The sequence below is a fragment of the Chrysemys picta genome, chromosome 13, assembly GCF_011386835.1.
Source record: "Chrysemys picta bellii isolate R12L10 chromosome 13, ASM1138683v2, whole genome shotgun sequence".
NCBI classification, from domain to species: domain Eukaryota; kingdom Metazoa; phylum Chordata; order Testudines; family Emydidae; genus Chrysemys; species Chrysemys picta.
In genome coordinates this window covers 39,209,313-39,322,475 of record NC_088803.1, presented here as the reverse complement: position 1 = coordinate 39,322,475, position 113,163 = coordinate 39,209,313, and the positions used below count along the sequence as shown (strand labels likewise).

The 113,163-nt window shown below is 47.1% G+C and overlaps 1 protein-coding gene and 2 long non-coding RNA genes across 4 annotated transcripts; 1 reads left to right on the top strand and 2 right to left on the bottom strand.

Annotated features, from left to right (window-relative positions):
- Positions 1-53,729: 53,729 nt before the first annotated feature.
- LOC135975344 (uncharacterized) lies at positions 53,730-108,596 on the top strand. Of its 2 annotated transcripts, none has more exons than XR_010592276.1 (2): positions 53,730-55,672; positions 107,984-108,596. XR_010592276.1 is itself a non-coding variant. In XM_065565969.1 (2 exons), the coding sequence occupies exons 1-2, from the start codon at positions 106,649-106,651 to the stop codon at positions 108,577-108,579; spliced, it is 999 nt and encodes a 332-aa protein (XP_065422041.1). In that variant the 5' UTR covers positions 105,222-106,648; the 3' UTR covers positions 108,580-108,596. The 2 variants fall into 2 exon arrangements, 1 of the variants encoding a protein (XP_065422041.1); XM_065565969.1 differs by lacking the exon at positions 53,730-55,672 and adding an exon at positions 105,222-107,051.
- LOC122174493 (uncharacterized) lies at positions 69,247-74,394 on the bottom strand. The gene is made up of 2 exons (XR_010592277.1): positions 72,419-74,394; positions 69,247-70,352 (listed from the first exon to the last, which is right to left on the bottom strand). It is a non-coding gene; the product is annotated as an uncharacterized LOC122174493 (long non-coding RNA).
- LOC101931075 (uncharacterized) lies at positions 75,474-96,836 on the bottom strand. The gene is made up of 3 exons (XR_006176394.2): positions 96,401-96,836; positions 75,618-76,112; positions 75,474-75,530 (listed from the first exon to the last, which is right to left on the bottom strand). It is a non-coding gene; the product is annotated as an uncharacterized LOC101931075 (long non-coding RNA).
- Positions 108,597-113,163: the final 4,567 nt, after the last annotated feature.

Sequence of the window (113,163 nt, the reverse complement as noted above, 5' to 3'; positions counted from 1 at the left end):
GTACAAAAATACACCTTTATGGCGTCTTATGTCTTATTTAACTCCCAGATTGAAATGGAAGCTGTTCCTCTAATTCTCCAAAAAATAATAAACTGCAGCAGGCTCTGTAAACAGAAGTCTATCTCCAAACCCATTTGAAATGTAGACAGACTCAAGTGAATTAGCTCACCAAGTACTTAATTGCTGTCCTGTCTGTCAGCATGTGTAGTGCTGAGGGTTAACAGGCTAAGGCTGTGGCACAGGAGATGGATGAGGTCTTGTGATGGGATGGCAACTAGAGGTCACTGCTCTAGCAGCCGAGTCCCTGAGTGACCCTTGGTGAGATAAGTGTTCTCTGCTCAGTACACATCACTGTCTCTTTCTAGTGCTCACAACCCATCACCTCCTCCCCCCAAATCCAGCATGGTCTGGGTCTCGAGCTGGGAGAAAAGTGTCTTCTGCTGTGATTTGCAAAAACGGGCTGGTGCCCCCAGTGCCTAGTCACATGCCATTGTGCGCAGCTCAGCAGTCAGGGGAATTGCCTTTAGCTGAGATATGTTTAGTGGCTAAACTAATTTGAAATCTCATGGCACAATCCTGTACAAAATGCAGATCGGTCTTGTACGTTCACATTGAGGGCCAAGCTGTTGGCGCAGGGCTGGTCGCCACGATGTACCGAGTGCTAATTCTGCCTCTCACGCTAATAGCATGAGCCTAACAGCGGCTAAGCTCCGTCAGTCCCTCCTGGAGTTAACGGGAGCTAAGGGCACTCAGCACTTCGCAGGATCCGGCTCTCTGCTCCCCCTGACTTCAGTCACAGCAGAGGAGTAGGACCAGTGAGCTGAGTTCAGAATGAGGTGACCAATAGCTGCCCAGAGCAGCAGGCACTTAGCGCGTCTCCACTCTGACTGGAGGGGGTTTATCTTTTAAAGCCCCATAGGAAGGCACGTGGCAGAAGCGATTCCAAATGGTTAGTACCTAAGAGCTGCTGTGGCAGAGACCGCCCAGCTCAGATCCAACTATCGCTCCATGCATAATATCAGACTTTGGTAGGAGCCAGTACCCAATGAGCAACCTCCAAAATGAACTGCTCATGGTAACATGGCGGGGGGCGGAGCCGTTTTGATCAGCCAGTGCCCGGGCTGCTAACATTTGAGCTGCTTCTTCCTCTGCCTATTGCAGCATGGCGGGCCCTTTCAACTCCCAGCAAGATCAATCCGAGGTGAGGGCGTTCAGCACTGTATAAGACTGGGATCTCTCGCTCTCTCTGGTATCTGTACTGCAAAGGGCTATCACATGATCCAGCCATGAGTTGCCTCTAGCATGGAGGGCACTTGGCCATAGCAATTCGCTGTGTTCTTGTGGCGCTGGTGCCATGCCATGCTGTGGGGCGTGTCCCACACGCTGCCCGGCTTGTGAGAAGTGAGAAACCACCAGCGTGTCCTTTCCCACAAGGTGCTGTTTAGACAAACATCGGCCAGCATTCAGCTCTTAGTCTTGCCTGCAGCGCCTGCTAAAAGGGACCCTCCCCGTCCAGGTCAAGAAGCGGCGCTTGTGCCCATGAACTGCCTTTAAATCGTGTTTGCAAGTAACAAAAAAAGAAAAAAAAATCCCCCAATAAATAAAAATAATACTGCAGGCTTTGCATATAACAGAAAAATCCCTTAAATCTCAGGTAATCCCAGGCAAATTAATACCCCCGGAAGAAATGGAGAGCTGGCTTTTGACTGCTGGTCACTTCAGTGTGCTACCAGCTGGTGTATAACCGTGTGGGGTTAGATTACAAAACCAGTCGTACATAAAGCGCTGCCCAATGCTTTCTCATTGCTTCAGTGTTTTCGTGTTGGAGACAATGGGCCAGTTCCTGCTCCCATTGAAGTCAAATGGGCAGATTCGGGATAGGTTTCCTGTGTTGGAAACTTGGTTGATAGCGTATGTCTGGGGAAATGGCGTGTAGGCAGAGCCCATGTGCAAGAATTCCCTTGGTGGGCCCAATAGCAGCTTGTCACAAACAAGGCAAATGGGTTACAGAAAGGGATTTGGAGAATCCACCACTGAAGACTTCAGGCAAGTCAGCCTCCAGCTTCAAGCAAGACCTTAACTGAAGTGTTTGGCTGCCTTTGCCCTACCCCCTTTCCCTTTAATTAAATGGCAGAGTTACTTATGCATGTGCAAAGGAAGTGGGGGAGGGAATCAAGCCCTTAGATTAGTGTTCTCCCCCCCCCCCCACCGCCCCAGGAGCACACAAGTAGATTGTCCATTTAATAGAAGCCTATAAATCAGTGCAAAACATTTATAAAATAATTGAAGGTAATGGGAACCATTTGTTTAAATAACATCACGCTCATGCCCCAGAGGTGCAATAAAAGTTAGATTAATTGATAGGATTTTATATCTCACTGTGAAAAAACCTCAGTCCCATTCTAGACACCCACGGTTTGGGAAAGCTGCAAATTCATCAGGCACCCAGTTACTATCCAAATAGTCCCTTCCATGCAAAGAGGCACATTTATGTGACCCTGAAGGGTTTGGGGATGAGAACTATTTACTTAAACTGTGAAGTGAACTACCCAGTGTGAGATCCTGACCCAGACAGGATTTTTCTTGCCTTTGTATCTGCTGTTCCAGTATTATTATTTTATTTCCATTGTGATAAAAGGAAGAAAAAATTACAGAAGGCTCATGTCTAAGCCTGGGGTAAAGATCTCCCCTCCCCCCCTCTCCCCCATCCATTCGCCCCTGTGAGAATATGACTTTAAAGTCATAAAGAAAATAATATCAGGAAGGCGAATGCTGAACATGGCTGTTGAGCAAATTTAGTCAGCTTCATGGAGGCTCAGGGTCAGATTCCAAACTCCATCACAGTGTGACTCCAGTGGAATTACTCTGCATTTACACCCGTGTAACTGAGAGCAGAATCTGTCCATTATGCCCAACTGCTTCTCAGTGGAAAGACTTCCTAGCAGGAGTTTCATATTCTATGGACCTGATACAAACCTCTGGATACAAATACCTTCAAACTTGGGAAGTGAGCGGGGAGGTTGAAACACCATAAGTTGCAGCTATTCAACAATTACCTCTGTGATGGGTTGACCTGACACCCCTGAACTTTGTGAAGTTTGAAATCCAGATCAGAATTTTGTGACTCACCTATAATAAGCCTCCTCCACGCCAGGGCAACACAAATAGAACTTGCAGCAGATGAATTCACTTCAGACCTCGACTGTTGCTTCCCTACACCCAATCCTTGGCTGAGCAGTGCTTGGTGCAAAAGCCCGGGGGGTGGATGTGGGGGGCAAAGATGATTGTATGATTGTGCTCTCCAATCCCAAAGGCTGCCAGATGCCAGCATGGCACAAGTTAGAACAGCCTCAGAGGCTGCTTCACAGCCAGAGCAGTGCAACGAGGCCATATTGGAGGGCCAGGGTCTAAGAGGTGCAGCTTCAGTTTAATGTAAAAGAAGCATAAAGATAAGACTAAGTGAAGTGGAACATGATTCTTGTTGAACAGTCTGGTGGCAGATCCTGCACTGGTATATTCTCTTGAGCATCCAGTGGGGCATAGCTTGGAAGCTGGAGAGATTCAGCTGCCACCCATGTCAGTTGGTCAGACTAAAGCTAATTACTCACCCAGCTTAGATATTAAGGAGATTAAAACAACCCTCTTTGTAGGTTGCCTTGTCCACCCTGCTCATGCTCCAATATTTATTGTTTAAGGACAAACTCACTTGCACTCTAGTACTGAGTGTCATCAGCCGACACTAGGGACAGGCAAACCCAGGGCACTCTGAGGTTTGCTCCTTTCAAACTATTTTGGGGAATCACAAAACTAGTCTGAGCTTCCAAACTTTTTATTTTTTTTTTTTTTTTTTTTTGCATATTGTTAAACTTTTAATTTACTAAGGACATTTTAATAAAAAACAAACCAAACATTTTCTAGCTAAACAGCAGCCTGTGCCGTGTAATGAGCAGAGAGCTCTACGAGAGACCACACTTCTCTTTCTCCTTCTGTGCTTCCCTTATCCCCCTTTCTCTCTGTCCCCATTTGCTTTGCACTTTGCCCACTCTTGGCTCCAATTTTACCCTATTTCTTTTTTCTTTTTTTATTTATTTTCTTAAATTCTTTCTGCTCCTTTTACTGAATCTTTCCCAAGTGGGACGTGACCCAGGTAATGCTGGAATCCAACATTTGAAACCACAATGTTTGAGGAGTGAATCTGGACTTAGGAGTTTGCCACCCAAAGTCACAGCTACTAGCTAACGCTTTGTGTACTGGCCCAAACCTGCAAATGCTTCTCCATCAGGCTTAGTTCTTGGACTCATGTCTTGATGCTAATGGTATTGCTCATAGTAACAAGCACCAGGGCCAGTTTTTCAAAAGAGCTCTGCACATGGCTGTGGAATTGGAACAGGGACAGACTTAAACATGTGCTAAGCGCTTCACTAAACTGGGGCTAAGAAGGGCAATTATTAATTTTATTGGGCCATGATTTTTATTCATACATCTTAATAATATCTTACAGTTAGATAAAGACTTTTCAAACTTAATACATCTGGTACGCAGGAATCCTGAAATGCTGCCATCTTTGGGGAGAGGCACAACAATTGTGCAATAATGCAAAACATCCCTGGGACTTTCCCCCTGCAGTATAGAAGGGCTGAGAACAGTACCGTACATGTTGGGTGATCTAATGTATTTGTTGTACCTATTGCAACTTAAAAGCCAGACACAGATATTTTTTTGAGACGGTGCAGATCTGGAGTATCAGAAAGAACCTGCTCATACCTTTCCCTGGTAGACAGCACAATTCAAACCAGAATATGTAGGGAGCGTTCGGGGAAGTCAGAGCTTTCCTTTCCTCTCCTCTCTGGAAAGCCCTTCACATGAGCTTTTGATAAAGCAACTCTGTCAAACAAGGACTGAATAAATCATGATGTGTTACCAAGACACGTTACAGCCTTTAAAACAACCACCATGGCATTCTACCCCACGGACTGATGAGCCTGGGGATGCCAGATCCCTGAAGCTCAGCAGCCATGCTGGAGCCAGCACACATCTGGAGTGCAGTAAACGTACCCAGAAGCAAGAAAGCAGCTCTGTAAGGGTCAGGAGTACAGAGAGCGGCTGCTGACACCAGGCGCCACCCCAGAACCCACATGCATTTCCTTATGTAAACACATGTGGCCAAAAGTCTTCCATGGTCACCTTTCTCCAAAGCCAGCCCTATAAAACCGCCAGCAAAGTGAGGAACAATGTCACTATTATTGTTTCAGAGGAATTCCTCTAAAGCAGAAAAGCATAGCCAGGCTGCCTACAAGAGTGTCTTTAAAAACAGGCCTGACAATTGCCTCCAGAGCTGAGGAAAATCAGCCATTATTTGATCAGTTGCGGTTGTCCTGCACTTATTTTAACCTGTTGTGTTCTGAGCACGGCAGGTTTGCTGTAGGCTGAGGTTTGAGCCGAGAACGACCATGGCATGGGTCCCTATGCTGCTCCCTCCCCCTCGCCAGCTCCCTGTCCCACTCTCTCTGTATTAGAGGCACGATCTGATAGTTAAAGCATAGACCTGGGTTCCAACGCTGGCAGAGATTTGCTGGACCAGGGGTAACTCATGTGATCTTACTGAGGGAATTTCAGAAAGTCAGAATAAATGGACTCTGCAGGGGGAGGGCAAGTCCACTCATGAAATTATCTTTCGCTGCTAATTCAACCCTAATCAGCGGTTCCTAGTCAATGGATCACCCTGTTCCTAGTGTTTCCATTCACCCAGAACAGGCATGAAGTTCACCTCTTGCATGGGGCATGCAGCGGCCACTCTACCAGTGCTCCCTATCTGTGACACACAAGCCCTGCTAGTCATATAGGGCTGAAGTGGTGGAGAGGACCTTGTGCTAGCCTTCTACAAGGGGGGAGTTAGTCTATCTGTGTCTTGTCAAAAACGAGGCTAATGACGCTGGCCTAGTCCACAAGGACATGAAGCTCACGCTGTAAGTCCGAGGATGCACAGAGAACTTAAATGATTTGCCCAAGGTCACATAAAAAGTCTGTGGCAGAGGTGGGAACTGGCCTCTGATCAACTAGGTCCCGGGCGAGTGTCTTAACCATAAGAGCAGCCTTCCTATGTTATCCAGATGGCAGTTTCCTATTTAATTTTTTCTTGTTTTTTTAATATATATATATATATATATAAGGTGACCAGACAGCAAGTGTGAAAAATCGGGATGGGAGTGGGGGGTAATAGGAGCCTATATAAGAAAAAGACCCAAAATTTGGGACTGTCCTTATAAAATCGGGACATCTGTTTGCATGTGTCCACCCAGTTTTGCAGAGCTGTATTTTACACTGCACTGGAATAACTGCTTTTCAGCATAAGTTAATGGCATGCTTAGCTCTGTGCCGTCTCAGGAGCCCGATGCTGTGTGGCCAAAAGTAAACTATACACATGGTCAGAAAAATCCTTGTCAAATCTGACAGCATCCTCTTGGCGGCTTCAATATCATCTCCCGGCTTTAGATGCTATTGGAAGGTTGCAAATATTGAAATTATTCTCAGAGCTATTTCAGTGTCAGCGTAAGTAAGGAGAGAAAAGCACAAAGATCTGAAATGAGCCACAGAACTAGGAGAGAGCCACATGCAGATGAAAACTGCTCCAAAACTTGACAGTTTGTTTACTGCCTGGGAAAAAGAATTTCCCCCAATCCCTTTTAGGCCACTGTTGAAACCCTGCTGATATAATCAGAGAGGCCTCAGATCCCAGATCAGCAAGGGGAGATTTGAGTGTGATACTTGGAAAAGGAAAACACAGGGTGGAGAGTGAGATGGTGAATTCTCATGCAGTCAAATCAAACCAAGCATTTTGAGGCTGATCAAGCTTCCTTTGGAGTCAATGTAAAGCCTCACATTGACAAAGTTGGATCATGCCTTTAGGACTGGGTCTGCTTTCCTAGATGTGAATTTGGAGTGACTCCACTGACATCAAGGGAAGGCCAGCGCCAGAGTGAGTGGCAGGAGAATCAGGCTCCTGGTGTTAACTCATGAAGAATTTAGGGCCAAATTCTGTCCTCCTTTATGCTGGAGTAAATCAGAAGTAATTCCATCAACTTCAAAGGAGTTACTCCGAATTCACACCAGTGTAACCGAGCACAGAATTGGTCTCAGTTCTTACTCAGGCAAAATTCTCATTAGCTTCAGTGGGAGCCTGGCCTGCGTAAGAGCTGCACCATCTGGCCCCTTGAAGTTCCTGCTCCTTTCTGTAGCTGCTTTACGGACAGGACAATGCAGGGCTGAGAATACAAGAGCAGGTACAGAATCTGCAATGACGGATCCTTACCTATCTCCCCAGGGGAGTAGGTTCCCTCTCTCTCTCCCTCTCCTTTCCTGGATCTAATCCTTTCCTTATTGCTGCCTCTCCAGGATATTACTGCACCTCACACACAGCCAGGCTGAGGGGAAGGGGGTTCATTGGTTGCCCACCTGCATATGTTTAACACTCCATTCAGATCCCAAGCAGAACAGGATATTCCAGCCACAGTGACACTGGGAAAGCGACGCTAACAGGAAACATACGGGAGAGGGAGAAACGATATTTTAATGAAATAAGAGGCTTTGCTAATTGCATCCCTTGAGCAGTCGATAGAAGAACCGAGGACCTGCAAGAGTGCAGAGCTCTGTTCTGTCACCCTGAGGGTGTGAGGGCTCGTAGGGTACGTCTACACTGGGACAAAAAGCCAGTGGCTCCGAATCGCAGGGACTGGGTCAGCTGACTTGGGCTCACAGGGCTCAGGCTGTGAGGTTAAAAATTGCCGTGTAGCTGGTTGGGCTCACGCTGGAGCCCAGGCTCTGAGACCCTTCCCCCAAGCCTGAATATCGATACTGCAATTTTATAGCCTGCAGCCCAAGCCCACAAGCGCCAGTCAGCTGACCCGGGCCAGCCCTGGCCAAACCGTGGTCTTTCCTTGCAGTGTTACTACAATGGGGCCTGATCCTCTAACCCTATTCACACAAGCGGTGCCATTCAGCGCAATGTGAGGCAGTACAATTCAGCGGCTAGAGCACTGGTCTGGGAATCAAGAGACCTGAGTTCTGCCCCAGCTTTAATCTGTTCTACACTGTGGCCTTTGCCTCAGTTTTCTCATGCATGAAATGCGGATGAAAAATAATAACGATCATGTCTTTTCTGACTGTTCGTCTGTCCTACAGCTGAGCTCATCTCAGTGCAGAGGAGTGGAGAGGCCATTATGGAGCAGGCTATAACTCCCTGATTCTTGGCTGGCCTGGCCCTGGCATGAGTTAGAGCAGTGTTAGGGTTGCTCTAATTTATGCTAATGGAAGATCAGCATAGCATAGTGGAGTGGGGTGGAGCTCTGCCATGCTCCTGTCTCTGGCATACCTCCATCTCCCTGTGCTGAGGAACAATTCCAGTTGGCACAGGAATTGGCTTTGGCAGTTTTATGCCAGCAGGGTGTTTCCCTCCACCAAGGGACCAGAGTGTAATGGATAATCTGGCACAATGTTTCCCTGTTTGCAAAGGGGAGTCCAGAGTATGATCATTGTTCTCAGTGTGTACGAAACACAGGAGCAGGCAAGGGCTTTACAATCTAAAATAATCATGTAATGCAATCTAAGCTAAATCGCCTGGTCATGAAAACCAATGGGAACAGGTGCCAAGTGCTGCTGGACTAGGCTCAGATATACACCAAGTGATCAGAAGCTGAGATTCCGTCAAACAAATACAATAAACCTGAGTATTCCTTAGGCAACAGTGTTTCTCTAACTAGCAGAAAGGGGTTCAGAGGTTTCATCAGCAGATTGGGGGGGGAAGAATGTTTCAATGAGGGGTTTGTGTGGGAGTCAGTCCTGCTTGGTACACCTTTACCTCCCTAAGCTCCCACAAAGCACAACAATAATTATTGCCAGAAAGAAGGGGCTTTTTGCTCAAGGGGATTCCACGGAGCAGGACTGGCCAACTGGCTGCAGAGACAGAAGTGGGAAAACGTGCATTTGAATGCTGACGATTGCACAATGCTAGAGCCCTCCGTGCTTAACACCTGAGTGGGATGACCTTGTTTTCCGATAAGAGTCTCCCTTCCAGAGGAAAAGATGGGCATTTAAATTTCATTGATAAGCCTATCAAATAGTTAAGTGTATTATAGGCCTCTGTAGCTGAGATATAGGAAAAGATTCTCTAGTGAGTCAGGGACTCTGAAATCCTTTCTTCTAGGCATCTTATCTTATCTAGCAGAGAATACAACATGTGGCTATGAAACACAGCCAGTTTGCTAAGCCCAAGTAATGGCTTGAGCAACAACACTGCAAAACTAGAGGTACCATTCAAAGCCCTTGAAATGATAGAAATGAGAGAGGCTAAAGAAGACTGAGCTGCTGTGTGATCCACTCCCAAATGCACTGTGGTTCCCTCGTTACGCTATGTCCTCCAATGTTATGCACAGGTCACTTTTGAAGGGGTCTTCCCCCATTTTCCTCCGAAGGCTAATTTTCCTCCGAATGGACCTGGGGATTTGCTTCTAGCAGAATTTGTTTTTCATACATGGCCAGCTATTAAACGTTAGGGCAAGAGGAAGGGATAAAACTAGCAGAATGAGAAGACAATTCAATGCTTCTTCTGATGGCAAGAGCTGGTCTAGCTGCTGAAGTTGCACTGGTTGAATTTAGTTGGTGTAGAAACAAAAGTAAGCTAAATGGATCGAATCTATTTTAAAATCAATTTGAGAGTACATACGTGAGGGTATTTATCTAAATCCATTTAAAAACACACCTTAGTTAAACTTGTGTGTGCAAGACCTCTAGAGACGAGCAAAGCTCAGAGTTCTGCGAGCAGTGTGTGACTGAGGAGGTTGTATGAAGTGTAGTGGTAGCTATGTGAGTCCCAGGATATTAGAGACAAGGTGGGTGAGGTAAGGCTGAGCAGTACCATACGAAGGTAGGGGACTTCCAGTCAGGGAGCAGAGAATAGGGAGGTTACAAGACAGGACGCCAGATGGGTGTACCCTGAGGGGTTGTGGGAAGGGACTGGAGGACCAGCATTACTTGATTGTTATCTGGTGGCATTGGCCAGAGTTCTCTCTAGGGACACCTTGAGCTACAAACCAGCCACCATACCTCCAAGTGAGGTTGCTGCCTTGCTCTGAGAGGCTTTTGTATCTGAACAGGGGGCGAGTTAACAGGAACACTCAAGACAAAATCTCTAGTGAAGACAAGCCCACAGTTTCCCTAGCCCTTCCAGTGGGACTCCCCTGCTGTGGATGGACCTAATCTGAAGCTCACTGTGATCACTAGGAGTCTTTCCATTGACTTCAGTGGGCATTGGACCATGCCTTATGTTTACAGGCTGTGTAGAAGAACTCCTAGGCCCCACCCCCAAGCAATGAAGATAAGCCATTGCATTCCATTCTGAAGGATTTTAGACTCTTCTTATCAGAAACAAGCTGGGTAGGATGGGAACTAAAAATCTACTGTAAATCAAATATAAAGTCTAGCCAAATGTTTAAAACAGCTGAAGTTTCTGTCAGGAAAGACAATATCAGTGATTATGAGGTAAATATCTGAAAACAACAACAGGTATGAAACAAGCAATACTAAGATGGAAGGCTTGCATGTTCCCCTTGTCTCCTAATTTCTCCCCAGCTTGAGTAAATTCACTATTTCCTATCTAGCATGGAAATTCGCCTCATGATAATCAACAATAATAAATCAAAACCTCCTTGGAGCCTTCTTAAAACCAAGCATATTTCAGCAGGCATCTGAAAATGTCTATGCGTGGAGAAAAGCATTCAGGAATGTGTTGCGTATGGTCCTTATAAATAAGTATTTAAAAAGAATTCCTTGGGATCGACGGAACGGGAAGAATCTAATCTGTGAAAATTCCTTGGTTTCTGCTTACTGTTTGAGTAAATACAAGGCCATTCACTCACTCGATGGGTTTCTCAGACTGGCCTATTCTGGGAGAAATGAGGAGGAAACTGGTGATTTAATACATTTAGACAGCATGAAATCAAAACAGTCCCAGGAATTGATCAGCAATTTTCAGAGTATTATGATAATTCTCTTATTTCATGGTGGGAGAGCAGGACAAACCAGAATTCTCACCATAGGAAGTGGCCCCAAGTGACAGTCTCACATAGAGAAGCACTAGTGTGGTCCACTAGTTAAAGTCAGTGACTTTGAGTCACAGTTCCTGTGTCCTCCCCTCTCAGTCATTGATTCACTGGGTGGCCTGGGGCAAGTCACTGCACCCCTCTGTGCCTCAGTTTCCCCATCAGGAAACAGGGATAATAATGCTCACTTCAAGCACAGGGAGGGAGGAGGGCTGTGAGGGTTAATTCATTAGTGTCTGGAAAGTGCTTTGAAGCCAGGAGGTAAAAAATGCAAAGTATTATTATTTTATGCCCTTCATTTCTTTTTTATTTCTGGGAAGTAACAGTTCCGGAGAGCAGCCATCCCTGGGAGGGACATTTGGAAGAGCACTGCATGTTTCACATTCACACGTGTCTTTTCCATTGCAGGATTTATTCTATTTATTTATTTATTTATGATGACAATTGATTGCAGTAGCACCTAGGAGCCTCAGTCAGGGACCAGGACCCCTAGACACCAGACCAGCACAGAACAAAAAGACAGACCCTGCCCCCCAAAAATTTACAATCTAAGTAAATCTATGAAATCTGCTTAGTCTTACTTATGTATCTAGTCTGGCTATCTTACTTATGTTAATCTTACTTATGAAATCTACAGTCTACTAAGTCTAGTGCTATCTACGAAATCCTCAGGCTGCCCTTTCTCTGTTTTATGCTTTCCATTGAACTTCATGCAAGACCAAGGGCCACATTTCTCAAGTCAGAGCCCCCTACCACCACACTACACCTGGAGTGCTGGGCTCAGCTTGGAACACTCTGTAACAGAGGACATAGCGAAGGCATGAAAAAGGTACTGAGAAGGGCAGCAAGGATGGTGACGGCTCCGTGTTCTCACTGGGGGATGATAAGAGGTTTAATGTGAATGGAATGAGTCTTGGGGGCCAGGGCGTATGGGTTCACCCGCATGGTGGTGCAGCTGATGCAGAATTCGGCAGCTGGCTTGTTAAGCAGAGTCTCTTTCTCTCAACCGGCCCTGGTCGCCTGTTGGTATTTGGATTGATTTTAAGATGTTGGTTTAGATGAGACCTATAAAGCACTAACTGGTCTGGGACCTACCTAAGAGACATCCCTCACCCATGACATTCTGCCTGAGCTGTGGTCAGTGAAGTGTAAAGAAGGGTGGCTGGCTGAGTGCTCTCTGTTAGGCCCTCATCTCTGGAAACTTGCTTCTTTTCCAGGTCCTTAACAGCCCAGGTGCATTGGCCTACCGGGCACACTGCAAGGCACGTCTTTCCTCTCTTTTTGCACAGATGGGTGTTGAGCAGTGTTAGGGAGTGGCAGGACTCCAGGGATTGTGTAGGGAGCTCCATTCATGTTTGTTGTATTTACATTGTGTCCGGTTTATTGTATTTGATCTAGGGGAACTGATGGGTCTGTTTATTTATTAGTGTTCTTCAAAGATCATCAAGGTTGCCTGGAGTGTTGGAGGGTGATGGGGCTCTGCTTCATTACAGGTAGTGACAATCCAAACAACATAACATTGAAAAATAGATAAATAAAGATGAGCGTGCCAGTCTCAGACCTTAAAAGACACACAACATGTTGCAAAGCAGGTAAGTGCACACACGGACAGGTGAGTGTGCCTGTGAACTAAACATGAGGCATGTGCAAATGTGGGTTCACACAGGCACAAGGATTCCATTATGTACATCTTTGCAGTGAACCCTTTGCCCCTGGTCTAATAACATATGTGAAACCCCTGAACATGTCACCCCAATGGATCTTTACCATCCTCATTGCTTCTTCAGTTCCTCTCCCACTCCTTCATCATCCATCCTGCAATATGGAGATCAGACATCTCCCTGGCAACAGCTTTGGTTGAATTGGGCTTGGGATGTGCTGAGGGTAACCAACAACCCTATTCATAACTGAGCTGACAGATCTATCAATATTTCTGTCCTTTGGCCAGCAAAGAGAATAATTAGCATTTCTTAGGGTGGCACCTGGGGTTGGGGATGCTAGGACATTTTCATTCAAAAAGTGCATTTCTGTTGTTCACAAGGAAGTATCACTGCTATGGGACTGTCTCTTACTGTATTTCTGCACTGCGCCTAGCACAATGAGGCCCCAACTTTTTTGAGGCCTCTGAGCACCATCACAATATAAATGTTAAAAAAAAGTGGGGGATGGAAGGGGCAGGAAGCATCAAGCCTGTTGCAGTTCTCCCAAGATACGTATGGATCTCGGGACATCCAGGGGTTTAGTATGAACCTCTTTGCCCATTCTTCTAGGGATAGGGAGAACCCAGGGCCGGTGCAAGGAAGTTTCGTGCCCTAGGCAAAACTTCCATCTTGCGCCCTCCCCCCCCCCCAGCCCTGCAGCAGCTCCCCGCCCCCCCCTACCCTGAGGCACCCCCCGCGGCAGCTCCCCACCCCCCCGGCTCGGGAAGCTGTGCGGCAGCTCCCCACCCCAGCACACCTCTGCTCCGCCTCCTCCCCAAGCACGCTGCCCCCGCTGTAATTCTCCTTCCCTCCCAGGCTTGCGGCGCCAAACAGCTGATTGGCTCCGCAAGCCTGGGAGGCGGGAGAAGTGGAGCGGCAGCTGCGCTGGGAGAGGGACTCTGAGCCATACGTGTCAGTGCGCCACCGGCAGCCCAGACCAGGAACGCTGTAAAAAAAAAATTGGGGGCACCGCTTTTTGGCACCCCCAAATCTTGGTGCCTTAGGCAACCGCCTAGTTTGCCTTAATGGTAGCACCGGCCCTGAGAGAACCTCCATCAATGGAAGGATGAAGTGAAAGCTCCATGAGTGGGAGCACATGGACTGGCCTGTATCTTGTGCAGGTATTTCTCACATGTGGGCTGATATGGCTCTTAATTATGGTTGAACCTAAAAAGGTTCAGCACTTCTGTTTGGTTCAGATAAGTGCCCCAAAGTTTGGCTACTTATCTCAGCTCTCTGAACTTTCCAAGGCTCCCAAACTAGGCTGAAAATGTCACAAGACTAAGCTTTCTCATTATACCATACAACATATAATGATTCATACCATACACAGTCAACCTGTGGAACTCATTGCCATGGGATGTTGTGAAGGCCAAAAGTATAACGAGGTTCAAAAAAGAAGTCAATAAGTTCATGAAGGATCGATCCATCACTGGCTGTTAGCCAAGATAGTCAGGGACTGAACCCCATGCTCTGGATGTCCCTAAGCCTCTGAGTGCTAGAAGTTCAGACTGGACGACAGGGGATGGATCACTCAAAATTCCCCTGTTCTGTTCATTCCCTCTGAAGCATTTGGCACTGGCCACTTTTGGAAGATAGACTACTGGGCTAGATGGATCTATGGTCTGATCCAGTATGGCAATTCTTATGTCATCTCATCGAGAACCAGGAAACCCCAAACCCCAAGACAATGAAAAAAAATGGGGTAGAAAAAATATAGCCCAAGTTTTTAGACACCTAGACACAGACAATATTTGGGGGTGAATGGCACTGTCAGCAATGATATATTTATAATTATTCTTTCCCCTCCCCCCTCAAGTTTTAGTTGAGGTTCAGTTTGGGTGAAGGTTGTAGGATGGTTCTAATATTTCATGTGAGCTGGGTCCCCCCTCCCAACCAACAATTTCCTGATTTTTCCCGGGGATAGAAATTGGTCCTAGTTTGTATTGTAATTTTTTTTTAATAGTATTGTAACTGGCTTCTCTCGGCCTGTTATACATGTGTTTGCGTCACCTCCTGCTTTTTGAAGCAGAGAAAAATCTTGCTCGTTTTAACAAAGGCCAGAGTTAGCTTTAAAAAAAAACCACCGAAAAACGATCAGCGTTTGTTGTGTAAAAAAGTTCCTCTGAATTAGTTATATCTGGCTCGTGATCCCTTTTTGATTGAATTGTTAATAGCAGCCAGGTGCAACCAATAAGGGATGCTAGCCCTGAGTCTCTGGAAGCAGCATGGGAACAGAGCTTGGTAGAATATTCCAAGAGGGTGGCTTAATGTGTGGGCTTCCTATGTCCGTCCTTCATTATTTTTCTTTTGTCTAATAAAAGAAACAGCCTCTGTTTCTCCCACTCTCAGTGCGAGGCCTAGAGGAATGGGAAGTGTAGCTACACACACACACACACACACTATATATATGTGCATATATAGATAATAATTATACTACATAAAAGAACTCTTTGCAGAGAGTGTTGAGGTTTACTGGTTACAGCTGGGCTGTTACGGGACCTGGCTGACGGTTCCAGGGGGGGACTCTAAATTCGTTCATTCATGGCCTCATTTGTAATTAATAAAGTAAGAGTTCTTAATACAGTCTGGAGTGGAGCTGTGGTGACTGGCTTTTCCTGCAGTGGCCTTCAAAGAGCATCTTCCGTATTTATCAGTGAGCCCCCTACTCTTGGGGACAGGGTCCTTGAAAGAAGGGATCAGAGCGAGGGGGTGATCTGAGGTAACATTTCCAGGTGTGAAGCGTGGTGATGGCAGCAGTCACCCAAGCTGGGGGTGTCAGAAACCCAGGTCCATAGCAGTGTTTATATTTTCCAATGTTCAGTTCAACAGTATATTGACTTTGCAAAGAATAATGATAAATATGTCATTGCCACCGTTCCATTCACCCCCAAAGAATCCCCAAATAGTGTCTGTGTCCAGGTATTGCACTTCTGGAGTGAAACATCCCAGCTCTTTAAAGCCTCCATTTCAAAAAGCACTAAAGTACACGCTTAAGTTCCATTGAAGTCAGTGGGCTTTAATATGCTTAAAATGAAGCACATATTTCCCACTTTCCTGAATGAGGGCTTTCCAGTGCACAGCAATGCTATGCAACAGTTCAGGACAGGATCTCAGTTTTACTAAACCACTCCTCACGAGGCTGGGGGAATGGATTCTGTATTGACTGCAAGTGCAAATGCTGAGACTGAGCATGTGCGGTTTCATTCATACCCCTCCCAGTGGCATCCCCTGTGGGGAGCCCTCAGTGTCTGTCTCAACGTCAGATCTATGAGCCCAAATTTCAAGGGTTAAATACAGGTACTAAATCCCGTCTGCTGTTAGGTAGCAAGGCAGGTGACTGAATCTCCACCTCTCCAGTGGGAAGCTGGTGGGTGGACCCTGCTGGCCAAGATTTCCCAAAGTGACTGGTGATTTTGAGGGGGTCCGTTTTTCAAAGTCCAAGGAGAGATGCCCTGAAGAGGTCTGATTTTCAGAGAGGGGGCACTCAGCAGTTTCTGAAGATCAGGTCTCTTTTAAGGCATCTCAAGATGAGCACCTAAAAATTGAACCACCTAATATCACTAGTCACTTTTGAAAACCTTGTCCAGGCATCACAGCATGAATTACCGCATCCATTCACACACACCCATATTAGATGTGAGGTTCCCGATAGCTCATGAGGTAACAAGGAGACACTGGGTCATTTTCTGGAGAGTTTAGTTGACATGCTGTCCCCACTGACGTGAATGGGAATTTTGCCATAGACTTCAGTGGGGCCAGAATGTCACATTTTGTGTTTTGCCGTATCAACGTACGCAACTACCATGCACTGCAACAGGTACTGGAGCCACCTGTCATTGAAACACATTTATTTCTAGTGAGGGAGGTTCTTTTTATTCAGCATCTTCGTAAAAACTGGAGCCCACTTTCCTGTCCTTTCCGCACAAGTGATGCAATTTCCACCTGACACGGCTGTGGAGAAAGATCTACCGTGTGTCATTTCTGATAGCTCCTTGTGGTGTTGGCTGTGGGTTGCGTGGGTAGCTTGATTTATGTAGCTTCGGAACCTTTCCAAAGAAATGCTCTGATTTTCTATGAACAATTCCTTTATGCCTCAACTAGCATTTGCCAGAGACTAGTGTTTTCTGGGTGTTAAGACCCAGAGAGTTATGAGTGCCAGTAGCAGAAGAAATCATTATGGGCTCCCGTTGTGGAATGTGGGGCAACAGCTGCTCACACTTCAGAAGTGTTGACAAAAAATATACAGATATTATAGCTCACACTGCCTACAGGTGTGGCAAGATCAGGGATCAGCATTTATTCGCACTAGGCCAAGTCCTAGTTTTATTGAAGTCAAGGGGAGTTTTGCCGTTGAGTTCTGTGGTACCAGGATGTGGCCCTAAGGTGAGAACAAGGGTTTAAGCTGCAGCAGGGAGCCCATCAATAAAATATTAGCTAACGTTCTCTGGCTCCATTAGAAAGTCGTGGCAGTGGAACAAGCTGCCCAAGTAGGTGGTGGAACTACCATTGCTGCAGAGAGCCAAGAGCTGACTTCTCTATGTCTGGGAAAAGTTAGAGATCATTAAAATGACCAATGTAAAGGGGGAGGGATGTGGGGAGCCAGGAGAGCCCCTCCCTCTGCAAACCAAACTCTGATTTTATTTGTTAATACTCTCAACTGTCCAGGGGTTAGAGGTTGGGCATAGGAACCTTTGGGGCTATTCCTTACTCTGCCACTGAATCACTGGGTGACCTTGGCCAAGTCACTTAACCTCTTTGTGTCTCTCTTGCTTACATACTCACATGCTTGTGTAAAGTGCTTTAAGTTCTGAGGAGAAGATAATCTATGAGTGCAAAGTATTTATTTATTATTCTGAGTGTGCTAGGTACTGCACAGAAAGAAGTAGAGACCTGTTCTCTGCCATGATGAGCTAGCAACCTAAATCCCTCGATCCTGCAAATGCTTACACACACGTCGTTGTACGTATGTGAGTAGGACCGTTGATTTAAATGGGGTTGCTCACATGAGTAAAGTTAAGCATGTAAGTGTTCCCAGGATTGGGACCTATTCAGACATGGCACAAGTGAAGATCTAAACAACCAATAACGCTAGTGAAAGGCTGGGGGGAAAGGAGAGAGAGGAATCCACCACAGCTAACACACCAGCTTCGAGAGTTTCCAGATTTGCTCTCCTGCATAACTCCCAGAGTAAAGCTTTCCAGACCCTAAAGTGCGGAAATTCACAATTTCCATTTTAGGAGATCGTCAAAAATGCAAAGTATAAGGTTCTAAATTCCCTAGATTTCTAAATGAAGCAGACAAGATAGATTTCCTGGGTTTGGTTGTGTGGTGGAGCTTTCTGTTTGTTTGGGTTTTTGTGTGTGTGTGTAGATGTAGCTGTGGCAGAAGTGAATCTATTTACCTATTTTGTAACTATTTCTCTCTCTCTCACACACACACACATACATACATTCCCCACCCCCATGGGTATGTTCCTTATACAAATTGACCCAAATGGCCATTTGCCTCTACATGCGGTGGATTTGTGCATGCAATCATGGTGATTATGTATGCAAACTAGATGTGCAGTTGCTCCCCTGCCTCATGAAAATTGCATATACAGAAACATACGATCAGTAATGAATGTTTCGTTCCCATTTTTGCTGCTTTTGCACTGGCGGGGGTTTCCATGTGATAACAGGCAAGGAAATTCTTCCGTCACACAAACCACTGGGTAAACTGACTGTCTCCTGGGAGCAGCTGGCAGACCCTTGAAGGATGTGCTTGTGGGATTGTGTGCAATTTGACAGAGCAGAGCCCCCTTGCAGGCTCCTTATATGGGGCTCTTTGCCTGCAAGTGCTTTTTATTGGTCACAGGAGGAAGCCTCTTTTCCATTAATCAACACAAAATAAATTGGACTTAAATACTAAATTGCAACATTGTGAGCAATTTATACAAATTACAGGGAAGGGACAGAGATCTATTTACCCCAGGATTGTGTAATTAACAGTGGGGGACTTACATTCTTCTGAGTCAGTGTGTTTTAGGCGTAAGGGGACTATTTTCTATGGAAGAAATCTGTAGTCTGTAGAAAGAGGTTAGTGTTGGGGCTGAGAAGGGGCAAATATCCTGATTCATTGAGCTTTAACCTTCTTCTGGAAAAGGAAGATCTATGAGGGAAAATCACCAAAACAGATTTTCAAAAGTGCCTAAGGGTACTGGGTGCCTAACTCCTATTGAACGTCAATGGGAACTGGGGCCCAGATCTTCAAAGGTATTTAGTTACATAGGAGCTAGGCACTTAAATGTCTGTGAGGACATGGGTCTGGGTGTCTAACTCCCCAAGGTACTTTTGAAAATATCACCCTCGGAGGGCTGGCTGAGGCCCCTTAGGAATCTTTCAACTATAGTTGCTTACTGTTCAGCCAGCAAATACTATGGCCCAGATATTTAGAGCAGAGGCTCAAAAAGTGTGTGCATGTCTTACATGCTCATTTTGCACCTGAAATGACCACAGTTGTGGCAACAGAAAGCACAGCTGGCTAATTAGACACATTCACTTGTGAACTGATGTGCACTGTTGGGATAAATGTTAGGTGAAGGCTTTTTATGCATGATTGCAGGGCTCGTGTTTATTTCTTTTAATTCAGGCCTTGGACCTGTGCAGTCTCACCCCAGGAGATTGCATGAGTAAACTACTCTCACTGCTGTTAAGTGTTTAAAACGAGCAGCTGCATACATGAGCAAGTACTTGGCTTGGTATGCAACAGTGCCTAACGTACGCTTTCTAATTTACACCCACAGGCATTTTATAACCTGTGGCCAAAACTCCACCTTCTGTGTATGAGGATTTGGCCCATAGAGTTCTTTCATTGTAAGGCGAATGTGAAATAGCCCCGTCTGTGAAGTGCAGTTCAGTCTGAGTGTCGTAGAAAACAGTGGTTTTCCAGGTATCCATTAAGACAACCCCCAACTCCTGTCTTTCTGCTTGGAGCTGCAGAATGTGATGGGCCAGTCTGCGGCTGATGTAAATCGATGTAGCTCCATTGGCCATAATGGAGCCATGCTATTTCACATTAGCTGGGGAGCTGGCCTGATGTGTTTATAGCAGCGCCATGAGATCAGTGCTGTGGATCAAGGACAGTACAGCATAACCTCGACTGTCCAAACACCCAAACAGGATCGTGTTACCCAGTCTATCTGAGTTACCGGGGAAATCTCACGACTTTACAAACCTGCTGCCATTGGAACATATTCCGTGTGCCCCCTGGCATTTGAATCCTTGAGGCTTTACAGTACAGGGCCCCAAGATACTTGCCAGAGCACAGGGATTCAGAGTGCAGGATTGCGCCAGACGTCAGATATTAGCCTGACATCCCAGTTTAACAGGCCCTTCCTATGCTGCCTGCTGCAGGATTACTGCTGTGACTAGTAGTAAGGAGCTAGTCTGTGGAGCCCACAGTACCAAATGTCAGCTTCCACCCAGCTGGCAGGAGATTGATTTGCCTTTCAGTGGCACATGAGCCATAAGCTCAAAGTCTAGAACTAGGGTGGAAAATAAAGCAGAATAATCCAAAATTTGGAGGAGGGGGAAGGACAAAATCTAAAAATTTCTGTACATTCTGTAAAATCTTAAATTACAGAGAGCTGGGAATTACTAATAGCCTGTTGACATGGGGATGGTGGTTCAAATCTAGCCCAGTCCTGGAGGAGCTCATAGACTTTAAAGCCAGAAGGGACCCTCATGATCATCTAATCTAACCCCCTACACATTGCAGGCCACAGAGTCTCACCCACCGACTCCTGAAATAGACCCCTACCCTCTGGCTGATGGGTTTCAGAGCAGCTCCTGGTGGACAAGTGTCCACATCACAAAGCCACCAAAACTAATGGCACTAATGGGGCACCCTTGCTGGCTGTCTCAGTGGAGAAGCGAAGGAGTGGATGTGCCACGGAGACTGAGTTCCACTCTCAGCCCTGGAAATGTACACTGCAGACTTCATACTCCCGGGCGATCAATTTGGCACTACCTTCCTATAGAGTTAATGAAAAAGATGAAGGAGGAATGTCACCGTAGGACTCAGAAGAGTAAAGATTGAGATCCAGGCATGGAATAAAGCCTGTTGGTCTGAATCTCTGCAGTTGATCTGCTGAGTCAGGTCCCTAGCCAGGAAACAACAGAAAATCCTCAAGATAAAGCAGCTGAGGGAGAAAGGGCTTCTTTCTCTTCAAGTCTAACCCCTTATGCCTGGGGTCTAATTGGGCTCTTTGAGCTGCTGCAGCTTACTAATGCCAATAAGAGAGAGAGAACTGAGGAGGAGTCTCTCTGACCTACACTTTGCACATGCTTTGCACGGGGAAATGGCTGCACCCTCAATTTTGGGATGGAATCCGTTATGTTTGGTTGATTGCTCCTGCAAAAGCGGGACCATTGTATCAGTGTGGGTAGATGAAAAGCCTCCCCTTTTTTACTGCCCTTGTCTACGGAACAAGCAGCGGCGGTCTTTGGAAGGCAGGAAGTCCAATTTCTAGTCTGGACTTTGTAACTTTGTGGTTTAGCCTTGGGGAAGACATATTTATAGTGCCAGATTTTCAAAATATTTAGGCATGCAAATGTACGTCCAAAAGCCACGCTTGGCTGCAGAACCAATCTGTCTGTGAAATTGCTGTGACTGCAGGTGCAAAATGGTCAGTTGTATACCAGTATGGCTAACTACACAATTTGGGAGCCTAATTCCCCCCATTTATATGTTTAACTTTCGTGTCTGTGTATGCAGATTAGATACACAGCTGAACATGCGTTTTGTACACAATTTTTTCATTCCTTTAACACTTTTGACAAATCTGGCCCTAGGCAGCTGTGTGCCTTGGTTTCCCCCAACTTGTGCATAATTCCTCTCCCGTGTTGTGAGTGTTTGTATGGTGCTTGGCTTAGGGGCTGTGCTGGGTAAAGTCAAAGAGCCAAGCAAAGAAAAAAACCCAAACACAAAGGAATTTGTGATTCCAGGAGTGTGGTTGGCCTCTAAGGGTATGTCCAGACTACCCGCCGTATCGGCGGGTAGCGATCTATTTATCTGGAATCGATATATCGCGTCTCATTAAGATGCGATATATCGATCCCTGAACGCACTCCTCGTCAATTCTGGAACTCCACCGGAGCGAGCAGCAGTGGCGGAGTCGACGGGGGAACCGTGACCGTCGATCCCGCGCCGTGAGGACGGGAGGTAAGTTGGAATAAGATATGTCGACTTCAGCTACGGTATTCCTGTAGCTGAAGTTGCGTATCTTACATCGACACCCCCTAGTGTAGACCAGGCCTAAGTCACACCCAGTTCTGGCAAGGACCTGGCATACCGAGACACATGTTGCATTTGCACTCGATGCAAAGGTGTGGGCCTTGGAGCAGGCCTCCTCACCACTGCCCCCACAGATCTGCCCCAGCAAATGTTAATTGTTTTCTGCAAAGAAAAAAAAATCATTTGGGGAATAGATGGAAAAAGGAGATAGCGTCAGGCAGTCATGGCCTGTTCTCCACCTGTTGTTATTTTGGTCTGGCCCAATCAACCTGCTAGCCAGGCTGGAGCCAGAGACCATCTGGAAAAACTGCAGTGTTTATAAAACTGACATGGAGCGGCACCCCAGGGCCCTGACCTCCCACACAAATCTGGAAATGATTAAAATGGCCCTGGCTGTCTTCGCTGCTGAGAGCTCCATGCTGAGAGCAGCCCACCGAGCACATTTGGAGTTCTCATTAGCAAAGCTGGAAATGTAACCAATTCTCTCCTAGCCCCCCTTCTCCTCCCCCAGTTGTCTGTTTTCCTTAGTCCCGAAGCAGAATGCAACGCTTAAAAAACAACACACAAAAGCAAGAAACCCAAGGCTAAAACCTTCCCATCGGAAATGTAATAAAGTAGTTCTGTGAAAGCACTTTCCGAACGGGGACAGCAGCAGTTAGATTAATGGGAAATATAAGAGGGATTGTCTTGAAAGTGGGAGCAGCTTTCTATACGCATAAAATTTTGACTGGTGCCAAATTACTGTTCCAGGAAGTGAGGCTGTGTGTGTGTGTATGTGTGTGTGTGTGAGAGAGAATGATGATGTACTGTATGTGGTGTATGCGTGAGGAATATAGGAACCTGAATTGCACTGTATATGTGTACTACACATGTGCGGAGTCTAAATGGTGCCCGATCTGTGATGTATGCATGTATACCTGTGTACGTGTGTGATTATGATGCTATGAGTAAGACTGAGAGTGTGTGTGTGTGTATAACTGAGTGTGTGTACATGACTGAATTTGTGAATGTGTGTGTGTGTACATGGGAGTAGGTAGCGATGGGTGTTTTGCAGCTGCGGTATTTCCTAAACAAACATAAAAATACTTCATATTTCAGTTGGCCTCTGTGTCCAGATAAATGCCAGACTCTGTCTGGGTCGCAGGCACACTGCTAACTGATTAAACGGCCAGATTGCACACACCTCCATGTGCAAAACGTGCTCAGTCGTGTGCCTAATTTGGGTGCACGGAAACTGCAACTGCACGAGCAAATGCCTCTAGTCTGTGAAAACTCTGTCCCAAGGTCTGTGTGGAGGGTTCCTTCATTTAACAACCTCCCCTGCTTACAGCTATGGTCACTGTTTATTGTGGGGAACCTGAATTCCAGGCCTATCCAGCTAGTTTCACTATACCGTCATCCTCTGTAGGCTTGAAGACCCAGCAGCCTACCTGCTGCACCTGACAGGCCTTGCCCAACCCAGCTTCAATGGTCTACAGCTTAATCAGATCCCCTATTTCTGTAGCTAACCAGAATTAAAAGGAAAAAATCAGAAAGTGCCCTGTAGGGCTGGTCCCCCGAAAAGCTGGCTGCAGGTTCCAGTGAGCTCTTTCTGCATGTGTGCATTGAAATAAATCTATTGTGGGAATCCAAGTCACTGCTATGGCTTTGGAACAGCATTTAGCCCCTGATCCCAAGGAAATGGAAAGACTTTGTTGGATTTTGATCAGGCCCTTCATTTGCAGGACTCCTTCCTGAGCGGCTGCACTTCACCTCTGCTCAGAGCTTTCAAATCTTCCATGCCCTGAAAGGTCTCCTATCCAAGTTGCCCCGTGCTTTGGATGCAGCAGGGTAAGTGATACTACACCCAAAATTCAAGCCAGATTCAAGCAACCTTGTTTAGATTGCTGGGCAGCATTTTAATTAGAGATGTGTGGAGAATGAATTATCCATGACTCGAAGCTGCCCATGGACAATTCAGATCAACTAGATTTTAGTTTACAAGCCGTGGGCTCAATGTCAGCCAAAGTAAAAGAAAAACTCCTGACTGCCTACCCATGGAGAGTACAAGCCGGTCTCCGCACAGGGTGAAAATGGAATGCTAACGCTGGAACATGTGGCCTTTGGTTCGATTCAGGGCCTGATCCTGTGAAGTGCTGGGTGGCTAATTCAAGGAGACTAGAGGGAGCTCAGCACCTTGCAGGACAGAGCCCATAGTCTGTAAACCAGAGGCTGAGATTGCCAGGCGTTGATCTAATAGACCACCCTAGAGTGGAGTGAGAATTGGCAGTAATTCTGACAGAAAGTTTTGTGTGAGATCCTTGCTGCGTCATTGCTGTCTGCTGCGTCTGAGCCCAAGAGGCATGGAGAGGTGAGGGCAAGGCTGCAAACACAGCCACATCCGGGGGTTGGCAGGGAGGGCCCCAGCTCACAAAGAGCAGTCAAGTGATTGTCAAGCAGTTCTTGGCCCAGGTTCTCTTGCTGAATTGGCTCCCGATCCCAGGAAGGATGCACAAATGCAGATGAAGCACCTGCAAAGGCCTCTGGGACTCTTGCAGGGAAGCGTTCTTTACCTGGAAGCCAAAAGAGCAGCGTGGGATTTCAAAAGTGCTGAAACTGTGCAGTCAAAAAAACCCACCAGGGAAAGAATAGAAAATCAATTGCCATGTTGGCCCTGCTCTTTCCTGTGGACCCTGGGAAGAACACAGCCTTATAAAGCCGTGGGATCCACTCCAGGGTATTCCTTGTTCTAATGAGAGAGGAATGATCACCCGGTGGTTAGTGCACTAGCCTGGGACTGGAGAAACGTGGGTTCAACTCCCTGCTTTTCCACAGACGTCCTGTGTGACCTGGGGCAAGTCACTTAGCCTCTCTGGGCCTCAGTTCCCCAGCTGTGAAATGGGATAACAGCACAGCCCTACTTCACAGGGGTATTGTGAGCATAAGCACATTAAAGGTTATGAGGTGGTGAGACATCATGGTAATGGAGGCCATATAAAAGAGCCTTGGATTAATAGCATGGCATCACGTGTGTATTGGGACCTACAATAAGAGCAATATAGGAACACAGGAAATGCCCTACTGATCAAAAACCAGGGTCCACCCAGTCCCATATCTTGTCTTTGACAATGGCCACTGCCAGATGCTTCAGAGGAAGGGGCAAGAAACCCCATAGAGGACAATGAAGAAATAACTAGCCCCTAGGGGAACTTTCTACTTAACCCCAGACACTTAATGGTTGGCTTGAGCCAACAGAGCCTGAAGATCCTTAATATAACTGTTTAATCCTACTAATGAAACTGGCTGCTCTCCTGTTTAATCGTTTTCTGAATCCTCCAAAGCTCTTGGCCTCAGTGACATCTAGTGGCAGTGAGTGTTTTGGAATCGATCGGCGTGTAAGTCTCCGACTACACTCTCCTGGGCGTGCTGGAATCTGTAGTGTCATCTGACCACTTGGATACGTCTCATAACTGACCCTGTGAAACCTGGGCTTCATCCTGTGTGATGGTGAGTGCACCTTATCGATCGGCTTTCCCCTCCACTAGCATTCATCCTGTTACTTTGACGATGTTCTGCTGCACCACAAGGATTGCACAAAGCTCGCTGCCCATTTCACAAGCACTGGCCAACATTGATTTAGTTTCGTAACTTCTGAAGAAGCTGCTTGTAACCCGACTTCACAGATCTCTGTGGCTATTTGCTGTGATCTGGAGAAAAAAAAATCCTCCCTTCCCAGCTGTTTGGTGACGTCAAGTGTGGTTTGTTTTGCAACAAGCAGCCTTTGGTCATGAGTTGCAACATGAGCAGGCATATCTAAGCCATTTGGAAGTTCCTCGCATCGCATGTGAGCTGTGGGTGTCTGTATTTTCTCAGTGCAGAGACAACATAAGCGTCTGGATCAGAGGGAAGCACGTTGGTAAAGTAAAGGCCTTTCCATTATTTCAGCCACGTCCATTCCTATTGTTTTGCTTGAAATAAGTCATGGGTCCTCTTCTCCTACGCTCACTGCAGTGTCTGTTACAGCTTGTGTAGCTCATGTACTCATCACACCAATTATAGAACCAGGCTTGGCCCCTTCCTCTCTCCTCTTTGTGCTGCTCTGGTGGCCCAAAGAAGGTGGACAGTTGCCCAAAGAGGACGGAGAGGGTTCCCAGACTTAGGGGACTCCTTGGGGGATGTAAAGCCAGCACAGCTGGCTCTATGCCATTTACTGATCTCCTCCCACAAGATGTAGGGAGGATGAGGGACATGAGGGGTGGAGCTGGGGCCCTCTGCTGATCCTTGGCCAGCAGAATGCTCTAAAGTCCTTAAGCCAAAGATCAGGAGAGTGGGAAGGTGGCTTAGAGCCACGTCCTCCACACAGCTCAGCTCCTGCACTAAGTACTGCACAGCTAGATTCTGGAATCAGGCCCATAATGCTGGAATGACTCATCCTTTATTGCTGGGTCTCCTCTGAGCTCTTTTCCCTCCTGACTCCTCAGAATGATCATTATTTTTAAAGTTCTTTATAAATACAAAGTACATTTATGTGCAAATCATGCACGCATTTGTGCACAATGCCAGTGACTGTGCAGGCAATCTTACATTCAGCTGATCAGTTACTGGCACGTGTCTAACCAGCTGGTTTGTATGGGGAACTACCCACTTTGCTTGGGCAACTGTAGTTACTGCATGAGCAAATGAGACATGCTGTTGCACGCATGTTTTTGTGTATAGAATTGCCATTTAGGATCTGCTTTTCACAGGGAGTTATGAGTCATTTTCTATGGCCAGTCACTGAATTTTCTGACTGTTCTTGTCCAGTTCTCCTTCTCCCTTCTCCTGGTTAAAGGAGCCCACAGATGATGTACCCATGATGAGTACCCAGCCCAGAGAAGATGGGCAGGTAGCTCATGGCCATGTATGAAATATGCCTTTGGAAGTGCATACAATGAGGATGCGAGGGGAATAACCTTAACACACATTTCTGATAGATTTCCACTTCTCCCCGGTCCAGGCAGTGTGTGGTTTCAACTCTTCCTGTGGTTACAAAGGAAAGACAAGCGGTGCATATGCGTATATACAATATGCTAAGGAACATGCATGTACCCCAGGCACTGACACAGGCTGGGTGTCCAGTGCCCAGCTAAAGTTTCCATATGGTTATATCTCAGCCCATCTCTTCCTGCCAGTAGCTGTTACATTCACCCTCATGCTATGGCTCTGTTAGAACGATTGGGCTTTACTCCCGCACTGTGTCAATGAGCCTGCCTAGATTACTATTGGTAAGTAGGAAAACATGTGACTCATACAAGCACCGGGGACCTAATCCGTGAAAGAGCTCTGGCCTTGGGCCTCAGCAGTGCCAATTTGGAACGTGTTTATCTTCTTGACCCCTCTGTTTTACCTGCTCAGTCCCACTAAGCTCTGGCCCTGGCTATTGTTTTCCAAGCCAATGAAATGAGCAACAGGATAAACTCTGAATAAACTCCAAGGCTCCCGTCCCCGTGGACTACATCATCCTGCAGCTAGACTGCTGCCAGGCCAAAGGGGTACAGGAGGGAGGGTGGAGGCATGTGCAGGATGGCGCAGTGTGGAGCCTGGAAGGTGAAGGCAAGGAGCTGTAACTTGCTGTATCCCATTACTGCACAATACTGCTCTGTTGTCTTTATCTAGCTAAGCTCCTTATCTGGCCCCCATTATCTGAACGACTCACAATCTTTAATGCATTTATTATTAGTAACATTTATTCTTTGTTACGCAGTACAGCCTAGGAGCCCCAGTCATGGGCCAGGACCCCAATGTGCTTGGCACTGGACAAACACAGAACAAAAGTATTCATCCTCCCAATGCCCTTTGCAAGTGCCATTATCCCCATTTTACAGGTGGGGAATGGAGGCACAGAGAGACTAGAGGCCAGATTTTCAATGCACCAAATGATCCAGGTGGGCAACTAGTGGGATTTTCAAAAGCTCTGAGCTGCATCTTTAGGCGCCTAAAACCTGGCCCTAAGTGACTTGCCCAAGCGGTCACAGAGGAAATCTATGGCAGAGCAGGGACTTGAACCTAGGCCTCCCAAGACCTAGGCTAGTGCCCTAACCACTGGATAATTAGCCCTGCCTCTCTCTTTATAAGGGGAGCTTCCTCTGTTCATAATGCTCTTGTGTCCCTGGTGCTGGGCCTTTGGCCCAAATTGGCTCCTTGGCAGGCGGAGAGCTCAGCAGACTTGCATGGCCTGTGTGAGAGGGGCTGATCTCTTGACAGTTATGTGTGTTTGTCCCTCTCTTTATAAAGCAGCTCCCTCCTTGCACCAGCTGTTGTTCTTTCCTGTTCTTGGAAGCCAGGTTGCATGTTAGGGTCAGACTCAATTATAACATGTGGTAGGTAGTTTGGAGCCTTTAAACCTAGACAGGTTCCCCCACTGTAAAAAGCTGCTACTGCTTTCCTGTTCTGTATCTATTCATAGCTAGAACAATCTAGCCTCTGAAGGTAGCATAGCTCATTAGTCTACTCAATAGAGCCATTCAGATTAGCTTATCATTATCAGCCAGTTGGATGAGTTTGAAATAAACCCCATTGACGGGCTCTGGTTATGCACCATTATAAACCAGCCGCACCAAAACACCCAAGCTGAGGTGTCTGCTGAAGGGACGATTGCTGGGGAAGCTGTGTGTCGCTTCTGTATTTGCTTAACCTAACGTGTGAATTCTTGTGATGAGCACAGTTTGGCTTCAGTCCCTTACAAGTAAAACCTCCCTCGTTCCCCGGGGGGAATATTGATACATGAACAGAGGTAACATATGTAGGCCGGAGAGGGAGAGAGCAAAATAAACAGCTATGGAATGGAGGGAAAGCCCACCTCAAGGCCAAGCATATTAAAAACAATGCCTCAGTGTATCGTTGGGAGGTGTCTAGACATTGATCCTGCATAGCGGGCACAAGGCGCTGCTGCAGCAGATCCTGCGAAGAGCATGACTCTCCCATGTGCCATCTTACAGAGCCTGTTTTCTGCTGCTGTCGTGTTCACAGTGAAAACATTTTAATTTCGCCACTCCAGGGTTTTTGTAATGCAGGCGTGAAGGGCCACATCATCATCATAATACACACTGCCTTAATGGTGTCCTTCCAAGGATCTGTTGGCTTTTAATGCCTTGGAATGAATTAAGCCGCAAAGAGGCCTTCTGAGATGGTATGGACTTGGCAGCCCTGCTTTATAGATGGGGACGGTGAAGAAGAGAAAGATCTGGTGACTTGTCCATAGGCCCCTGGAATTTAGGGCAGAGGTGGGCAAAGAGCTCAGGTCCCCTGTTGCCACAGCTGGGGCCTTAAGCACAAGCCTACCTTTCTTCCTAGCTGCAGCCTCCAAAATTGCACACATGGCTGATCTGGTCCATAAAAGCTGGTATGGACTAGCTTTGTCCTTGTACATTAAGAAACTGGGGATGTGTTCCAAGATTTTAGCAGGGTGGGATAATCCAGTGGTGTAATGACAGGGGTGTGTGCGTTGCCTTATTGCTGCCTGCCCCCTGTTCCTGTTTGTTTTTTGGTGCCTGTTCCCACAACTCCGTGCTCCAGTTTGCATGTGCGTGCACGTGTGTGTGAGCATAGCATTAGGTGTGTGCAGTTATTCAGAGCCTGCTACTACATACCTGCCATTTGGACTGTAATTATGTTTTGTTCTGGCTGTTGCTGGTTATTACATGTTTTGATTGACCACCCCGCTGTGATTATTGCCGTGATTTCCTTGTGTTTTGGGATGGCTGTTCTGGGTGCATCAGAGTGTAACAAGTGGTAGAAACACTTGCACCCCCTACTGTTCTCACCAGGGGAACTGCACCAGCACTAGACCAACGGAACAGGGGTGAGAAGTGCTGCAATTTCCCAGTGTAGACGGGGTCCCTGACACTTTCGCTTCCTGGGACAGGCAGGGCTAGGAGGATCCAGGAAGGTGGTTTGGGGGGAATTTTGCACCCACACCATAATACTTTCTCCCCACCCCGATATAGCCTTGCGGGTCCTTGGCTTTGTGGGGTGAAGTGTTTGCATGGAGCATGCAAGTTTGCATTGTTGGAGAGGGTACTGGGGTGAAAAGGGGGCTGCCTAGAATGCTTGAAGGCCGTAGTCCATATCAGCTCCCTGCCTGAACTGCCTGCTCAGTAGGAAATGAGAGCTCGTTTTGCACCCTCCTGAGGTACAGCCACATGCTCAAGGCCCTGCAGAAGGATGACAAATGGGATGTCACAGAACATTGACTAACTCAGTGGGCCCCAGCCTGTGGCCCTGTTTGCTCTCCTCAAGCCCAAGCAGTGGCTATCAAGCAGAGCAGTGTGTATTTCCTGGTGGTATGTACCTGCTCACTGGCACTGTGTCCCCTGGCGGGTGCTGCTTGAACAGACAACTGCCTGCCCGCAGTGGAGCAGTCATGCACCTCTGGCTTTCAAGCTTGTCTCTTGTGGGCAAAGTATCTGCACACTTAGATCTTGCACAGCCCTAGGAAATGGCCGTGCTTCTTGAGCACACGGGCTGTGGAAGATGGTGTCACCCTGAAAAGGGATAAGAGAAGCTGATATGTAAAAGGCACTCTGCTACTACAGTGATGATGAGCTTGGCATTAATGTGCAGACAGATAGATTAGATAGAAAAGTGCAAGCTCAGAGCTAATTCTCAGCAGCAGGCGAAGATCTTCTAGCTGACTTCAAATAAAGTAACAGCCCACCTAGCCCTGCTGAGATAAACTAGCACAGCCCTTGTTTAGTGACTGGCTTTCTCCTGCCCTATTCATGCAGGGCTAGATTGTGCCTCTAAGGCACAGCCCTGGGCAAGACATGCTGCATAAAGTGGTCTTCCCCAAGAGGACCCTCTGAGTCACAGTCCCCTCCCTATTTCCCCATGCTTGGCAGGGAGTGGTGTGTATGTGTGTGTGCGTAACATGCTGCTGGCCTACCCTGGCAGCAAGCACTGCACCGTGGTGCAAATGCAGCAGTGTTGGCCAGTATGTTGCGGGTAGGGTGGAGCCAAGATTTGGCCATTCCCTCTCCACCCCCTGCCTGCTGGCTTGGTAATGCACAGCACCTGCTTCCTCCTGTGCACCCAGCACCAAGGTCCCAGGCCCATGGTCCAAATCGCCCACAGTGGGAGATGGGCCAGGTTCTTGCTTCACTTCCCTGCACGGGATGTGGGCCACGTTACCATCCCCCAGCCGTTAACTTGCACCCTACCTGGAAACCACTGCTACATGTCTCTCAGAGACAATCTGTGCCTGTAAGAGCCCAGCCTGCCTGCACGCTTTTACAGAAACAGACAGACAGGCAGCTTAAAAATGCAGCCGCGGTCACTCCGGCTGTACCCTGAGAAGAGTAACTGTTGACTCAGAGGAACACACTGCTCCAAAGCAGCTTAGAAACGGCCCAGAGAATCGGAGCATTTCAGAATATTTCTTCTGGGGCCATCAGGTTTCCTAAAAAATCCATTGGCCTTTCCCGCCATTCGCTGTTCCCTTTCCAGGGATCATGATAACAGGGGCTGTTCTGGCAGCGTCTCCAGCACTCATGCTTTTCAGCAGTCTCTCTCTGCTTGACCTCGTGGGCTGAAGAAGGTAACTACTGGCCAGGTTTGGCCTGGTGCTGGCCCACGGGACATCCCTGCTTCCACGCAGCTGTGATCGTCCTCTGAACATAAAGGAGTTTTGGTCCTGGGCTCTGCAGATTTTCAGCACTATTTCAGAGACTCTCCTCAGCTGGTGATAAGTGGCTGTGAATCTTATTCTGCCACCAGGGTTCTAGAGTTATAGGCTCTTAAACTGATAGAGAATAGACCTTGCCTTTGCTCCGTAATGTGACTGCCTCTGCTTACATATATATATGTGAAAATTGATTCATATTAACCAAGAGCCAGTGCAAACATATTTTGAAGGTTCATGAAGATCAGCGAACCCTTTTCGCCCATTATGGGACCTGTATGTGGTCATGTAGCTAAGGTACAGGGCTCAGAGCCCAAGGATCTGAGTTGTTTCTGGCTCAACCACAGACTTCCTGTATGACCTCAGGTGAGTCATTTAAACTCCCCGTGCCTCAGTTTCCCCAGCCGTGGTAAAGATATGAGACTATTCATCTTTAATAGGGCTGTTGGGAGGCATTAGCCGTTTGTGAAGCACTTTGAAATCTTCATATGAATGGTGCAATATAAATGGCAAGTAGTAGTATTTTTCATTTTCATACCACACCACCTGTGTACAGCTGGGACTGAAAGGAATAAATATCACAAGAAGGGCTACTGAGAGATCCCTCCCAAGTTCTGCAGCCCCAAGAGGTTGGGATAGGACGGGATAAACATCTGGGGGCAGAGGCTTAGCTAGTGTAAATCACTCAGTGAAGTGACACTGATGTACACTAGCTGAGAATCTGACTCGCTCTGGATGCTTAGCCAGGCTGTGCTGGACCCTTTGAAGTTTGCTCATCACCAGTGTGTAGATAAGATGTATAGGAACTTTTTCACCCATCTGGCAGTATTTAATAACTGCTACACTCCATAGCAGACACTATTTGTAAGATGTGTATAAGGACTGATACTTTCAGGGACACAGCTGCTTTTCTCTTCATACCAATGGCATTAAACTTTGGTTCTATTCTGGAAAAAATATTGAAAATGGTTGCATGTTTATTGTCTCTCATTGAATCCAGATGAAATGTGCTGAGTTTACATGTGCTGAGTTTACCATTGTTGGGCCTTCTTCCCATCAATAGCAGAATTCTGGGACCTTGGGGGGAGGGATAGCTCAGTGGTTTGAGCATTGGCCTGCTAAACCCAGGGTTGTGAGTTCAATCCTTGAGGGGGCCACTTGGGGATCTGGGGCAAAATCAGTACTTGGTCCTGCTAGTGAAGGCAGGGGGCTGGACTCGATGACCTTTCAAGGTCCCTTCCAGTTCTAGGAGATAGGATATCTCCATTATTTATTTATTTATTTATTTACAGATCATCTTTCCAGGGGATGAGAAATCTGTCACAAGAGTCTGAGTATATTCTAAGTGTAATCTGGTTTATTTACACATATACGCCCATTCCTAGAATAGGGGCTGTTGCAAATAGCATGCACACAGCCCCCTCTTCCAGAAATCTCAGCCCTATACTACTGCACAGTTATGCCTCAAGAATTACCTCAAAATATAGAGAATAAAGCAGAGAGCTGTGGTGTATTGAGGACTGTGTTGGAACTGCAAGCAGTCACTTTGAGAGAGCTGTGTGGCAATTTCTGTTCCTTCTTTCAGGCTAGGGGCTCTGTAAGAAAGTGCAATCAAAGACAGAGTCAGTCTGGAAAGACCCAGCCTAGAACAAGGTGTGGTGAGTTGTGTCTATCTGCTTTGGGGAGCAGCCTGCTTTGTCTCTCTCTGTGTGTTTTGGTTACTGTGAGTTATTTTGGATTCTAAGAATAAAAGTAATGTTATTTTGCAGACTTCCAGCAACAGTATTTGATATATTTATCTAACATCGCTGTGTGTATGCCGTGAACATAACAAGTGCAAACTCTCTCCTATCTGCCACAGCTTCTCTCAAAGGACTAGTACATATCAAAACTAACAACAATACAGCATTCTTCAAAGACTAAAATCTTGCTCAAACATGAAGACTGTAAGTGTTTACATTAAGACTATATGTCTCAGAGCCATCTGGTGACTTCGGCCTTAACAATAATTTGATGATTCCAGTCCCCCAACTAAATCTGGCACCTGAGCGTCAAACTGGGTTTTTTTCCTTCTCACACATCATGGCCAGTAATAAACATTCTGTAAGGCTCAGTCACATCTGTCCAACCTCACTACCTTTGAATTCTATTGTCAGTGACACCTGGGCAGTCCTATAGCCCTCACTGGGTTTGCACGGTTGCCAATGAAATACAACAGACAATTCTGTTGATGATGCATGAACCAGCATAGAATCCAGCTCCCTCTCTCAGAGCTATGCCAGCTTTGCAGGGCTGACAGGAGTAAAAAAGTGGCAAAGGATTATTTTTGTGTCTCAAGTCACCAGCTGTCACTGCTGCAGTGTCTCACTAAGCAGATCTGCCACTCTCCAGAGCAGAACCACAGTGGCCCAGCTGTGATTAGATCAGGTACATTCACTTCTGCTTCCTCCTTTCCAACATGGGTGGCTAGCTTAACAGGTACAATAAAAATCAGGACTCTGGTCCTGAAAGCTAGTAATGATGCTAATGAAATTCTTAAGGCTAATACCTTTATGATGTGCCTTTTGTTTGAAACATACCCCGTGGCTAGGCGCTTCAATACTGCAATTCCCAAGAACCGATAAGCAGGGCAATGTCCTGCCCTTGTCCCTGCTCCACTTTGCCTGAGACATGCTGAAGTGCAGCACTGCTAAAGCCCTCGAGGGAGGAGGCCTCCCTCTCAGGCTGTTACAGCGTCTGGCACTTGTCTAAATAAGGCAGCAGAAGTGCAGGATTTACACTGCTCGTATATGAGCTCAGTATCCAAACCCATCCACTGAGTGGAACAGCCTGACTGCCAGGCTTATTGGTCTCTGAACAAATACGTGTCAATTTTTAATAGATAGGGCTAAATCCTGAAGCCCTTGTGTGTCCTCTGCTGTGGACCCTGGTATGCAGTCCACCCCTTCCCCATTCCCCAGAGGTAATGATGTAGGGCCTGCATGGCTACCCAACGCCTGCCTTTGTCCATGGAAAGTCTGCGATGCTGCGTCACCAGGGCTCCCTTGAATGATATTGGAGTGGCATTATGTTGGAAAAGGTCCTCTCCCTAACCCCTGATGCATGGGGAGTCCTGATGGACAGCCAGGAGACTGAGTAGCCAAAAGGTAAGGGGGTGTCACAAGAGTAAATGAGAAAATTTGACCCAACAATTTAAAAAGACAATTTATAAAAAGTATGGCAACTTGCTGAAATAAATCCAGAGACAGGAATCGCAGCTGCAGTGGCTTATGCAGCAGATTATGAATGCCCACCGTAGATTATAAATCAGCAGATTTGAAATATTCACAACACATTTGAAACACTTGCAGCAGATTAGAAATACCCACAATAGCATTTAAATACTTGCAAATATGGTAAATCTCAGCAAGAGAATTCATGCCCTGCCATTTGTACTAAGTGTTTGGGGTGGTGCTGAAATCTCTGGAGTGGATTTTCTTTCGTTTAGTTTTAATTTTCTACTAAATGGACACCTCGATTTTGAGATTTTCATCTAAGTGATTTAGGAGCACTAGACCTACTGATGTTCAGCGGGACTTGGCCTCCTAACTCTCTTTTTGACAATCCCACCCTTGGAGGGCTGGGTATGTGAGGTGGATGCACTATTTGCAGTACCATAGTTTATCCCATCTGTCCAGCAGTCAGAGACCCAGATACACTTGTCCCACTAAGGGAGAGGTTTCTTTTGTGGCAGCAAAATAAGTCTCTGTGGCTGTTTTGTTACCCTTATTGGAACTTCCCCCTACCCCTTGGGACAAGAACTTCTGTAGGGATGGACTGGACTCCATCCCTTTGCCTTCCCTTTCCATTTTAGCTGTGGTTGCGTTTTCTGTGCCTGGCATGGAAGATAATTGGGAAACCCTGGTCTCTCTTGAGAGCGGCTTATGTCACTTTCTGCTGTCAGTATAGCTGGTGGAGGAGGCTTTCCCCTCTTCTTTCCTGTTTCCTTTATCTTGTGGCCATTCAGGGGATTTGATGTCCTCAGGGAGGACAAATGGGCAGAAAGGCCTTTGTAAAAAAGAGAGCCACAAAAGGCAAAGCTAGCCCCTCCCCCGGGATTATACATGCAGCAGGCTGCCATCACTGTACATCTCAAAGCCCATCGGGTAAAGTCTGGTGACATATAGACATGGGGAGGTAATTGCAGAATGGCCAGATAAATTAGCTGGCTTTGATTAGCTCATGGTTAATCTTGGGCTATCTGTCTATCACTTTGAGCAGCAAACAGAACACTTCAAAACCTCTCCACCCTGCAATTAAATGAATGGGATGGTTGGTAAACCATTATCTTAATGCAACTCAGGGAGCTTAGTTCAAATATGGAGTCCTTTCAGATTGCATTCAACATTCCTAATTTTATTATCTAGTATCATTATTAGTATGTACTCGTTAATGATTATTTACATCTCATATAGCACTTTAAATCTCAAAACATTGTGCACACATTATGTAATTAATCTTCAGAACACCCTTGCTAGTTAAGGAAGTATTATATAGCTTGGCAGTTTCATGGAGTGCAGAGGAGTTGGTTCATCGGCTCCAGGCAGCAATAAAATACACAGTCCTGTCTCAACAAGCGACATAGAAGGATTCAGGTGTGTTGAATGCACTGTGTATTCAAGGGGAACTGTATCCAAAACAGTTAACCCAAGTGATTCTTGGGCATTTGTAATAACACCTACCAATGCTACAGTGCTTTATATTCAAACCACTGCACAATGTTAACTAATTAATCACCACACCCCTGTGGTGTAGGTAAGTAAGTTATTGAGCCCATGTTACAGAGTTAAGTAACTTGCCCAAGGCAACACACTAAATTCGTGACAGTCAGCAGCCCTGGGATCGGAGTTCAGCTCTGTCCACGAGAGCCCCCTGAATCAGCTTTTCAGACAGTTTAGGAGTGCAACGGTGTGCTAGAGCTGCTTGCATTTTGATGGAATAGTTTTCCATTGAAAAATGCAGGTTTGTCAAAATCAAACTGTTTTGCAGGAATATGCCAATTTTTGACAACATTTTTGATGGGGAAAAGTCTAAACAAAACCGTCTGACTTTCTTGTTTCCTTTTGATAATATCAACAGGTTTTTTTGATAAGGTACAAAGATTTCATTTTGACTTTCTTATTTCAATTCATTTTGTTTTGACTGTTATTAACACTAAACTAATAGTGGAAGTAACTCTTCCACTCTAGTCAGCACTGATAAGGTCTAAACTGGAGTCCTGGGTGGAGTTTTGGGAACCACACTTGGGGAAAAATGTGGACAAATTGGAGAAAGTCCAGAGGAGAGCAACAAAAATGATAAAAGGTCTAGAAAACATGACCTAAGAGGGAAGACTGACAAAACTGTGTTTGTTTAGTCTGGAGAAGAGTAGACTGAGGGGGGACATGATAACAGTTTTCAAGTACGTAAAAGGTTGTTACAAAGAGGAGGGTGATAAATTGTTCTCCTTATCCACTGAGGACAGGACAAGAAGCAATGGGCTTAAATTGCAGCAAAGGAAATTTAGGCTAGACATTAGGAAAAACTTCCTAACTGTAAGGGTAGTTAAGCACTGGAACAAATTACCTAGAGTGATTGTGGAATCTCTGTCACTGGAGGTTTTTAAAGAACAGGTTAGACAAACACCTGTCAGGAGTGGTCTATAGTCCTGCCTCAGGGGGAGTGGACTAGATGACCTATCGAGGTCCCTTCCAGTCCTACATGTCTGTGATTGATTTTGTATTATATTATATTTATAGATATTTAATATTTTAACATAATATAAAGTCAAAACAAAATGAGTTGAAACATGAAGCCAAAACAAAACATTTTCCCCTTATCGAAATGAATCAGTTCAGCACAATTGAAAAGAAAGGTTTCAATGATCCTCAATCGCCATTTTGTGGGATATTTCAGAATTCTGGATTTTCATTCCGATTTGGAATTATTATTATTTTTTTAAAATGTCCATGTTTCCCACTGAATGGGAGTTCCAATTTCTGAACAGCTGTGCAAATCAGGTAGCGTGCAAATCAGGTAGCTGTGCAGCCATATGTGCCTAACCAACTCCATTTGCATGTGCACTTGCCAAATCCACCTGGACTATTGCTATAATAGTGCACACAAATTAGACAACTAATTGTGCACGTATCTTGGGTAAATTCACCTCCATGCAGTGGGTCAGTCCATGACCTATTCACCACGGAAACCCTCTTTTAAAAGTGGCTTAAGTGGCGCATAGACTTTGTGCTACCCCTTCTGCCCACACATCACACATAACTCATTTGCTTCTCTGGACCAGTGAGTTTCAGAGTAAAATTCCTAATCGAACTCCCTTCAAAGTCCATATGAGTCTTTCCATTGACTTCAGTTGGATTTGAATCGTGCCCTCTAGGCAGAATTTTGCCCCTGCGCATAGACCAGCATGAAATCTATGCCTCACTTAATTCCCACATAAATCAGGGCTTTAGTGCCTCTGCACCCAGAGGTGCATTTCACCCTGGATGCATTAATAATGACAACACTGAAGTGTGGTTGACCCACATTTTCCCTTATAGATTTTTCATTATAGGAATCTCAACAGACCCTTTCCTTCGGTGTAGCAGACGTGCAGCTGACTCTCTCCAGTGTAAAGTATTGATCTGTGGATATTTTCGGTCCACCAAGTCTGCAGAGATGACTCAGAACATACAGTGTGGCAGATCTGCTGAGTAAGAGGGTGCAATTTCTTACAGTTGCTTTCCAGAGAGGAAGTTGCATGTTACAACACTGCCTCTTTACAATGCCCCTGTTCAGTCATAATTATTAATTGCCCTCTTCTGCTAGGCTGCACTGCACATGCTGCCGGCCCCAGCACCAATTCCACTGACAGAGAAGCAAATAGTTAAAAAGTAAATAAATAAAAAGAAGCCTAAGTTGATTCATTAATAACAAAAAAGATGGAGGGGGCAAGGAAAGTGGCTCCATTTATATCAACATTTGACTTTATTTTATAAAGGAAGACGGGAAGTCATTCACATCCTGGCCCAGCAAGAGGCCAGGCAATGCCCCTCTCCCTCCATCCCCACCGCCTCGGCTTCCTGCAGGAATTATCTCTGCTCTCCTGTTGCCAGGAATTGAATTCCAATTGGGACAAAGGCTCAGGACAGGATATAAACAGGAAACGTCATCCGGATGACGCCATGGGGTGTCAGGCAGTGTGTGTTCCTGAGCTTCCAGAGCTCTAGGTACACTTGCCATTCAGATTGACAAAACAACTAGAGGATGATTGCCAGAATAAGGAGCCTAGAGCTGGGGCCTGTTTATAGCGAGATGTGGTATGTCCAGACGGCTGTAGTGTCCTTCAGCAGAATCACAATGCACCACCAAGTGGCTTTACTTTCCTCAACCCTGATTTGGAACAGAAAGGTTTAAGGTGGGTTTCAAACCACCAGCAATTTAGTAACCGTTTTTGCATACACGGCACTTTCCATGGGCACACTTTACAAACCCTAAGGCCAGGTCTACACCATAAACTTACATCGGGATAACGACGTCACTCAGGGTGTGGACTGGGCGACGCAGTTATACCGGCCTCACCCCTGGTGTAGACAGCACTGTGTCAGTGGGAAGGCTTCTCCTGCTGACATAGCCACCACCTCTTGCGGACGTGGATTAACTGTGCAGCCGGGAGAAGTTCTTTCGCTGGCATAGTAGCATCTTCACTGAAGAGCTACAGCAGTGCCGCTGCAGTGTTTTCAGTGTAGACCTGCCCTAAGCAATCCTTGCCACACTCCTGTGAAGTAGATCAGTACTGTTTCCATTTGAGATATGGGTAAACAGAGGCACAGCAAAGTTAAGGGGCTTGCCCAGCGCCACACAGCTAGTCAGTGGAGAACCCAGGAGTCCTGTGCTCTTCTCTAACTACTAGAATCAGCCACTCTCACAGTCAAAAGTAAATGTTTCCAGTGACTTGGTCTGCAAAGGCTAAAGGTCTTAAAGCTTATAGTCTTAAAGCAGACCCCAGGTACAAACCCCCAACAGCAGACAAGTGTGTGGAGAGCAGTATAGGGTGTCACAGTTTATCACATGGCTATCATCTCCACAAAGGTAGCTTGTGTGTGTATATATATAGTGTGGGTGTGTGTTTTAGTAAAGCAAGTAGGAATAGAGAATCATATAAGTTAAATGAAAATAATTGCTATGAAAATATGAAAAATCTCACCCAAATGGGGGGGAGGGTGGAGCAAGTGAGGTGTGCAACAATGGGCCAGACATCAAACACTAGGTCTTAGTTTAGCCCTAAAAAAAAAAAAAAAAAAAAGCTGAACAGGAACAGAAGGAAAACATGGCAGCTGATAAAAATGTGAATGAAAGCAAGGTTAGGAAGCGTCCGCCAAACCCACCAGCCTCTCGGATGTGATCCTTCCTTTCTCCAGTGAATGTGCTGTCTCAGCAGGAAATGTTTTGTGCATTTCAGGTTGTAGTAGGTTGAAAGAGATTTGATCTTTTTTTAAACATCTGTTCTCTTAGTGAGTTAGTCAGCAGGAGAGTTTGGGAAGGGGTTAAGAAAACATGGTTAGTTTCATCCTCTGGAGAGTATAATGAATTTGTGGGCCAGATTTATCCTGACATAACCCATTGATTGTAACACAGTGACACCAGGGATTAATTTAGCCCCTGTTGTGTAGTACAGTTACTTACTATTAGAACTGGTTCAAAAACTGGGTCCCGTCCCCAATGTAAAATTTCTAATGACGCCTTTTTGTTCATTTAAAAAATAAGTTTTGTAGGAAATTTCAAAACTAGACACAAAAATTAATTTTGTTTTGAATAAAAAAATTACATTTCTAGTCAAATCAGAGTGTTCGTTTTGTGGTAGGTTTTGAAAAATTCAATTCAAGACGAAACCATTTATTTTTCATTTTATTTAGAAATTGCCCTTTGAAAAATGGAAACATGTCTGAACAACTCCCTCAACTCCCACCAAAAAATCATTTTTGACGAAACCCCATTTTTATACTGGGACAATTTTTCAGTCAAAAAAAAGGTCAACCGGTTCCAGGTAATGTACTTTGGTGGCCTACAAAAGTTTAGTAGCTCGCTGGTTTTATAAGAGGCACATTCTCTAGGACAAAGACAAGGCTTCAGAATAGCAAGTCTGGGCTGTTGAAGGCAATGGATGTTTTGCAATTGACTGCACAGGAAGCAGGATCAAATCTTTAAAGTGCTGTGGGTTTTCTGATCATTTACAAAAAATAGAGGCCATTTGGCCAAGGTAATGCCATAGCCCTTTTCCTGGTGCCATTACAAAACCTGTCTGGTAATGGCCAGTACTCAGAGTGGTAAGTGAAGTCAATGCGTTTAATGTTATTGAGTTTGCTTCACTAAAGCAAAACTGGGGTCGCTGACGAAAAGCAAAAAGCATGTTTTGTTAAATAAAATTCTCAGCAGCTCTTGTGAGGTGCAAAATTCTGACCTGCTTTATGGGCCTTCAACTATATGCAGTTTATCTAACCTGCAGAGTTGGGTAAGCTATCACATATCCCTGTACTCCTCTAATGAAGTTATTCAGTAGGTCACTGCTGATATAATTGCTCCGAGGAACAGAGAAAAACAAACATCTCATGAGTGGGACCCAATTAATGATCTTGTAATTAACACTAGCATACAGCTCCAGAAACGTTACATGAAAAACTGGCACATCCCATTCCACAAGGCCAAGTAAGTGAGCAATATTTATCTGTGCAAGTGTGCTCACAGGCCCACAGCCTCCTGCTGGTCTCTGCTCAGTGGGGATATAAAATATTAATTTCTTCACCATCCCCATGACTCATTTTCAGCTGCTACAACACAGACCATTTAATTAACAGTTTTCATTTGAAGGAAAGCAAAAGGGATCTGAAGACTTTATATCACACTTAGCATGGAATATCTCTCCTTGGTTGGCCCCATGAGTGTTTAAATCATATAGAAGTGCTATCTCATAATAACCATATTTAGCACATTCCAAATGGTAAACAAGCAGGTTGAAAAACGGAGGCAAAATAAGGAAAGACTGACATTTTCAAAGCCTGGCCTGCTGTTTGCACGCGCGCGCACACACACACACACACACACCTCTTGTGCCTTCACTGTGAAGATTCAAACACCTGTGCACAGGCTGTGAAGTTTCTGACTCTTGCATGCACACTGTAAACATCTGTGCATGCGCAATCATTTAAGTATTAACACTCGCAAATCCCATTGGGATCACTTTGGTGCAAATTCTAACCTGCATGCACAGGTGTTAGAAATTTTTATAGATCAGGTTTATAATGAAACCCACAAGCATCCCCTGCTTTGGGGTTCCACATGAGCAGGGTGCATAGGCTCCAACTACAGCCTTTCTCTGCCTTAGAGTAAATAGGAATATGAAAAGATTTGGAGGTCAGTTCTGTCCCATTTAAGCTACTGGGAATTTGGCCAGTGATTTTAAAAGGATCAGGGTCTGGCCCTTTATGTGAGACGTCATGAGTAGCATTACGTCATTTACCAGGAAAGATACACTTAATGGGAACCAGCCAGACACTTAGAGAGACAGTGATAGGAATGCTATTTATTTGTTGAGTTTTGTTTTCATTAACTTTGCTGCGAGTCAAGTCTTTCCTGCCAACATCTCGCTCAGTGCTGCTGCTCTGACTCGCATGTTGTTAATTTGAAAATGGTTATTTGATTGGAACATTTTACTGCACAATGGAGGCAGTTCAGGAAAGAAGAACAATGAGTCTCAGAGACAGTCCCCATAGTGTCTCTGAGAGTCTGATTTAGCAGGAGGTACATGCAGGTGTTCACTATTACCTAAACACAGTTTGCCATTCTTAATTGTGCTGTGTGCGCAGATGTGGCCATGGACTGTACGTCCCTGGAGGGGGTTCTAAAGAAGATCTAATGAGCTGTAGTTATGAATCACAAAGTGTGCAGTTGGGAAGGATGGGAGAGTTTGGAATAAACATTGTGGAGGCTGTCCAGGAACCTACACTTACAGCACACTAAATTCCCACTGAAGGCAGGCAGGTGGGAAATGAAAAGAACCCAGACATACGCCAGTTCCTGAAATCAACAGGACTAGTGCGAGCAAGGACAACTCCCCCGAGGGCTGACCTGCCAACGTTTCCCCGACCCCTGGGCCTGGAAGGACCAGCTCTAAAAACGAGAGGAGTGTACAGTCCTCATAATCCTTCAATCCTTGTCCTCTTTGCTGAGAATGTTAACAAGGGGGTCAGTGGTAGCAGTGGGTTTTTTGATGTGGGAATTTAACTGAGACCCTCAAATTTATTCCTCAAAAGCTTTTGGAGGTAACCAATCTTAGTCCCTACAGCTATAGGCTGGATTCAAACTAGGGTGACCAAATGTCCCGATTTTATAGGGACAGTCCCGATTTTTGGGTCTTTTTCTTATATAGGCTCCTATTACCCCCCACCCCGTCCCGATTTTTCACATTTGCTGTCTGGTCACCCTACTTCAAACTGGGGCCTGATCCAAAGTGCACTGAAATCAATAGGGCTCTTTCCAGTGACTTTGATGGGTTTTGGATCAGGGCTTAGCTAGGAGAGGCTTGAGTGCTGTTTCTGATATCATTACCCAATCAAGGACTGATCCTGCAAGCATGCACATTTACTATGGGGCATAATCCCCAGGGGATTACATCGTGTATCAAACACTACACTGGTAATGATGGCAGGATCAGAACCTTGATTTTAATAAAGTATTTGATATGATACCAGTGAGAATTAGACCAGCTGGAGGGGAGTGGAGAGGAGAGAAACAAAATGGACTAGGGCCTTGGAGGGGCTGGTTCATGGATTGAAAGCGCTAACAATGTGCAGTGTATCTTGAGTGGGTAAAAGGGGAACATGCTAACGGTTCTACAAATATGGGAGGGTGCAAATACCAGGAATTAGGGTGCTGTAAGAAGGCATAATGGGATGGACGTAAAAAGTGGAGAATTTAGGCTAAATCGCTGAGGAAACATCCCAACCAAGCAACCTTTCACTCCATGTGTCTGAAGAAGTGAGTTTTTTTACCCACGAAAACTTATGCCCAAATAAATCTGTTAGTCTTTAAGGTGCCACCGGACTCCTTGGTTTTTTTGTGGATACAGACTAACACGGCTACCCCCTGATACTAGGCCCCTAGGGGGCTATGACAGAAGTCCAATCATTTGGGACTTTTAAAATTACACTGGTAGCAGTGATATAAAATATACTGCAAGGAGCAATCTTGCATTGGCTGTGGATGGACCTAAAAGAGTTTAATGAGTTGATGCTAATTTTCAATGTTGATGAGTTTATTTGTGGGGGTGAGGTGGGGGGGAAGTCGTGTTACCAGAGTTTCACAATGGGTGAGTTACATCCTAGTGTGACTCTGTTGGCATCACTGAAGGTGGGGTTTGAAATGCAAATCCCAGTGCCAATTGTGGTGTGGCTCCTATTTCTCTACCTGTCTGAACCAGAACCCTGGACCCAAACATAACACTTGTCCCCTCCCCTGGGGAGAGGAAGTGGTGGGAAGCCGGATCAGATTTTACAGCAATAGGCCCATCTCTAGTGCACACCGTGAAACATGAATACTAGTGACTGAGAACTGCTTAGTGGTAAAGAAGAAAGCACTTTGTGTGCAAAATGCCTCTGGTCTTCTGCTGTTTCCGCTTCATGGCTGCCTGCGACACAGTAAGGTCCTCTAGGGCTCAGAGTTGTTCCAGGCAGGAAACAGGTGGGCTAAATGTTTTTTTTTTAAACAGAGTGTCATTTCTCTTGAAGAATGTGCAGCATATTTCCTTCGCACTAGTTATTAACTTTGAAGGTGATGGCCAGAACCCCAGCAGGTGCTTTCGGGAGGATTTGGGAGAGTAGCGTGTATATTTAATTTTCTTTCTCAAGAGAAAATACATTCCTTTTATTTCAGTCAATTAAAAATAAATTTTAAAAACTGTGATAACCATTATGGGAAAAGCTGATCGTGACAGTCACTCTGGGTCAGCTCCAAAGCCCTTTGGAATCCTGTGGGTTTTGGATCAGGCACTGAACTGGCATGCGCCAGCAGAGAGTGAAGGGACTGAATAGACCATGGAAATTGAACTCTGGGCTGAAGCACATTGGTGGTGGGGAGTATGTAGCTATACTTGAACCAGTGAAGTTTACTTTGTGCTGTACTCATTGGGGGAAATTCCCTTTCCTGCTATTCTGGTGCAAGCCCATTGCTTTGTACTTCAGCAAGAAACTCAGTGCAACTCCAGCTCTGTGGCTGAATAGATGGCCTCATGAATTAGGCCCATCAAGCACCTTTCAATCACATTTCTACATTCTCTTTAATAATTTTTTGAAAGTTGATTAGGAAAATACATGGAGGGCCAAATTCTGCTCTCAGTTGCACTGGTGTAAATTTGGAATTGACTTTAATAAAAGTCAATGGGTTTAACCAATGTAAGTGAGAGCAGAATTTGGCCCGTAACTGTTACTTTGCTGTACTGCAATGTGGGTATAATCTAATGCTCTCTGTTTTCTTTAAGGGCAGTATGCACACATCTTGCTTCAAATGTGAATAGAGGGTCAGCAGTGCATGTTAAAACAAGAATGTATTGTTAATGGACAAATGTTTGTTTCTCTCCATTGACAGAACCAGTGACACTGCTGGCTGCATTGAACAGCATTACACAGCACAATGTCTGTTCCTATAGGGGGAACTGGTTAGCAGCACACTTTGTGTGAGGAAGCAGGTGCTGTGAATTCCGGGACAGATGTTACCTATTTCCTGCCTCGGGACATTTCCATACGAATGTTAACACTGACACTTCTGTGTGTTCATGTCAGGGAGAAGGCAGCTGCCTGAGCCAGGGGTGCAGCCCTGCTCTCCATGTGACGTGGGGGGAGGAGAGTGAGCTCATACTGAATTACATAATTCTGGTGCATCTCGCAATGAAGCAATTGATAGAAAGGATGTATTGTTGGTGCTGGGATCTTTCTGTGTAGGGATCAAATCCAAAGTCCTTACTCCTGTGAGTGTTGCCTGAATAAAGACAGAGGATTTGACCCCTTCATAACAAATATCTGATAGAAATGTGAAAACACATGGCAAAGCTACTGTTAGATTTCCTCTTGGAGAGGCAGAAATAAAACAGGTATATTGTAAGGGACTATTTCAACACCAAGGCTCCAGAGCCCCAAAGGCATTTACTGCCCATGGGAATTAGACGCCTAAAACCTTTGAGGAGCTAGGCCCTATACGCCATGTGGACGATTCTTAAAATTGCCTACATAGATTGATAGATTTCTTATGCCAGAATGAGAAGTGATTTAGATGTTAACTTGAGGGCGTGGTCTGTTTATGCAGTAATAGCGATATCATTAACTAAATTAATTCCAGAACCCAAAAGTTGCAGGAGAGTGGGGATGTTTAAACAAAATAATCTAAGTGGCCAAAGATCTGGGGAGCCCAGGTTACAATTATTACTGAATTAACACCAAAATTAATATCCCCCTTAGCTCTCTGACCGCTCACCCTTGTAGTCTGATTACCTGCTACAAATCTGTTCTGACCGGCAGATCCCTTTAGGACTCCCCATCCATGTGCTCAGAACAACCATGATCCCCATGGAAAAAGTGCAGTGTGGGATTTTTAAAGGAGCCGGAGGGTATGTGCTCAATTCCCATGGGAAGTCGATGGATTTGGGTCTCTATCTCTTTTTAGGCCTGTTTGGAAATCCTGGCTGCTATAACCATGTGCACATGGTCATTTGTTTATTTCAATGTGAACGCTTTCAATGCTGAAGCCGGTTTGGATGGTGGAATTGTATACTCTGTAAAACCAACTCGGATTTCACAATAGTTTGCTTAAGGGCTCCAGTTTTACAGGCTTTACTCGTGCTGTTTGTGCTCTAGGTCCTGTCGTCAATAGTAGGGACTCATGTCTGCTGCTTGCGCTCTGATTCTGAATCTCCTACATGATTCAAACTCAGCCTCTGAGCATTAGTTCAACTAATTACTTGGGTGGGATGGCAACTGGGCTTCCAGTTCAGGGCTAATGGGTGCTTACCTCGAACAAGGGGTATTGAACTGGTATTTGTGTCCAAAGGTATTTGGGAAGAAATCAATTGGTTACATTGTCTTCTACATTTGGCCTGGGTGATTAAATGCAAATAACTTCTGATATTTGACCAAGGTGAAGACTTGTCCCATGGCTGATCATATCAATGGCTGTTTTGAGCTTATGACCAGGAGTCTCTTGTACAATGCTCAGAGATTAAACATCAGAACTTTTTCTTCCTACCCCCTCAGGTTTCACCTCTCCTTCCACCCCCCAGCACTCAAAAAGCTCTTTGTCTCTAAGCTCCATGGAGGAAACAGACATTCTGAAAATAAACTCTTTCTGCTTTGATCTTTTTACGAGCGTGCACTGTTTATAGTTCCGTGCGTACGACTTGACACCTTCCCACCTGTGGGCCTGGGAACTGCTTCTTATCACAGCCACTTTGGATATTAACAAGCTGGTGGGGAGGGCGATCTGGGGGTCCTGGGCTCTCACCCCACTCCCTTCTCAGGAGGGTGTCAGTTCTCCTCCTGGATCCTGAGAGGACACCTCAGGTGTGAGGGAGGCTGCCTGTCGTCCCCCAAAGCTGTGTTAATTGCATCAGCCCATGTTTATTGGAATGTTTATTTAGATGAGTAGTGATGGGAGTCTCCTTGGATTCCAGATAAATGCATTCACCACAGGGGTTGGCTAATTACAACCTCCTCTTTCATAAATGTTGGGAAACAGCTTGGATGTGTCTGCCTCTCTTCTGACTCTTTGTGTTTTCAATAATTCATAGGTGAAAAAACCCTTGATGCATGTTGTTCTTTTAGATGTATATTTTCACCTCCCACTAGAGCTGCAAAGCAATGTCAGGGGCCTAGCAAGCCTGAGAAGGTGATAGGCCAGATCAGATCCTCAAAAAGAAGAACAGGAGGACTTGTGGCACCTTAGAGACTAACACGGCTGCTACTCTGAAACTTATCAGATCCTCAGGGCACCGGAACTTGGAGGGGGGCACTTAGTCCTAAGAAATCTGGTCACTGGTCTGGTCATCAGCATAAATTAGAGCAGCCTGAAGGCAGCCCTAATGAACCAGAGACTCAGGCTCTTAGTGTTGAACAAAGGCAGTTTGTCTCCGGTATGTTTCTTTACCTGCATGCGTGGAAATCTCATTGACGTTAAGGCCCATGGCTTTATCTGAAAAATAGCATACGGAGTGACACAGCACCCACTGGAGCCATGCTGAGGCATTGGGGTCAGTATTGACTCAGTGGGAAGAGCACCCCATGCTCTCCCAGCACACAGCGCCCCCTAGTGCCACTTTGAGGCATTAGGGTCAATACTCACGTTTCAGAGGGGTAACCGTGTTAGTCTGTATCAGCAAAAACGAGGAGTCCTTGTGGCACCTTAGAGACTAACAAATGTATTTGGGCTTAAGCTTTCGTGGGCTAGAACCCACTTCATCAAATGCATCAGTACTGACTCAGCGCCTCATACTGATTCACCCACTGCACTCTCTGAGACCCAGCACCGGCTAGCACTATTCTGGGGGATTGGTGTCAGCACTGACTCAGAGGGAAGAATGTCCCATACTACTGAGTTTACCCACGCCATTACAGTGTCCTCTAATGCCATGCAGGGGCATTGGGGTCAGCACTGACTCAGAGGGGAGAGCGCTCTAACCCTGCATGGTGGAGCTCAACTTCATTATTCTACTCTCCATCTGTAGGTGGAGGTCCCTCTGTGAAGTGCATGGTTTAAAACTTAGAGATGAAGAGAGGGGAGGGGAGTTTGCCTTAAAATGGATGGGCACAAGCTCTTCAACAGATAAAACTGACGTACAAAGAGGTTTGCTTCAGCCACAGATCAAATGTCTTGGTAAGTGACTTTGTCCTCTGGTGACAATATATCAGGTATTTTGTGAAATGGACTATTAGGAAGGAACTTCTGTGGTGTGAGGCTGGGAACAGGAGGGGCTCAGCAAGTTACTGTCATTCCATATTTTTTTTTCTGCTGGGTAGCTGCCGTCCATTTCCACGTTCCAAGGTGGAGCCAACTCAGAGTTTTTCTTTTAAAACAAGAGAGAGTCAGTTTTCTTTCGATGGCCTAGACTTTTTATGGCTGTGAAAGCAGGGGATCCATTATGTTAATACCAAGAAGCTTGGGCTTCATCTGATAAAGCTTTACTCGTGTGAGCAATCTTTGCTTCTGCAAGTTGTCCCATTGACTTCAGGAAGACTATTTGCTAGAGCGAGGGTTTACTCTCACACAAATAAAAATTTGAACTTTATATTTCAAAAAGCTTTCCAAACAAATAACTGATTCATCCTAGCCCCTGGAGGGGCAGCTCAGTATTATTAACCCCAGTTTAAATATGGGGAAAGTGAGGCAGATACTTTACATGAGTTCTCCACAGGCATGCAGTCAAGCGGGATAAGAACTCAGGGATTCCTTGCGCACAACCCCAGGTATAGTCTATTAGACCATGCTACCTTTCTGATAATGTCTTAGCACAAACTAGAAATGGACTTATGCTGTGAAGCTCAGCGCCAGATTCAGGTCTGAATCTGAACTTTCCCAGGGTTCAGGGGTGTTTGGAGCCCCCATTCCAGCTCAGCCCATCTTTACTAATAACTAGAGCCGTGTAGTGGATGGAACTTCCATTCATGTTAACATTTGGCTCCATTCCAAACTGGAACAGAAACTGAACATTTCAAAAGTCCCCACAAAAGAAAAGTTCGGGGGGGGGGGGATGGTTTTGGCTCATTTGAAATGTTTCGTTTCAATGTTTGACTGGTTCAAGGTGTTGTAGTCTATACTGCACTATAGAAGACAATACAAAATAAAATTCAAAACACAAAATTGAAACCTTTTGTTCCAAAAATGTCTCAACATTTTGAAATTGTTGGAACTTTTTCTTTTCTTTTTTTTTTTTCCAAAAATGAAATTCCAGCAAAAATGTCACTATTTTTTGACTTCAACAGGGCTGCACATTCCGACAAAATATGGTTCCCTCAAAGTTTCTGTGACCAGCTCTACTAATCACCGTCTGGCAGCGCAAGCAGACCAGTCCTAGCACAGCCAGACAGTGTGAACGCCTCACTCCGCTCTGCCAGTGATAAACTATAATTTGTGCTCAAGTGTGTGGTGAGTTTGACATGTGGCCAGCTAGCCCCTGGTGGCTAGCGTGAAACTGCTCAACTCATTCTTGTTGACCTAAATCACATCTGAACTCAGGTCAACAGAGATGAAAGGCTCTTTTCATTCAGGGTGTCGCCTGCCACGTGAAGTACATGCACACTAGCCAGCCCGTTCCCGCTCGCCAGCAGGAGCCCCCTCCCCCCCCCAGAGGTAATGCTCAGTAACACGGTAGGTACCATTACGGAGGCTAAGCTAGTTAGATGACCCTCTTGCCTTGGGAAATGCTGCCCCAAACACATGACAAATTGAAAGCCAGTGTGTATGAGGCATATGCCCAGCTGCATGCATGTAGTTTTTAAAACCCTCCATAGTCATGTTCCAGCTTCTCATGTCCATTCCTGGCCACTGTACTCCTTTCTCCTCCTGTCACACGCTTGCACCACTGTGGGTGCAAGAGCCTTCTCCCCTGCAGTTGTAGCTGCCCTTTATCTCTGAATGTAACTGGTTCTCCATCCCATTTCAGATCCCAGATAGCAATCTCTGATCCTTCCTTGCCTGTCCCTCTTAGTTTCCCACTCTCATGACCATTACTTATTTAACTCTGCTGAGCATTTTACGATACAGTTTGTATGAAAGGGTCTGTGCCAAATGTAGCTGTATTTTATTATGTTTGCATTTACCCACCGCATCACCTAATCTCTAATAGTGAATTTGTGGAGGCTGGCTAAAAATAGTACTTTTCCCATCCCCTACCTTACAGCACATGTGGGAGGTAGGTAAGTATCACTAACCTCATTTTACAAACAGGGAAACTGAGGCAAGGAGGCAGTCCAAGGCTATCAAGGGAGCTGCGGTTAGCGCTGAGGTTAAAACTACCGAATGTCTGCCTCCCAGGCCTGTGCTCAGCACATTAGACCAGGCCCCTCTCTTAAATGCTTTCTCAGTTATGGGTGTTAGAGGCTATTGTGAATCTGTTCACCGCACCACCCTTTGGAGGTCTCATGTCAAGCCGAGCATTGGAACAAGAGTTGTGTCCATGTTAGATAGCACAGTCTATAAGTAGGGAGCTGTCTATCTCTGCTGAGCCTTGAAGAAAATGGGGTCTGTGCTGGTGTCAGGGCTGGCTGAGCTACTTGAAGCATGTAGGAAATGATCTATCTGTCTAGGGCACCCATCGCTGTAGTATCTAGGCACCAGCACTCATTTAAAAATCACAGTATTTTATTGCAGGACAGCTCCCTGCTGTGCATCCTACAGGACAGCTGGAGGGCAGAGATCTAAAGCATTAACTTTTCACAAGAGGAAAGGTGTTAGAAGAACTGGACAAATTCCAACTTGTCCTTCCCTAAATCCTTCCCTCCCTCTTCTTTTTCAACTGGGCAGGTCTGCTGTTCTTCACTTCCTGTCCTAAACTGTCCGGTGGTATCTCTGTGTGCCGTCGAATGACTGCCACTTCCTCCCCCCCCCCCCACCCCCCCCCCCCCCCCGCGAGAGATGACTACATTTTGCTGTTGGCTGGAGAGATCCTTATGTTTCTCAGGCTGAATCCCTGAGAGGCTCTGAACAACTGCTGAACACCCATATCTATCTACTACTGATTTCACTTCTCACGATTGGGCATCGTACTTTCTTTATCTTTTGCATGAAAGGCCCTACAGAGACGCAAGATATATTATGGTGGCCATGTTACTCCAGTGTCATATTACCCCTTTCCTTTGGTCTAAGTTTCTAGCTCGGTCCTATTCTAAGCTTACAGGATGTTTCTATAGAATTTAGTTGATAAAGAATAACATCTCTATAGGGTTTTTGGTCCATCCCAGATGAGCGAATAGAGAAATCTTTCTCTGCTATAGAATTCTGCAGGGTGCTTCAAAAAGCTTAGAGCAAAGATCACAGCTTGTCTTAAGTATCAGAGGGGTAGTTGTGTTAGTCTGGATCTGTAAAAGCAGCAAAGAGTCCTGTGGCACCTTATAGACTAACAGACATATTGGAGCATGAGCTTTCGTGGGTGAATACCCACATGCATCCGACGAAGTGGGTATTCACCCACGAAAGCTCATGCTCCAATACGTCTGTTAGTCTATAAGGTGCCACAGGACTCTTTGCAGCTTGTATTAAGTTCTTCAGGTTTTTTAGAGTAATTCCTATGAAATCCTATTGGTTTCATCCCTGTCCCATTCTTCTGGCCTTCTTCCTAATGTGGTGAGTTGAATAGGCTCCTCTGCTTCCATATTTCCCCCACTTGCTTTTTTCCTCTTTCCCCTTAGAGGGGCTTTTTTCCGTATTGGGAAGAAATGTCTCCTTGCCCACCCAGTCCTGGAGCACTGCTAACCCTATGCACTCATGCATCTATCACTGGGGCAGGGCAGACTCTGTATCAAAAGTGTTTTGCATCGAGGTCTCTTTTAAAACACTCTGATGCCAGCTGCGATAATAGAGCTGTACTGTGCTGGAGGCTCCTTAATTACCCGCTATTAGCTGTGGACTTCAATGCAAGTTGCTGATGGTCCTCACATTTTTGTGCCGTGGCTCTGGGGGGATGTAACTCGTTCCTGACATGAGGCAGCAGGCTCAGTCTGATTTGCATGTAGTGCAGGCAGGTGCAAGGACCGGTGGGTCAAGTTGCATGGTTTGGGCCCCTCCTCTCCCGCTTTCCTCAAAGAAAGTTGAATGATTGGCAAACCTGCACAAGGCTCCAGTGAAACACCTGCTATCAGCCCCGCCCTGAAGAGTTAGCCCTGCTGCTGATATACTTTCTGGTTGAGGTTCATATACTGACAGTCAACCAATTGCTGCCATGGCCACAGAGTTTAAACCATTATTGGAAACGAGCATAAGGCACAGTGGGTTTTGAGTGTCGTTTGTGCAATCACATTTTTTTACCCTAATCTAATAATGCAAAACAGCTGATGTTTCCTGGACAGTTATTTCTTTGGAACCGAGCTTGGCACAGCTTTTTGCCCTGTCACCAGTGTCCTGGAATAGGACTGAGTTGCTGCAGAGGATGTCAGCAGAATAACTATTAGGAAAAACACAACTTTGAGCTACATTTCTAACAGTCACTGGCCAGCAGTACCCTCAACATACACAGCCAATTCAGTAGTTACACCAGCAAAACATGTCTGGGCACATACAGAACAGAAGAGATGGGAGAATTCACTGCGAAGAATGTCTTTGGTTTGCTGCGCTTCTTTTTCTGTTCACAAATTGTCCCCAAGCAATTCAGGATTTTCTCAGTTTATTTGTTCTTTGAAATTCTGCACTGAATCAGATCTGTGAATAATCTTCAATAAATAATTTATTCAAGAGCAGCAATTGACTACAAATATGTGACACGGGAGCTGCGCTTGTTAGGTTTGAGCTGACACATGGTGCAGTCCCTGTGTAGCCCTTACCATCAGGGTTCCCCTACGGCAGGGATGGGCAACCTACGGTCCGGGGGCTGCATCCGGCCCTTCAGACGTTTTAATCCGGCCCTCTAGCTTCCGCCGGGGAGTGGGGTCTGGGGCTTATGCCACTCTGGCGCTCCAGCCAACGAGCGGGGTCGGGGGCTTGCCCCGCTCCAGCCGGGGAGCGGGGTCGGGAGTTTGCCCCGCTCCACACGTGCCATGGTTCTGCGTGGCTCCCGGAAGCAGTGGCATGTCCCCCCTCTGGCTCCTACGCATAGGGACAGCCAAGGGGCTCCACACACTACCCCTGCCCCAAGGGCTGCCCCTGCAGCTCCCATTGGCCAGGAACCATGGCCAATGGGAGCTGCAGGGGCAGCACCTGTGGACGGGGCAGGGCGTAGAGATGCTTGGCCATGCCTCCGCATAGGAGCCAGAAGGGGGACATACCGGTGCTTCCGGAAGCTGCTTGAGGTAAGCGCTGCCCGGAGCCTGCACCCCTGACCCCCTTCCATGCCCCTGCCCTGATCCCCCTCCCACCCTCTGAACCCCTCAGTCCCAGCCTGGAGCACCCTCCTGCACCTTCAACCCCTCATCCCCAGCCTCACCCCCTCCCCAGAGCATGCACCCCCAGCCGGAGTTCTCAGGTCCCCACCACACCCCAACCCTCTGCTCCAGCCCGAAGCTCCCTCCCGCACCCTGGCCCCACCCCAGAGCCTGCACCCCCAGCTAGAGCCCTCGCCCCATCCCCTACCCCAACCCCCAATTTCGTGATCATTCATGACCTGCCATACAATTTCCATACCCAAAGTTTGCCCACCCCTGCCCTATAGGTACTACGTTTGCAAGTTAAACGTGTAGGATGCAGCTTGGGAAGGCGAGTATTGGGTATTCAAATCCCCTGGGCAATTTTGGCAATCTCTGGGATAGTTCTACCACACGTGCCTAACACGTGCTGTGTCTACACCCCTGCCAGTCCCTCCATCCATTGCGGTGCTCGCCAAGCCCGAGCTGAAGACTGGCCAGACCCAGCCGCCAGCAGCACGCCCTCACTTCAGCTGACCCCCAGCCTTTGACGGCAGCGCCTGTTTGGCTGGTTGGGAGGGAGGCCGGGGCATTGGGATCCCAACCCCTCCAAATCCACCAGATCTTTAACCATCTCCTGCCCCGTCCACGCGTGGAGTGAAATGTATCCATTGGCGGGTACGGGGCAGTTGAGCTTCCTCTTCCCAGCATGGGTGCATCCAGCCGGAAGGGCAGCGCTATTGCCGCCGGGGGGCACCCCCCGGGCCCGGAAAGCCCACCGCCGGGGGCACAGACACCTCCAGCTCCCCCCTCCTCCGTGTGCCACACCACTCGGCGGCGGGGCACGGATGGGACAGCTGCTCACCCCCCAACGATGGGGATCCCCTGGCCACGCCGCACGGGAGAGGTAGCGGTGTCCATGGAACAGCTGTTGGGGGGGATTCAGCCCCTGCACCCACCCCAGTGACTCCCCGCCCCAGCCCCTTTACACAGGAGGGGACGATGTGGCGCTTGCTGGGCACGCCCCTTTCTCCTGCCAGCGGAGGGTTTATTTCCCCTCTGAACGAGGGATTCAATCCGCATGGCCCGTTTGCATCTGCTACCCCCACCCCCAGCAGCGCTGGGACAACACACCGCGTCCGCCAGCCAATGGCCCACTGGTGCCTGCACTCCCGCGCGTGGGGCTCCCCGGCTTTCCCTGGCCGAGCCGCAGAGCCGCCCCTGCGGGTGGGCAAGTGAAGGGGGTGCTGGGCCCGCCCCTGGGAGCCGGCTAGCGCGAGCATCCTCCCGCCGCGGCCCGGACTCGCGGGCTGCAAATCACTGGTGGGTGCGCCGAGCCAGGCGCGTGTCGGCTGTGCGCCGCCGAGCCCAGCGCCGGCCGGCAGGTGCATCGCTCCGCAGCCCCAGGCGGGCGGGCCCAGCCTCCATAGCTGCGGCCTCAGCTCGGAGCACACGCCGGGCCGGCTGCCGCGTCTCGCCCAGCCCGCGGGGCTGCAATTCACAGCGCGCTCCCGCCCCGCGCCGCGCCCCGGCCTGCCCCTGGGCCCGCAGGTCCGGGCTTGAGCGCCGCCGCGTGTCATCCGCCTGAGCTCACTGCAGGGTGGCACTGAGGGGCAGGTGCGCATTCCACGTGCTCGCTCTCCCCAGCCCAGTAAGACACGGCACAAATCGCTCCCCGATCAGATCCCCTGGGTAAGTCTGTGCTCCAGGGACCAGGCCGTGAGGTACTGAGTCTTCTTTATCTTTTCCCAATGTTGAGGATCATCTGTATGGCGAGATCAACAAGACAAGGACTGTATAGCTCATGGGAGCTGGACAAGAGGGGACATGACAGAGAGATACACAGTGACCTGCATAGAGAAGGTAAATTGGCTGCCCTTGGTATTTAGCCTCTCTCATCATACCAAGAACAAGGGGGCATGCAATTAAACTGCAAGGCAACAAACTTAAAACCGATAAAAGAAAAAATACTGTTTTACTCAATACATGCCTACCTGTGGGACTCCCTGCCACAAGATATTGCTGAGGCCAAGAGTTTAGCAAGATTCAAACAAACAAAGACAGATATTTATAAGGATAATGAAATGCACAAGTACATTAAAAAATAGGATTTAAAAATCTGTATGACAATAATCCTCATTCTTCAGGACATACATCAATCCTTACATGACTAGAGTTAGGAAAAAAATTACCCCTTTGAATTATCTGGGACTGGTCACTGGAGTAGCTCAGCTGGACCATTGCTCTCACTCAGTCCAGTAATTCCTGTGTACAGATAGATAGATAAGCTAATCAATACAGCAGCTGGGAGTATCTTTCTCGGACCTGAAGTAGAGCTCTGTGTAGCTCAAAAGCTTGTCTCTCTCACCAAAAGAAGTTGGGCCAATAAAATATATACACTCTCTCTTTCTTGTGGCATTTCACAATTTCTGTTTCAAGACCCAGCTAGAAAAAAACCACGACCAACACTTCCCCAAACAGTCCAGAGCCTCTGAACTGGACCAGTCCTTAAAAAAGACAAGACCTGATGATGGTGTGTGTGGAGAATGTCTCTTGTTCTATCCTGAGGGAAATGTGTTATGGAAGAGCTGGGTAGGACACCAGGGTACACGGATTGTGCTCAGGGAAGCATCTCTCACATCTAACCTTTGAACCTGATGGACTCTCAGGGATGAGGAGCGAAATAGCAGCCCTGCCTGCAGGGCGAAGTCTGTACCTGAACACCTGTCTGACATAGTCTTGGAGATAGGGACAGTGGCGGGGCTAGGGTTACTTAATCACAAGGCAGGTTAATGCAAGCAGCATCTTGCACAAGTGGCTGATTTTGACATATTTGAGGGCTTAGTGGTAGCTCACAATAGGGAATGATTATAAATGCCTTTGGCTTTCACATAGTTATAGCTGCACTGAGCACAGCAGTGTCTCCTTGAGTTTCCTGTGGGTGAGAAATAGGCAGCCTGGGTTTAAATCAGAGCATTAGGATGATCCTGTAAAGCAGGAAAATAAGACAAAGTTTTAAAAGGCATCAGAAATCCTAATGGTCATGAAGCCAATGGAGCCTGACATGTCCTTTTCACAGGTCCATTTTCAGGGTTTGTCTCCAGTTTTACACTGAACCTGAATTATTGTGTTTGTTGTTGTTTTTTCTATTGTAGATTCACCGGCATTCATATTTTTAATCAAATGCACTAATGTCAGCAAAGACTTTTATTTACTTATTATGGATCAGACTTTTAAGAAAGACTCTGTGTTGTGTTGTAAGCATTCCTAAATGACAAGGAAATTAGACCTATCTTGGTGTGTAAAATACAAGTCTAGCGTTCACCAGCTTGTGAGGGCACTGCTTCTTGCTGAGATGCTAAACACTACTTTCCACCTCTACCATGGCAGCAGCAGTATTTCTAACCAGAGATTAGACTTCAGTCTCCTGCTAACCAAGCATCAGAATGGAAATAACACTACATAAAATATCTGTGGGAAGGTCTGATTCTTTCATGTACTGGTAGAATTTCATATGGATATTTCAAGGTGTATTTCCTGTCGTTTGCTTTCTCTCTCATTTGGAGGAGACATGAAGCAAAGGCCCAAGCCACCTGAGGTCACTAACAATACCATGCCGCTTTTCACAGAAGAGTGCTAACCACAATGTCCTGATGAAATTCTAACTCATTGGGCTGGTCTTTATTAGAAAATTAAGTTGTGCTAGAACATGACCTTGAGGGATCAGATTAATTCACCCAGATGATATTGTAGTCAGTGTAGACATGTTCAAGAGGGTGTCTATATTGCACTAGACATGATGGAGGGTAGTTTAACACTTCAAGATTCAGAGCTAAGGTGAAGGCCATTGTTCGCAGATGATGCAACCCTTGTGGCTCACAGTGTTGATGCCCTACAGCATCTAATTACCAAGTTCTCTGATTCATACAAAACCTTTGGGCTAGCCATAAGCTTGAAGAAGACAGTTATCATACATTAAGGCTCTTCAGAATCAGTTCCAGATATCACCTTAGATGGTACTCATCTGGATGATGTTGACTAGTTTTGCTACCTTGGCTCTACTGTTACCAGCAGTGCTGATGCTGAGCTCACTAGTAGAATCAGCAAAGCTGCCAGGAACTTTGGTCTTTTGCAAGTCAGAGCCTGGAACAATAACGGTTTGTCAAGTAAAGTGAAAATCCATATTTACAAAACGTGTTTTGTCCACTCTTCTATATGGCTCGGAAACCTGGATGACTTATGCCAAACATACCAAACGACTAAAGAGCTTTCATATCAGATACTTGCGTAAAATTCTTCGAATAAGATGGCAAGAGAGAGTGAGAAATGTGGAAGTGCTAAATCATGCTGGTATGTCATTCATGGGAATGTTGATTTGTAAGAAAAGACCCAGGTGGCTTGGACATGTCAAGTGAATGCCGGACTACAGGATCCCAAAGAGTGTGCTGTACTCCGAAGCTCACAAAGGGTCTAAAAAGGGAGACAGACCGCTGTGCAGATTTCGAGCTACTTTGTGATCCTTCTAGGAGAAAATAAATGTACAAGGGCATTATTTATTAGCTGTGGATGAAAAATTCACAATGGAAATGAAAGTACCCAGAATATATCGTCAATAAAAGAGGTGGCTTTTCCTCAGAAATTTGAACACTTTGTATAGAATTCAATAGTGGTCTGATTTTCATGGAACAATCAACAAAAGTTGGCACTGAATTGTGATCAATCGTGATTGTGATTTCACTGCAAAACTGGGAAAGATCTGTGACTTTTTTCATTTGTGCAACCAAATTGCCATATTTGTAAATTTTCACAAAAGCAGGAAATATCAGGGGCAAACCCTGCAAAGCCATGATCTTGCCAACCTGGTCATGCCAGTAAACCTTTCATATGGGAGAGCCTCATTGCCATCAGTGGAGCTACACATATGAGTAGGGCTTTGGGCCTGATTCTAAGCTCACTTACCCTAATATTGCACCTGATCAACTCCACTAACTTCAGGAGAGTTACTCCTGATTTATACTGTAAACACACGATTAGAATACTGGGAGAGGGTATTCAGGAGCAGGCCCTGTTTATTAACTCCTTAATGCCTACAAAGAAAAGAAGAAAAGGTAAGTTTTGTTATAGTAGCACACTGAAGAAACAGCTTTTAAAGTTAATGGGAAATAACTATTATTTTATTATCAGATGTTTTTAATCCAGCCCTTTGGGCTATGGGATACTTTTATACAATGTGTGGCAATATGTCTAGTGATTGCATGGACTATACAGTCTTGTGTGCACTGATTGGGTGACAAAGAGAGAACCATGAAACCAAACAAGCAGGGAGAGAAAATGTTGCTTGGACACCTGGGGAAGAGCAGCCTCTGGCCTATACCCAGCACTGGAGACAAGGACTGTTTCTTTAATGCATTTATGGTTCATTCTTGAGAAACAAATAGGCTTTTCTGAATACATCTTTTCTCCAAACGACCAACAGTCGGAAAACTGAATTCCTCATTTGTTGTCTGTGTGGGTGTTAAGAGCCCAGAGGAACATTTATACTGTCTCACCTGCCCTGTCTAGGAATGCTGTTGGCATATTGTAATATCCAGCATCTGCTGTATGCCAGAGCAATTGTATTAGCTCAACAGTCTTCCTTATGCTAGAGTCCTGTACATCATGGAAATACTGGAGAGAAGGACTCCACCGTGGGGAAATAGCCAAGAAAGGAGAGAAAGCTAGGCCATGGTTATCAATCAAAGTGGGGCCATGTAACACCTTCTCACACAGAGAGCTTCTTGAAAGAAACTCCTTATTTTCAACACCTACTTAATGCTCTTTAAGCTGTGGCGTTCCCAGCAGACATTAGCTCATGCTGACTCTCAGGCTGGCATGTGTTGTTGCTTTCCAAGTCTCCCGCCCATTCAGCAATGCATCCCGTAAAGTTTCTCTGCAGAGAAAGCAAGTGCCACTGGGGCAACATCTGAACAATGAGGCATGTGGTCTTTGAGAAACCTTACTGATAGCTCCCCTGAAAACATGGGGCAGCCTCACGTTTTTAAATCTGAGCCTTAATAGGATGGTCACATCCTGCAAGATGTTCACCCTTGCATTTGGATGGGCGAATGCCTGGCTTACACACCTACATACTTGTTTGAGCATGCATGTTTGGGATTTGCAAATCCTAATAAAAAGTAACTGGTGGGCAACACAGACCCAGCTTTAGTCCCATTCGCAGAACTTTACTGTGTTGCCTGACCCCATATTTTGATTCTAGGTTTCTGACTTCCCCCTTGAAGGAGACTAGGAAGACATTTCTCAAGGTATGAGGCTGGACTCCTCCCTGGGGACACCTCCTGTATCATGCCCATTGCTCTGGTGTCTGAGCACTTTGGACCTGCAGGACTGGTGATGGTTCTGCTGATGTGGAATTCTGAAGCCATGCCACCTTCTGCTATTCTCTTCTCAGTTTTCTAAGGCTAAACAGAATCCAGCTGGGTCAGAACTTGGGTGGAAGGCCACCAGGAAAGGGGCTGCTGTAACTTATGCCGCTGGTGTACAGCCTTTGTGAGACCTAATGCCATTGGGGGATTGATGTAGGAGATCTCCATATCACTCTTCCCACCCCTTCCTCCTCTGACCCACCCTGTACATTAGGATTAGGGGCATTTAACACAGGAGCCAGCTCTCCTGGCTTCCATTAATGGCGAGTTTCATTTCACCAGAAATATTCTTTGCTGGCCAATTACAGTCAGAGAGTCATGTGCACAGGGACCGGATCACATAGCAGAGACTGGCTCAGAGATTTCCTTTTTCTTTCATTCATTAGAGCCAGACCCATGATAGCACTGGGAGGAGAAGAGATAAAACCATGTAACTATCAGGACAATGAACGGCCTTGGATAGAAAGCAAATTAAATACTGGGATTGACAAATAGAATTGCAGAACAGCAGGCAGAAATCATTCTAGTGCTGTATAGAGGTCCACTACTACACTGCACTGCAGCAACTTGCTGGTAATTTTTAAACACCATATTGGGGGGTGGGGGGAACGCACACCTTAAAGAGTCAGGAAAGGTTTCTAGAAGGGTAATAATTTCCAGTCCTATGGATCTTTCCAAACAGGGTCTGAAAACATTAATTAAGCTTTGCAATACCTCTGTGAAGTAGGTAAATAGTATTATCACCATGTTACATATAGGGAAACTGAGGCATGTAGGGCAGTGACTTGCCCTGGGTATATCTATCTCATAGAGCTGGAAGGGACCTTGAAAGGTCATCAAGTCCAGCCCCCTGCCTTCACTAGTAGGACCAAGTACTGATTTTTGCCCCAGATCCCTGAGTGGCCCCTTCAAGGATTGAACTCACAACCTTGGGTTTAGCAGGCCAATGCTCAAACCACTGAGCTATCCTATCCCCCCCCTCCTTGTGGGTCTACACAAGAAGCTCTGGCAGACCACAGTCATGTGCTTTAATCACAAAATCATCCTTCCCCTTTGCTAAAAAGTGTCCAAAGAGTAAATTTATGTAGAAAGCCAGAAAACCTGGGATTATATTAGCTGAAGAAAGAGAGTGCAGAAGAGATACGAGTGGTGCTTATAGCACAGATAGTCTCTAACAATCAGGATCTGGGATGAAAAGAAGTAGCAGAGCAGGCAAAATGAGAATGCAGGCAAGGAATTTCCAGGCAGAAGGTAGTGATGACTTTGTGGCCAAAGGCAGTAGCAGAAACTACACAATGTTCAAGAAAGAGCTATCGATCTTAGATACTTTATATGGTCCCCACTGCCATAGCATCTAAGCGCGTCATAGTCTTTAATATGTTTATCCTCACAATTCCCCTGGGAGGTAAGGAAGTGCAGTTACCCCATAAAGGTGGGGACCTGAGGCAGGAGAGACTTTACAGATGAAAAAATGAACACAAAGGATGTTTCCATGCAGAGCTGATCGACATTTTTTTAATTTTGAAATTAAAAAAAAATATTTTTATGTGATTTTTCCTCCAGCATTCTCCCCTCTTCCCCCCTTGAGATAGCTGGTTGAAATATTCTGAATTTTGATAATATTTTTCAAATTTTGAAGAAAAGGGGGAAAACTGTTTCTTCTTTTGTTGCAGTGTAGGTAGATCTTGTGGTTAAAGGACTGGAGGGCGACTTGGGAGATCTGGGTTCAATTAAGCTCCTTAGATGACCTTGGGCAAGTCACTTAATCTTTCTCTGCTTTAGTTCCCCAGCTGTAAAACAATAGTAACAATAGATTGCCTTCCCTGCCTCTTCTTTCTCTTTTTGACCAGGTCTATGTGACCTGTCCAAAATCACAAAGCAACTTCATAGCAGTTTGGGATTATGATTTAGAAATTCCTGGCTCCTAGTTCCATGCTCAGGCCATTACTGCTGCCTAAGTGTATAGTGAAGTATGAAATATTTAGTTCAGCATTAACTATAAAACGTCACCATAAAATGGACATAGTATTAATAGCACTAAACTAGGTGATTGGACTTAGGCTCCTAAACCACTTAGGGCTGAGCTACATACAGAAGTTGCACCTTTAGTTAAACTGGTACCAGTTCGTGTGCAGACCAGGCCCGACTCTCAAGAATGAACTATAGTATATTAAATACCATTGTGAACACAAGACTTTTGTCAATTATAGAGCCCCCAAATATACCATCTGCTCTCTGGTTCCTGTCAGCTGATGAATCTCAGAGCAGAGCACCTGGGGAACTAGCTTCTTGTGGCAGTGTTCTGATAATGTCTTGATTTAATACTGCTGCTGGACATGCTGTATCCATGTCTTAGAAAGGAACCATCTCAGACAGAAAGATCTCTGGTGTAAGAAAAAATTAGCTTATTCTTGAGCAGCCCTAGGGTCCCTCATTCTAGTGGGTAAGATCTCAGCGAGTATTGCTTTGGGATGGAGATGTCTTTGAGTTCCAATAATACTTTGTGCTTCGATGGCACCTTTCACTCAAAGATCTGAAAAGACTTTACATGTGTTAATGAATGAAGCCTCACAGCACTCTAGGTGGTAGGTGGGAACTACTGGGTTTTTTTTACATGGGCAAAGTGAGGCTTGGGTTAAAGAACTAACCCAGGTCAGTAGCAGTGCTAGCACTAGAATGTAAAGCCTAGAATGTCCTACCCTTGCACTACTTCTGGTGCAGTTCCATCAACAAAGAGCAGCAGTGTGAACAAAGGGCCTGTGCCCAGCAACATCTTTATGACTGTGTGTCCGCTAGATTTGCTCAGAGCAGGTTTAAATGACAGTATGGTAGAAACACTGGCAACTTGATCTCCCATCATTAATACCACTGGTGTAGTTGCACTGGTACTTGCACAAAGGTGGGGACTGTCTGGGTAAAACCAGTTTAATCTTTCTTTCTTATACAGCACAACTTCCATACGGCACAACTGATGTTTTTCATTTTCAGACCACTTAAATTTTAGTGGCAACTATATATAATCTTAACTGGAGACGTAAGTTCAGGTACATCCGTCAGAACACAGGATGTGATTCATGGCTTCTATTCCCAGCTTGCTTACTGAATGGAAGGATCATGTTGGGGTAGGCATGCTCTGTGGCTCAGTTTACCCATGTATGGATGGGAGATAATGTATCGCCCAGGGATGTTCTAGGGACTAGAATACAGGTGTACACTGCCAGATGTGGCTGGTACATTGGCAGGTGTTAGCAGGCTATATAATTCCCTTGGAAGGTTTACAGAAAATGAGAAACTGTTACTGTGCTTATGCAGAAATCAGTCAATGCTCTTGTCCAGGTGCTAAGAGTTTTAGAGACATAGGGGTTCTGCTGTGGCCCCTTTAAACAGCTTAGTCAAAGCTTTGCCAGCCCCCTGGACAATCCCTGTAATTCAGGGATGGTGCACGGGCAGTGTAGGTTGCGCTACACCATCCCCCCATGCGGTGACCTAGGTACAGGTGTGGTGGCTGAGGATAAGAAGGGACATGTCAGGGCATGAGGGGGAGTGGCTGGATTGCTTTGTGCTCTGACTGCTCTGGGCTGTGGAATAGTCCATGGGCAGTGGTGGGAAGCCCCTAGAGCTGCTCTCACTTAAGCCAAGGGCTGAGCTGGCCCTGGGCTAGCCCCAAATCCTGAAAATACAAAGATAGCACAAAGCTACTTTTGACCCTACACCTCTTGGTTCTTGCAGCTCAGAATCTGGCCCTACTGAAAACTTAGTTGAACTTATAGAGACAAGATGGGGGGAGGTAATAATATTCTCTGTCTAATATCCTGGGACCAACATGGCTACAACAACACTCCGTATAACATATCTATACTCATGGCATCTCCACCTTCTTCATCAGCTTCGTCCCACAGATCAAGGCAGCAATCAGCATCATCCCCTGGTCCCAGCCAAAGTGTATATATAGGAAGAAAACCCTACTGGGAACTGCTATCAAACACAAGTCTAAGGGGTCAGTTACCCCCCAGCATGTTCACCCTACAAAGCCACCACATGCCCTGAAGGAAAGGGAGCCTCAGGAGAGGCTGTTCAACGTTCATGGGAATGACTGAGGCTAAGTGGGGGATAAAGGAGTTAAAAACTCATCAGAAAAGCTGCCAATGGATTTCCCAGCCAAGACTGCAAACCTTTAGAGGTCCCATACATCACTTGCATACGACTCTGAATCTACTCTTTATTCTCCAAAGCTCACTTGTGCCAGAGGTAAGGGTCAGGCTGGCTGGCTCTTGAGTGTGTCTGAAGAACATGTAGATTCTTTTCTGTTACCTGCAGGAGACCCAGAATCCCGGTCCCTTACATGGCTGCATCCACTGCTGCCTCCATATACCCAAGGCAGCAGCTCCCACCTGATTGCCAAGGAGGCGTTTGCAGACAAACAGTTTCACAGGGGGAGGAGATGGGGATGCAGAGGCCGCTTGGATATTTTTCTCTCCCTTTTTCCAGCTTTGTGTGCGCTCTCTCTCTCTTACTCTCTCTCCACACTCAACGCTTTCATTCTAACTCCCCTCTCCTCTTTCTCTTCTTTTCTCCCTTTCCCTCTCCCCACATTTTCAGCCGCCTCTCCACCCTCTGCTTTCCTCTCCCTCCCTCCCCCGCTCCCTTCTCTCTTTGTTGTGGAATTCCTCCTTGGTGGCACGGAGCGGGGCGGCGCAGCATGCCAAACGCTGTGGTGCGGCAGACTTTCTGTCTGCAAGGGGACTTCCTGTCCCTGCTTAGGACTTACTGCAAGAAACCAAAGACAGGCTTGTTTCCCTGCCTAACTGCCTCCTTGCTGACTGCACTTTTCTGTTCCGGCTAGGAATAATATACCGAGAGCTTGGAGGAACATAAATTGAGCTCCTAAGAGCCAGTCTAGTAGGGAGACTTTAATGAAAGGGAAAATAAATTGTGCACGGGACATTTTGGGAGGGGTGCAGCGTTGACAGGGCAACGCAAAGAAAAAGCTTCTCTTTGTTGCCTGTAGAAAGAGCACACGTGTAGAATTTGTTTGGTTCAGGACAGCAGGGGAAAGAGGCCTTTAAATGTTGCTGTGTGTGAGAGCTACAGGTCTCTGATCGGTCACCACATATTCAATCCCCCAGCGTTCAGCTTGGTCTTCAGTGTGGGGGCTTAACCTTAGAGAAAAGATGCAGCCCATAGGACACCAGCCCTTTTCAGATTGCCACCGCAGTGCATGAAGCCTCCCCAAGGCCTCGGTTAGCCAAGAGGATGTTGCAATGCAGCGAACATCTAATGACACACTGAGAGAGGATGTTGTCCTGCCCTGGATGGGAGCTGCACGTTTCTGATTTCTCTGCACAATGCTGTGATTCAGGAACTTCAGCGAGGCGCATGAGTCATGCTGCGAATTTCCCCCGAACGAGTCAGACTTGTAAATATGCTGGCCTGTCTAAGCTGCTCGGAACATGTCTTGTGCTGGGGGGTAGTGCTCGCTGCTTCTCCCCTGAGGCTCCTGGGACTGCGTGCTGGGGTGCAGGGCAGTGCTTTACGCCTGCTGTCTCAAGCCTTTCGTAAAGGATGCTTGCTGCCAGAGGCTTTTCTGTACTGACCTGAGTGCATTTATTTACTGACCTCTAGTCGCTTGCAGGCAGATGCAAGTGACCACCTGATGCACACTGACATCCACACCCACCCTGCATGAGGAAGAGAGCAATGGAGCCAGCAGCGCAGAATTTGGATGAGGATGAAGAAATAGCCAGGGTTTATCTCTATAGAGAGCATCAAAAAAGAAATGGAACACCCGCTAGCTAGAGATGACAGCTGTCTCAGCTGTACCTCTCTTCCACATGCATTGGTCTTTGGGCCAAATTCCATCTTAGTGCCACGGGTGTAAAGTTAGCGTTGCCCAATTGCCTTCATTTGCGAAGCCCCTGCCAGCCATTGATTCCTGCCCAGCGTGGGGGCTGTCGCAGTCTCAGATAACGATTTCAAAGGGTGACCTGCCTGTGTGGCCCAGCACTACCCTAGGTCTACCTGCTCCAGTCGACCAGAGAGCAAGCAGCAGGGTGATCCCGTAGCACCTAGAGGTCCCCATTGTGCCAAGTGCTGGATAGTTGCTTAGTAGGGGACGGGGCGCTGGAACAATTTGTACAGTGGGGGTGCCGAGAGCCATTGAACCAAACTGTAAACCCTGGATAGGATGGAAACCACTTCAAGCCAGGGGGTGCGGCAGCATCCCCCCCAAACCCGTAGTTCCAGCACCTGTGGTAGGGGGACAGACCTTTCCCCGAAGCTCTTCCAGTCTAACTACACAGGAGGTGGAGGAGATGGGATTTCACAGAGCAGCAGAGACAGGAATAAAGCCTCGGTCTCCTGGCTCTCAGGCCAATGTCATAGCTACTAGCCCATCAGGCCTCCCCGAAAAAGCCTGGGACTTGGGTTCTTTTCCTGGCTCTGCTTCCCACATGACACTAAGCAAGTCACTTAACCTGAGTGCGCTGAAATGGGGATAATAATACGGACCTAGTTCACATGCTGAATCCATTTGTGTCTGCCAAGCACTTGGAGGTCCCTGGACAGGAGTGCAGGATGTTACTCTGATGCAGTGAATGACTCGGGACTTTTCAAAACTACGTTCCCAGGCATCAAATGCCCCACCTTGCTCTGGCTGGAGAGTTCAGGATGTGGCTTGCTACTGAGGCTAGCAATAGCATACGTTAACCGACAGGGATCACTCAAGGGTTACATGTAACACTACTTTCCGGCTCAATAAGGGCCGAGCTTGCTGTCTGCACGCCATTGCTCATTTCAGTATTGATGGGCCACGCTCTAGTGTCCAAATGTGTCCCAATCTCCCCATCTGTTTGCTAACTAGAAATACATTTGAGTCCGGCTGTGGCTTATGAGTCAGTCAAAGCCTGGAGTCCTGGGTGTTTTACTGAATGTCAGCTAATTGAAAACTTGCACCTTGCAGAGCTTGGGCATCTCATTCCAGTGCAAAGGCCCTATCTTCATCTGCCTCCCTCTCCTGGTTTCCTCTTTCATTGTGTATGTTGGGGAGGAGATGGGATGTGCCATTTGCACTTAGCTGTCCTGTTTCCTTGAAGAGGAGATATATCATGGAGTGCATCTGACCCGATGGGTTCTCTGTCTATGCCATATCCTGCTGAGTAACCCTGGCTTCACATCCATACATGGGGAAGAACTGGATAAGAGGCTTTCCCCTCTGTCATACCTCCTCCCCTCTTAGCAAATACCGTTCCTGCTAATGCTGGTATGTAGAAAACTTTCCAGCTTTCTGACTAATACCAGAGTCACTGGTTTATCACCCCATTCTATAAACAGGGCCATTCCCTTTTATTAGAGACACAGAGCAATTGTTCAGTTATATAATAACATTCTGCCTTGGCAGTAAGAAAGAGGCACCTACCCTCCCTTGGCTTCATCAAGATATCTCTCCACCCATGGCTTATGAGATTCCTAACTTAGAAAGTACAGTGTTGGTACATGCTGTTATGCAGCTGTTGTGTTTGACCCCAGCAGAGGCTGCATTTTTTTGACAGGTAACACAATTCTTCTCTAAGTTGCATGTAGTTTGTGAAGTGTTTTGGGAACAAAGGAGCCTTATCAATGGAAGTCAATAAGCCATTCAAGTTGTGCAGATGCCAACATTAATAATAGTGAAACTTTGCTTTTCTAGAGCTCCTCCCACTCCAGGATTTTAAATGATTGTACAGTGATTAATGCAGTGAGCCTGCAACACTCTGTGAGTGAGTTATTATCCCCCTCCCTGCGTTTTACAAAAGAGGCAACTGAGGCACAGAGCAGTGATGTGACTTGCCTAAGCTCAGGTCTTTGCATTCCTACTCCTGTGCTCTGGACAGTAAATCGTCCTACCACTCCTGGGCAACTTTTGAACTCAACGAGGGGCACGCACCTTAGAAAATGGATCCATCAGTGCTGTCTAAGTGCCTGCAGAGGATAGGCTGCCTCAAACCCTGAAACGCATGAACAGCAACCCAGGGTGTTAAGCGGGAGCGTTAATCAGCTGCAGAGGTCATTTTCCAAGTGACCTTTGCTGCTCTGTTGGCAGGTGCAGCAGAAACTCTGTGCGATGCTAATGATAAGCCCTCACCCCGTTTAGGCTAGGAAGCATGGACGTTTGTCGTACTGCTAGGAGTCTGTGCTTCTGTGCATAATGAACATGACACAAACAGCCAATAAATAAATACATGTTGGGCCAGATTTATAAAGTGCTTAGGTGAGCAACTGCATGTGCCATTCACACACCCAGCTGTATGTGCAAGCAACCAGAACAGGCCATTTCTACACACGATTATCCAATCCACATGCATGCTCAGAGTGACAAATGTGCAAATGCACATGATGAAATGTGATGGTGCAAATGCACATGCGATTGTGTGCCCTAAACGCCTTAAAAATCTGGCCCTTTCTGTTTGCTCCTAGCCATTAAAAATCTCAGCTAGAGGAGTGGCTTAACTCAGTGGGCTTTAAAGCCAATATCTTCTTTCACGTTCCCAAATCCTCACATGCTATTTCTAAAAGAAACTGACAACAACAACAAAAAGCAAGCAAACCAGAGCGTGCCAATATGGCTCCATAGTGCCTGTGCGTATAATGTAAACAGTATGTCTCTGCCTGGAGCTGCCTTTGTTCAGCGTTACTCGATTCCTAAGTGACTCATGAATGACTTCCTCCTTTTTGCCAAGTCTGATCTCAGGCTCATTCACAAATCTGTCTCCCTTTTTGGCAATGTAAATAATGGCTGAGTGATCACTTTGGAAAAATGAGACGGGTATTTCCCTCTCCTTCCCCCTCCCACCGTCCCAGTGCCCAGTCCTGGGCAACGCGCAGAGACGAGATTTTGGAGATCACAATACATGCATCTGCCCAAAACGCTGACCAAGTGGTACATCATAATGCGATCTACTCTTATCTGCCTAGCTACCTACTGTCATTTATAAACTGCTTGTCCCTAGCATGGGGAGAATGTATTTTTGGGGGATGGACAGGGGAATGATTTTCCAGGCATTAACACCTTGTCTGATTTGGCTTCTAGGGTAGTATCAGTGTAATATTAGATACATCCGCTGTTAGGAAACTCCTGGCAGGCCAGCAGCAGCAGCATTATTGTTGTTGTTGCTGTTGTCATCATTTATTTATGTTATGGTAGCACCTAAAGACACCGTTGTGATGGATGCTGTACAAATGAGTAAAATATTAAACTTGTCCCAAAAACTTACAATCCATTTAGTCTAACTAGACTAGACCCCTTGGCAATGATCCAACTTCTGTGACTGATATCTTTCTAAGTCCACGGTCTCCCAGGAAGCAAGGAGCCACGCATTACTTAAGCGTGAGAAAAATGGGTTATAACCATACAGGCATTTGCTTATTGTTTATGAGGATTTAGACATTTTGAGTTAATAAAAGTCCAAAGTATATGGGACTGGATGTACCCTAAATGTGTTCTGAATCCTTGGCAGCTGAACAGACATGGTGATGTCCAGCACAAAATCACATTTATCAGGGCAACTCATCGTAGGAATGAGTAAACCAGCTCAACTCAAATACAAACTGACCCTCAAACCTATGTCTAGAATTTGAATTCACACTAGACATGGAGCCAAATTCGCAAAGTTCAGGGATAGATCCAGATCCAAACTCCCCCATAGATTCGGGGTGTTTGGATCTGGATTTTGGTTCTGTCCATTGTAACAATATAGGCCAAAGTTCAGATCTGGATCCAAATTTGTCGGCGCTGGGGTTTAGGTTTGAGCCCACTCCTAGAAGCAAGAGTCTCTATGCTGCCTATTGTGGTACCATGCCTGCATCATTACTGTTTGAAGAATGGAAACGGATCCTTTCTATGGGAAAGAATTCCTTCACCCTGCAAGGAAGTCTGGGAGCAGGTGATAAAATGGTGACCCCAGCAAATGGCAGGTCTTTCATCTCCACTGCAAATTGCTGCATTTGGGAGAGCTGTGTGTAACAGGGCTTCCATCTTCTCACCTCTTGGAGCTGCTACTGACATGCCAGGGCCACCTGCATCTGCTGGTTCCCACTGTAGATAAACAGACTGCAGCCCTTTTCAAAGCCTGGGGGCGAGCTGGCTCCTGGGGAGGAGAGAAGAGGTGCTAATTGATTCAGTGCAGTTTGACACCTGATAGGATTCAGCTCAGTGGTAATCGCCAGAGGCTCATGCCAGCCACGCTGGGTGGAGATCGGGTAGCTCCCCTTGGGGGAGAGGCGCTGTTATTTCCAGCGGTTACTCAGCTTTGTGTTACTGTCACGAGCAGCGAGCGGCCTGGCCGTGACTCCAGATCCTCTGAGCTTTGGGGAGGGTCTGCATTTAGATGCAGACTCCCCATGTGCCGCTGTGCCCAGGCTCTCGTCACTAGCTGTACTACCCCACAGCCGGAGCAATTCACACCAGAGCACGCTGCACCAGTGACATGGGGGCGGCTTATGCTGCGTGTTAGGACTGGATTTTGGAGGCTTGTTTCTGTTCTTTTTTGAAACACAAGTGGCTTGATGTTTAGAGTTCAGCTTTTGCAGATGCTCAGCGCCTCTCACTGAAGTTAATGGAGATGGTGCTCAGCACCTGTACAACCAGGCCCTTTTCTCCTGCCCCCCAGATAGGGTGACCAGACAGCAAGTGTGAAAAATCGGGACGGGAGTGGGGGGTAATAGGAGCTTATATAAGAAAAAGCCCCCAAAATCGGGACTGTCCCTATAAAAGTGGGACATCTGGTCACCCTACCCCCAGAAGTGGGAGCTGCACTGAGCCAGGAACTGAACTTAATCATTCAAGCAAATGTACAAGACTGAACCAGCTCTGCCTTCTTGCCTCTCTCTTCAGTTCTGACTCTGTCTCTAACCTCCCCCTAGTGTTCTCAACTATGTATTGCATTTATGCACCCCCTGCTCTATTCTGTTTGCTGTAGATACAGTAACTCCTCACTTAACGTTGTAGTGATGTTCCTGAAAAATGCAACTTTAAGCGAAATTATGTTAAGCGAATCCAATTTCCCCATAAGAATTAATGTAAATGAGGGGGTTAGGTTCCAGGGAAATGTTTTTCACGAAACAAAAGACTATATTACACACACACACACACACACACACACTATAAGTTTTAAACAAACAATTTAATACTGGTACACAGTGATGATGATTGTGAAGCTTGGTTGAGGTGGAGGAGTCAGAGGGTGGGATATTTCCCTTACTGCTAAATGATGAACTAGCAATTGGCTGAGCCCTCAAGGGTTAACTCTCTCACTCTACAAGGCAGCAGAAATGGAGGGAGATGTGTGCATTTCCCCTTTAAGTACACTGCCTTGTTAATTAGATCAGCTTGCTGAGACTGCAGCTGCTGCAAGCTCCCTCTGTCCTGATCCCTGGTGTGTCCCCCCTGCTCTATGGAAGATGGGGTATGCGGGGTGCAGGAGCAGGGAGGAGGGGGACACCATGACATTAGCCCCCCTCTTCCTTTCCTCCCTCTCACCCCCCGCACAGCAAGCAGGAGTCTCGGGGAGCAGCTCCAAGGCAGAGGGCAGGAGCAGCACATGGCAGTGGGGGGAGGGACAGCTGCAATTGCTAGCCTGCTGGGCAGCTGCTACACAGGGAACTTAGGGGAGCGGGGAGCTGATAGGGGGGCTGCCGGTCCACCCTGGTTCCAAGCCCCCACTAGCTAGTTGCAACGGGCTGCGCTTCCTGCAAGCAGTAGACAAAGCAGGTGGCTGCCAAACGGTGTTAGAAGGGAGCATTACACAACTTTAAACAAGCATGTTCCCTAATTGGTCAGCAACGTAGCAAGGTTAACCGGGACGACTTTAAGTGAGGAGTTACTATACAAGTGTTGGAGGTATATTGGCCATGCTTTAGCCAGCGCTGGGACACACAGTGACTGGCTGAGTTGGGCTGGTGGCACTGAATTTTTGTGGAGGAATGTAAGTACTCCGTCCCCACCTGTAGCTCCCCATGCACTTCCAGCCGAGCCTGCACACATCTCTGCCAAAGCTCCTCAGTCATGCCCTGCAGAAAGACTAAGTGAATACTGTTCATGCATTTGTTTCTTTTACCATCACATCTTCACAGGCCAGGATGGGAGATAAGTTCAATCCCTGTGATAGCAAATCAGAACTGATGCTGGGAAAAGGCAATAAAACTACTAGCTTACTTTACGGCCTTCAAGGAGACTCCAGACAACAAAGCGCTGAGGTGGAAGGCGGGTGGGTATTGTTGCATCACTGCCCAGGTTCCTGGAAGAGAGATCTGCATGAGCAGATTATTCTTGCTGTAAACACAGATGGGGTCTGTAAAGAGAAGGGGCAGCCTGAGATCACTGGAAAGGTGCCTCTGCCTGATACACTGGAGAGTTATAAAGAGGCAGTCTCCCCCCAGGAAAATGTGACCTGCCATGCCCTGTCAGGGTCAATGAGACTCATGCACGGATCCCTGCTTTAGCTTCCACACCAAATCCTTCTTGACATTTTAGCAGAGGAAATATGTGCCTGGTGCTTCTAGGGACGGGCCATTTCCTTCACTTTCTTTGCCCTATTTTGGTAAGTAAGAATCACTGGTGGAAATTTATGGCTGGTGTTATGTAGGAGGCCAGACTAGAGAACATAATGGTGCCTTTTAATTTTAAAGTCTTTGGGGCCAATTCAGCCCCCACTGAAGTCAATGGGAGTCTTTCCACTGATTCTTACGGGCACTGAATCAGGAACGGTGAATATACTAATCCATTTAGATAGTCACATACCTGACACCAGATTCTAGGAGGGAGGGCAGCAATTTTGTATAATCTGCATGTGATTCCCAAAGTAGCTCTGCTTTTTCCATGAAATTATATGAAAATCTGCGCTACCCAGCGTAAAAGTAGAAGCAGGTTAGAGCTTCTCCTAACTGGCCTGTGCAACCGTCTTTCTTTCTTAGCTTTCTTTTACTGGCCTGCTATCTCTTCTGTCTATTCAGCTCCAGGTCTCATTGACAAGGTCCTTCCTGCTTATCCCGTAAGGTACATGGGGGCCACTCCCACTGAAGTCAATGGGAGCCCCACACGCACAGCTGCAGGGATGAGCACGCTCTGGTGGTTATGGTTGCCAGACAAGTATATAAACATGGTCAACGTTCATTCGTCACGGCTTGGACTGTCAGAAGCTCTTGGTGGGGGCCTCTCTCTGCTCCCCAAGGAAGCCAATGGTAAAACTCACATTCATTTCAATGAGAACAGAATCAGGCCCATGCCAAGTGCTTCTGACAAGCCCACCCCGAGTACCAGAAACTCATCACAGGTCCAAACCAAGGCCAAGGACTGGGTTAGGCTCATCTGGATCTCAATCCTGATATCGCTCCGATTTTTGTACCTGGCTGCGTTGCTATTATGGGAAGAGCCAGAAACCTCAAATATCTTTGAAATCTGGCTCCCAAGTGTGAACCGTTTTCCCTTCTGCTGTAATTCCAGGGCAGTCAATATGGTTACTCCAACAGGGAATTTGGGCCTATGTGTACTCAACTCATTTCTACCAGGAGCTGGTTTTCCATGTGTAAATGGGATTTAGCTCATGTCCTCATTCTGTATCACTATCTATTGCTCTCCCTCTCTTTCTCTTTATGCACCATACCTTTTCCTTTCTGTCTGTGTCTGTGTCTCTCTCTTTCCCTCTGTCTCTCCTACCCCCTGCCACTTCTCTGACAGCATTCAATGGCCAAAAGAAGAAAAAAGCTGAAAAATTCCAGACTGTGCAGCAAGTTGCATCCCCCTCTAGCCCTGCAGCTAGGAGCTAAGGGGTCAGGAGAGGCCTCACTCAAAGAGCTGTGTTGACACAGGCTGGAGACCTGGCAAACACCACCCTGATTTGCAAAGATTCAATTTACCAGCCCAGCATCACCACCTATGTGATAATAAGGGCATTTGCTAATTCACAAGTGCTGGTAATTTATGCTATCCCTAACTGCCAGGAAGCCATTTGGGGACTCTTTGAGGTGGGGAAAACATTGTTAGAGGTTTCCTTAGAACTATGGGTATTTCAGAGTTTGTCAATCTTGGTTCTTGTGCCTGGGCCCCATTCAGCACCCCCCCCCTTCCCCCAAGCAATGGAGTGTAAGATAGGCAGGGTTATTTTAGACCCTGCTACTCATCTCTCAGTCTGATTGAAGGTACCAGTTAAATGCCCCCCCCCCCCCCCCCCCCCCCGGATTTCCCTTCTTGTTCCCACTGTTGCCCAATGTATTTACATTTCCTAGTCTGGGCTCTGTGCCGGAGCGGATTCTGTGATGGCGTAGTATGGATTAACTGCACTGATTCTTAACTCTGCTTCATAAAATCCCAGGACAGGAGGGAGGCTGCTAGGGGAGATGGGAGGTCTCTGTGAGCATCCTTGGAAGCAGCAGCAGCTAGGGAAAAAGCCCATTCTTTTACTGGAAATCCCAGCAGCTCAGAAGGTCCCAAATGGGGACCTGTTAGCTGACACTTCGCCTGAAATTTTATGGGTAAAGGGTGCTCTTTGATGAACAAAAGGAACCTCTCCTGGCAGCTGAAACCAAGTGAAAGAAATGTGTCTTTTTGGCAGCTGCACGGGGCTGGTTTGAGTACTTTGATAAACAATGTTCTTCTTGCCACCATGACTCTTTAAGGAGGTCACTGCAGAAAGGCATGTTGGGAAAACTCAAAACCCCTATAGTCTAAGCCTGAACAGAAATACTGTGGAATACTGGGGAAGATAATCTTGAATGTGGGGGACTGGCGCTACACTGCATGCTTTCACCAGATTGCTGATGACTGAGCATAAAGTTAGATGACAGATATTACAGTGATGGATGCAACTGATAGATAGATTAGATAGATTAGATATTTTGCTTCTGCCTGTTTTTGAGAAGGCTGGTTTGTCTTATTTCTGCCCCCATAACACAGTAAAATATTCCTTTCAAGAAGGTACATTTCTCTCTGGTGTCCCCCTAAGCCATGGTGATGTTTTAGGACATGTTTGATTATACATATTAAAGATGCAGCAGATGTTAAGAAAATGATCAATGGGTATGAGCCACAAAAAACTTGCATCTGGATCTGGAATTCAAATACTCCAAGGAACAAGAGTCTTCAAATCCAGGGGGGTTTGCTCAGACCCATTTCTACCTATAAAAGAGATTTAAAAAAAAAACAAAAAACAAAAAGCAAACAATGAAGCATTTCTTGCGTCCTCCTGAAGTGACTACAGATCTTGTTTCCTTTAATGTCTGAAGAACTTGTGTTACTCACGAAATCCAGCATGCTATGATATGAATCCAACCTGGAGGCAAAGGAGAAAGGAGACATGTAAATGGACAGAACATACAAGCAGAGTTTTGCCAGGACATATATAAATATAAGTATATACCTCATTTGTGGAAAATGTCCCATTTATTTAGCACCATGGTCTTCTACAGCCTCATTTTAAAGGTGATTAAGACTAAATAGCGGGTATGGAGGTCTCCTGAGACAAGGCATCAGTAGACAATGATTCCCTTACCTCTCTCTTGATTGGCAGCACAGCACAGAGAGTCTGTGTTTGTTCCCCTCTCTGACCTAGGTGATGGACTGCAGCCTCTTACCACATGTTTTTCAGTGACCTGCACCAGCCCAAGGAATGCCTGCCCCGTATAGGACACATCAGTACGGGTGAGTCAGAGGCCATCAAACAGTCAAGCTCTGTTGTTCCTGCATCGATCATCCAAGACAGAGAGCTGTCTCACCCACAGTGTTATTTTTTCTGCCTCCAGCCTTTGTTGCTCCAGATGTAATGCGTCTGGCGGGCTCAAATGTCAGAAATGAATGGGAACAATGGCTGCATCACCACCTCTTCCAGTTGAACCTCATAACTGACCAGCGAAGGCTGAAGAAGAAAGAGAGGAAGCACACAAGTCAGAGACCAAATGGGAGGGCTCTCCTCCATAGCTTCTTCCAGGTGTTCTTGCTGCCCCTCCATTGCCTTATAATACCACAGTGCTCTCATTCAACCCGTTAGGTCAGGGACAGCCTGTAAGGCTACACCTGGGACTGGAAAAGTTTTGGATTTATGTGTAGGAAGAACCATGAGTGTTTGGAGCTGAAGGTCCAAGGTTCTAACCCCAGTGCCTGGTGTATGCTGTTTGCAGAGTAATCGTGGCCATTTTCTGCAGTGTTTGCATTTGTTGCAAACGGTTCAGTGAATTGCCCAAGCTCTCAGAACATATCAACAGAGCTAGGACTAGAACGCACCTACTTTAACTGCCAATCCTGTGCCCACACCATGGGCCCATGCTGCTTCCTGTTTAGTTAATCTATCAACTTACATAGATCTTTTCAGACCACCTACTACCAGAGTACCTAGGTGCCAGGCATGTTTAATTAAGTCCCAGAACACAGACCACACACTGTCTGCCTGTACTTCCAACTATGCAGCAGGCTTGTGCAGAAGCTCTGAAATAGTTGTGTTTAGTGAGAAGAGATGAGAATAGGAATGATCACGTGAAATCTCTGTGGCACCAGTTCTGCAACTTAGAGGATGGATTTGACTATATGGGGCTTTACATATTTACAATGGGTTCACCTCAAGCAAGGGGCAGCATTTAGTTCCAGCCCCAAGAGCAGCCTAGGAACCTGATTGTTTTTTTGGAGAGCCCTTGGATTACCGCCTGGCCTTCCAGAGGCTGCTTCCTCTTTTCTAACTTATGTAATTACATGGCCCCAAACACTCAGTCTTTAATGTATTTAGCCTCACTCCACCCATTAAGGCGCTGAGACTAGGGTCTTTTCTATACAGCGAATTAGTGCCCAATGAACTGGGATGTAATCGACAGCACACTAGTCTGCCACACACTAACTGGTCATGTGGACCTAGAAGTTCCATAGGGCGTGTTGACCTGCTCACTCAATGTGCACTAAGCAACTTTGTGTGCTGTAGATTTACAGTCCCGCTTGCCACGCGCTAACTCACCCCACCTAGACCAGCCCCAAGTGACTTTTCCGAGGTTACACAGTGAGGCTGTGAGAGAACAGGAACTCGAACCCAGGTCTCCTGAGTTCCAGGCTAGTGCCCTAACCACTGAACAGTCCTTGCTTCTCTGTACCTCTCAGTTGTGCCGGCTGGAGCGTAGGGAAGCAGAGACATGGCACTAGCCATCTGGAGGGGGAGTGGCGGCCTCACTGAGGCGGCTCTGTCCCTCAGCTGCTACCTGTGTATGGGTAGCTGCCATAGAGGAGGTAGGGGTCGCCCTATACTAGCTAATGTTCCCTTACTGCCCTGCATGGTCACATCACCAGGGTCACATCCTGCCAGGGGTGAAAGTAACTTAAGGGACTTACCGGTACGCAGGGCCGGGGTCCTGAAAAGGCAGGGGAGGGGGTGTCCCTCAGGCAGAAGGGGCGGGGCCTCAGGCAGAAGGGGCGGGGCCTCAGGCAGAGGGGGCGGGCCCTTTAAATCCCCATGACCTTTAAATCGCTGCTGCTACCCCGGGGCTCTGGCAGCAATTTAAAGGGCCCGGGGCTTCAGCTTCGGTAGCGCCGGCCGGGAGCCCCAGGCCCTTTAAATCACCACCAAAGCCCCATGGTAGCAGTAGGTGCAGCGGTGGCTGGGAGCCCCAGGGCTCTGGTGGTGATTTACAGGGCCCAGGGCTCCGGCTGCTGGGAGCCTAGGGCCCTTTAAATCGCTGCCGGAGCCCCAGGGCTCTCACCACCGCCACTACCCCAGGGCTCCAGCAGCAGGGCTCTGGCGGTGATTAAAAGGGTCCAGGGCCCCAGCTGCAGTAGCGGCGGCCGGGAGCCTCTGGACCTTTAAATCACCGCTGGAGTCCCATGGGAGCTGTAGCAGTGGCGGTGGCCGGGAGCCCCAGGACCTTTAAATCACTGCTTGAGTCCCATGGGAGCTATAGTGGTGGCGGCAGCCGGGAGCCCCAGGGCTCTGGCAGTGATTTAAAGGGTCCAGGGAGCCTAGTGCCCTTTTAAAGTGCCCACCTAGGGAAGCTGCCCCCTACCAGTACGGTCGGCTGTGTACCGGCTCTTACCAGTACGCCGTACCGGCTTACTTTCACCTCTGCATCCTGCCTATGAATCTGCAAAGAACTGGTGAAGTTTAATGCTGGATCTATGATTTTGTTATTGGTTAAAGGAACGGCTGTCATTAGCATTTGATTCTGGATGTTCTGCTCCAGTCAGTGAAGCAATGAAATATTGGTTGCAGAAACAATAGTTTAGTAGAAAGCAGGGCAGATGCTGGAAGAGAAGCTGCCAGTGATTTGGCTTATTCAGGAGTGTCAAATTGCAAAAAGACACTTTAGGAAGCCTGCTAAACAACCAGTGGGGCCCCTTGATGATCGAGATACAAAAGGAGCGCTTAAAGACGATAAAGTCATTGTGGAGAAACTAAATGGATTCTTTGCTTCAGTCTTCACGGCTGAGGATGTTAGGGAGATTCCCAAACCTGAGCCGGCTTTTGTAGGTGACAAATCTGAGGAACTGTCACAGATTGAAGTGTCACCAGAGGAGGTTTTGGAATTAATTGATAAACTTAACATTAACAAGTCACCGGGACAAGATGGCATTCACCCAAGAGTTCTGAAAGAACTCAAATGTGAAGTTGTGGAACTATTAACTAAGGTTTGTAACCTGTCCTTTAAATCGGCTTCTGTACCCAATGACTGGAAGTTAGCTAACGTAACGCCAATATTTAAAAAGGGCTCTAGAGGTGATCCCGGCAATTACAGACCGGTAAGTCTAACATCGGTACCGGGAAAATTAGTCGAAACAATAGTTAAGAATAAAATTGTCAGACACATAGAAAAACATAAACTGTTGAGCAATAGTCAACATGGTTTTTGTAAAGGGAAATTGTGTCTTACTAATCTATTAGAGTTCTTTGAAGAGGTCAACAAACATGTGGACAAGGGGGAATCCAGTGGACATAGTGTACTTAGATTTCCAGAAAGCCTTTGACAAGCTCCCTCATCGAAGGCTCTTACGTAAATTAAGTTGTCAAGGCATAAAAGGGAAGGTCCTTTCATGGATTGAGAACTGGTTAAAAGACCAGGAACAAAGGGTAGGTATTAATGGTAAATTCTCAGAATGGAGAGGGGTAACTAGTGGTGTTCCCCAAGGGTCAGTCCTCGGACCAATCCTATAAAACTTATTTATAAATGATCTGGAGAAAGGGGTAAACAGAGAGGTGGCAAAGTTTGCAGATGATACTAAACTGCTAAAGATAGTTAAGACCAAAGCAGACTGTGAAGAACTTCAAAAAGATCTCACAAAACTAAGTGATTGGGCAACAAAATGGCAAATGAAATTTAATGTGGATAAATGTAAAGTAATGCACATTGGAAAAAATAACCCCAACTATCCATACAATTTAGCTACAACAAGTCAGGAAAAAGATCTTGGAGTCATCATGGATAGTTCTCTGAAGATGTCCGCGCAGTGTGCAGAGGCGGTCAAAAAAGCAAACAGGATGTTAGGGATAATTAAAAAGGGGATAGAGAATAAGACTGAGAATATATTATTGCCCTTATATAAATCGATGGTACGCCCTCATCTCGAATACTGCATACAGATGTGGTCTCCTCATCTCAAAAAAGATATACTGGCACTAGAAAAGGTTCAGAAAAGGGCAACTAAAATGATTAGGGGTTTGGAATGGGTCCCATATGAGGAGAGATTAAAGAGGCTAGGACTCTTCAACTTGGAAAAGAGGAGACTAAGGGGGGGGATATGATAGAGGTATATAAAATCATGAGTGATGTGGATAAGGAAAAGTTATTTACTTATTCCCATAATACAAGAACTAGGGGTCACCAAATGAAATTAATAGGCAGCAGGTTTAAAACAAATACAAGGAAGTTCTTCACGCAGCGCACAGTCAACTTGTGGAACTCCTTACCTGAGGAGGTTGTGAAGGTTAGGACTATAACAGCATTTAAAAGAGAACTGGATAAATTCATGGTGGTTAAGTCCATTAATGGCTATTAGCCAGGATGGGTAAGGAATGGTGTTCCTAGCCTCTGTTTGTCAGAGGATGGAGATGAATGGCAGGAGAGAGATCACTTGATCATTGCCTGTTGGTCCACTCCCTCTGGGGCACCTGGCATTGGCCACTGTCGGTAGACAGGATACTGGGCTAGATGGACCTTTGGTCTGACCCGGTACGGCCGTACTTATGTTCTTATGTTAAACTCCTTTTATGGCTGGATGTTAATTGTAAGCAGTTTTACAGCAATTCTAAAAGGGCTAGGAAGTTGTGTACATTAATATTAGACAGCAACCTTGATAAAAAAATGTTACTTGAGTAGAGAAAAATCTTGTGCTGCCTTTAATGATGAAGAACTGAAACCTCATTGGTCCCCTGGAATCCTGCTTCAGGGAGCGAGGGCCAAGCCGTGTAACAAAGTAAAGGCAGTTTTGCAGCAGTTTTTATTATATTCTGCCCTCAAGTGTAATTTTGCTTCTGCACAATCCATTTTCAGTCATTCGGTTCTACGTGTCCTGGCTGTGAATGATACGGACAGTGAAGTCAAGTTGGCGCACACAAGCAGTTTTCCATTCCATCGCAGTTACAGATTGTACAATGACACAGGGGGCACTTATATCTGACCCTACTGCTGATGCGCACTTAGGTCAGATTTGCAAAACCATTAGGCATGAAAATACCTGTGCAAAATGCTTGCCTAAATTTAGACTCACAATCACTGCTACAGCACATGGAAATCAGGTAATGGGGCACATAACTGGCACCTAACTAGCTGTGTTATGCTTCTTAGTAAGGCACGGAGCACTTGTATCTATCTATTTTGATTGCAACATTCTATAGCCCAGTAATGCGAGCCTGCTGTACCCTAGGAAAGTCCACCACATTCTTTTCTGCCCCATGCAGTCCAGAATCCTGACTTTGATCTCTGCAGACACCCCCACCTTCCTTCCACCACAATGACAGCTTCTCCCCAGACCAGCCATTCTTGCAGCAATTGCATGTCAATTTGCCCACAGAACTTTTGAGAAAATCTGGTCCTGAAGAGTTACTCCTTTACCTCTAAAAGACCATTTTATTGTCCTTCAAAATCGTTTGCTTAACTTTCTCTCAACCTCCCCACCCCCGCCCCCGAATGTTGGAGGCGCTGATAAAATGGGACCTAGCCCTTGCTTGATTGCTCCAAGTAACTTGGATCTGCAAAATTTTCACGTGTGTCTGTAATTCTTGGTTTCTAGCATACGTGCTGGCACTAGGAGTGCTGCCACACCCTCTGGCTTGAAATGGTTTCCATCATATACAGGGCTTACAATTTGTTTCAATGGCTCTCAGCACCCCCACTCTACAAATTGTTCCAGCGCCCCTGGAAAGACCCAGAGCATGGGTGCTGCAGTGTGACCGGTTTCATTATCTGATGGTGTGGGAAAGAAAACAAAACCCCAAGGCTTTACTGCAAACAAGATGGCCCCCATCTACACTAGCAAATCAGCCCAGTGTATTGATGATTGTTACATGGGGCTGCGTTAGCATCCCAGCCGTTCAGCTCAGCCTGCAGGATTGGGGCCAAAGTGGGTTATAAACCTGTACTCTCATCTGACCCACATGGGCCAACCATGAACATGTTAGAATGCATCCAGGCAAGCCCCTGGTGAACAACCGTTATGCTACGCACTAGTTTCTCTAGCACAGACAGAGCTGCGTCAGGGAAACAGCAGTCAGCGTTTAGGAGCCTGAACTGAGTGAGCTGAAGGTCAGCTGGCGAAGTTAAGGAATGTGTGGTTAGTTAAAGACATTTCCTCTGAACATGGTGTCAGTAGGGGGTCCGAAGCCTGAGGAGACAGCCTCACCTGGTGCAGCTCCATCCTGCTGGTGGTCCCCTCCCTGCGGCACAAGCAGCCCTTTGAAGGCAGACAGGTTGTGCGACTGAATCCCCTGCACACAAACTGTGGGTTTCATACACGCACCTTTCATAGAGGGGCATTTTTAAAAAGTGGGATTTTCCAGCCCCCTCCCGCCAACGAAGTCAAAACCCTTCTGTCAAAAGCAAGGCTCGGTAGGACGTTTGTGAGAAGGGCCTGTGGTAGGATTCCAGACAGCGGGGGTCATGTGTGTGTGTGTGTGTGGGGGGGGGAGCCATTCACAGCTTTGATTGGACTCAGATAAATACTCCCAAATTCAGCTGCGTATTCCAACGAGCCGAACCCCTGGAGTCTGCTGAAAAGCCACAGTCTCCAGAGAGATTTCCAGCTCGCCTTCCTTCGGCCCCAGCCAGCCTCAGCATGGGGTTTTGGGGCCTGTCCCTCCCCCCCCCCCCCCAGGTGGACCCTGCAAGCTCAGGGAGGCATGAACAATGGTAAATGCTAGCGGGAGGAAATGTCTAGCCAAACTTGAGCTGGGCCTCGTAAAAAAAAATCAATGACGTTTAGTTTTGACTGGGTGCCACTTACATGCAGGGGGCTGGGAGCTACTTGTGTCAAAGCCAAGAGAACCCTAATGGAGTTTTCCTGAGTGCTTATGAGCTGCACAGGCATCCGCACAGCATCTACTAAACTCCCAAAGTCCTGTGCCAGCAAAACTGGGCACAGCATAAGATCTGGGATAGATTATTGAGGGGCAGGCTATTCTGTGGTTGTCCAAAAGACCCAGTCAGGATTTGGGAGTGGATAATAATACTACCTAGTTCTTATACAGCAGTTTCGTCCCTTGATTTCAAACTGCTTTACAAATGAGGTCAGTATCAGTATCCTCATTTTGCAGATGGGGAAACTAAGGCACGGGGTGGTGAAGTGACTTGTCCAAGGTCACCCAGCAGTCCAGTGGTAGAGCTGGCAATAGAATGCAGGTCTCCTGGGTCCTGCTCCAGTGTACTATCCACTAGGCCATATTATCTCCCCATGGAACTGAATTTTGGTGTGTGTGTGTGTGGGGGGGGAAACATTTCATCCAAACTGGTTTGCTCATCTCTTCTGCTCAGCCTCTACCCTACTCAGTTGATAGTGCCCGATCTCCATTCTCCCCCCCAGCCTGTGGGGCAAGAAATGCTCTCTCTTGTATATAAACATCGCTTTCCCCTTTGGTGCAAATTCTCCCACACCTCAGCAATCAAGTGCATGTCCCACGGGCTCTGCAGGGCTGTTTTCTGTCAGCGTGGAGTTCAGATGAAAAATCATGACATTTACTGTGCCAAGAGCTCCTTGCCGGGACTCTTGAAAGAAACCATTTCTGCAGCAAAAAGAAACCTGAGCGCATTCTCCTCCAGCCGCCTTCACACACCATGTTATTATCAGCCTGTCAGACTAAAAAGGGCATTTAGACTAATGTTGCTTTAACAGCTTTGCAAATGGATGGAAGGTTCCTACCGCTGAAGCCTTGCAGCTTTCCCAGGGGCAGGAGAGGACCTGGCCTGTCTCCTCACCCCTCCAGTGGCAAAGAACAGATCCGAGTTGGAGCGATCTCTTCTCCGAAGACCTGGATCAGGCTGTGTTTCAAAAATGCTCTTAAGTGCTGCTGACACGCAGTTAGTGGGCGAGGAATGAAGTGAAAGAAGTGGCTGAGGCCTGGCTTCAATCCCTACAGGAGCCCGTGGATGCCAGCAAGATAATAAGAGGGGATGTTAAACATTACGGTTTTCACAGGGATATTTATCTGACGCAGACAGAGGCGGCCAGAAATTTGCCAGGCGGGGTGGGGAGCGGGGAGCTCAATTTAGCCTCCATTAAAGTTCTTTTTATTCATTGATATTGGCTTCAGCTAAAGCAACAACTGACTTTCTTTGTGGGGGACAGTTTCCACGCTGGCTGCACAGGGCCCCAGGGCATGTGGCCCCCACTTTGGGCTGCACTCTGGGGGCCCCTGCATGAGTGCATTGGCCCCTGCACACCCTCTGGTGTTTGGGCTCCTTGAGCACAAACTTGAAGGACTCAGAGAAAATGTCTGCAAAGCTACACATGGCATGGCCAGGCAACCCCCAACCCTCCATCAGGTACTGGGCGGGGGAAGGCATTGCTGCACCTCCTGAAAGTATGTGTAACCTGCCCTTACGGGTCACTCCCCTCCCTTCCAATCCAGCCAGGCATTCTGCCTGTCCCTGCACTCCATAGGGAGAAAGCTACTGTTGCTAGGGCAGGACAACTTGACGCACACATGTGCACACACACACACACACTTGTATTGGTGGCTCTAGAAGCCCCCACGTGACCCTGTCTCAAGAGATGTCTGCAGAGCACAAGGGCAGGGCAGTGTGGGGGACAAGAGTGAGATAATACATTATTGGAAACAAGAGTCCAGGTGGTGTTGTTGCCCCAGCTCAGCACTGTTGTACCCAAGGGGCCAGTGAAAGTGAACTGGGCTCCAGCAGTCACCCAGCTCTACCACATCAGTTGCCTGTACATCATCATCATCTGTGTCAGAGCTGGGAAAGAGGCTGACCAGGGCTGCAAGGGAGACTGGAAAGGGATGAGATTCTGATCTTTGGCTAGGACACAGTCTGGTTAGTTTCAATCCACTGGAAAACAAGTAGACTGGCCGGAATGGCTCTAGATCTGCAGATAGGGTGGTGGTGGGGTGGACAGGGATATAAAGATACAAGAGCAACTGGGTATATAGAGAGAACATACAGGCAGCAGATCACACAGAGAAACAGGCAGCAAAGGAAAGGGAAAGGAAACCGAAGACCCCAAAACCCCTAGAGATGGGCGCAAGCTGTAAAATTTGGATCCAAACGCCCATAAAGTTCAAGGGGGGCTTGTATCTGGTCTTCTGGGTCTGACCATCTCTAAAAAGATAACTTTGGGGATGGGGAGACGCAATAGAGAACTGGAAATCTGAGAAACAGAAGAAGGAACCTTTGCAATGAGCCAGATTCAATTGAATTGAACCCAGAAGCTACACTACAATGTGATCCACAACCTAGAACGGGGCAGGCAATGGTTCTCTGGCCTGTGAAAATTTGTGAGGTTTCATCCCCAATCAAGACAAAAGGTCAAAATCTCAGAATAATTTTCAAACCAAAAATCTGGAAAAAAGTCTTGGTTTGGATCCACTGAAACACGTTACAGTATTTCAATTTTGACCAATTTTAATTTCTAAGAAATTACTTTAATTAACTTAAATTTCTAAACAAAAGGAATTTAGAACTGGAAAACCAGATTTTTTTCCTCCAAGTTGAGACATTTGTCAGCTCCCGCCGTCTCTCACGGAAAGTTTGGGTTTTGACAAGTATGCATTTTTCAATGGAAAAATATTTTGGCAAAAATTCTCAACTAGCACCAACCCACTCCCCGCTTGACATAGCCCCCCCCTTCTAAAACGCTCTTTTCATGCATTTCCCATGTCCCCCCATAACAGGGCATAGCAGGGCCCCCTTTGCTCCTGCCTCTGCTCTGCTCCAAAAACTACTCAAGAGACCTTCAGACTCAGCAATCATTGGTGCAGTCTATTTACAGTGCACAATCCCACCACCTTCTCATCACATATAGTTGGGGGTTTTAGCCTTAGGGGCTTCTCAGTCCCACAGCCAGGGAGGAAGAGCTACCACTCTCCTACCACTCTCTGGCTTCCTCCTTTCTCTCAGGCTTTTATGCAGCCCCAGGCTAATTGGGCTGGCAGGTGTTTTCCCTTTCTGAGTCAGGTGCAGGCTTCTCTAACCAGCTCCAATTTACCTTCCTTAATTGGAGCTGGTGTGACAGAGGGCTGGCTCAGCAGTTCTTGCCCAGCCCTCTGTCACACACCCTCAACCGCCTTCTGCAGGGGTTCCGTCAATGGGCACATTGAGTCATGGCCCAGGGCTTGTGGAGAGGACAGTCGGAGCAGCACAGAGTGATGTGCAGGGGAGAACAAGCTAGCTGCAGGATGGTTTAGCAGCTGGGAGGGATAGTGGAGGGAAGCAGCAGAGGGATGTCCAGGGGGTTGTGGTTCATATTGGATGCATATAGTCTAGAGAGATGATTGTGCCCACCCCCAGTATTCCAAAGGGTAAGTGAGATTTTGTTCGATTCTGCCATGCTTGTCATACGCTTGCATTGCAAACCGCCCCATTAAAATCAATGTGACTAGTTATGGGGGGAGTGTTACTCAATGTGAATAAGGGTGGCAGACTCTGACCCACTTTGATTTATTCCGCTGTGATTTTAGAATCTCATATCCAGCCCTTTCCTCTGTAAATCTTTGCTATTCTCTCCGCAAGTGACTGAGTAGGATCGGATCGCCATTAGCCAGGCAGCAAGTCTGACTTTGGAAGGAGGTGGAGGGGAAGTAAAGTGAAATGGACAGAGGCCAAGAGACTTACAGTTTAAACGTGTAACAGACAATTTACAAGCCATTGTGTTGGTGTGTGGTGATGAGACGGGGCTGCTTCAAAAGAAGCCAGTTTTAAATGGATCTAGCCCTGAGCCAAAAGCATAAACACTGGGAGGAAGTTTGGCTAAAGTTAAATCATGTTTTATTTAAAAATCTCTCTCTCCCCCCATTGTAAGATGGAAACTCTGCATCTGAAAAGTGAAACTAAGATTGGAAACAGTCTGCAGTCATTAAGCATATGCTCACTTCTCCCCCCCCTTCCACCCCCCAGCTTCTCAAGTAAAATATCAACTGGCTCCACTGTCAGGGACAGGAAACATTAGTAATAAGTTCATAGATTTACATTTTCCCCAGGGAAATACAGGAATATCAGAGATCAAAAGTTGGAGAAAGGAGTTATTTTTGTACAGAGTGATTTGCAACCAGCATTCATTGGGGGAGCAAATAAATTACAGGACCTTCACTTTGGGGCTTTTAAGTTCTTTTTCTTTAATGCTGCTCCTTTTAACTACTGTAGAAGGTCTGTCAGGACTTACATAGAACAGGAGAGAATTCCCTGTCTGATAAAACAGTCCTTTTCCAAAGTGAACACTGAAAGGCAACGGCTCTAATTAGTTGCCATTCACAAATGTCGTGTAACTGATCCCTTTGACATGTCTCCCCTTTAGTAATAGGACTGACAATGAATTAGTAAGTGAGCATTAGGCCTTGTCTATACCAATAGGGCTTTGCCAATATAGCGAGGTCATGTCTACACTAGGCATACCGGTATAATATACCAGCAAAGCACTCCTAGCATGGAGGCAGCTATATCAGCAAATCTGCACTTTGTATCGATATAGGTTATGTCTGCACTACAGAGTCTAGGTTGTTGGTGTCATGTTGGCATAGCCCCCAGTGTAGACACCGCATACACCAACAGGAGGCATTCTTCCTCCTGCATCCGAAGAAGTGGGCTGTAGTCCACGAAAGCTTATGCTCTAATAAATTTGTTAGTCTCTAAGGTGCCACAAGTACTCCTGTTCTTCTTTTTGCGGATACTGACTAACACGGCTGCTACTCTGAAACCTGTCATTCTTCTGCCAGTGTCGGATCACCACCTCCCCAAACAATGACAAACCCTTGTCTATTGGCATAGCTGCATCTACACTGGGGTTATGCCATCATAGCTATGTCACCATGGGGCGTGGTTTTGTCACACCCCTGACCAACAGAGCCATGCCAGTATACATTTGAAGAGTAGCCCAAGCCATAAAACACCCCCCTCACATGAATCAAACTATATTGGTAAAAGCGACACTGCTTTGCCAGTATAGTTGCGTCTACACTAGAGACTTCTGCTGGCACAGCTATGTCAGTCAGGGATCACACCTCTTCACACCCGACTGACATAGCTATGCCGGCAGAAATCATTAGTGTAGATCTGGCCCTACTGGAGATGCAGCTTAAACCATTTCCCCATGTGAAAGAAGTTACACTGGCAAAAGGGCTTCTTTTGCTGTGTCTATAGCGAAGTTGCTTAGTGGTATGATTTTTTTCCCACACACCTACCTGACATAGCTATGCTGGGAAGACCAAGCCTTAGCAAGTTGTGAATAACACTGGACCTGGAAAAGTTGGAGCCTATCTACCCACAAAAGTTATATCGCTATAACTATACCAGTACCGTTAAAGCAATACAACTCCCCTAACTTGGACACAGTTGTCTGGATATACAGGTGCTTTGTATTCATATAACTATTCCCATAAGATAGAAGACAATATTATACCACTGTAAGGCACCTTTCTACCAGCCTAAGTGCATCTAACTAGGAGTTGTACCACTATAGCTATTTCAGTAAAAAAGAATATAAAAAAATCACATCCTAAAATAGCTATACCGCTTTAAAAAGTATGTGTAGACCAGACCTTAGAGCAGGGGTAGGCAACCTATGGCACACATGCCAAAGGCGGCACGCGAGCTGATTTTCAGTGGCATTCACACTGCCCGGGTCCTGGCCACCGCCCCGGGGTGGGGGTGGTGTTCTGCATTTTAATTTAATTTTAAATGAAGCTTCTTAAACATTTTAAAAACCTTATTTACTTTACATACAACAATAGTTTAGTTCTATAGTATAGACTTCTAGAAAGAGACCGTCTAAAAACATTAAAATGTTATTACTGGCACGCGAAACCTTAAATTAGAGTGAATAAATGAAGACTTGGCACACCACTTCTGAAAGGTTGCCGACCCCTGCCTTAGAGAATGTCCTGCTGGGCAAAATCGGCGTGTGTTTCAGTCATGTTAGTTCAATCGAGTTAGCTTAACCCAAATGAAAAGCCCTGTTTTAGGGGCTCATCCACACATGGAGCTATTCCAGTCTGACTCCTCTGCTTTACAGTCACACCCTACCTTAACCCGAAACAATTTTTGGCAAACGTAAGGTAAAATAAATTGCAGCAGCCCTGCTGTAGAGCTTCGGTGTAGACACTACCTGTGCTGATGGGAGGGGTTCTCCTGTTGGTGTATGTAATCCACCTCCCTGAGAGGTGGTAGCTTCGGCAATGGAAGAATTCTTCTGTCAACCTAGCACTGTCTACACGGGGGGGTTAGGTCACCCCTGAGACATGTATAGGGTTACCATCCATCCGGGTTTCCCCGGACATGTCCAGGTTTTTCAGTGTTAAATGGCTGTCCGGGGGGAGATTTCTAATCAAGAAGAAATGTCCCGGATTTCCCCCTTCCCCTCATGCGGAGTGCGGCGCGGCTGATTGGACGCCTGGCCTGATTGAAAGCCGCTCGCAGCAACTAGGGCCTCTAGCAGCCAGAGTCCCTACCCCTTCCCCACTCCCTCCTCCCCCACAGAGCAGCCCGGCAGTGTTTGAATCCATGTGGAGCTCGCAGTTCTCCCTCTGCCTGGTGAGCAGGGGGAGCAGGGCAGGTGGCGGGGGTGTGTGTAGAGGCTGCAGGGGCAGGGCAGGCAGGGGGCGCAGAGGCTGCAGGGTGAGTGGGGAGCAGGGGGCACAGAGGTTGCAGGGGCAGGGCAGGCAGGGGGCGCAGAGGCTGCAGGGCAAGTGGGGAGCAGGGGGCGCAGAGGCTGCAGGGGCGGGGGGCGCAGAGGCTGCAGGGGCAGGGCAGGCAGGGGGCGCAGAGGCTGCAGGGCAAGTGGGGAGCAGGGGGCGCAGAGGCTGCAGGGGCGGGGGGTGCAGAGGCTGCAGGGTGAGGAGGAGCAGGGCAGGCAGGGGCATAGAGGCTGCAGGGGCTGTGGGGTGAGTGGGGAGCAGGGAAGCACTTAGCAACCCCCAACCAAGATCAGAGCGGGAGGGAGGAGGGGGAAATGCGGGGTGCTCAGAGGAGGGGGCAGAGTTGGGGCAGGGACTTTGGGGAAGGGGTTGGAATGGGGGCGGAGAAGGGGTGGGGTTGGAATGGGGGCGGGGAAGGGGCGGAGTTGGGGCAGGGCCGGGGGCAGGACCGGGGCCCCGTGGAGTGTTCTCTTTTTCAAATGTTTGAATATGGTAACCCTAGACATGTAGCTATACCAATATAAGTTCCTAGTGTCGACAAGCCCTCAGTCTAGGGGCTTTCCCTGGCCAGCTAACCTGGTTTCAAACATGTTAGGGCTAGTCTACACTTGAAAATTAATTTGGATTAGCGTAGGGTGTGAATTTAAAGTGCAGTAGCTATTCTGGAATAACTCCATATGTGGAAATGTTTACTCTGGAATAAGAGCATCCACACATGGAGTTAATCAGGAACAGTTCGAGTATAGAGACCAAGCCTTCATTCTAACACGCATTAAAATGGCTTTTTCATCATTTTAAGCTAATTCAAACAATTTAACATGATTGAAGCATGTTCCCTTTTCTATCAGCGTAAAAGGCCAGTAAATGACAGGTTAAAGTTCTTTCCATTTTAATAATCTGGGGTGACATTTGTAATGCATGGCATGCAAAGGAATTTTGTTCTTTTAAAAGTGTTGTTAACTTGACAGTGACCCTTTAAAGCAGGGACTGGGTGACATTATTTATGTGACAGGCCATCATTTCAGGGAATGCTGCTGGGAAGACAGCGGGAGATATAGAGACTGATGGCAAAGAATGGGAAATATCGCCTTTGAACAAGTAACTCCATCAATTTATTGGCTGCAGCTCAGCTGAAAAGGAATTTCAGGAACAGGCAGAGAGCACTAGACAGAGAAACAGACATTGCAGTAGGTATTGCAGTCAGGCCCTGTGTGCAGGGAGATGGTTTTAAGTGTTCATGCACTTTACATCAATGCACATAATGAATGTTAACCAAACAGCTGAACTTCCCAGGACCCGCTGCCCAGACCCGCACTGTGTTTTCTGTTACTCTGACCCCCAGCCCAGACCGAGCACTGCATTCTCTGTTACCCTGAAGCTCCAAGAACCAGTGCACAGGGCTGGCATTGCATTCTCTATTAGCCTGAAACAACCTGGACCAACGGTCAGCGTCAGGGGCGGCTGTAGCTTTTTTGCCGCCCCAAGCACGGCAGGCAGGCTGCCTTCGGCAGCATGGCGGTGGGAGGTCCCCGGTCCCGCAGATTCGGCGGCATGCCTGTGGGAGGTCCGCTGGTCCTGCGGCTTCGGCGTACCCGCCGCCAAATTGCTGCCAAAGCCACGGGACTGGTGGACCTCCCACAGGCATGCCGCTGAAGGCTGCCTGACTGCCGCCCTGGCAGGGACCGGCAGGGCGCCCCCCACGGCTTGCTGCCCCAGGCACGTGCTTGGAGCACTAGTGCCTGAAGCCTCTGCTGGTCAGAGTCAGCCGCACATTCCCTGTTGCACTGATGTCACTGGTAGCACTTCCCAGGCCAGTCCTGCATTCTCTATTATCCTCAGCACCCTGGAGTTGCTGCTCAGGGGTAAAGCTCCAGTCCCTGTTCAGTGCAATGCCAGTGCTGGTTTTGGCACCTGTTTTAGGCTTGTCCTGCAGCCCCAATTTTAAGAACAACCACAGTTTTGAGACCCTCTTGGCACAGAATTAATGGTTGTGTGGAACCCGTTAGCAGTAGCAAACATTCGGCACGTTCACAGGAGACCAGTTCTTCTAAGAATGATGGACTGAGTTCCCTTTTACCCCTCCGAATAATACAGGCAAATGGATCCTCAGGGCCTAGTGCAGCCTAGAATGAAATATCCAGGCCAGTTTGTGATGGCTTGGAGCCAGCTCCAGTTGTGGTAAAGACGCTGGAAACTTTGACCATGCATTTGTCTTGTGTCATTGATTAAACGTGAGCCACTCGCTGGCCGGTCAGGATAATGAATGACGGTTTTAAGTACAACTGGAAAAACAATAAAATACTCTATTAGGATGACACAGCTGTGCACAATGAACATTAAACAACTTCACAGCTAACAGAGCTGCCGCAGCAACACTTCAACCTGGCGTTTGATCGATTTCTGTTTGGAATACGCCTTGCGAAAGAACTCTCCAACTACCCAAGACAAGAAGGGCTGGGAACCTCTGTCCCTCTCTTAAAAATACAGTCACATAAAAGAATCCCTTAAGGTTCATTAATGTCACAGGCAGAGGAGAAGAAGAGAGTTGGAAGGCCTTGAAATACATGTCGGAAACACTCCAGAGAAAACTAAATGCTGCTGGGATGAACTGCAGGCTCTAGAGGATCAGTCGGGCTGGAATAGTATTTATTTTCCAGTCTATTTTAAACACTGGACTGTTTCAGATAAGAGTTGCCTGGGGTGGCAGACAGGATCGTGGGACTGGTGTGCAGGAACTCATGCCAGATTCATTTCTGGGGAGTATTTCCTCTCTGCCTTGATAAATCTGACTTGTCTGTTGTACCAGGTGACTTCCTTTGGAGTTCTCGCTCCTTATTATTACTTATTAAAATTGCCTGGCCCTGGAAATAGAACTAGGGCTTCATGCAACATCCTGTGCTAACAATTCATCTTTCTTGTTATCTTGACGCTGACAATTCCCACCAGGGCCAGAGGGGGCGGGTGGAAAAGTGTCTTGAGAAGAAACAGAAATGGTCGTCCTTATTGTGAAGCTGGAGAAACTGAACGTGAAAATGGAGGGGGTGGGAGATAAGTGAGACACACACACACACACAAAACGCCTCATCTCCCCTCACTCCCCCCGCCCCAATAAAAACCAGGAAAGGGAAGAAAATGTGAAGAAATGAGGTCAGCAGCACCAAGGAACAAACATCTTTACTCACCTAGCTGGCATTGTTGTTCTGTGACTGGCATATGTGTACAAAGGAGGAAGAGAGCCCCCCAGATGACCTGACCTTCGTAAACTTACCCAGTTTGCATAGATGTTATCAAGGAAATCACTCTCAGGTTACAATGCTGTTCAGATGGGGGCTTTTAACTCCCCGGACTTTGTACAAGGTGATTTCAGACCACAATCCTGCATATTCCATAAGCGCTTCTGAATATGACAGAGCAAATGAGGCCTGTCTCAGGGTCACTGGCCTCAGCTCTTTGAAACCTAGCAGCATATCTTTTTATGGGAGGAGGAGAGAGACAGTGTTTCAGTGACCTGGGGCCATAGGGCTGGGAAAATCTTGCAGAAACTGGGCTGCTGGCAAGTTACGGGCTTACTTCTGAGTGTGTTAAAAATGGTAATCATGCTGGGAATTCCATGTCTGATATACAAAGGAAACGGTTCTCCTTTTCTCCCCATTCTGGCCATGCAGGGTGTAATTTTGTATATTGGGGCATAGTAAACAGAAGTGCTCCAAGCCCTCACGCTGATTTACCCTCAACTCCTAACCCACTGCCTAGACTGGATCTGTATTTACATGCTACCCCCTCATCTGCTCTATTCAAAACACATGAGGAAAGGTCACTAGCAGTGGCAATGTGCGACTCCCCCAGCCACGGGCTGTTATTGTCAATGCAGTTGGACTTGTATGTAAAAAAATCCACTTTTACCTAGAACTTCACAGTCACCACCATACCAAATGTCATGAACATGTAGGATTTCACGATGGCATCAGGGAGAGACCTCAGCTTCTCCTGCTCCAAAGGCATAAGTCCCTCTCACTTGAATGAAAGGAGAATCATCTTTAACTCTCAGCAGTACAGGGCCTATGACACAGTTTCAGTAATTCTGATTTCATCCAGCAGAGGGCAGTGGTGTACATGCACACTAGCCAGATCATTCCTTTAGTTAGAGGTGGGCCAAAAGCAGAATTTACAATCTGAACCCATTTCAGGGTTGGGGTGGGGGTCACATTGAAAAGCCCAGCTCCAAACCCATTACAGTTTTGGGTCCAGGTTGGGACTTTGAAGGGGGGGGACTATTGTCCAGTTCAAGTCTGGCTGAAAACAGCTGATCATGCAAGATTTCCACCCACTCAAGAGACTTGGGTGTTAAATCTGATCCAAACTGTAGCCACCTTGAATACAAACCCTGAATCTCCACCTGCACCTAATCCAGTTCCAAACAGCCCCTCCCCTCATTGTAACAATCACCTCCCTGAGGCCACTGCTGAAGGATTCAAATGCCAAAACGCCCCTGCGTCCTGTGGGCCCTGGACCACGCTAACATAGAGCAATGCTTCCTGTTCCTGTACAGACCCACGCTCTGAAGACTGCCCTCCCCTTCCCATGTGGGCTTAATCAGAATGCATCTGCTTCCCATTGCAGCAGTTCAGAACAGGTTTCCTCTTGTAGCCTCCTGCTAGGGTGCTAATTTTATATACACAGGCTGAATCTCTCTCCAGATCTATTTGTCAATATGTGCAGCATGGCGTATAAAATACATCTGCATCCAGTGCATCAGGGCCAGTGAGGGGCTAGGGCTGGAGAGATGGGTGGCGGGCGAGCAGATAGAGCCTGAGAAGGGAGGAGAAAGTGGAGGAGAGAAAAGCAAGAGCAGGAGATACTCTCCTATTTCACACTGAGGGTTTGTAAGAAGCTGGAAGCGCCTCCTGCAGACAGTTTGTTCTGGACCAGGAGCTTGGACAAATGCCAGAGACTATTTTCAGAAACCTTGCTCATGGTAACGCCCAAACCTCAACGTAACACTAACCCGTTATTGATGACAAATTCATTTTAACCAGTAATAAACACTGGGGACTTTGCAAGAAGAAGCAACCTCCCTTCCACACAAGCATTGCACTTCATTCCCAGCCCCAGCTGGGCAGTTCAAATAAAGGGTCTTGGCCCCAGCTTACAGATGTAGCTAGTGATTTTGAGTGCCCAGCAAAAGACACTATAAGGGGGGCTGATTTGCTGAAAGTGCAGAGTCTCCGCAAATCAGGGGTCTCATGTTGGGTTCCCTAAACTGAGGGCATCACTAGTCACTTTGGAAAACAGTCCTCGTGACCATTATTTGTTTCTTTCTAATCATAACATTCCTTTCCAAACCCAGTCATTGTTATTTATTTGTATTACCGTAACGCCTGGGGGCCACCCCGGGATCTCTCCCAGCACTTTGAGGCAGGCTTTTCTTTAACAAGTATTTTAACAACATTTTAGAACAGTCGGATCCTTACAACAAATCCACTTGGGCTACATTTGGGTGAGTCCATCTGAAATGTTTCTTGGTTGGCAGCAGCAGTCTCCCCAAGTAACAGAGATGCTCCCCTTCCTGCATGCGTCCTAGACACTTGTCTTCTTAGGCTGTAAGACCCAGAGCCTTAAAGGTATTTAGGTGCTCAGTGGAGCAGGGACCTAGGCACCCTGCATCATGGGATCCCGACCCTCAGAGCTGTGCTAATACCAGTATAAATTTATAACTGTATCAGACTCTGGTGGGACTTGTTTTCCTACCATCTCATTGTAGCCCCCTTTTTGGTGCGATAGCTGACATCCTTTTGCCGGGGGAGCTGCTCCACATATCTACACAAGTAACTTCCATGTGAATCTGGTATTGAGGCTAATACCTGGCTCTAAGCGTCTAGTGTGCTGGGTTCTATTCCTGGCGCTGCTATTGACTCACTATATGACCCTAGACCAGTCTTTTACCTTTTCTGGGCCTCATGTTTCCCATGTGTACAAGTTAGCATTGACAGCAGGGTTGGGAGGCTCCATCTTAAAAGCCCTCTGAGACCCTGTGGGGCATGATGCTCTGGAAGGGCGATGGGTTAGGAGTAGGGTTACTCTCCTGCAATACAAATACGGCGCTGAAGCACAAGAATATGTCAAATGAGAAATGCTAGCAGGATTTTCACCAATAAAACATCACACACACACGCATCTGCTAACCATTCCTGCCCACTTCAAAAGCAAGTTGGAAAGGGGCCACGCACTGCATGGAGTCAGTCAGTCGAGTATGGGCCATGTCACTCATGGCTAAGCCCTTCTTGGCATTGATAGTAGATATCCCGCTCAGCTCAGGGGTGGCAGAGCTGGGGGGGTCAGGGCAGTGTGGCTAGCATCCCCACCACAGAAATATTGTAGGGGCTGAGCTCTGTTTCCACCCCTGCAATATTTCCTGTGTATTCGGAGAGGATGCAAGGCGGGGCAGCCCGGGCCCCGGTTCTTCTCCAGCTCAGCCCCGCAGTGCCAGGGAAAAGGGGCACCTGGAGGTGGGGACCGGGCAGAGAACAGGTGACTGGGTGGAGCTGCATCTTTTCAGGGTCAGGGGAAGGGTTGTTTCTGCTTCAGGGCAGGAACCGCTGCCAGTTGTGTAAAAGCAACAGCCAGGGCAGGGGGCTGGGTGAGTCGGATTTGTCCTGTGTACCCCCAAGTTTCACCTCATTTAAAACTACTTGCTTACAAAATCAGACATAAAAATACAAAAGTGACACAGCTCACTAGGACTGAAAAATTGCTTTCTTTCTCCTTGCTACCATATCATTATAAAATAAATCTATTGGAATATAAATATTGTACTTACATTTCAGTGTACAGTATATAGAGCAGTATAAACAAGTCATTGGCTGTATGAAATTTTAGTATGTACTTACTTCGCTAGTGCTTTCTATGTAGCCTGTTGTAAAACTAGGCAAGTATCTAGATGAGTTGAAGTATCCTGTGGAAGACCTCTGCGTACCCCTAGGGGTACACGTACCCCTGGTTGAGAACCTCTGCCCTAGTGCAGATATACAACAAGTGCAGCCCTGCAAACTGTTTCACAGAGTGCTCTGGAAGCACTGCATTCAGGTTACACCAAGGAAAAGTGCATGCTGTGTCACGAGAGCAGAGCTGGGCCTTTCATTAGCAAAGCCAGGCTGCAGGAACAGCTCAGATGAAGCAACAATGCCAAACTCTGTTGAGGAGATCAGTGTACATCAAGTGCAGGGAAAGCAAGTGAGGATCCAACATAAATATCTGTTTCCTTCCTGTTGTAGAAATTGTTCTGCCTGACAAAGATCTCTTCTGTGTGTGTGCTTTCCCAGCAGAACAGCCTCAAAGACTCCAGCCCAAGGCTCCGATACTGCCACCACCTATGCGTGCTCTTAGATTTTAACATATGAGTAGTGCCATTGAAGTCAATGGAACTACTGAGATGCTTCAAGTTAAGCATGTGATAAATATTCGCAGGCTCAGGGTCTAACAGGGCTTTGATGATAATGGCAACAGAGCTGTGCTGTACACCAGCTAGGGGTCTGGACCACAAATATCAACCATGGGCAAGGATGGAAGCATTGATTTATCTGAAGCAAACCTCACCTTCCAATCCAATGTCTTTGCTGCTACCCATTCTACCTCTGCTGTAAGGGCAATCACCCTATTCCACACACTCTGTAAAGCAGTGTCATTGCCAAGGGCAAGGTCGTTTACCTCATCTCCACTAGCGCATTTTACACCATCCACGATGCCTTTTGTTGCCCGCTGCTAGTGCAGAAAGGTATGGTGGTAACAGACACCCTTGTCTAACTCCATTCACAATATCAAACACTCACTCGGGCCTGTATCCAATCTTATTGCACATCTACTCCCATCATAGAAACTCCTTATTATGTTGATCGCTTGTCTGGCATCCCATAGCAGCTACCAATATTCCAACAAAAGCATTTTTAGCGATCTGTCGAAGAGTGAATACCGGTTCACACCATGACCTACCTGGACAGATCCCAGCCTGTTCTTTTAATAATATTTCATCCACACCCTTCTTCGTTCTATTCAGCATAATGGTAGTCAATACTTTGCCCAGGATTTATAGCAGTACAATACCTCTCCAGGTTTTGATGGTAATGCCACAGTGGTGCCATCTTTCCAGGCTCGTGGCACTTGTTCTTTCCACTTCTTCAATTGGGATGAAAGCCAATGCAGAGGAAACCAGGATTACGAAAGTAGGAAAATGAATAACAGATGCAAAGTGTACGTGGATGGAAAAGAAACCAAACAGGTGGAAGAGTTCAGCTGTCTGGGAAGTGTGATGACATTTGAAGGTGGTTGTGATAAGGGTATGCAGATGAGATTAGGAGGAAAAGCAAACACCACTTTTGGAAGGATGAACAACATCTGGTCAAACAGAGGTCTCCGCACCAAATTAAAGGTCAGATTCTACTCTGTGATAGTACTGAATATTCTACTATATGGAGCGGAGACTTGGCCAATGACAGTGGCTAACAGTAAGAGACTGGAGGCTTCCCATCATAGATGGTTGAGGAAGATACTACACAGTTCATGGAAAGACAAAATAACAAATGGAAGAGTAAAGGAGTGGAAGAGCAGAACATTAGAAAATATCGTCAAAGAAAGAAGCCTCAGATGGTTGGGACATACACACCATATGGAAGATGGGAGACAAGCTAAGCAAGCATTGAAATGGGAACCTGAAGGAGAAAAGAGAAAGCCAGGAAGGCCAAGGAAGAATTGTCAGAAGACAGTGACAGACAATATCAAGTGCACTGGCATTATCTGGGAAGAAGTACCACAACTAGCAAGTGTCCATAATCAGTGGACGATGTTCACAATGCCCGATGTGTCACAGCTAAGCTCTAAGATAAGGGTAACACCAATATCCCAGTGCTCCCCTAAGGGTATGTCTATACTTAAAGCTGGGGGTGTGATTCTCAGCTTGAGCAGGCTTACTCACGCTAGCTCTGATGGAGCTAGGGCACTAAAAATAAAGCGTAGCTGGGGCAATGCAAGCATCTTGAGGGCTGGTCATCTTGAGTATGTACCTAGCATCTCTGATGGGCATACACTTGGGGCAGCTAGTCCCTCCCGCCATTAGCACAGCTGCAGCTACATTAGCACAGGTATGTCTCCTCAAGCTGGAATTTCTGACCGTCAGAGGGGTGAAATATTGGAACGGCCTTCCGAGGGAAACGGTGGGGGCGAGGGACCTGTCTGGTTTTAAGATTAAGTTAGACAAGTTTATGGAGGGAATGGTTTAATGGTAAAACATATTAGCTGAGGAATACCAAGCAATGGTAGGTAAACAGTATAATGGCTAACAAGGGTCAGGCTGGAGACTCTTGCCTACATGCTCGGGGTCTTACTGATCGCTATATTTGGGGTCGGGAAGGAATTTTCCTCCAGGGTAGATTGGCTGAGGCCCTGGAGGTTTTTCACCTTCCTCCGCAGCATGGGGCAGGGATCTCTAGCAGGAGGGTTCTCTGCCAATTGAAGTCACTAAGACACAGGATTTGGGGACTTCATCAGCAGAGTCAAGGAAAGGATAGGGATGGTTTTGTGGCCTGCAGTATGCAGGGGGTCAGACCAGATGATCATAATGGTCCCTTCTGACCTTAAAGTCTATGAGTCTATGAGCTCCAAGTGTAGACATACCCTTAGTTTAGGATTGTACATATTGGGACTCAAATAGGACAATTTTCATTTCCTTTTCTAGTAAACTGAAAACTGACTGATGAGCTTTTGGAAAAACAAATCAAAAAATGAAAGTGGGGAGTTAAGATCCAGATGGGTCCCATTTTCTTGCACCCCAAATATTTGGGTAGTCAGGAGGATGGTTACAGACGGCCCTATTTGTGCCTTATCTCTAGGAAACATGTACCTGACAGGTTTGCTGTCTCTTGCATTTGCTAAGTGTACAAACTTCAAGATGCTGTTTGCCGATATAAAAATAACTATGGGAGGACTGGAAGGGGAAAGAAAGTCTGTTGGTTTGCTTTATAAATTGGATTAGCTCTTGCTTTCGTAATGCATGGGCCAAACCAACTTTAATAAAATCTGGATGGGATTAAAAGACTAATCTGTGTCTTTGCAACCAGGCTGCAAATATTAGCAGGCCAAGAGTTTTCCGCAGACATTGAAGGCTACAAAAAGAGCAGTGAGGGAGATTTCTGCTTTTCCAAAGTACCGGCCTAGCCCTAGGACCCAGACAAACACCTCCCTATCTCCCTCCATGGAGGAGTTGGAGATAAGGAGGTGACTATGATGTGGTGGGGATAATCCCATCCCAACAGCAAGAAAGCATTGCTGACAGCAGACTAGCGTCATATGAGAATACTTCAGTATGGTTAAGCAAAACCTTGGAACACTTTGATCTGCACTGTGGCTCCTTGAATTAAAACAGATCCAGGCTAGGCAGGGCTGGCTGTTACAGGGTTAGCTGTCGTCTTGCCTGATATCCCATCTGAGCATGTTAAACAGGACCCCCCCAGCACAAGCAGAGATATGGGGCTCATTACAATGTTCACTTCACTACTTACTTCCAGACGGGCGCAAGAGAGGACTTTAAAATAATGTAACTAAAAGCATGCCCTTCAGTCAGAATAAACAGTTATGGAAATGAGTCTGAACTGAAAGGTGGAGGGGGGAGAGTTGGGGGGGGGGGGTTGGATTTCAAACTCCCCAAAGTTGGGAGGGGGGGGGGGATTGGATCCAGAGCTTTGACTCAGGCCCGTCTTTACACAAAGCTTTGTCTAGATCTTTCCATCTGAGGATACCAAAGTGCTTTCGAAACGTTAAATCTCACACAGCAGGAGAGGGGCCAAGATTAGAATCTCGAACCCAACTCTCCTCTGAACTGTGGCGTCTTTGGACAGGGCAGAAGGATTCAGTTTGAATCGCCAGATCTGAATCGCCCCTATGGTTTTGGATCCCAATCTGGAAGGCGACTGTTTTCTAGTTCCAGTTCAGATGGAGCCAGATCATTTGGGGAAACGTCCTATTGGATGTACCAGAAAATGGGGACCTTCCTATAGCTGTTTTGAATCGCCCTGTAGCATTCTATCCATGGTAGAGAACTCTGCCTGATGGTTTAGAGAACCCTGGGGAAAGGATCTCCTTTTGCATAAGTTCAGTCATTTCTATAGAGTCCTGTTAGAGTTCTATGGAGCCATGCTAGTGTCGTCCTTGTTGAATGCCATAAGATTTTCCTGTAAATCCAGTGGGCAGATCTAGCTGGGGGATGCGTTGCGCCTCCTTGGAACACCCTCTCTCCAGGCTGGTAGAGAGCAGAAGTGTCATTCAAGGATTATTGCACCTAGGCCTCCTAGTCTGCCTCAGCCAAGCACTTCTCCCAGCCACCCCCGCTGGCATAGGTGCTGGAACGAGGAGTGCTACCACACCCCCTGACTTGAAGAGGTTTCCATTACATAGAGGGTTTACAGTTTGGTTCAATATCTCTCAGCACCCCCACTATACACATTGGTCCAGTACCCCTGCATGCTGGTAGTCCTCATGAACTGCACCTAAGTCAGAAAGAAGTTGCCACCTCAGAATTTAACAACGAAGGAAGAGAGAGAGTTAAAACGGTGGGAATCAAAGATGTCCGGTTATTTCTAAGAAGCTGAAAAATGGGATCAAATTCAGAACATAAATGACCAGCTCAGAGGTTACATTTGGCAAGTAAGCAGATCGCTGCTGATTATTTATTTATTTATTTTGATTTCTCTGGTGCCCGTCCAGAGGTCTAGACCCCTCACCATAATTAACACACATAGATAATTAAAGCATTACTTTGAACCACTTGCAAATGAGTCAAAGCACTGGGGCCAGAGATCTCTGTTTCTCTATTTCTGGGTACGCTCAGAGGAAATAAACCATGACTGTAGCACAGGGTGAGTTCACCCTTTACATGCTACAGCAGCACTGCCGTAGAGCTGCAGCTGTGCTAGCGCAGCGCTTCACTGTAGCCACTTACTACAGCTATGAGAGGGGTTTTCCTGGCGACGTAGTCAATCCACATCCCCAAGAGGCGTCAGCTAGATCAGTGGAAGAATTCTTCCATTGACCTAGCTGGGTCAACAGAACTTGAATGTAGACCTGGCTTCAGGACTAGACTCCAGTCTAATTCTTTTTTCTTTAAAATGTAACAAGCTTTAACTTCAAAGATATCCTGCAGCACTGAGTTCCACAGGTTTAAAATGTACTCTAGTTTTTTTTCTCCACTGGAAATCAGCTACCTTTTCAATACTGTTGAATGTACTCAGTTAAAGTGCATACACGTGTGTGCATATAAATACCTTGGACTTACTGCACTGAAGCCTTGAAGTAAAGAGGAGTGAGCTTTCAACATGTTTTCAAGTGAGAAAGTAACCCTCATTGCAGGGAGACTCTGCTTTGGAGAGCTTGGAGCCAAGACCGTTTAAACTCCAGGGTGTTTTTTTAACAACACAGCCTCAGATTTGAACACTTTGAATGAGAGCATCTTTGTGCGGTGAGCTTGACTTGAATGTTGAATCTGGTCCCTATTTATTTGTCTTCTTTGCTGCTGGATCTTTTTCAGAATAGTTTTCTGCAATTACTTTAACTTTTCCCAGCGCAGATTTGGCCTGAAACTTGTTTTCCAAGAGATAAACTGCACAGATACCATTTGGCCTGTAGAGAAGTTAATTGGCCAGCCGAACAGATAGAGGGAAGATGAACATGAAGAGAGAGACATAATTCTCATCATGAAAAGAAAACAGGGGACATGGAAGTAGACAGATGCAAACGGAGATCTTGCCAGAAAGGCTGTGAATTTAGGAATAGGCTGACAGCCCTGGGCAAACTTCCCCAACAATGTCCTCTGCCAGCATGCCTCAGTCCTGACCTGGGGGCAAGCAGAGAGTTCAGTCTCTATGGCACATTCAGTGCTTGGCCTCTCTGTTGAGACCGTCAGCTGGTGCCAATTGCGAGTGGGTTTTGTGATGTGGACGCTTGTCTGTGGGGCACTGCACAGAGACCCGCCCAAATAATTATACATTGGCCAACAGCAGACCACAGACAATGATAACTTTTGGTCACTACTGAGCTGTGTTTGAAGCAGTGGCCTAGAGGCAAAGCCTACCCCTTGAGCTGTTCAGCCCTATAGCAATTAAAGGCCCAGGCAGCAGTAGGACCCAGGGGCGATTCAGATCTGGCGATTCAAACTGAATCCTTCTGCCCTGTCCAAAGACGCCACAGTTCAGAGGAGAGTTGGGTTCAAGATTCTAATCTTGGCCCCTCTCCTGCTGTGTGAGATTTAACGTTTCGAAAGCACTTTGGTATCCTTGGATGGAAAGATCTAGACAAAGCTTTGTGTAAAGATGGGCCTGAGTCAAAGCTCTGGATCCAATCCCCCGCCCCCCAACTTTGGGGAGTTTGAAATCCAACCCCCCCCAAACTCACCCCCCTCCTGAGAATAAGGCTGCTCCTACTGTCTGTCCACCCCCAACAAAGAGAGCAAGAAGGGAACACAGGCCACCTGGCCAGCTCCTGCAGAGACAGTCTTGGCATTATCCCCTGGATCTGGGAAATAATTTCTTGCCTGCCTGCCCCAAACTTATCCAATTTCTGTCCCCCATTTCACAGAGCTGCCAATAGGAGTATAATCCCCATTGTAAACAGGAGAAAGCACAGCAGAGAGGTGAAGTGACTTAGCTAAGGACAAAGAGAGAGTCAGTGGCAGAGCTGGGATCAGCCTGTTGGAGGCCTTTGTTTCCACTCTTGTGCATAGCTCACTAGACCACACTGCCTCGCACGCTATTGAGCTGCCCTGCTTGTGGCCGAGAGGCTCCAGTGGTTACTCAACAGAGGAGCCAGCACAGCCACTGGCCCCTAGCTGAGAGGTGGCTTGTGGTGGTCTGAAGGAAAGCTGGGCAGCCATGCCCCCACCATCACAAGTTAGGCTGGGTCCCCATACTGTTCCAGGGGTTCGAAAGGCCATCCCTGTGTGAAGGACCCATGATCTCTGTGACAATGCCCAGGGCTCTGGAGGCAGGGCTGGGGTCCTGGCCAGTGGATCCTCAGCTTCTCAGATCCACCAGCAAACATCTTTGCAGGACTGGGCGCACCCGTTGCTCTGGGGCTGATATAGCAGCTGTGAAGCAGCTCTGAGGGAGCAGGGGCCCAGAGGTGCATAATTCTGAGCTGCAAAATTCAGACCTCGATGCAAAGTCAAGTGAAATAATTCAGAGGTGGATGCGGGGTCAGCTCCTACCTTGCCCCCTGTCTTGTGGGGGTTTGTGTTTGGGGGCTTGGGTGGGGCTCATTGACACTAATTTCACACAGGGCCCCCCAGTCTGCTGCCAGTGGTGATGCTCAGGGTCATAGTCACTCTCCAAGTTACAGCTTCGCAGATTGTAAACACCCAGTCAAAGGGAAGGAAGGTCGGTGTCACTGCAGGAGTTATCTCTGCTGCATCCTAACCGAAACGCCACCGGAGGAGGCCAAGATTCTCTCAGCCAGATGCTGCCAAAGCCAAACGCCTGGTACTTGGCTCAGCGCACTTGACCTGAAATGTACTTTTCCAGCCACATCATTCCAGTGGAACTGATTCACTGGCCCGATGTCAGACACATTCTTGGGGTTATATTGGACTCTGCTCTGACTCATGAGGCCAGACTCGGAGCATTTTAAAGCAAGCCCTTTTTCATCTGGGAAACGTTGTCTGTTCTGCTGCCTGTTCCCTCCCCCCTTCCCATGGGAACTTCCAAAGCCCGGTCCGTGCACTAATCTTTCCCAACATCATTACTGAAATTCCCTGCTAAAATAACCTTTCCCTTCCACTGTGTTAAAATGACCACAGTATGAAATCTGCCGTTCAGGCTCCTGACTGGCCTCCGGCACTGAGAACACATCCAGCCCCAGCTTTAGGCAGTGCAGGGGTTCTTCTATAGGATACAGCCCCCGCTGACGAAGGCCTTGTTTTGTTGGCATATGGAAATCATCTCTGGGATTCATCTTACAATCACAGCTACAGGCTGTAGCCTTGTCTTCCTCCTCCTCCATCTCAGTTAACAAACAACTGGATTTGCCTGTCCTGTTACTTCCTCTCCTTCTGATGTGCCTCAGCTTTTGTCTCCATTAAGCTACGGCGGTGAGGTTGTAAGGTGACTAAACCACCGATCCAGCTCCAAGCACTTTTTATATCGGGTATTCTTTCAGCGCTAAACTCCCATCTTGCCTGGAACTGGCTACCATGGGGCTCAGGCTGTCATGTCCTGTGAGAGTTGGGAAGAGTTGCCATTGGAGGAGCTAAGTGGAGCCATGGATGAGCTGATCAATCATCCCAACTGAATTGGAAGCAAGTGTTTATTCTAGTCCCAAGGCCTATTTATATCATCCTCTATATCTTTCCTTAGGAGCCAAGAGTGGGGAAAAACAAAACAACATTCAGCAACCTGGGGCCTACCCAGCATGTGAGGAAACTAAACCTGAACTCCCTTCCCCGGCCTACAAACACCCCACCCCCTGACATGCTGTACCTACATTCCCACCCCCATCCCCTGACATGCTGCACCCACATTCCCACCCCCATCCCCTGACAAGCTGTACCCACGTTCCCACCCCCAGCCCCCGACATGTTGCACCCACGTTCCCACTCCCGCCCCCTGACATGCTGTACCCACGTTCCCACCCCCACCCTGACATGCTGCACCTACCTTTCCACCCCCATCCCCTGACAAGCTGCACCCACGTTCCCACCCCCACCCCCTGACAAGCTGCACCCACGTTCCCACCCCCGCCCCCTGACATGCTGTACCCACGTTCCTCCCCCACGCCCTGACATGCTGTACCCATGTTCCCACACCCTGACATGCTGTACACATCTTTCCACCCCCACGCCCTGACATGGTGTACCCACGTTCCCACCCCCTGACAAGCTGCACCCACATTCCCACCCCCGCCCCCTGACATGCTGTACCCACGTTCCTCCCACACGCCCTGACATGCTGTACCCATGTTCCCACGCCCTGACACGCTGTACACATTTTTCCACCCCTTGACATGCTGCACCTACCTTCCCACCCCCATCCCCTGACAAGCTGCACCCACGTTCCCACCCCCATCCCCTGACAAGCTGTACCCACGTTCCTCCCCCACGCCCTGATATGGTGTACCCACGTTCCCACCCCCTGACAAGCTGCACCCATGTTCCCACCCCCGCCCCCTGACATGCTGTACCCACGTTCCTCCTCCACGCCCTGACATGCTGTACACATCTTCCCATCCCCATCCCCTGACATGCTGCACCCACCTTCCCACCCCCACCCCCTGACAAGCTGTACACACCTTCCCATACCCACCCCCTGACAAACTTTACACATGTTTCCACAGACATGTAGCACAGCCATGAATAATTATAGCTAAGTTATAGTGTATGGCATAAGGCATGTGATCCTCTCCTTAACTTGCTCTATGTGTGCATGAGGGTGTGTGAATATGTGTATGTCCATGTGTGTGGGCATGTGTATATGTGTGTGTGTGTGTGTGCATCTCAGCTCCTATCTGCCCCTCTCCAAATCTCTGTTAGGCCTGGTCTACACTAGAAAATTAAGGTGGCTTATCTACGTCACTCAGGCCTGATCTACACTACGAGTTTAGGTCGACTTTAGCAGCGTTAAATCGAATTAAGCCTGGACACGTTCACACAACGAAACCCTTTCTTTCGACTTAAAGGGCCCTTTAAACCGGTTTCTTTACTCCACCTCCCACGAGGGGATTAGCGATAAAATTGGCCTTAGCGGGTCGGAATTGGGGCAGTGTGGACGGAATTCGATGTTATTGGCCTCCGGGAGCTATCCCACAGTGCTTCATTGTGACCGCTCTGGACAGCACTGTCAACTCAGATGCACTGACCAGGTAGACAGGAAAAGGCCCGCGAACGTTTGAATTTCATTTCCTGTTTGCTCAGCGTGGGGAGCACAGGTGACCATGCAGAGCTCATCAGCACAGGTAACCGTGATGGAGTCCCAGAATCGCAAAAGAGCTCCATCATGGACTGAACGGGGGTACGGGATCTGCTCGCCATATGGGGAGATGAATCAGTGCTAGCTGAACTCCGAAGCAGTAAACGAAATGGCAAAATACTAGAAAAGGTCTCCAAGGCCATGAAGGACAGAGGCCATAACCGGGGCGCACAGCAGTGCCGCATGAAAATTAAGGAGCTACGGCAAACCTACCACAAAGCCAGAGAAGCAAACGGAAGGTCCGGGGCAGAGCCGCAAACTTGCCGCTTCTACACGGAGCTGCATGCCATTCTAGGGGGTGCAGCCACCACTACCCCAACCGTGTGCTATGACTCCCTCACTGGAGAAACACACAGGGAAGCGGGTTCGGGGTATGAGGAAGATGAGGGTGGAGGTAATGTAGATAGCTCACAGCAGCAAGGAAGCGGAGAAACCGGTTTCCCCAACAGCCAGGATATGTTTATCACCCTGGACCTGGAACCAGTAACCCCCGAACTCACCCAAGGCGTGCTCCCAGACCCTAAGGGCACACAGGGGACCTCTGGTGAGTGTACCTTTGTAAATATTACACATGGTTTAAAAGCAAGCGTGTTTAATGATTAATGATTAATTTGCCCTGGCAAACGCGGCCAGTACAGCTACTGGAAAAGTCTGTTAACTTGTATGGGGACGGAGCAGAAATCCTCCAGGGACATCTCCAGAAAGCTCTCCTTCATGTACTCCCAAAGCCTTTGCAAAAGGTTTCTGGGGAGGGCTGCCTTATCCCATCCGCCATGGTAGGACACTTTACCACTCCAGGCCAGTAGCACGTAGTCTGGAATCATTGCATAACAAAGCATTGTAGCGTATGGTCCCGGTGTTTGCTGGCATGCAGACAACTTCCATTCCTTATCGCTCTTTGTTATCCTCAGGAGAGTGATATCATTCACGGTCACCTGGTTGAAATGGGGCGATTTTATTAAGGGGACATTCAGAGGTACCCGTTCCTGCTCTGCTGAACAGAAATGTTCCCCGCTGTTAGCCACGCGGTGGGGGGAGGGGTGAAGTGATCATCCCAGAGAATTGGGTGTGTGGGGAGGAGGGGGGTTAGTTGGGTTTGTGCTGCATGTTAACCCAGAAACCACAGCCCCTCCTTTTACATTGCAAACCCATTTTAAATGGCCAACCCAATTCATGCTTGATATGGGAAATGAGGGCGCTGCTGTTTGAAACCATTCCCACATGTTAAGAAGGTTAAAAAAGCCAAAAGACTGTGGCTTACCATGGCTGCCTGCAAGCTGAAATCTGTTGCCTGGCACTGCGTGAGTGATCTCTCACACCAAACCGGCAGGCCCTCACTATAAGAGGAAAAATGCGACCTTGTAACGAAAGCACATGTGCTGTGTAATATGAACAGCAAAATTTAACGTGAAAGAGTGTACCCATTGCTCTCTAAAATGTGTCTTTTTTAACCACCTCTCCCTTGTCCTCCACCAGCTGCAAATGTTTCTCCTTCACAGAGGCTAGTGAAGATTAGAAAGAGAAAATGGAGGATGCGGGACGATATGTTCACGGAGCTCCAGATGTCCTCCCACGCTGACAGAGCACAGCAGAATGCGTGGAGGCAGTCAATGTCAGACTACAGAAAAGCACAATATGAAGGAGAGGAGAGGTGGCGGGCTGAATCGCGGGATGAACAGAGCAAGTTGCGGGCTGAAGATGATAGGTGGCGTCAGCTTGCAGACAGAAGGCAAGAGTCGATGCTCCGGCTGCTGGAGCATCAAACTGATATGCTCCAGCGTATGGTTGAGCTGCAGGAAAGGCAGCAGGAGCAGAGACCGCCGCTACAGCCCCTGTGTAACCAACAGTCCTCCTCCCCAAGTTCCATAGCCTCCTCACCCAGACGCCCAAGAACACGGTGCGGGGCCTCCGGCCACCCAGTCACTCCACCCCAGATGATTGCCCGAGCATCAGAAGGCTGGCCTTCAATAAGAGTTAAAGTTTTAAACTGCAGTGTGTGCTTTTCCTTCCCTCCTCCCCCACCCATCCCGGGCTACCTTGGCAATTATCCCCCTAGTTGTGTGATGAATTAATAAAGAATGCATGAATGTGAAGTAACAATGACTTTATTGCCTCTGCAAGTGGCGCTCGAAGTGGGGAGGGAAGGGTGGGGTGGTTGGTTTACAGGGAAGTAGAGTGAACTGGGTGGGGGGGGCGGAGGGTTCATCAAGGAGAAACAAACAGAAGTTTCACACCGTAGCCTGGCCAGTCACAAAACTCGTTTTCAAAGCTTCTCTGATGCGCACCGCACCCTGCTGTGCTCCTCTAACCGCCCTGGTGTCTGGCTGCGCGTAATCAGCGGCCAGGCGATTTGCCTCAACCTCCCACCCCACCATAAATGTCCCCCCCTTACTCTCACAGATATTGTGGAGCGCACAGCAAGCAGCAATAACAATGGGGATATTCTTTTCTCTGAGGTCTGAGTGAGTCAGTAAGCTGCACCAGCGCGCTTTTAAATGTCCAAATGTACATTCCACCACCATTCGGCACTTGCTCAGGCTGTAGTTGAACAGGTCCTGACTCCTGTCCAGGCTGCCTGTGTATGGTTTCATGAGCCATGGCATTAAGGGGTATGCTGGGTCCCCAAGGATCACGATAGGCATTTCAACATCCCCAACGGTTACTTTCTGGTCCGGGAAGAAAGTCCCTTCCTCCAGCTTTCGAAACAGAGCAGAGTGCCTGAAGACGCGAGCATCATGTACCTTTCCCAGCCATCCCACGTTGATGTTGGTGAAACGTCCCTTGTGATCCACCAGGGCTTGCAGCAGTATTGAAAAGTACCCCTTGCGGTTTATGTACTCGGTGGCTTGGTGCTCCGGTGCCAAGATAGGGATATGGGTTCCGTCTATGGTCCCACCACAGTTTGGGAATCCCATTGCACCAAAGCCATCCACTATGGCCTGCACGTTTCCCAGAGTCACTACCCTTGATATCAGCAGGTCTTTGATTGCCCTGGCAACTTGGATCACAGCAGCCCCCACAGTAGATTTGCCCACTCCAAATTGATTCCCAACTGACCGGTAGCTGTCTGGCGTTGCAAGCTTCCACAGGGCTATCGCCACTCGCTTCTCAACTGTGAGGGCTGCTCTCATCCTGCTATTCTGGCACTTCAGGGCAGGGGAAAACAAGTCACAAAGTTCCATGAAAGTGCCCTTACGCATGCGAAAGTTTTGCAGCCACTGGGAATCGTCCCACACCTGCAGCACGATGCGGTCCCACCAGTCTGTGCTTGTTTCCCGGGCCCAGAATCGGCGTTCCACGGCATGAACCTGCCCCAGTAACACCATGATTTGCACATTGCTGGGGCCTGTGCCTTGTGAGAGGTCTATGTCCATGTCAATTTCCTCATCACTCTCATCACCGCGCTGCAATCGCCTCCTCGGCTGGTCCTGGTTTTGCTTTGGCATGTCCTGGCTCTGCATATACTCCAGGACAATGCGCGTGGTGTTCATAGTGCTCATAATTGCCGCGGTGATCTGAGCGGGCTCCATGATCCCAGTGCTATGGCGTCTGGTCTGAAAAAAGGTGCGAAACTAATATCTGACGGACCAGGGGAAGGAGGGAGGGACGGGCGAGTGACGACATGGCGTACAGGTACAGGGAATTAAAATCAAGAAAGGTGGCTGTGCATCAGCGAGAAACACAAACAACTGTCACACAGAATGGCCCCCCCCCAAAGATTGAACTCAAAACCCTGGGTTTAGCAGGCCGTTGATTTCATGGAGGGAGGGGGAAGCTAATGAATACAGAACAAATCTTTTTTTTACATCTTAAGCTGGCAGCCGACGGTGCAGCATGACTGATAGCCACTGCAGTACGATGACGATGGATACCAGTCCATCTTCTACCAAAAGGCAAGGGGCTGCTGCTGTGTAGCCCCACGTCTGCCAGCCCGTCTGCCAGCACCCAGATCGCCCTCAGCCTCTTCTGGGTGCTTAGCAGAAAATAATGGGCGATTGGCAGAAAATAGCATACTACGACTGATAGCCATCATCATCAAGACAGTTCGATAGGACTGAGCATGTCTGCCCAGATGCCCATGATTGACAGCCACTGCAGTATGATGACAACAGATACCAATCGTAATATACCATCTTCCACCAAAAGGCAAGGGGCTGGTGCAATGCAGCCCTACGGCTGCCAGCCCCACGGCTATCACTCATGCTGCACCATCTACTGCCAAAAGGCAGTTAGCTGCTGCTGCTGTGTAGCAATGCAGTACCATATCTGCCGGCACCCAGATGACATATGGTGACGGTGAGCTGATCTGAGCGGGCTCCATGCTTGCCGTGGTATGTTGTCTGCACAGGTAACCCAGGTAAAAAGGCGCGAATCTATTGTCTGCTGTTGCTCTGACGGAGGGGGAAGGGGCCTGACGACATGTACCCAGAACCCCCGCGACACTGTTTTGCATCATTCAGGCATTGGGATCTCAACCCAGAATTCCAATGGGCGGCGGAGACTGCGGGAACTGTGGGATAGCTACCCATAGTGCAATGCTCCAGAAGTCGACGCTAGCCTCAGTACTGTGCACGCGGTCTGCCGACTAGAGCACTTAGAGCATTTTATGTGGGGACACACACAATCGGCTGTATACAACCGATTTCTATAAAACCGGCTTCTATAAATTCGACCTAATTTCGTAGTGTAGACATACCCTCAGAGATGTGAAAATCCTCACCCCTGAATGGTATAAGTAAGCTGACCTAACCACCAGTGTAGACAACGCTAGGTCAACAGAATTCTTCCGTCGGCCTAGCTCCACCTCTTGGCAAGGTTAATTATGCCAATGGGAGAACCCCTCCTATCAGCGTAGGTCGTGTCTACACTGAAGCGCCACATGTGCAGTTGTGCTGCTGTAGCACAAGCCCTTACTCTTTGGACGGCATGCTGTTGCTTTTGGAGCACTCAGGGAAAAACTTTCTCCATTTGCTTCCCTGCTTTTATACCCTCCCACATGCTCTCCACCTTCCATTATTTATGGGACAGCTATTTCCTTTTGTGGAGAGGTAGCCAGTATTGTGCAACTCCAGTATTTACTTGAATAAAAACAGGGTATTATGGGTTTTTTTTTTTTAAAGCACATAAGAGAACAGATTCCTGCTGCTTTCACATGGGTTTTCATGGCAGTTAAACGATGGAATGGAAATCTCAGAGTGCAAATGCATTGAATCCCTCAGGTGCCTACAGAATCAGAGCTTCAAGGTGATTCCAGTAAATTACAGCATCTTAAAGGGACATCTACAGGCAGATATGGCTCCAAAGCTAAACTTCATTAACAATACCGTGAACGAACAAATAAACAGTTTTACAAATCGTTTCATAAATGACTTGTTTGGATTTAAGCCTCTGGCCTCGCTGTGCACATTTGCAACTCAAGCGCTATGGCATAGAGCTAGTGCATTGGAGCCAGAAAAAGGAAACAAAAACTGGAAACAAACAGGAAACTGACTAAGTTAGATTCACTCTCCCAGTTATGAATGAAAGACCAAAGGTGAACAAACGTTGCGTGTAACAAAATCTACATTTGCTTTTCTTTTTAAAACAATCACTTCATTGTGAGTAATCAAAGGTGTTACAGGGAGAGAAATTTGGAGAAAATATTTGATTCTTAACCTGACACCTGACATTGTCCTTTTAACCAGTTGCAGATATAGCTGTCTAACACCTAACACACACACACACCCTCCATCTTTGCTAAGCATTCATTTTCTTGGCAATTTAGAAAATGCCAGTGATCACAGGGTTAAATTTGACTCACATGCAGACATTCCATCAGTTACATTGATGCAGCTTTCTGCCCCCCCTCCCAAGCCCATCACTCCCAAGCAGCCACAGAGGCCAGGTGAGGGGAACAACAAACACCCAAGCTTTGCCCTCTTTCATCAGGAAGCAGATGTTAATGGTCAGGACTCATTGGCTGGCTCTTCTTTTACTTATCCACATCCAGGGACGTGAATGGATACTGCGGCCCGATCCTGCAAACTCACTGGGGGCCACTCGCGTAAAGTCACTCGTGTGTTAGCAGGATCAAGGCCTAGGTCTGTTGCTGATTCAAGTCTCTTGGGGCCAGAATTTCAAAGGCATTTAGGTGCCTAAAGATGCAGAGAGATGCCGTATGGTATTTTCAAAATCACTAAGGCTATGTCTATACTGCAATAAAACACCTGTGGCTGGCCTGTGTCAGCTGACTGCGGCCTGCAGGGCTATAACATTTCAATGTAGATGATCGGGCTGGAGCCCAGGCTCTGGGACCCTCCTCCTCGCAGGAGTCGGCTGATGTGGGTCAGCCGCGTGTGTTTTCTTGCAGTGTAGACGTATCCGCTGCATCCAGATCCTCAAAGGGATTTAGGTGCCTATTGTCCTTTTGAGGAGCTGAGAGCTAGGTGCTTTTGAAAATTATACCAGGCAGGTGCCTATCAGCATCTCTAAGCTCCTTAATACCTTTACAAATCTGGCCCTCAGTACCTGCTCATTTGATCTTAACCAGAGCCACCCATATTAATATTGTTGATTTTTCAAGCAAATACTGGCCTAGAATTACAACCAAGCCCTGGCTTCTAGGAAGCAGAGGCATAAGTTTATTCCTGTAAAGTCACTTTTTTATTGAGCATTTG

Excerpts from the sequence above, each read along its gene's own strand:
- LOC135975344 (XM_065565969.1), top strand. The coding sequence starts at position 106,649 with ATGAAGGACAGAGGCCATAACCGGGGCGCACAGCAGTGCCGCATGAAA. Across the intron at positions 107,052-107,983 it reads GGGCACACAGGGGACCTCTG|CTGCAAATGTTTCTCCTTCA; the intron begins GTGAGTGTACCT and ends GTCCTCCACCAG.